This window comes from Pelmatolapia mariae, linkage group LG17 (assembly GCF_036321145.2).
Source record: "Pelmatolapia mariae isolate MD_Pm_ZW linkage group LG17, Pm_UMD_F_2, whole genome shotgun sequence".
Lineage (NCBI taxonomy): Eukaryota > Metazoa > Chordata > Actinopteri > Cichliformes > Cichlidae > Pelmatolapia > Pelmatolapia mariae.
The window spans coordinates 6,415,512-6,552,208 of NC_086242.1; the positions used below are offsets into that span (position 1 = coordinate 6,415,512).

Below are 136,697 nucleotides of genomic sequence, written 5' to 3' on the forward strand. Positions count from 1 at the left end.
ATTGCTGTTATTTTTTAAAGTGGTATTTTGGGGATTTTTTGTGACAATGACTGTTCAAAGTGACAATAAGAGAAGCATAAAATAGCTCAGCTTCTATTAAAAAACATCTTTGCTTTGTGTTGTATACATAAAATCCTCTGTGACTTTCTTTTAATAAATGTACTGCTGTGCTGAAGCCAGGGACCCACTCCCACCGGATAATAGTGAGGAGGAGCAGATCCCCAGTGGAGGTCTACCTGGAGGCCTAACCCTACTAACACTTCTTTCTTCTTAGAAAAATCAAGGTGTACCTAAACTATGTGTTCATTCTTGTACCTACCATGAATCCAAGTTTATATTTAAGCTTCGTAGCTTTCCAGGAACTATAAAAATACAGCTACGGGACATTTTTAGACTGTGTGACACATCATCATGAGGCCACAAATCAATCCCATGATTAGTATTATTACTCTGACATTGTACATTTTTTGATGATGCCAACATCGTGACAGTGCGGGGGTGGGAAGGTAGGTTGGGTAAAATACCGACTTGCTCTCAATGCTCCACCAGAGTGTGAATGAATGTTAGATAGCAAGGCGTTGGACACATTAGAAAGTGCTTGCGTGAACGTGTGTGCGAATGAGACAGTTTGTAATAAACACTTTGCGTAGGAAAGTGCTACACTGGAGCCAAACCCTTTACCATTTACTTTGAACACTGATTGCCTGGATAAATGGGAAAAGCCCGAAAGATGAGAACACCCCTTGCTTACTCGGGCAGTACACCGACAAAATTTGAAGTAGATCAGATGAATGGTTCTCGAGAAAACCGATGAAAACATTTATGTCCAGTTAGATGATTAGATCGTCATTCCTGTACACAATTTTGATGCTGAAACGAGTCAGCAGGTGCAGAATGAAACTATACATGGTGGAGCTGATTGCCACAGACACACTGCTGGTTTGGGGATTTGTTAATAGTAGGAAAAAATATAGATTTATGCCAGCCTTATATGTAAAATGTGACATTTGAGCTTATAGGAAAAGACAGGCATCAAAGAGCTCGGTTCAGCATATGGCATGTGTCTCTGATCTGCTAAGACAAACTGATGGGTTCAATTTGTTTAGCTCAGACAAGTACATATGGGCCATTTTAACTCACTGCTACGTGCAACTCGAGTGACTTTAAAGCTTAACCGCAATGTCAGAGGCATTGTTTAGGCCCTAATACTGCGAGACAAACACATGGTGCTTATATGTGTAATGGGGTAAGACGCATGCTGGAATGCACAAAAGATCTGAGTTGCGGTTGATGAAATGAATATGACCCCCTGCACTGCGAAGGGATTTCAGAGATAAAAAAGGCACAGCCAGGCCTGGGGGTGAAGAAGCAAGAGAGTATTTATGACACAGCTACAAGAAACTACTTTGTAATCAAATCTAATTTACACCGTCCTGAGTATCCCCCAAAACCCGACAGCTGACAGGAGGGGAAATTGTTTCCACGTTGACGGGCGACATTTCTACTTTTTCACGCAGTCATTGCCTTCGAAGCATCTTGAACCTTTTTCCAGAGCAGATTATGGCAGGGCTGTATTTTTTAACGGTGCCATGAGGGACATAAACGCCTTCAGAAATGATCTCTTTTATGTGAAGAAGATTTATGGGTTTTTTGGGTGCACAAATGCACATTTCAAGCTGTAAACATGTTGCAGATGTGGGGGGAAAGGATAGACGGCGGGAAGGGTTTTCAATTCACCACCATGAGAAGCTAAAAAGGGGAAAATTTTATCCTTATGAGTTTATAATTCCAAGAAACAAGAGACTAACAGGTTCTTTTTTTAAAATCTTATTTTTATTTCAAAAATATGAATTGCTTGGAATCGCTGCAACACTGCTGTCAAACCGGCTTATTCCACCAAGATTTTTTGCAACAATCTGCTCGCTAATGACTGAAGTGGAAGCTTTATGTACTTTTAGCAATGTACCAATCATGCAGCGTTTTTATCCCTAAGTATTTATTCTACTTGTTTTGTTTTGTTTTCCCCAAGACTTTTCCCCTTTTTCTGTTTTCAAATGGCTTCTTCTATCTGTCCTTACTCAGCTAGAGCTGCAGAGGGAGACAAAGGACCAGAGAAGCTCTCACTTCAGGTCAAACCTCTCTGGCTTGGGTCAAACTTGTCCTCTTCCCACCAGCACTCTAGTTTTTCACGCCGTTAAAAAAGCAGATCCCCTACTTTTTGATATAGAACAAACTTTACTTTAACCACTGTTTCCTTATTTCGCTGCAGTACTGTGGGCCCCCCCACTGTTTAGATTCTAATGAACATTAAGCAACGCACAACTGACAAAATTCCTCTTTCTGATTCTGCCAATATTGTTTCACGTGTCCGGTGATTATTCAGCGAGCCTGGTGTGGTTCAGTGGCACTAATGTTGTGTGTGTCTGACATCCTCAAGGGGGCTCTTTACTCCCTTGTTTCAACGCCGTACATCCACCCCCATCATCCCCACCACCCCTCAGTCGTTCCACCATCTTGGTTCCTGCCATCAGAATTTCAAAATTTAACGGTCGTGTTTATTTGTGCGCCTTTAGTGAACATATATTCCACTTCTCACAAAGTTCTCTCCCCCCCCCTGCCAAGCACACAAAAGCAAACACTTTTTGACAAAATTTAAATATTTGTGCACTCTATTTAACCATCAGCTAAAGGAGCAAAGACCTGGAATTTAGTAAAATATATCGGAAATTAAAAGAGCAGTGTGTGGGTGTGTGTGTGTGGGTGTGTGTGTGTGTGTGTGTGTGTGTGTGGGTGTGGGTGGGTGTGCGGAGCCACCTTCACCAAAACTTTGGTTTACTTGTTTCTCTGATAGAAACACGAGCCTGTTATTAGAAATTGACAGTGGGATTTGGTTTCTATCGGATCTGCTGGTGTCTACAGCAGCTACACAAACAAACTGAATTCACACAAAGTGCTCTCTGAATGCAAACTCCAGCTACCCTGCAGTTCCACACAGTGGCATTTTGCAACTTTGTATCTCCTAAACAATTATGCTTATTAGTATGATTTTTTTTCAAAAGTGCTAATGCATGAACATCCACAGAAAAATAAAGCAAGGACAAAAAAAAATAAAAGAAAAAAAGGCGGAGGTCATACGTGGTGGTCATCGGGGTTCGTCTTCCCTCTCTGTGTAATCCGAGGTTCAAATCCCATCTGCTGCCTTCTGTGTGGCTGTCTTTTGATGGCGATCAGACTCAAATGAGGACCCCAAAACTACAGTCTCACATCCACCAGGTGACTTTCAACTAATAGCATGTCATTTAATTTTCCTCGCTGTCTGTATTTCGACAAGATTCACCAGTCACGAGTCGCCTGGGAGGAGGCATATTAATAGCTTATTATTTTCACGATTTTTTTGTGTGATTATAGAGCACTTTTTAAGATTAATTCTGCATGATCAATACACTGCTAGCAGGGCATCAAGTAAGAGTTTTCCTCAATAACCAGCTAATTACTGCTTCTTCTTTTTTTTTATAATGGATTAGAAAGTTGTTGTATAGCTGGAATATTCTAATATGCTTTGTTCATTTTCCACTTAAAAGGGTGGGTGTGCTACAAGTGTCGAAATTTTCCCTTGGTGGGTGGGGTATTTTGTGTAACAAAACACAAAACTGCATGTGTTAACATTATCCAAATGAGTCCAGATTGTTTTTAATTCAGAATATGTTCATTCAGTAGTTATTGTTCATTTCAGTACTACTACTAAATTATTTCCCACACCATTAAAACATCATCAGCATGAGCTTGAAATGCTGCTACAAGGCAGGATGGATCCGTGCTTTCATGTTGTTAATGTCAAATTCTGACACTACCGTCTGAATCCTGCAGCAAAAATCGAGACTCACCACGCAAAGTTTGTCCATTATTGGTGAGCTCAGGCAAACTGTGGTCTCAGTTTCATGTTGTTAGCACAGGAGTGGCATCCGCTGTGGTCCTCTGCTGCTGCCCATATGGAAAAGATATATATAAATCTTATAAAGTTTGTATCTGTCTTGTGTGAAATTTGTATGAAAAGCATACAAGAGTGAAAACAGATATAAGATCCCTTGAAAGATTATATAAATGAAACTTGTATGTTTTGGATACTTACTAAAACAATATATGAAAGTAATGAGAAAGTGGACACTTTCATGAGTAAATCATATAAGCCTTATATGATTCACTATATGACATCTTATGCAAGTCTTTTATAAGTTTTTACTATTTCTTTTCCATATGGGTGTAGCCCATCTGCTTTAAGGTTTGATATGTTGTGTGCTCAGAAATGCTCTTCTGCACACCTTGGTAGTAACAGGTGGTTATCTGAGTGACCGTTACCTTCTTATCAGCTTGAAGCAGTCTGGTCATTCTCCTCTAACCTCTTCCATCAACCAGCTATTTTGTCCCAGACGATATTATCTCTTTTTTCGGACCACTCTCTCTAAACCCTGGAGGTGGTTGTGTGGGACAGTAACCCATCCACACCAGCCCATCTACCACCAACACACCACCAACCATGCTATATTCAAAGCCATTTAAAATACCTTTCTTTCCCATTCTGATGCTCAGTTTTTCAGCATTCCATCTTGACCACGTCTACATACCTAAATGCAGTGAGTTGCTGCCAAGTGACTGGCTGATTAGATTTTTTCAGTTAACGATCAGAGTGTGTGTAACCTTGACTGAGCAGAGCTAGCAAAATGCCAATAGCTTGTCTAGTGTGGGCTGTGGGATTGATTGCTAGCTGTTGTTGGACATGGAAACTAAGAGTTCGGCCATACAATCCCAGGTCTTTATGGCACTACTTTCACTTCTCACACTCTAGCTAAAAATAAAAAAACAAGGCATCACCATGCAGCTCTATTAAAAAATATGACTTTGAAATGTAATTAGTGACCAAGCTGATTTCTTAAAGAAGCAGAGCACTAAAATAGCTTAAAAGAAAACTGTCAACGTCCGTAGACGGCAGTTCATAGATGAACAGCTTCCAGGTCTTCAGAGGTGCTTTACATGTGCATTCTTTCTAAATGTCAGCAGGAGTTCTGATTGTGTAGAATTGCAAAAACAGCCCTCAGCTTCCTTGTTCTACAACCTCTACAAATCACTTTTCTGATAAGTTTGTGGTTTTAATCATTACTTTTAAACCTTACTGAATACATCCATTTTTTTAAAAAAAAGTTGTATATTATGGTCTCATTATAGTCCAAAGGAGGATAAAGCAGGGTGCGCGTTAGGGCGGGTCTACTGTGTCTACTGTGTGTTTCTCAGCCAGATTCTCCCTTCACTCGTCACATGTTGTTTCAAAACACTAAAATGGTATTTTGAAAGAAGATGTGATGGCAGAGCAAACTCTCAGCTTGAGGCTTCACAACAGGACCTCAGTAACCACTGGGTGATGTCATAGTGGGTAGGTCCATCTTTTATATATAGTCTATGTAAAAGCTCTGGCCCAAAAAAAAGTAAAAATCCATAATTCAGAGTTCTTTATTAAGAGCCAACTAATATGGATGTTAATAATCAGGTAGTTAATGATGAACACCTGTACTGATGACCTTTACTTAAAGTGTTACCACGTATACACCTATATAGGAGGAACTATATGAGAAGTGTAATTTTTTTTTAAAGGAAACTTGGTTAATGATGGTATTAACAGCATGAATGGTGATGTGAACGCTCACTAGCACATCAGCAGACCTGTAATTCCAGCGCAGCTGTGTGATCCAGTACAACTTGATTTGATCTGTGAGTAATTCATGTGTGAAGAATTATTGCACTGGGGCTCTGGGAATCAAACATGTGTTATACTTCTGTAAGTTTCTATTCCCTTGAAAATACTTGGCCCTTAATGGGTTGGGTCTGACTGTTGAAACACACTAGAAATCGCTCCCGCTCTCTTTCTCTTCCTCTTGCACTCTCTCTTGGGCGCACACACAAACACACACAAAAAAAAACAACGCACAAATTGATACAACCGCAACCTCTTAACCGGTTTTAGCAGGCCCTATTAGCTCAAATCAGAGAAAGTCATGAAAAAAAAAGTCTTTTGTAAGAGTCACATCGTGTTAGTGCTGACCTTGCTGATTGAGTTTGCTCACAATCACATGGGTCAAGGCTGGGGTCAAGCTCACGGATCATTTAGTTTAATGGCTGTTTCCTGCCTGCTCAAATGTACGTGCCATATTGTAGGAAACAGGCAGAATGTAATGCAGCATGCAGCTATATTATTTACAGGACATAATGCAGAAAGGGGTGGGGGCATGGTGATGGTTGTGGGGGTTAGAAAGTATAAAGAGAGGAAAGAAAGGAATACCGAGGAGCGCTGAGAGAAAGCAAAAAGCAACAGCAAGAAACAGAAAACCAGAGGGGAAGAAAGAGATGGTGACAAAGGCAGAGGGAGGAACTCTACTAATTTTGTGGCCTGTCTGTGTCACTAGCACCCTGTTGGGACGACAGATGTGCGGATGATGTCATGTAGAAAGGGGATAGGGTGGGAGGGTGGAGCGATGGAGGCGCGGGAGGACAGTCGACAGGCGGAGCCTCCATCTGAGAGAAAGGGAAGGGTGAGGGGGGGTGGGGGGGAGAGAGAAGGAGCCGGACTGTGGCAATCTTGCATTGCCCCGCAGTCACGCAATTATTCATTTCACAAGATGTAGTTTACAGAGAGACTCCAAACAAAAACTCAAACTGCTTCCTAACAGCTCTCGCTGTTAGCTCAAAGTGCTTACACGACTATGAACCGCTCTGGTAGATCGAGAAAAACCAGCGAAACAAAAAAAATGCAAAAAAGTCTGCCATGCTATCGTCAGTTTTGCGCTGCAGAGTGCAGCGATTGTGCTGAACCGGTGGTTTTACTTGCAGGACCTCTCACAAAGTGCAGCCTCTCCAAACCACACAGGCCATTGGAGCTATAATTTACTTAGTGCAGTCATTGCCGAAGTTTACCCTCCCATCCCCTGACCAGCCACAGCATAAGAACCCAATTGTTCTCGTGGTCTGCAGCGACAATGGCTGTTTGTGGTCATCCGGAGAAAAAGAAAAGTGAGAAAGAGAAAGGGATTCAAGAGGGGAGAAAGCAGAGCCGTGCGATCCAGTAATTTGTACCGTTCACTGCTAAAGATATAGTCCGGGTCAAGCTGAGAGAGAGAGAAGGGTCAGGGTGACCGCCGAGGCCGGCTGGGATCGCCTCAAGGACACGATTTTCTCAACCAGCTCCCGTGCTTTAACCCATCCAAGCCCCCTAGAACAGTTAGAACTGTGCGAGCGACTTTAGCAGCAAGCCTACCAGCCTCCTCTGCCCCCCACCTGTGCCCTTTCAGGCCAATTGTGCTGGCACGGCAGAGGGAGAAATTGAATGAATTAGGCAGTTGGATGTTGCCTAATGGTCGTACTGCACAAATGCAGCCATTCCTGGCATTGTTATGTGTTCGAGTGAGACTGAGAGGGATTGTGCTCCTTGGTCCAGTGCAGGAAAAGCAGCTAATAAGTGACACAATCTGTGGGAATCAGCTCAAACCGAAAAAGAGGACTGAGGCAGTTCTTTTCTCCACTTTTGGAGACGTTATTGATGAGGAGGGAAGGTACAGCTGTGTATTTAAAGCGACATCATGTGAAAGTTTTAGTGCCTCCTGGTTTTAGAAGCGACCGCTTGAAAGCCAAATAAAAAGATCCCATCCTCTCCTCATAAAGTAGCACCGGCTACTGGAGTGTGGCCCCTGCCCCCTGACACAGGCCACATGCCCAATGTGAACACAGTGCCGCTTTTCAATAAGATACACTCAGGCCTAGAGTTACACACGGCAGCTGCAGCGCACTGCTGTCCTGCTCTCTCTCGGGGAACTGACTATGACCTGAGCTTGAGGACACCCTCGGCCCTCTTGGTAATCATTGACCTGTTACCTGTGGCAACTAAGCCACAACGAACCGTACGACCACAGGACTGCTGATAGCAAGGCGATAACGTGGGCGTGTGGATAACAGCGCAGGCATGCGTACTCACGCTTTTTTTCTAAAGGAGTTAGATTACATATTTATATATATTAGGTTGAATTATCAGCGTCACGGTTATCCCTGTAAGCCCCAGAAAATCCCTAACTCCTGTTCATTATCTCCTTAAACAGGGCGTTACTGTAAAAACAAGTATGCTCATCCAAGCTTTACTGCATACACAAAACTTTATACTTTGTGAATACCAAGCACAAAGGCAGCGGAGGCTTTTTGACCCTTGATTCTGACTCCAATCTCTGAACTTCTGCCAAGTGCCAATCGGACACCAGCTTCCCTGCCAAATTAAAATCTGTCGCACTCAAACAGTTAAAGTATTCAAAGAGTTGGGTTGCTGTGGCACTAAAGTCTGCCACCAGAGTGACTCAATTTCACTTTTACAACTGCACCATGAGATGATGTGCCGTGTATTATCCATTTGGTGCGCGTGCCGAAGTGGGCCATTGAGGAGTTTATCAAACTTCCTACACTCGGCGTGCTAATCTCAAAAGAGCTTTTTTGCTCCCATGAGCTAAAAAAACTAAAGATGGTGAAGGGGAAGGAGGTCATGATTGGCGTGCCCCAGTTTGAGTGGTGTGATCGATCATGTCTCAAGTGTTTTTTGTGGTACTAGGTGGGGCGTGGCACTGCACTGCAGTACGTTTGAAGGCGGGGGTGGGGGCCAGGCCAGGGGTACCATCCAAGGAGAGGAAGGAGCAGTGAGAGGAGGGTAGGTGGGGGAGGGAGGGAGAGAGAGACAGAGACAGACAGCAGTTTGGTCCTTGACAAAGCCTCCTCCCACTTTTTTTCCACACCTCCTCCGAACTTGCTCCTTCCTCCTCTTCCCTCTCTGTGGCTGCTGTCTTTGGGTACTCCATGCAGAATGGTCTGTGTCTGAGAGCAGTGGCCTGAAATAAAACTAAGAGGGGCCTTGGGCGGTGGAGAATGCTAGCTTTGTCTCAGCTGCCATCCACACTGTCTGGAGACGTGGGCTCAAAGAGAGGGTCTGATTGCAAATTAGAAGTGCCAAATAGAGAACCCTGGCCAGCTCCACTAGATTCAACACTGTTTTCCACATCTCGTCTCCTCGCCCGTCCTCCTCGGACACGTTGCCGGTTCGATTTTATGAAAAAGTCTCGTAAAAGAAGGTTAATGGCGGGACTCGGTGCTTTTCTCTCGTCACTACTTTTCACATAATTGATGCGAGTGAGTGTTCAAATTCAGTCAAATGAAACATTGATGAGTACTGAGTGCAAAAGTCAATTTGGGTGTAAAGTTTTGGATGATAAGTGCCAAATACGACATCTGCAGCAAATCCACCAGTGACATTAACATCTCCTAATATTTGTTTTACCTGAAGCCGTGTCTCACTTTATTATTATTGGAGCATTTTTTTTCTTCCCAGGCAAAGGAAACATGGGGATTTTATAGTTTCAGGTCCACTTCTGAGGGAAAACAGACAAAAAAGATAATTAATAATTAAATATATTTCCTGTTGAAGGTATTTTATATTTTCAGCATGTTCATTTACAAAATTTAAGGAACTGTGAAAACATTTCTAAAGGTGATTACAAAGAAAAAAAAAGTTCAAAAGTGCCTTATGAAAAATGCTTTTCTACAAAGAAAGGACATGGTGAAATAATAAAATACAGAATACTTAGATTACACAATAACTTCACACTTCTGTGCTGACCACAATTACTAATATATTATATTACAAAGAATATGTTTATTAACATCTAAGAAATTTAAATAACAGGGTTGTATGTGTGTGTGTGAGAACAAATATGAGCCTGAGCCCTACATAAGAATTTGATGTTTCTTTGCTTATAATAATATATTAAGCAATTACTATCGCCTATGTGTGTTAATAAAATATTATCATCTCTATAATATATATATTTATTAGTTACAAACATCACAACTGTAAGTAAAAACATTATCCTATTTTTTTTTTAAATTGGCTTTAGTTAATAAAAGTTTACACACAGCCTTTATTCATGAACTATTGCAGCTTTAAATATGTGTGTGTTTGTCTTAATAATATGAACTCGTGTCACCTTCTAATCCCAGTAAGCTATAGCCTACATACTCAGGCCATAGGCAGCTGAGCTGTAACATCTCTCTCTCACACACACACACACTCCTACGGTAATCCTATAGTATGGCTCCATGCTCGTGAATATAGGTGTTCTGTACACTTGTAAATACAGGTTTACTTGCACTCATTGCACACTCTGCTAGTTCACAGTGTGATGCTGCAGTGCTAATGTGCACAGAGCTTAGAAAAAACAACTAAGACACAAGCAGTGGTTTGATCACGAACTGAGGGACAAACATTCTTCTGTTCAACTTCTGTTACTAGTGTTAAGTTTTTTCCCACAAAATAATCAAATTGACATATTTCCACCTGCTGTTTTTAATGTTTTTCTTCCTATTAATATTATTACAAAGATTTTTAAGGGAGGATTTTAATTAATTAGCTCCCTTAATAATTGACTTTTTGGTCCCCCTTTATTAATTTACATTGAGCAGTTCATGGTGAGGGAGTGTGTTCTTACACATTCCAGAGGAATATTAAAAGTTAATTTTTTATCCTTGCCTTCAGAGAATCTCATTTCTCAGTAACATACCTGAGGAAAAGGTTAAATCTTACAAGGAAGCCACTTTTGTGTGTGTTTACATTATTAAAGAGTGACTGTGCAGAGCTCTGTGTCAGCATAAGGAGTATAACATTTAATGACCTTTCTATGTTATTATAAATATTTTTAGATTAAAAAAAAGATTTAGACCTAAAGATGCGCACTATTTATTTTTAATCCAATCATAAAATTCCCCTACAAACTCTCTCGGAAAACAGTTTTTTCCCCTAGTACACGGACTCTATTAAAGTTTCATTTCCTTACATTAAACTAGTATGACCCAGCATGAAAAATCAAATTATTAGCTATTAAAATATCTCCCACGTCCCCTCGCTTTTGACACTTGGGGTTTTATTTATTTATTTATTTATTTTTAGCAACTTTTCAAAATGTCGGGCATGTGCTCCAGCAGCTCTGGTTTGACTCATCACCACAGCTGATTAATCAATAAAGTGTCTGTGAGGCAAACTGGCTACCTCAACAAGTCCGGGCTTGTCTGCGAGTCACCTGTGGCGTCGAGTGAATAAGGAGGTCTTCATTAACTTGCAGAGAGGACAAAACTGAATGAAGCTCATTAACTGCAGGGAGGGAACAGGTGTGTGAAGTCCCTCTTTCGGGGAGTGTGTTTTAAAAGCTAGCAGATGAAGAAAATGAAGTAGCCTAGCTGTGGAGGTAAAGGTTTAAGCTAACATGAGAATTACATTTAAGTTAATGTGCTGTTAATAGAGCGCCGTTAGCCCGGACGGATGGTGACGCAGCACATTTTGCTTGTTTTGTGGCTATTTTTCTTTAGCTTCACACTTGCAGTTTGTTTTAAAAGCACACACTTTTATGAATAACACTTTACAGCAAAGCTACTTACCAGAGTAATTGTTAATTACAAAAGCAGGGGTGGTGCAAGTGGGGAAAAAAAAGGCATGGTATGTGTGTAATAATTCAAGGTGGGGCATAAAACCTGTGTGCCATGCAAAATATGTGACTTTACAGTGACCTTAGTGGTTGTTTTATAGCATTTTTGTCCGGGTTTTAATTCTTTAATATTCTTTTACTGCTGTAAATAATTTCGCGGCAGTAATTTGTGCTATTTTCAGCACCAGTAAAAGTTGACGGCCGAATTAAAATAGTCTTTTTCACGAGGCTGACAAAAGTTCACGCGAGCAAATAGTGCTTTTTAGGTCCGCGGAGGGGGCAGGAGGGGAGGGAGTGAGGCAGCCCTTAATAATCATCTGAACGCAGGCTCGTTTTTGCTGATATTTCAGAGTGGTGTCTTTTGTTTTTCCCCCCCTTTCCCTTCGTATTTTGGAGTCTTTAAATAAGCAGCACGGCAGAGCAGCCTGCACCGCACAGCGGTGTGGTTGTATAACTCGTGTTTCACCTCAGCTGAACTTGACGCATCTGGTTCACCGGCGGCGCGAGTCGCACGGTGCAGTCTGCTGTGTGTCCCCACTGAACCGAGCTGGATGGCCGGCCGAGAGAGACGCGGGGAAAGAAAGGGGGGGAAACGCAACACTTTCGTGGCATAGCATCGGCTCTCGGAGACCGAGTCTCGGGATGACTCCTCCACATCTCAGTCTGCAAATATTGTCCCTTTCTTGCTTTTTTAATTTCCTGCTGTTTCGTGGCTCCAGACACAAAAAGGAAGACGAGTCACCGTGGGCTAAAGGAAATATAAAGCCGGCCGACTTGGACACGCCGGAGCAGACCATCCAACTTGAACTTGAGACGAATCGGTGCGTATTAAAATGCCGCGCTATACGTTTATTTTTAGTTTTAAATTTGCGCCAATTGCGTAAAATTACATCGAAGGTTTTGTTTTAAAAGCAAAAGCTATACAGCGTGTGTGAATAGTGGCGGTGTGTCTCCCCTCCACCAACACCCTCCCCAGACTGGGTCAGTGGATATTGACACTGTTATGACTGAAACAGTCCTTAGGGGAAGTTTCCAGCGTGCCCGAAACTGTTTAATAGCTTAAAAAAACCGTCTTTAAAATTGAGAACAAGTCGCAGACACCTTATAGTCTATACGCGGTGATGGAAATGGTCGCCAGGCTGTAAATTCTCCGTCGCAATACGAGAAAAGAGGTCGCCTTCCCGTGCCCTAGTTTCTGCTAGCTGAGAGGCATAATCTTCCCCCTTTGTTGTCCCCGATGCAAACACAGATAGGCAGCCGGGCGGATCGCGTCAATCCAGCGGAAAACATCACCGCTCTCCAAGTGATCGGTTTGAAGGATTTGATGGGGGAAAAGGAAAAATGTGCGTTTAATTAGTAAAAACTGCGTCTCCCGGAGCTGTGTGCCCCGAGATGATGAGCGTATGTAAGACCCGAGAACATATGGTAGAACTGTGCGGTTTCCCCCTGATGTGTCACTGTGGTTTCCCCTCAAGAGAAGTTTTTTGATGAAATTAATTCATTGAAATCCGAGAGCAGCTAACTCAGCAGTAGCTGAATGTATTTTTAATGCTCTAAAGGCCCGTTTGGTGCTTCCTGGCTGTGTCTCAGGTGTACACTGAGCTTCTCTAAAAAGACACATGCTTAAATTCCCCGTGAGATATTAGATTTGTGATGCGTTTGATGTTGATTTGTTTGATGTTACACGCGGATGTGGGCAGTAATAACAGGTGCTTTACACTGGTCAGGTAGCAGCACACAAAGTTCTTTTTACAGCCTCATTCTTTGGTTGTTTTTGGCTGAAGATAATCACACAGATTCCTGCTAAATAATAATCAAAGTGGGGAAATCATCGTCCTCTTCTAAAAGCAACTAAAGCAAAAATGCAGCCTGCACATAAAGTCATAAAAGCATGGTTGCTTTGTAATTTGCACTGGGAGTAAATTTATTAAATTTGACTCTGTTGATTTAAAGCACAAGTCTCCTTTTTTGTTAGCTTCATACTCTGATTTTTTCAAATTTACTGCTGTCAGTTTATCTTAGATATATCACTCAGGCCACACTTCACCGGCACCGAAACGCATCGCAGGTTAAAGGTTAAAAAGTGGCCCATGCACGCCCCGTATTTATCAGGTCACCTTAGAGAATTGCCTCTCCTTTTCAGTTGATCTCTGATCATCTGGCTACACTTTTTTCTTTTTTGCTTTGTGAGTGTATGTGTGCCTATGTGCTCTCAAGGCTTTGTGTGCAGCCTGGTTGGCCGGTCGGGTAAGATTCTGTTCATTCTGGAGTGTCGGTCAAATTTGCAACGAAGCAGCAGCGTTTCCCAGGAAAAGATCTGTGTTAGCTGACAAAAACACGGCGTGTTGTGCTATTGCCACATTCTCACCATGAAAGAGGAACACAACTGTCAGGAGCCAAAAATTTGAACGGGGTCAGAACGACCTCTTGGCTGCAACAGCTTGGTCACAAACACAATTTTTTTCCCCCCTCTGTGTCTTATGAGATTTATTAATACCCTGACAGTGCATGTTTATAAGGCACAATCATGGTTATAAACAGGAAAATGTGCCTTTGAGAGAATGCAGCAGAAACACAGGTGGCCTTTAGACAATGGGCCGGGGTTCATTTCTCTACAGTGAGGCAGTGGGACAGAAGAAAGCACATGGCTGTGGAGTGAAAATTGGCGTGATTATTTTCAGATTCAGCCCGCCACCCCGTAGCTCTGAGCTCCGTTGTGGGCCATACTGGCAGTGGCCAATATGGTAGGAAAGAAGAAGGCTTGGATTCAGCAAAAAAAAAAAAAAAAATTCCTCTCATTTGCTTTCAGAGCAGCTTCATCCTCCCTCCCACACTCCCTGCCACACTCTCATATCTCACGCAATTGATTGAAACCCTAAACGGCAAGATCAGGACGAGCGCAATCCAGCCTTTCTATGAATAGTTGATTGGATGTGATGGCGATGTGGTGTGTTGTTTCTTTAAGGCCATTTCAGGTCAGAGGGCGGGGGGCGGTGGGGTTTGGCGAGGGGGATTTTCGGCGTGCACGGCCGATGCTGCAGTGTGGCGTCTTGTGCTCGCCCACCCCATCTTTAGCTGTTTCGTATAGGCGCGCAGAGTCCTGTCGCTCGCTAATCAGGTCATCTGGCGTTTTGAGAACTCTCACACATACTCCTTTAGCTTTTTGTCTGAGAAGGGCTTTAAAATGTGTTTGTTTTTTTTCTCCTTACCCCCTTTTTAATTCGTCATTTATTTTATCGTGTGTGACAAAGCCACCTTGTCATGTTCTAATCTGCACAGATGGATGGTGTGTTAACAGTAGGTGGGCGTCTGTCACTGATTATTTAAGTTTTCTCTGGTATTAATAATGTGGAAAACCATGAGATGTAAAGTGTGTCACTAGTGTGTGTATATCCCGAGTGCAACAGGCGTTTGTTTGCATGTGTGTTTGTTGCTCTGCTGTGCTTTTGCTGTCCCCACCAAACACTTCACATTTTAAGTCTCTGCATCTCAGCACAGGGCATTTAAGTGCTTGACCTAATTTCTCTGGCAGCGAAGAATCCACTAGTGAAGGCCTTCTTCTGTGTGTGTTTGTGTATGTGTGTATGTGTGTGTGTATGTGCGCACGCGCGTGTTGCTCTGGGTGTTTCCTCCTTGCCTTTCTAACAGGAAGCTGATGTGGAGTTCAACTGAGGACAGGGAAAAGGCCTTTTCTTTCCACTGTGAATCATTTGAGAGAGAGAGAGAGAGAGAAAAAAAATGAAAAAAGAGTGGAGAGGAAAAAAAAAGAGACCAGGCTGCTGCATTGATTCAGCCCTCTGCAATCTGGCCTGCCTCTCTTTCTGTCCCTCTCTCTTTTCACTCTCTGTACCTTAGTGTCTATTTAAGTTTTTTTTTGTGTGTGTGTGTGTGTGTGGAGTTTTTCTGATTCCAGATGAACAGCAGTGTTCTGGAGGGACTCAGGGGTTTATGGAGAGTTCACAAGTCCTGTGAGAAGACTGGGTGAGGGTGAGGGGGTTGCTTTGTGGGTAGGAGTGCATATTCTTCCGGTTCAGTTATAAACTAACTGCAGCAAAAAGGGGAGGTCCATTAAATACTTGGAAAGTATTTAAAGTATTTTTTAAGTATTTACCATACACACACAAACCGGGTTTATCAAGGCCAGTGTCGAGACACTACGAAGCATTTGCCCTTTGTATTGCTGAAAGCTAAAAAGTAAAGAACAAAAGATAAAAGTAGCCAATGAATCTTCTGAGTGATCTGCTGAGTGATAAATGGTACTGTACCACAGAACAAGAATGACTGGAAGCCGGCGTTGTAGATCAACTCGTTGGCATCCCAAAACCGTAATAATTTTGGGGAATAAACGTGAAATTGATTCATTTGGTTTGAAGGTCACTGAGTTTAAATTTGTTCTTAGACATATTTCATGTGTGATGACACTTATTCCAAGAACTACATGCAGGCCAAGGCAAATGCTAGAAATGTTGAAACAGCATGACCTAAACCCTAATTGTAGATAATCTCATCTTCAAGGTTTCATGTACATATTTTGGTCTGGAGGGGTGGGGGTGGTAGGAATTAAATAAGGCCAGATACTCTAACTAAAAACACCTACTCAGCCTCTTTCATGTGTTTTTTCAATACCTTTTGAACTATCTACAGACTGATCTAGAAACATCGTCACACACCCAGCAGCTGCCGAGAGACAGAAATATTCCAGAATACCTGTTTCGTAAGGACCGTATTGGTCCTTACGAAACATGCTATTCATTAATGAATAGTCTAGTCTGCTCAAGGAGTAGTCAAGGAACCATTTTTTCCTTGTGTTTTAATATCTTGTTTGTGTGACTACAGCAGAGGGGTTTGACTTGCTCAGTAAGCAAGCCTTGGCCGGGTGTCTTTAACCCTTAATTGGACTTTGCAGCATTAGCCCTGAGGCTGTAACTTTGTGGACAGAAAAAAACCAGCTGAAGTCCTGAATAAATATGTCGAGTCAGCAATTTATTATTATTATTATTATTATTGGTTAGTACATAGTCTATATAGAAAGTGGTCTTCTCAAAATGTTGAGTGCAAATTATATAATTTCAATATGAGGTATGCTTGATTTTGTACACTCCGAGCTAATCATTTACAGTCAAGACTATTTATGTAAAAAATAAAACTTTTTTTGATAATGCATTATTTATTGTCTGTCTATAGAATGCTAGCAGGATTAGCCTTAGCACTGAAAGCTGGACAGACACTGTTGCCTTTTTTTTTATTTAACTTTCACATTATGTTAACTGACATTAGAGGTTGGTATTTCATTTTAATCACCAATCCTGTTTGATGAAACACATGAGCCACCATTGAGAGCTCATACTAAATGTAAATGCCACCATACCTTGGTCACAATTCCAGTAAATCTTTTACAAACAAGCAGGCTATGCCCTCAGTGGTAAAGAGAGAGAGAGGAAGACTTACATTGTGCAGGTTTTTATAGCTGACGTGGTATAAGGAAGAAATAAAGGAACGCGGAGCACTTCAAGACACGGTATCATTGTAGTAGCATGCTGTAATGTAGATAACAGTAGGAAAACTGTTAAACTAACAGTAACTTGGTGGCAGCCCTGTTTTATTGTTAATGTACATGCAACTCTTTTACAGTGCAGAAACAGTAAACGTAACAAGGCTTCTTGCCAGACTTAATTTCCACAAGTATCCAAGGGTCTGCTTGGGTCCCACTGTAAACTTCATAATCAGACAGTGAGCGTGAGGCTCCAGTTACACTTTAAAGAAGTATAACAGGAATGACTCCTTGTTTGTGGTGCGTTCAGTGTCCCTAACCCAACAGCAGGTATCAGGTGATGCTGAGGTCAGGGGAAAAGACTGAATGAGGGTGGGGTTGTGGGATAGATCACTTCTAAGCTGCAGCAGTGTCTGGCGATGCAAGAAAAGGAGACCCTTAGCTCTGATGTGCTTGTGCCATAGATGCTAAAGAGTGTCCTCCTCCTATAGCAAGGTGTTGTGCATATTGCACTTTTTTAAAATAAAATTATATATAAGTTTGCTCTGTAAAGTTGCATTAAAGTGCAATAACAATTACATTAAAATTGTGGCTAATATTTGATACTACTTACATATTACATATTTATATATATATATATATATATGTGTGTGTGTGTGTTACAAATTATTTTAGTTTGCTTTTGAATTCTTGATAGACAAATATGACGCCCCATAATGGGTAAAAGTTATAGTTTTTATGCTGATTTGAACAACTCAATCTGTACTTCATGACTTATATCAATGTCCTTTTTTGTATATGAAAATATATGTTAACAGATATAATTAATATTTATTCTTTATGATTGCAGTTAAACACGATTATTTAATGAAAACTAAAACTTATGGTTGAAACAAAGGGTAAATATTATTGTTCTGGTCTTCTGCCATACAGCGACGATATGTAGCAGCAGAAATGTTCCAGTAACGATGTGTCATTCCCAGCTTGTGCTGGCACACTGTGAGAGAACAGCACGCAACAAAACGGTGCACCACAAATCCTAATCAATCACAGATCTCGATAATTTTTTCACAGTGCAGGTTGAAGCAACAGAGTGGCGATCATCCCCAATGCTAATTTGTAAACTGACCCTTTTCTCTCTCTCTCTCTCTCTCTCTCTCTCTCTCTCTCTCTCTCTCTCTCTCTCTCTCTCTCTCTCTCTCTCTCTCTCTCTTTGTTTTAAGGTGCAGGGCAGCATATCGAGGAGGACGAGAACCCACAGGGCCTCAAACATTGTAAAGCAGGTGAGCATACAGGAAATCTAAATTAAGATAATGTATTGCTTAAAATTTCCATGAAATTACTTTGTTAAAACTCGTACAGTGACTTATGTGGATTGTTTGAAGGGCACAGAGATCCATGCTAATTTATTCAACACTCTTATGCCTGCTGAAAGGGTAGCATATATATTTTTTGTATTATAATAAATGCAAATCAAAAACATCAATTTAAACCTATATAACTTTTCTGTCTTTGTCCATCATCTCTTCATAAAATTTTAATTATAAAAGGGACTAAGGTTTGAAGGCTGAAATGGGAACTGAAATTTAGTCACTGTGAAATCTGTACTTCGTAATGTCATTGAGGGTTTTCAAGTAGAGTTTGCTCAAAATGTATGCACACTCAAGGCATCTTTCCTCATCTTTTGTGAAAGTCAAAGTGGCAGAGTGACATAAAATGGGATGATTAAGAGTCAAACTGCACAATCAGATTTGAGTGATGAGTCACAGTTTGTCCAACAGGACTGCCGAACTCGGAGATTCCCACTGAAAGCCACATGGGCCTGCCTATAGGGGTGGTTTTGTGTGATAACTAATCATTTTGGTTCTGTTCTGTGAAGTATTTGATTCCTTGTAAATCAGAACAAATTACGTTGTCATGCATTTGTTGCAAAACTGAGTTTTCCATGATCTGTGCAAGGAAGGAGAGGTTTTTTAGTTAATAAGGGCAGCTATGGTTATCCTTGGGCATAAAGTGTTGAAATAGAAATTAGAGGGAGACGATTCGAGACTTCTTTTGTGCCAAATGAATGTGGGTAAACTTTGAAGGCACCTGAATGAATAACATTCTTGACGAAAACACAAGGGATTACTGGAATTATGTTTGTTTTGACTTGCATAGAATACCACATGGGTGGAGTTGGCTGATTCATTGCCATGAGATCAATATCAAGCTCACAAAAGTTCACTGAGTTTACTCGGACCACTGGTAATGTGATGTTCCTCTTAATCTTGTTTTGTGCTTTTTTTTTAAGTAAGAAAAAAACGTCCTCCAAACACTACTGTGTATTTCTCATGCAGTACTCTGCATAGATGCCACAGTACTTACTGACTGTATTGAACAAAGTATCGAACCCTAAAGTGCTGTTGTTTTCCGGCCCCACGGTTAGATTAACTGCAAAATATTTGCATGTTTCACACATCGGTTTTCCAGCACTTTCTCATAATTCAACATGACATGTTTAGTATGTTTGGAAGCATCAGGAGCTTCACTAGAACACGAAATAAAGTTCTGTGCTTTTGAACAGTGCTTGGCTGCAGGATATGCTTTTGACTGGAGTTGGACAAAAGAGTTCATTGTAATTTTCGTTTAGTTGTGAAAGCTCAGTTTGCTTCTGTGTGTGACCTGTGTCCTTTTTCTGTGATGAGTGGAACTAATATTTGACCCCTGACCCATGCACTTCTTCTGTTTTTTACCACTTAAGTTTAAAGTTAAAATCTTGTGTAAAAAATTAAAATGAATTGGAAGCAAAATATTCCAAAAATTAAGAACTTAATGCACTCAATAGGAAGTAGTCCTCTACAGTATAATAATAACTTTATAATGTAGACTATTGATTAAAGCAGTGGTTTAATGTTGGAGCTGATCCAGGTGTCCGGCGATGGAAATTAAAAGTGTATCCATGTGTCTTATGTAAGCTTCGTGTTTTGTGTATAAATCTGGTACAAAGACATGTAGAGAGAAATGTTAATGTTAAAAAAAAGACAAGTAGAAAGTATAAAAATGTGTTTTGGGAGGAGTCAAAGAATAAAAAGTAGTAAGTACAATTTATATGAATATTTAAATAGAAAATCGCTAATTATTTAACCTACTGCAGTCATTGTGTTGTGTTATGTACCGAGCTTTTCAGGTCTGCAAAACAAACTTTAACAGATCAATAAAAAGTACTTGTAAATGGGGTTAGACGTCTGATCTGTCGCCTCGGTTTCTCCTCTCTCTAAATTTCCTCTGCTCTTTTTCTGCAGAGTTTTAGCTCATGTGTGACCTCTGCAGGTGTCACTCCTTATACAGCATGGGCAGCACATCTCAGCTTCATGTTTTTATTTAAGTGTGTGTGTATATATGTGTATATATATATATATATATATATATATATATATATGAAAGAGAGAGAGTGAGTTCTGTAGCTGTAAATTCTTTAAATAAAATAACATCTGTACATCACATTAACCATCAAAATTGAACTTCTACACGTTCACAGAGTATTGGATCTAGGTCGCTACACTGAATTGCAGTGGTTGGTCTACATCCCACTACATCCCTTCTTTGGTATAAAACCCTTCATTTGATAAATCCAGTTTAGTGGAGGTCCAGTAGGCAGCTTCTCTCAGGTCAGGTGTTGTCCATATGTGCGCGTGAGAGTCATCCTCGGGCTCCCACTAATCTCCTGCTTGAAGAAAGGGGATGGAGCAAAAGAGCTCTACTTTATTTCCACCCTAGCATGTTGTATTCTGTTAAAAGGCTAATACTTCAATATCAGAATGAGGTATTTTGTTACTGTGTCTTACGCATAAAACAATTTTAATTTAATTGTTTTTAATAGTTGTTCCTTAAAACATTATAGTGAAGCTGAGGTTCTAATTTGTTTTTGTTTTTTTTTAAACATTCTTACACACTGTGCACAAGAAATAAACACAATAGATGTGTACAGACAGACAGTTTATATGAAAAAGTTTCATTAAGGAAGGCAGGTACCGGGGGGAATCGCAGAGACATGGTCTTTTTTAAAAAACATTTTTTAATCCTAGGCTTCCCCGCAGTGTTTTGGCTGCATTCCTTTTTAGCATTTTAACTTTGTTTACATACTGTAGATTTTTGTTTTCATAACCCAGTTAACCCAGTTGTGGACTGACTCATACAAATATTGTATCTCAGTTTGAATACCTCAGCTCATGCTCTTATTATGAAAAACCTCAATTGGATTGTCTGGCTCTTTTCCATTTCTGAGGCTGTAAATATCTTACTCATACTTCCATTTTTGACATGAACTGTGATCGACTTGATTGTAGTCATTATTGCTGTTACTGATAGAGTAATTTGTTTTCCGTTTATTCATATAATTTATCTGTTATTTAGCCTTTGAGTTGTATTGCTCTGCCACTTTCTTCCAGTCTCTATTCATTTCTTTACAACTCCATTTCCTATTCTGTGCTGGCTGGACAGACTTAAAAAGTGATTAGTCATTGGGGCACAGTCAGTATCTTTGCGAAAGCTAGAGTGTATTAACTAGTGTGTCATTATCAAGGATGAGTGGTGTCACACTTGATAACAGGAGCAGTTCACGTCCGCTGGCGTCCAGTTACAAAGTATTACAGACAAGGTAATTACAGGGTAAAGTTCAGTGCAGTGTAACAGTGTGATTTAGTAAGCACAGAATTACAGGAGAGGTGTAAGGTAATTTTATCTTGTGAGTGTGTGTGTGTGTGGGTGTGTGTGTGTCTGTGTTCATGAAGGAGAAGTAATCAGAGTGGATGACTTCTCTCTACCAGACAACTGGAATGAACTGTGCAATGGCAAAATGAATCTCTGTCTGTCTCTCTCTCTCTCTCTCAGACTGGGGGCTGCCCAGCCTCCACAGAGTGCTCGGCCACTGCTTCATTGTGGCCCGGGGCCTCATTTGAATGAGCCTTTAGTATTTTGTGTGAACAAGTCAGCGCCATTTGCATTTGTTCCAGTCACAAAGGTTTAACAGGTCAATAGGGACTCCCTGGCAGAAAACTAACACGCTAGGGTAACGTTTTTTTTCCTCCCACCCTCACATCTCCTCCATCACTGAGGTTGTCAGGCACCTAGTCATCTTGTTCTGAAACATGTAACTGAAAAATGCGGTGGCTATACATTTGAAAGTCTGTGTGTGTCTGCTCGTGTATTTGTATATGTATTTTAAGACGTGACTGCTGAATGGAGGGCGCAGGGTCAGAAAATAGAAGCTAATACTCTGACAAAAGTTTAATTAACATACAACTTATAGAGGCAACTTGTTTGAGGAGGGCTGTTTTGTTTCTGTGTGTGTGTGTAAGTGTGACAGACACCAGCACATTTCTGTCTGAAGCCCTGCAGCTTTATTTCCCGGTCCTGGAGTATTTAGACTCTAAAATTTTAACATGGTGTGGAACAATACGTGATGATATGTGGGAGCTAATTGCACCTCACTAGCTCATTATAAGTGTGATGGCAGCATAAGTGACCATTGTGTCACTTCTAAAGAGATAAAGTAACACCTTCTTTTAAAGGGGCTCTCAGTTTGGTACTTGTCTTCTCTGGGAACACAACACGTTATAGAAAAAAGTGCTCCTGTATGTCCAAAACCAGAAATCTCTGTCATGTCGGTAGCATTCATAATGGAAAGTAATGGGGGCTAACATGGAGTCATTTTCTGTGTCGAAAATGGTTGTACAGGAAAGCAGCTAGTAATTGTTCTTATAATACAAGTGATGCAAACTTCCAATGTCTTCTAGGGCTGCCACGATTACTCAACTAGTCACGATTACGTCGACTATCAAAATCGTCAGCGACTAATTTAATAGTCGACGTGTCGTTTGAAGCTTTGTAAGACCCCAAAAGACGCAGGAATAAGTAGTAGGATTTAAGAGTGTAATAACGGACTGAAACAGAAGATGGCAGCACTGCATGTGCAAGGATGCCAGCTGCCATTAAACCCCGAAGAAGAAGAAGCGGTGTCCGGTATCGTAGCCGTGTCCAAATTCAGGAACCGCATCCTCCTGTGCCACATTTGTAGGCCGATTACGTTACAGCGACACGACGAAGACTGTCCAAATTCGAAGACTCAGACAAAAGCGGCCGACAAATGAGCCCTTCATTTCCCCAGATTTGAAGGATGGGTCGGGTGTATACTTTGTGGCCCTGCTCAGTTTCCAACAATGGCAGCAGCTAGTTAGTTTTAATATTACTCTTATTATTCTTTCTGGGTCACAAAATAAATGTTTAACATATTTTCAGGCGAGAATGTAGCTGTGGAAACTTCAACGTTTTCGGAGATGTCTGTTACCCACCAGCTTGATAGGTAGCCGGGGTTCAAGGCTCACTAGAGCCGATGAGAACACCAGACTCCCGGCAAATCGTTTTCAAACCCACCGCCGTTTAACTCAGGTTAAACATGATATATAAGTCACTTAGATAACTTAAAAATCTTATTGTTTTGCTTTTTTCAGTATTTTATTTGTTCCTGAGTAAATTGGTTTGGCTGAGATTAAAGTTATAGTTTTTACACAGCTGAATAAACGTCAAGCAGGCAACTGATTATCAGAAGTGTGAGATGCTTGAGAATATGCTCCGGTGTCCTGTTATATTTTAGATAGCAAGGAGCAGACGGCTAAGTTTATTAAACTTCATCGAAACAATCTGCAAATTTCATTAAAATTTAATAAACTATCATCTTGTCTTTATTTTTAGTTAGCACATACCTTAAACACTTAAAGCTGTAAGCTAATGATAGTTATATAAGAGCAGATGCATGCTGGTGCAATAAGCTGTACATTTTACGTCCAATGGATGCATGATCTGATTAGTCGACTAATCGCAAAGATAATCGGTGACTAGTCGACTATCAAAATAATCGTTTGTGGCAGCCCTGATGTCTTCGTATTAAAATATTTTCATTTATCTGATGAAAATATTTGCACAGAGGTTCTCGTATTGGCTCTAACAAGGTAAAAATGCTTTTTTTGTGCCAGTAATCCTATTTTGGGAGAAGATCTAGAGAGAACAGAGTATTTCTCATTAAAGATTAATTGTTATTTTTGGAAGGATAGCAGAAGTGACTTTTTATGGCTCTATTTTCTTCTCAGTGTAGCCTCTGTCGCTTGGGTCTTTGACAATCCAAAATCAACAGCACAGTGAAACAGTATTTTTTTATTGACTACAAGCTTACATGTACTAAAACGAAAAGCTTTAAAAAAAGTTATCTTTGTACAAATAATGGGCTGTGCGCTTGAAATAATAGACTAATGCTGGTCCACCGCAGAATTTCCATCCACTTTATGTGGGTTTTAAGTGCAGTCAAAGCAGCAGTGTGTCCCAATCCTCAAAAATATTGTTCTGCATTTAAAATGTCAAAAGCTTCATTCCTCGTACCAGCCAAGCGTCCTGCTTTAAGACACCAGACAAGCCAGCAGCCTCCTGATTGCACGGCAGTCTCCTTATGCCGGTTTTATAGATTCTGAATTAGCTAAGCTTCAAGAATCTGGATGAGTTAAACATCGTCATCGCAGATTGCATACGAGGCTCCGTGTGAATATCTGCAATTTTCTGTGATCACGTAGATTAGTCCCCACTGCTATGATACTATAAGGAAACCAGCTGTGTCCTACACACAGACTCCACAACAATAAAAAATCATATAAGAACAAGGTGTCTGTGGTGTATGCAGGGGAATGTAATCCCCGCCTTAGTCTCAAAGACGTGGCCAGAGGCACAGACCGTTGATGTCATGGTGATCTCAAAAACTTATTCTTTTTTCATGTGTAATTTATTCGATAATAAATTACAAATGTACAGAATTTCTCACAGATGTTGACTGGGATAAATAAGGTGGTGGCATTTTATTTCCACAGGGTCAAAGGTCAAGTTCACTATGATATAATGTTTATCTTTCTGCACATTAATCAACATTATATGTAAGAGAGAGACAGGGGTTCAGATACTGAACTGGTTACTCTTTTTGAGTTCCCACATTCAAATAGTTTCGATTATATACAGTAGATCTTTAATGCTGTCAGGTTGAAGCATTCGTGTCTTAGAATTTATAACATTTTTTTTTGCAGTAACAGCTCTATTATTATTATTTTTATTATTAGTAGTAGTAGTTGTAGTAGTAAATATTAATAGTCAAAATTAAATTAAATCTTCTACCTGTGAGTGTGTATAGGCACGAGCCTAAAAACAACCTGACTGGTTGTTGGAGGCTTACAACTGCAATACTTTTATTTTTATTCATAAAAATATAATAACCTTCCAAATGGCAAATGGCACAGAACTGGTATTTACAGCAGTTACACTGTCCTGAAATTTTTTTATTTAGTGTATGCATAATATATAATAAGTCTTAATGCTCCATTCAAGGTCAAGTGTGTGTGTGTGTGTGTGTGTGTGTGTGTGCATGTGTGTGTTTGTGCATGTGTGTGTGTGGCATTTGGGTAAGAAGTTTGTATTGTAACTCTTACTTGAATGATATACTCTTAGATTCTTTTGCATCTGTGTGAGAATCCTGGTTTGTGTTTCCCCAACAACGAAATAAAGAGCATTATTTTTTTACTGAAAAGCATTAGTTTGACTTTGTGCAGCTTAAGAAAGAAAGCTGTTAGCTTAAAGTGGACTTTATGCTCGACAACTGATAGGATATGTAGCAATGCCCTGCGCACAGGCTTTAAATAGTTTATACACCATTGTAAAGCAACACCATAAGGAACTTCCCGTTATGACTTGGTGGACGTGATATAGAAGATAGTAGGATAAAAACTGTTTACACTTCATGCACAACAGTACTCGTGATTAAAAGTTTATTGGCTGTGTGTATGTTAGCATATTTCAAGTAGTCTTGGACAGCACTTTTCAGGGACACTTGACAGACAGCAGAGGAGGGAAAAGTCAAATATTTTGCAGCAGAGCTAAATGGGAGCCATGCTTACAGTGCTTCTGTCTTGCCTGCCTGGCTGTGCTCTGCTGTGCCGTGTTTCGTTGGAATTGTTTGTGTTGAGCCGTGTGACCCACTATTTGGACTTCTGTTCCATTATCTTTCAAAAACTCGCTGCACTTGGGTCTCACGCAAAGAAAAGCAAAGTGAGAGCCCAGCGTCAGGTGCTACAAGCTGCTAGCTAGGCCTGTAGCCAGGCCCAGAGAGCCAGACCTGGCAGCTCCGAGGCTGCGACGTGTGAAACGCTGCACACAAAGGAGCTCACTCCATCTGTATGCACCCTACATAGGCAGGCTTTTGTTGCAGCCGACAGGCACATGACTGCTAGCATCTTAACCCCTGAGAGCCAGCGTCTCTTTTCCCCTTTCACTAGACTGCACACTGCAGTAGACACCACAATGAGTCAATACTTTTAGCAAAAAACAACACTGGATTTAAAGCAGGAGTCAGCTTGATAGTTATTATGTGGCTGGTGTTTCTGGCCAGAGATTGAATTTAAAAAGAAAAAATACATATGTGTGAGTATAGGTTTAGGTTTAATATTGGTGGACAGACAGTTAAAATGCTCTGATCATTCTCTTAATGTTTGGGCAGAACTTTGCCAAAGTGAACTGAATGCTATACATTTTTTTAGGACAGTCATTTAATATTGAGGCCAGCCATGAATAAAAGACCACAAAACAAGAAAAAGTGTTTTGACATGAAATACATGTAAAAATACGCAGATTAATATATTCTGTCCTTGTGCATAGCTTAAAAAAGACAATACAAATCAGAGCACTTTTAACATTGATATGCCATTTTTTTCTGTTTATCTGTAGATTTTTTTGTAAGGCTTCATAGAGAATTCAGGAATGAGACTGACATCCCCAAATGGGAGGGGTGTCTGTAAAATCCAATTAAAGATAAATCACTACCATCAACATTTAACAGCTGCAATAGTTCAGAGAAACTTCAGTCTATTAGCACTCTTAATTTTTCACGTTTAGCATGATATAAGGTTGTCCTGATGTGATCATTAAGTTTCTCTCACACACACATTCACACACTCTTTCTCTTTATAAGCATTGAAAATGTCAGTGAACCAGCAAAAACAAAAAATATCTTCTTAATTCAGAAACGTGTGAAATCCCTGCTCAGATACTGCTTACTGTTGGTTTCATGTGTGCCTTGTGTTACCTTCTGTAACCCAGACAAATCCAGACGTGTGTGTGTGTGTGTGTGTTTGTACATGTGTGTGTGAAGCTGAGAGGATGTGCATGTAAACTCGTTCCCGATATGAAATCAACCAAAACACTGTGTTTGGAGCATTCTTGAACCCTTAGTCAGCTGAATTGGATACGGGCGACTAAAAGGAGGGTGCTGTCAGTTCAGTCAGACAAGTGTCTGATTTTTAGAGATGAGAAAGGAAACATGGAGCAGGAGGCTAATGGAATTGCTCAGTTCAAATAAAACACAGCTTCCCACCGCCACCATCTTGCTTGTATGAAACACGGGTCCCGGTGGGGGTTGTGGCGCGAAGGGCTCCTGTTTGGACCGAGCTAGGTCACGCAGGCCCATCCAGGCTGCAGTGCAGCCCTGTGACGTGGCAGGTCCGAATGCTTTAAAAGGTGGTACCACTCCCAGAGAACGCCAGGGAGCTGCATGTGAGCTGATGTTTGATAAGAGCTGCAAAATTGATCATTTATTAATGTGGGATGGACCCGAAATGTGAGCAGTAAGGAATCAGGAGAGGCGTGTGTAGGTGTGTGTGTCTGTGTGTGTGTGTGTGTGTGTGTGTGTGTGTGTGTGTGTGTGGGTGGGTGGGATGTGTGTGTTTTTCTGTGAGGAGATGAGACGAGGGGTAAGTTTTAAATGTAAAAAATGCATCTTAAAATATGCTTTATTTATTTAATATTTGTGCCTTTCTGCAGTTTTCTGATTTGCTGTCATTCTTACATTTTTAGTAATGACTTAGAGCCACATGTGATCTAAAAAGACAAATGTTCGAGCCGAAAATGTCATAACCTTGAGAGCACTCGACTTTGCATTCAGAACAGTTTTTTCCCCTTGACAGCTAGCACTACAAAATGTTTGAATAACTCACTGAGAAAAGCTATTTAATGCAAGTTAAAATAAGTACACACTACCAAGGGCATGCTTGAACTTATTTCAACTTAGTTTTGTTGTAAATGTAATTTTGCCATGCTCTGCACAGTAGAAAAAAGCTTGAATTTTTTTTAACCAAGGATCACTTTGACATTTCTATTTTCCCTGAAAAAACATGATTAATTAGATTTTTTTTAAACCTTCTCAAGATGGGCAGTGTACTCTGTTAGCTAAATTAGAAACCAAAGTTTTCCAATAAACCAGACAGTTGCAAAATGACCTAGAGAGGAGAGTCTCATGGTTAACTGAAAGTAGGACAATGATTCTCCCAAAGCTCTGTCCTTACTTTAATGAAGAAGAGCTGCAAAAAAGGAGAAGCTGTCAAAGTGCTGCCTGCTTGCGATTTATTGTCTGTTTGGCCGTTTTAAAAGCTGTTTAGTACACTTGTCTTTAGCGAGCGCAGGTCCGTTCCCTCTCTCCTCTTTTCCAACCTTTGCTCTGCCATGTGGCCGAGTAGGCTCCCTCCACACAGAGAAGCTCGTTTTTCAGAGGTGAGTGGCTTAATGATTGAAAAGAAATACATCTGAAACAAAGTGCTCGGTTTGTGCCCCTGAGAAGTGTGAACTGCGTACGAAGAACGCTTGAGGACATGTTATTTTATCCTTGCTGGCTCCTTATTTGTTCAGAGCTTCTGTCAGTTGCTTTACCCTCTTGTGTTTTATTAAGTACGAGTTTTAAAAAAAACAAAACATTTTTTTAAAGTAAAGAAATACAGAAATGTGTACATTTATTTACTCCTTATAGTTCTCATGGGAAATAATTAAAACACATTGCTTTTGAGATCTGAGGAAATTTGAATAATGTGCTTTTGAAAGAACATTTTCTAATCACGCATTCAAAACTCAAATGATACTGAGCACAAATTTTGCTTCTTATTTTCCTAATAATTACTAATTTTTCCAGTTTAGTGCAAATATGTAGAAGGATTTAATGTTTCAAGTGTTTCCTCTATTCACTTTTAATTACACAGGTTTAGAATCTTCATTCATTTTAAGGGTTAACTAAAAGTCAACCTCTAATAGTTAACAAAATTGACAGTTTCTTTTTTAAACTGTGATGGTTATGCTCTTTATTTAAATGACTCTTTTAAAAAAACGAGGGAGAGGAAATACACCACATTTTAAGCTTTTCCATACATCTCTGTGCAGAGATGATTTTATGAAAGCGGTCAGAGATAAAGTTACTATAAAATGGGTTTCAGCAGAATGTTTAACAACTGAAATTATCATTCATTTATGAATGAAGTGTATCTAATCTTTTCACAATAAAAGTTTGTCCTTTTCCAGGCTTCAATTTGGGGAAGAAGTGTCATCATGCAACTTGTAAATGTAGAATTTAAATTTGAGCGGTTGTCACATTTCAAGTTAATCCATAAATTGAGTTAATTATTAAAATTGCATTAAAAAAATCTGGGAGTGAAAAAAAGACTCCTGAATGAATTTAGCTCCTTTTATTATTTGAATCTGGAGTGATTTCTGGTTGTATTGGTTCGCATTCAATTAGAAATTGCCCACAATGTGTTTTATGTTTTTACTCTTAACAATACTAATAATATAATATATTAAAACTAGTAGTTTTGCATAAATGATGTGAACGTGTGTGTTTTATCCTTATGTTCATTTATCTTTTCCTGTTTTACAAACACTGTTTGTTAAATATATTATGAAAAAATAAATAATTCAGTAGTTTCCTCTTTTCTTCATTATAACAGTAAAAAAATTAAAGTTAATTTATATTATATAAATTTCAAAGTAACTGAAATACTTTAGTGTGAATTGAGCATTAAGAAGGCAATCTTTAAATCCGACGTGAACGAATGAATCTTAATGAAAAGTGCACGTTATGTCTCCTCTCCGCCTTTGCTGTTCTGGACATCACTGGATTTAATCCTGTGACTTTTAGTTCCCAAAGTGACTAAAATGAATTCAGATCTTTTGAAGTGTCTGTAAGTCGTCTCTGTTTTGACAAATGTTTAAATTGGTTTTAAAAAATGAAAAAATAACACATCAAGAGAGATCGCACAAAATACAACGTTTTTATGGCGATTTGACACGTTACAAGGATTGTGCGGGTGGCTGCATCACTCGGGCCGCCATCTTGTCTCCTCCTGTCCTCCATTTTGTAATTTTTCTCCCTCAGTTCTGGCCTACCTGCTTTTATTAAAGTTTTACCAAGTGCTCTGAGCCTGCTTTGCGTGAGGTGAAAAAAGAAAAATCAGCTGTATTCACATGATTTTCAGTTATACATTACATTTTGGGATGACCTGTCAGGTTGTTGTTTTTTTTATTCCTCTGTCAGCTGACCTGATGCTGAATTACTGCTTTTCACCTTAAAGCACCTTTTCTGAAGACTGAAATCTGCCAGCTGATGCAACAAGTTACCTGCACAGGCACAGCTCCTCACAAGGAGGACTGAGTCCTGTTGACAAGGTGTTAATCTCTCAGAACAATTTGTACATATAATGAGCAGCACTCAAGTTAAAGGTTGCATGTGATTTAGGTTTTACAGATGTGCAGCGTAAGTGACTGTGACCTATAGCCTTATAATGGCCGCCGGGGGTCACATAGGTTAATAGAGACTGATGTTTGAGGCCCCAAAGTGACATCCCAAAGGGGATGGCCCCTTAATCCTTATTAGGCCTCTGTGTTAGTGATCCTTACCTTTCAAAGCAAACAGCACGCTCTCTTTGCCGTGGGGCCCCGACCTGCCCCCGGCGTTACACTTCTGACCCTAGGGTCGTGGCCTTTGTTCAGAACCCTTAAGAGCCTGACCTTAGGGTCACGGGTGTAATAGAGAAGTTGTTGAGGCACGTGCTGCTGAGGGGCCCCTCGACGGACCACCTTGTAGAGGGAGCGGGCCCGCCGCGCCGGCCACTGAAGAAAGAGGGAAAGTTTCTGTAAGTTCGCCAGGGTGTTAATGTGTAGACAGCTATAACTCTCAGGTTCACAGTAAAACATAGATCTCCTGTGCGACTTTTTCACCCTTCAGAAGAACATCTTTGACATGCAAAAAATACCCAAATGTTGGTCTTTTTCAGTGCAATCCATCAGTGCAGTCACAGAAGTAGATCCCTCAGAGGGTCATATCTCGTTTTACTGGCAATCCCAGGTGGTTCTACTTAACTCCATTAATTCTCCGCTAACTAACAGCTAAAAGTAACACTGAAGAAAAAATATTTTTGGTTAAAAGGTGGATAATAGATTTGTTTATTTTATTTATTGCTATTTATTAATGATGAATTTCAGTTTGATAGCCAATCTGCTGTGATTTCTCTCAGCTACTTGTTGGCTGTTTAATTGCAGTTCATGTTGCGATTTGTCTGTATTTATATGGTCCTGTAAAGTTACCAACAGTGAGTATCAAAAATATTGTGGTTGAGTTAATTTCACTTTGTGCATGTGTGTGTTGCTTGCCCTGGGGCAGTGCAGCATCGAGCAGTGTCAGTGTGCTGTAAATTTTATACTGTGTGTGTGTTGATCGGCTGGTTTGTTGCAGTAAATTTGTGGGATGATTCATAAAGATGTGAAGGCATTCGGGGGCTGATAAGTCAGCGACTTAATTGCTTGAGCTCCTCAAGAGTTATAAGTCATTTTCACTGAGACTTGGGCTCTGTGTTGCAACCATGACACATGCATTGTCACTTTTTTGTGGTTGGGTTATTTGATAATGTTTTATTCGATTTCCCTTTTGCATCTATTTGATTTTTTTGTGAATATGTAAGACTAGTCGAAGCTTCTGTTCTTTTTTTACCTTCACACAAAATATGCAGCACTTGCATGCATAGGAAATGTTAACAATGCTTTTACACCCTGACGTTATGTGTGCTGTAAGGCAGAGTGCAGCTCAGTTTTAACGAGGAGATGAAGGGAGCTGATAAGGGGAAAAAAGCGGTTGTAGACTCGTGGAGATGTCATAAAGAAGGTTGTTAATATTGGAGTTTCATCAATGGCAGCATTACGCAGGCCACTCCTGCAGGGGCGAGGCCGTGCAGAGGGCTACAGTGTCAGAAGTTGGCAGCTGAGCCAAAACCAGAGCTGTATCCTCAAATGAACTCTCCGCGACGTACGGTGCAACAGGCTCTGCCAAGTTTTTTGAATTCCTGCCACATGTTAGATGGTAAACAACTGACTTGCAGTAACAGTATCTTAGATAGAAGATGAAGAGCAAAGGGACTCTTCTGATTCCAGATGAAACACGGATTTGTCTACAATAGTGTTTGATATATATTCAGCAGGCACTTGTAACGGCGTTTAATGATTTCAGCGAGAGCAATTGGTTCAAAGACGTGGCGAGATGTGACGTCACAGGGTTCAGTCTGATCACTGTTTGGTGCTCGACCGGTTTTGCTCATCAAGGCCCACGAGGGAATTTATTGCTTTTTTGATAAAGTGCATTTAAATCACCAGTTGCCTCACGTTGAACCTCGGGAGTAATCTCACTCCTCATTTTTCACGAGTTTGCGCATTGTGCGTCATTGAAATGCGGATGGTGCAGCAGTAGTACACACAACACAGGGAAGCCGAGTTTTTATTTGACTGTGTGGAAAGGTGAGGAGAGAGCTAGGCAAGGCAAGTGCACCCGTTCGCTTCCTTTCTCCCTCTCTTTCTCTCTCCAAGCTCGTTCTGCGAGGTAGAAAAGGCGCACAAACAGCAGCGTAACGCCTTTTCTTTCAGTCTCCAGGACTGAGAGTGCAGGGTCGGTGCAAGTAAGCAAGCGGCCATATTAGTTTGCTCTTGTGTTGCTCATACTCGCTGTTTTTCATCTACTTGTCGCCTGTTTAAAATGAAAAAACAAAAAACGAAACACCACACGTATTGAAAAACTCTGGAAATACTGATGTTTTCCCAGCTTTCATTTGTTTAAATTCATGTTAGTCCTCTTTAGACTCTGCGAGCATAAACACAGATTGACATGGAGTCTAGCTAGCTGTGTTCCATGATGTGAGATTCGTCGTTTTGTTGGACAATCCCCCCCCCCTCTCTCTTTTGTATGGCTGCTGCTATGAGGAGAGAAAAAGGGGAAAAATTTGCCTGTGCTGAGTTCTGGGTTTCTTTTGGGAAAGCGAAGACTAGAGGGGAGGGGAATGGTGTCCAAAAAGGAGGAAGTTGTTTCTTTGCCATGGGGGAATCTGTTGCAAACAGTTACGGGGCATTACAACAATTTGGCTGCCCAGAAAAGTTTTTGAGGAGGGAAGTCGGGTGGAAACCGGACGGGTGTGAATAACCTTCAGCATGCTGATCCAGAGTTTGGTAGGTGTGCATGAGAAGAGGGGAGAGAGGGAGACAGCAGGGGTAGTATCTGGCACAAAAACGTAAAAAAAAAAAAAAAAAAAAAAAGATCCTTCTCATGCAGGCTTAAATTAACACTAGCTGTTCAGAGCAGGGCTGTTTATTACTGTAGGCTAGAACAGTGCTACTGAAAGGACAAGAAAGGGTGGGAGACAGAATAGGCTGGACGTGGAGGGGGAAGGAGGGTGTTGGACATGAGCAGAGTCATCAACAGAGTCCATTTTATCGTTCGGTTACTGCCCGACATTTCTCCTCTCCTTAGTCGCACGCAGAACCGGCTGCTGTTGCTGCAGTTCGCAGCAAGGCGAGGGTGGCCTAGTAATGGCACATGGCGGGCGCACTGCGGTAAATATTACAGGATTTTTACAGCGTGGTTCAATGCCGCAATCATGGCAGGGCAGTCGCATCCAGGTGCTTATCTGGCTTTGATTGCGTGCCAGAACAGTTGATGTAGCTTTCCTACGTATTAATGATTGAGCATTAAAAAAGCCCCAAAAAACAAGCAGTAATCAAAAGGATATTCATCACTGATCATACCTGACACTTTTGGCCTTCGCTAGGGGAATGCCATTGCTTCAGTGCCAGCTGGGAGTTTAGTGATAAAGACGTGTGGGTCAAAGCCAAATGGCTGATATTAAACTGAAAGGCCCAGCAGCTCTGCAAAGAAAAGATACACTATTAATCTTTCCCTCCAGTCTCAAAGTTAGGTGTTGCAAGTTGTCCTAGTATCCTTTAATCATTTGTGAGTGTTTGCTATGACTCTCGTCCTCAGCAGAAGTGCACCCCCCACCCCGTAGCCCAGTTCAGCTCCCTCCCCACCCTGCCTCGTGCATGCGCACGTCATACTGGGTCTGTGATGAAAACGCGTAGTGCGCACGCACTCCCACACGTCCCTGTTTCATCATCAGCTGAGCTCTTTCTCCTCCACTCACAGCTCTTCTCCCCTTCCTCTCTCACCCCCTCCCCTCTCTCTCTCTCTCTCTCTCTCTTTGCTCTCGCTTCTTTTTCTATCCATCGCTCTCCTCCTCCTCCTCTCTCCCTGGGTCCCGGCCACATGCGAAAGGGTAGACTAGGACGCTGCAGCTCTGAAAAAAAAAAAGGGGAAAAACGCTCTGCTGCTATTTCTACAGGCAGGCCCTCCCCTTTAGCTAGTCTGTGCCAAAAGAGGGAGGGATTTTTTACTACTCCCAGTCCCAGGATTTTAACCCTCTGCCTGCTCTCACTTCTCCCTGCAAGATCTGTTCCTCAATATCATGCAACAAGTGGCTTTGCTTTACTCCTACTTCGACATTGCTGCGCCATTTGCAAGGGCATTTTTCAGATCCTTGTTTTCACGCGCTTTTAGTTTTATCACGTTTTTGCCTCGCCTGGGTTGTTGCTAGTAGAGATAAACTGGACCTGGGAGTTTTGCGCCGTGCCCTAGCGTTGGTGCAAAGGTTTTTTTTGTTTTGTTTTGTTTGGTTTTTTTTTTCCTTCAGCACGTTTCTTGATTGCTCAACATGTCAGATTTTTTTTCCTGGATGAATCTGAGTATGAAGGCTGCAGTTTGTTTTGTGTGCTGTTCGATTTCATGTGTCTCGCGTATGGGTCTTAAATTGAATTCCTTATTGTTTTCCTGTGCTCTTATCTGCTTTGCCCTCTACCTTCCTAACCCTTTCCATCTCCAAACCTGTCCCTCTTTTTTTGGTTTTTTTCTGCCCCACCCTCTCTTCCTCACGTTCTCTCTCTCTCTCTCGCTCTCTCTCGATCTCGTGGGCAGTATCCAGTGAAAGGGGAGCAGGAGGGCGGAGCAGCAGCGGGGCTTTTTCTGGGACAGGTGCCAATTCCAAACAAAAGGCACAAAAAACAAAAAAAAAGAAAAAAAGAGTGTGATAGATCCCAACGACAGAGGGAAAAGTGGTGTATTTAAAGAACTGATTTGTAGTAATTAGATGTGTGTGCATGTGTAACTATTCTTCTCTTGCAGGTTTTTTTTTATTGCATGAGTGAATAGCAGCAGAGATCTTGAATTCTCTCTTTCCCCCCTCTCTCGGCTCTCTTGCTCCCGTGAAGGCATTTGAGTTTCGAGCGGGGAAAAGAAGGAGGGGTGGGTGGAGTTGGGAAGGGGCACAGGGAGGTGGAGCCTTGTCTCCTCTCCTCCCTGCCGAGTTTTCTGCATTATTCATATGCCCGGGCGAGCGCTGTGATCTGACTGGCTGCCTGGCTTAGCATTCATCCGACATTCAGCAGCTCTGTTTGCTAACATTCCTCATTCAAAGCCTTGTTAACTGCCAGACGGGAGGAACACGCGACTCCATGGGAAACCCACATGGCCTCTCCATTGTGGCGGGCCCTGACAGTCTCAGACAAGGAGCTGGCAGACATGGGAGAGCGAGAGGAGCTGGTTTGTAAATATTAGAAAGCAGTTAGCTCAGGTTAGGGAGGTTACCCAACGCTCAGAGATGGGTTTGGGGTGAAGTGGGCAGATTATCGCGGGCAAATCCCAGGCAGAGGCGCGGGCAGACATTGTAGGAAAGGCGCTGAGGCAGACACGGAGGCTGGTACTTTCTGGGACTCTGAATGGGTCTGTCGTTGGCGTGCCCGCCTACTTCTTGCAGGGAGTGCAGAGCTGTGTGACTGAATCCAAGCTCCTTCTCTGCCCTTCTCTACAGAGAGGATATGTGGACATACTGTGTGCAGCCACGGATGGGTCCAGTACAGCCGCTTCATCCAGGATAGCTCATTGCTGTGGTGTGGGCCAGTTACTTCAAAGTCTCAGTGGGTAAGTCAGAGAGAGAGTGTGTGGGTGTGGAGGTAAGTGTGTGTGTGTATACTTAGGTGTGTGGTGCTTGCACACATGCAGTGGTTTTCTTTTGTCAAAAGATGAAGACATAACGAATGTGGAGAGCCGCATCGTGTGACCTGATCACCACGTTTGTGTGTATGAACATTGTGTCTGGGTGTTGTTTCCTCCAGGGCTACATGACTATCCAGTGAGAGCAGGCTTAACTAAATATAGTCAAACTGGTTAGAAACGTGGCATTGGCTTTGAAATTTCGACGAAACTGAGCAAATCTCTTCTCTAGTGCATTCCTACCTGTACTTTAGCATTCCGGATCGGCCTTTTGTGTGTTTCACAGAGAGAAATGCTTTTTTGGAGGGAGCAGAGAAGGAATAGTGCTGTAATGTTGGGCTGATGGCCAGGGAAGGCCTGCTACACAAGGCCGAGCCCCACCACAATGCTCTCTCTATCTCTACCTCTCTCCCTCTGTCTGTCTCTCTCTCTCTCTCTCTCTCTCCCCCTCTTCTCAGGTCTATCAGAAAATGATTAAACGCCACTCGTATTGAGCTCTGCTATTAAAACCTCATCTTAATGAATATGTGCCTAGTTTATTCCCTGGAAGTAAAGGTTAAATATTTGAAAATGGGTCAGTGCTGACACGTGGCCCCACGTAGCTTTAATATGGCTCAAACAGGCCTTTTTGGACACATCGTTTATGACGCTTTATTAAAACGAAAACTTTTTCCTAAAAAAAACTCCATTAAGGTCTTAAAATTTAAAGCTTGCCCTCGTTCGCTCGGTTACAGACTATGGTTTGATTAAACTGTAAACGCACACGATTTGAGAGGTACATGTTGACTGTAGTAGAGTGCTCTGCTTTTTAAAGGAAATTAAAAAGGTTATATTATTATTACCTGATTACAACTGCTACTTCATCCATGACGATGAATATCGGCTCTAATTTTGTCCGTATTATATTAAATTTTCCACATAATTAAAACACTGAGTGCGCCACACCCCTCAGCAGTGCCATTCAACTTGGCATCTTTTAATTATCATCCATAAATCAGTTTTTGAAAAGCTCGCTAATTGAAAATCTTGCTTTTTTAAAATTTTATTTTTTATTTTAAATCGATATCACTCCACGTTGAACACCTCAGCACATCAGAGTCGACCATGACCAAAAGGTAGGAGTGGAGGCAGCGTGAGTCATCACAGATAGCTCTAGTCATCCCACCTACATCCTACGTTTGACAGGCCTATTCAACCGCCACTCTCACACTACTGAGCCTGGCTTAAACTCCTCCATCACTGTCACACTGACAGGAAATCCTGACGTCGCTTTAGTGCATCCAATCCCTGTTCTTCAGACCCTCAGTCAGGTGAAATTAGGAGTTATATAGCAGCATTTAGACACATTTACTCTTTAGGTGTAGCAGTGAAAACTGCAGGAGTCAGATACAGGATATGGCTGTCTTCTCATTTCTGCTCTGACTTTTTGTTTGTTTTTACCTTCCTACATTATCTGTTTAACTCTAATGAACACACATTTCCTAGAAATACAGTACAATCCAATATATTTTTGTGAGGAAACACATGTTTTTAGTGCCTTGAAAACTATCGATCACCGTTTGGAAACATATCAAAATATTTTTCTAGCGATTTTCTTTTGCTTTTTGTATACGCAAAACTCTTTATTTATTAGGTCTTTTTATTTCATCGTACCTCGTACAGTACATGTCCACAAGATATTGCCAAGTCTGTAAATAATATTTCATCTGGGGAAAATGAAGGAAGCAATCCTGGCCAGCTTTTGAAATTGATAAGCGTTACTTTTTTCCCTTGCAAATCTGGCAGTAAATTGTAGTTTTTTGAGCGATTTAATGCAGCGCACATTGTTTTCCTATGTTTGAAGAGCCATTAATTGTTCCTGCCGTGATTCCTGTAAGCAAGTAAATATTTATTGTTTAAATATTTACTGTAAATGTGAATGTAACATCGAAAGCTTGTAATCGAAATGTTGTCATTACAAAACATTAGAAAAGTAAACGACATTCAGAAAGCGAATATAAAGACCATCACACAACATCTTGCGCGCGCACGCACACACACACACACACACACACACACACACACACACACACACACACACACACACAGGCAAACTACCAGACACATTTGATGCTGTGTACCCCACAATGAACCCTGGCTCCTAAGATGAATGGGGTTCCCACGCCTCTCCCAAGGAGTGCAGGGCACAGCCTCCTCCTCTGAGCATTCTCACACACACACACACACACACACACACACACACACACACACACACACACACACACACACACACACACACACACAATGTACTACAGATGGCCAAACAGTCTCCCTCAAACATACACACAGGTGCATTTCAGTAAAATACAAAGGCACACACATAGTAAAATAGCATAATGACCCATTTTTAAAAACTACAAGTATACATACTTTAATTACTTATTTTTTGGTGTAAAAATAAATAAATAAATAAATAATATGATGGAAGTGTCAGTTTTATAGATGGAGTCAGTTTGGTATGAAGACGACTTAATTTGTATAGCAGCAAAGCAGAAATGAGATGTGAGAACACACAGATTGTTTTTAGTTTCAGTTACACTTCTTTTTGTTTCAATCCCTGTTTGTGTGTATGTGTGTGTGAGAGTATGTGTTGTTCATGAAGTGTTTTTATTTCAGGGAAGGTTTTAGATGAATTAGATTTTCATGGGAGATTCCAGCTTTTTATTTTCTGAAGGTGTAGCAAAACAGTTCTTAAGAAAGAATGTGTTTGTGTTTGTGTGTGTGTGTGTGTACTATATTAGTACTATATTAGTACACAATTTAGTTTATTAAGTGAAAAATAATTATTTTGTTTTATTTATTTTTTTTAATCGTTGGATAACTCTAGTGTAGTTTTTAAAAGACTTGAGAAATTTTTTTGGTGTTTTCGTTTTCTTATGAGAAATACATTTGTAATTCACTGATGTATATAAACATTTAAATATATAATTGTTTTACATTTTTGTAAATGTACTTTACAGTTGGCGTTTATTTTTTCTCTAATATGTTTTAAGAATACTGTGTGTGTGTGTGTGTGTGTGTGTGTGTGTGTGTGTGTGTGTGTGTGTGTGTGTGTGTGTGTGAGTGATAGAGAGAGAGAGAGAGTGAAACAGAGGATGGTGTCCGTATTATTTATTTATTTCAGGCTTAAAATGTAGATTTAAAATTAATTGTTAACATAAAAAAATATTTTAGCTATAATATTTAATTTTCTGCTTTTTGTTTTTTGTTTCTAATTGTTCAGTTACTGTCGTTTATATTTAAATATTAATATAAGCAATTTTAAAAATGCCACATTTTGTTTAATAAAAAGTAATATTGGACCAAAATGAAGACGGTACGAATGCCTAAAAGAAATGCCGAAAACAAACCCAAAAAAAGGGCTAAAGGCTAATTTGTCTTTCTTTGGACCTACAGTAATCTAAGTCCCTGTAGTAATTTCCTGGAGTTAGTGCCTTTTTGAGAGATGAATCTAAGCTGCACTGGCAGTGAATGGTAATGCAGTTATCCCGTCTAAATTCAGCTGCAGTATTCTGAGCTATGATCACTCTAACATATGCTACATCAGCCTTAATGATACACTTAAGTAACTGCTTGGCAGGTTTATGACCTGAGCGATACATGGACACCTTGCCGAGTGTGTGTGCGCATGTGTGCATATGTGCGTTTTGTGAATACATTTTAACAATGCTGCATGCGCAGACATGGGTATGTGTAAGTGTAACTATAATTATCTGTTTTTCGCTTTCATTTGCAGAGTCATTACTTGGGAGTGACTTTATTTCTCCGTGCCAGACATTGATATCAAGGTTAGTCTAACATTTTTATTAATTTTCTTTAAAATTATATTCTCGTTATTGAATCCGTGTATGTTTTTGTAGCACTTTTGGTGTATATAGCAGCACCTATTTTGTGTGTGTTCATGCCCGGACAGTCAAAAATCATTCGGGACTGCTTTCCATGATTGAAGCACACAGCTCAGCGACCGCGGTTTGTTGTTAGTTTATCAAACACAACCGTCTCCAGCACACACCAGCGGCCGTAGCATCGTGTGATGCGTTTTGTCAAAACTCGTATCGGTGCGTTGTGTCTGTCGTGTCATCTGAAACGGTAAGTCTGTGCTGCAGCTCAAAGATAATCTCCTCAAAGGAAATTAGTCAGGAAAAATGGGACAGAAGAGCCGTCAGCCTAAAGGTCAAATGAAGATTAGAGAGAAACAGTACACGAGGGCACACCGGCTGGCACCCCGGAATTACACAAAGGCCTCATTGTCACAGGAGCCCTCGGGTCTGCGCACTCTCTCCCAGCATACTTAGGGAGACATGACACCTGTTGGTGGTTTTGATCAACTGCATGCAGAGCGACAGGACACCTCACACTTAAGATTTTTCTGATATTAAAAGATGACTTTGAGTCGCATACAAGTCTAGAACATTTTCGGATCGGCGCTCTTCCGCACAAACACACTCACGGGTTCGGTTCAGGCTCGAGTTTTTATCTCACGTCAGTTTCAGGCTTTCCGGCGGCACGGCTGACCGCGTGCCGTTAAATCAAAACGACAAATGAAAAAACAGCAAGCAGTGAAAAAAGCAATTACTCCTGATTTATATTTGCTGATTATTGTAACCCTCCAGACACACCGGCTCCACTCACTTCAAAGGGTGAATTGGTTAATCTCAAATAATTGTGAAGCTCAGTCCTGACAGTTTTACAGTTTATGGCACCGTGTATTCAAAATGTTGGATGAATGTATTTTTGGAAAGTTGTTTGCAAGTTCATGCCTAGATCGAGGACCTCACTTGCGCATCTCTTTAGTAGTTTTAATTTTTTTTTTTGACAAACTGTAAAACAGTTGTGTTATCAAAAATGTTTTAATCAGATTTAACAAACAATTATATTTTAATTAACTAAAGAAAAGTGTTAATGTAATGCTTTTGGGCAATGTTAAAAGGTTTTTTGACCCAAAATTACAAACGAAATGAAGATTTTTGACTGGCTTTGTGTTTTTAGGGTTAACGTTTTTGTGCTTTGCTTTCTGCCTCCACCCACTTCCAGTAGAGATTAATGAAATTCTGCTTGTTTATAGTATTTAATAACTTTTAATAAAAGCAGTCCTATGTATTCCAAAAAAAGCCGTCCTTTTCACTCTGGATAAATTAATAATTTTTTTTTTACGTAACATTTCTGAGTAAAATCAAAAGACATTTAACTGTGGTTAGAAATCTCAGTGACACATGCATAAAAACGTTGGTTCAGCAGAAGTAAACTGGAAAATGCATTTGTCATAATTTACCTGGAGTGACCCTTTAAGTAAAAGGGCCTCTCCTGTGTAAACCCGATACCCTGCATACACGCATTAGCAGTGCAAGTGAAACAGCGAGCTGCACACACAGTCAGGCCTGCTTATACCTCACAGGGTTGGACAGTAAGTAGCTCATATAGAGATTTGTGTGGCATTTATGGGATAAACGACCTGCAATAAAACAGCCGCAAACTGGTGCGTGCGCGTGAAGAGTTAAGGCAGTGACTCACTTTTATAAGTTTGACCCCCACCTCGCGCCCTCACGCCTCTCCCCTCCCCTCCGTCGCTCCCCAACTCGAGGGGGAAACCGCAGCAGAGCCGCAGCCTCTCCTGTCTCACTCAGGAAACTCCCTGAAACAACCACAACCTCGTCTGCTCGACCTTTCAGGCCAACACACACTCTGACATACAAATCTGCTCATTTGCAGCGAGGTTTCCTGCGACACACACAGAAGCACAACACACGACTTCAGAGTTTTGGAGTCACTTTTAATGGTGTGACTGTGTGTGTGTTCCTCTAATAAACTGCCAGGTAGCAATACAGAGAGATGCAACAGGATAGTCATGAATAATACAGCCACAGGATACTCGCACTCTCTACACGTTCACATGCAGACATGCAAGCACCTGCAGTCGTGTGTTTGCACACCGGCACTGAAGGAGGCCCACGTACTGCTCTCTGTATCCATCGTGTATGACCTGTGTGAGCACGCTGATATAGGTGCTCTGTTGTTTTCTGATGCTCCTGTGTCAGACAAGAAGTGAAAGTCTGACCTTTGAACAGAGAAGCGCAGCTCACTCTCTCCTCTCGTTTGTCAGCATCGAGACGAGGAAACCTGAGAGGAGGCGAGTTGACAGACCGCACAGACCTGCTCAGGGAAGATGACCTGCCAAGCTCAAGTGACATGCAGAGGAAGTGTTTTGAGTGTATTTTGTTTTGTTTTTTAATTACCATACATTTCACATATTAAGCCTCTCCTTTAAATGTATATAAAAAAAAATAAGGAACCTCATGATCAGCTGGGGCCTTTCTGCATGGATGTCCTCCATGTGCCTGTGTGGGTTTTTCTGGGTACTTTCCTCCCACAGTGCATCTTAGGTTGGATAAATAGTGATTAGAAATGTGTCTGTGGGTGTGGATGTGATTGTGAGATGTGTGTCTGTGTGTGTTAAACCTCTGATAGACTGGCAGCTGGGTCAGGATTTAACAAGTTTAGAAAAAAACAAAAACGGATTGAACAAAACAGAAATAAAAATATGTTTAATTTCTTAAAATGTAAAACAAGCACTTTTTTGGACATGCAGTGTTTTATCTGTGAATTAAGTAAGTTTAAGTGCTGCTTCATGATGATGATGTTTTGCTAAGACTACAGAACTGGCTTTATTTAAAATTACAAACATTTAATTATGTTACCGTTTTCACATGACATTGAATATAGCTGCCTACATTACATACAGTACAATACACTAACAGTACAAGCACACAGAAGTTCAGCCTTGACCTTTGGAACGATGACAAAATCAACTTTATGAAGATCCACCTGTTTTTTCTGCCTTTAATTGGATGCTATGGTTTTCATCGGCACATTTGTGATGCTGTTGTTTTATTACATTGAATTGTGGTTGAATTTTATACACTTAACTCCACCCATTACAGCTTATCTGTAGTTAGTTTTTTTTAAAGTCTTGTCCTAATTTCACAAAGGTCAGTTGTGGTTGAGTTTCTGTTCCCACAGGTCGACTGGGTGCGACTGGAGAGCCGTGCGAGAGTTAAACTGTCCTTTGGGGTGAGGTAGTAGGTTGTATAGTTTTAGGGTCATTCCCAAGCTGTCAGATGACTATACAACTTACTGTCTTTCCTGAAGCGGCTGTAATAACATCATCTTCATCATCGTACCCGAAAGAGGATAAGAAGCATGACTTTTGAATTTGGACTCGTTTGTTTGTTTAACCTAAAATAATATGCAGATTTTTGTGGGAAATTGTTCTCTTCTTATTGATGCTTCTTGTTGTGTTTTTTAAAATTATTTTTTTTAAAAAAAGGTAAGTTCTGCTAGTCTGAAGTTGTAACCAGTGAAGCTTGTTCTCACAGCGTGTAGTAAATTTAGCAAAGTAATGTGAAATCTAGCCACTTTTACTTTTGCAGCTTTTTCATGTAACTTTTCCTGCAAGTGCTTCAACAGTTCAAGTGCATCCTTTTATGTGCAGCGTGTAACATTTTAACTGACATTATCATGGCAACCCTCATTGCAATAATAAATAACAAAGTTGCTTTCAGTTTCATTTATGCAGCGATGCGACTCGCGCACAAATCCTCTCCTTACCCGCCTGGGTGCTTTATGATGTTCGTACAGGGTGAGGTAGTAGGTTGTGTGGTTTCAGGGTTGTGATTTTACCCCATCAGGAGCTAACTATACAACCTACTGCCTTCCCTGGAGGGCAGCAATACATCACAGGAGCGCGCGCATCTTTGTCATCTTCCCTGCCTCTGAAAAATGGGACAGTCTTGTTTACTAAGGCCCACAAAAGACTGGCATTCGATCTCAAGGGTTCACGTGTATGGGTGAGTGGCGCTCACTCACACGACGCATTTCAGAGAGACAATCACTTTACACATTTGTAACTCGCACTGGGAAGATGGCATAAACAAGGCATTTATTTAATTTTATTAGCATTCATGTTTTAATAATGCTTGTACTTTTCCCTCAGTAATTAAATAAAGACTGGACAAGAAATAATTGCTGAGCAAATAATGGCTGAAGTCTGATCTTTGTGCTGATAACAACTGTGCAACAGTAGAGTCTCCCTAGATGGGATATTTTCTTCGAAATGCTGCTTTATTCTCTAATCCCTTTAAGAAAATCATAATGCCCTGAAATTCTAATCCCCAAAGCCTCTGTGTCTCAGGAACATGTATCTTTTTATCTGTCTAGAAAAGTCTCCTAAAAAGCATGCATCATTTCTCTTTTGTTCTTTAAAACAAAAATCAATTGCATGGGATTTCTTCCAAGTAAGATGTTAATACTGTGCAAGATTAAAGGCAAGTAAAACTCCAGAAAACAATTGAAGGTAGAGCAAACAGCCAAGAGTCATGCTGTTTTATGAAACCACACGTAGGAGTGCAGCTTTTGCTTTGAGTTTTCAAGCAACATCCCTGACCAAAGCTGATTATGTAGCTCGCTGCTTAAAAACCATTTCGAATTCAGAAAAAATGAGCTTGTGTTTCCATCCCAGATGGAACGGGAGACCAGGTGCCGAGGTAAAACCAAAGAAAATCATAAATTATCACCCTGCCATTTGTTTGTGGGAGAACACGCTGAGCCACCATGAGGGGTTTTTATCGTCTACACTTACTGTGCAGGTCCACAGGAAAATATGACAGCCAAAATATCCTATTGTCATGCGTCATTTCACAGTAGATGGCGCCAGATATTAAATGCGGTGTTGTTGCTTTGCTGGAGACGATCACAGTCTACACTAATTTGTTAGATGTACTTTAAGACGGGCTATAAATTTCTAAGGAGTTGGCACAGAATGAGGGTGTCCTGCTGACCTACATGTAGGAGGTCCAGGCAGGAAAGGAGGGCTGCTTTCTGCCAACTAAAGTAACCGTACAGCAGCGCTGACACAACATCGTGCTTATGGTTGAAATAAAGTTAATTTTGCCACAGGTCAAGTATGTGTTCCATAGGGTCACAGTTAAATATCAAAAATCTTCCAAGTGTACACCATCAAATAAAAAACACCAGCTGGTAGCCACAGTATGACGTGCCATTAGCACTAAATTGTGAAGGGAGGATTTTTGGAGCAACTGTTTTAAAAGCAAGTACACACGCCTACCTTATTCATGCTATTAAATGTGTTTTAAAGAAGATGGGGATTTTTTAAGGTGTAAATAAAAAAATGGCCATGATTTGTATCCCAGTGTGTGGCTTAGTAGGTAGAATGCCATTCAAACACTTAGACAGTTGTTATTTGGATTGCAACTGCAAATTAGGCTGACACTAAAATGACCTTCACTTTCTTATTGCTTAACTGTGAGCAGCATAACACCAAGAGACAGACTTATTTGTCATTTCCCAGCAATACTTGTCACCTGAAATGTATGGCTTCACACAAATGCTACAATAGAGCAAGTTTTACACTAATGAACAAAAAGCTGTGAAAGAGAAGGTTTGGAATTAGAAGCAAAAGTTCATTCAGCTAGTTTGATTGTTTTAAATTGGTGGTGGGTGGGATGAACCTTTAGACAAATTACAAAAAAAAGCAATGAGTCATCAATTTGCATTTTGCTACATCGAGCATTTTTATTACTGTGTATTGTGCAGTTTATTTTGTTTTCTTTTTTAATATATGCTTCAGTGACGGGGGGTCACAATGATAACGTAGAGGTCTGAAAAAGTCATGTATCAAATATTATATACTTGGCCTTAAAGGGTTAATAAGGTTAAGTCAGGGGTGTCAAAAATCATTTTACACTGTAGGCCACATATATCCCACTTTGGGGGGTAAGTGGGCCAGACCAGTGGAACTCCATGCCAGTGTAAAGAAGTTAAACCATGAACTAAATGCCACAGATTTCAACAGTATGTCTCAGTTTTTCTACACAATAAAGAAATGCTGCTGAAAATGGAAGAAATCTGTCAGCACGACTCTGTAAGTAACAGACGGTAAAATTACAGTTGAAAATGGCTCGTTGCACACACTGTACTATAGTAATAATACTTTTTAAAATATATATATATGCAGTGGATCCACTATAAAAAAAAATCTTATTATGAATAATAAACAAAACAGGAACGTTTCTGTCATTTAATTCATTAATTCATTCTGTCATCTGTAGATTAAACATAGAAAACCTAGAAAAAAAACATAGAAAAATACTGTTAAAAGTCACTTCTTCACATTTTTCACAACTGTCCAGTGGGCCAGGTTGGAGTTTTTGGCGGGCCGAGTTTGGCCCCTGAACCTCATGTTTGACACACTTACTGATACAGTAATTAGCCTGCAAATATAAATATTTACTGACTAGATTACAACCATCTTGAGTATTTTGTAAGCTCCTTAAAGATGAAAAGTGACCACTGTTAACTGCAGTAAAATACGTCATAATAGTGTCACAAAAATATCCATTTGATACTTGCGGGATATTTGAAAAGCACACACTGCTTACAGCGAGATTATCACCAGACTGCTTGCCAGCGGGCAGGTCACTGGAAAAGCTGTCGTTTTATTTAATTATTACTCGATAGTATGACGCTGCTGACGTTTAATTACAGGAAGTGGTTTTGGAGGTGATCGGATGGCATTAATCTTACAGTCCCAGGCAGAGAGATCCAGTCGCCCTTCACCGGGTACAGATAAAGGAGACAATGCGCCTCCACACCGGTCCATCCTGTACCGAACCACCAAGAAGGGATTATGTCTTACCGAACACCCCCCCCCCCCGCCCCCCCGTACACAATTCTCGTGTTCCGATTGGTTGAAACCATAGGTGTGTCAGGAGGTGTGTGCGCCATGTTGCGGTCCCTCTCTACGTTATTTCCTGCGGAGGATGACGTTTTTGACAGCAGGGAGGGAGGCAGCAGAGCCGATTAGCAGGCCCATCTATGAGCGTCCCGGGCCCGAAGCAGCTCTCTCCTCCTCCTCCTCCTCTGATAAATCTCAGGCGTCCATTCCGGCAGCGAGAGCTTGAAATGCTCCGGATAGCAGACTCCGAGCTGAGGTATTTACCAACATTTATTTCTATAATGTTATGTAACTGTGTAAGAAGCTCTCTGTGCAGTTGCCTGTTGATTCAACAAACTTTGTTATTCAGTCGCGCAGAAAGTATAAGTGAAGTGGACACTGTGGCTAACTTTGTATCTCTTTTCTCTTAAAACACACACACACACACACACACACACACACACACACACACACACACACACACTTGTCCTTAGTGAGCTATGTTGCGAGTGAGCTCTAGATAAACTTCCTTTAAGTCACGTCTTCATCTGTTTGTGACCAAACCGCAGACGCACACTGGAAGGCACGCTTCCCCCTGCAGCCTCAGATATGCTTCTATGTCACACTCTGTGCAGCAATGCATAGAGATACTTTGATGATGCAAGACTGATGTGGCTTTTACGTTTACTCTGTGCCTGATTTTTTAAATTTATTTTTTCAATCTGTGGCCAGTGGATGATCTTGTTTTCGAAAAGTCCAAACAGCTGATCCAGATTCAGCACTGACAAATGTGAGCTGTTGCTTTTTTTTTTCTTTTTTAACTGACAAAGGCTAAGAAAGGATGTGCAGCTTTCCAGGTGACCAGAAATATGATGCTTTGTGTTTTGATTTTGGCTCCTTTGTATCGTCTAACGTTGTCTCTCCTGAGTCCAGTCGACGTCTCTGGCTGCAGCTCCTGTTTCCTCTTCTCCTTTAACCTAAAGATAGAGCCCTAAGGTCTGGGATCAAAGTTCCTCTGGGAGTTAAAACACAATGTCCTCTGAGGTAGAGGGGAAGCATGGGCTGGACTCAAACGGAAATATAGTCAATTAACTTTGCTGTCACCTTGTTAGGGCTTTAATACATGAATGAGACAGGCCACAGTTACAGGCAAGCTGGGACCATGAAAATACTGTGACATCCACCTAATCCATAATAAATGATAATAAAGTAGAGACAGAGTTCAAAATTTTTAATATACTGTATTTAATGTAAACCCAAGAAAAGCTCCAGGAAGCTCTCACATTTTAGAAACTACAGCCTTAAAGTTTCACCTTTCTCCAAACTCCAAGAGTTCACCAACAAATCGCCATACCCTCTGCAAAATCCATTCGATTTAACAGTTCATTAAGCGGCGTCTAGTATGCCTTTTTAATTTATCTCTTATCTACTGTTACAGTGGTGGATATGGAGGTGGCATGAAAGGGTAGCTTCAATTTTTTTTTTAATTCTGTCTGATGTCAGTGTTAGCACATAACCTTCTGTTTGTGAAGGGCGGCCAATCAAAAAAAGTGTGGGGGTGATTAGAAAAGGAGAGGAGCAAAACTAATCACTGGGTGAACTGAGGGCTTGCATGAACACCTAGTGTAATATTATTAACTACTATTTCCAACTGTGAATTTTATACATGTGTGTGTGTGAGAGAGAGAGAGAGACAAAATGCCCATTACCGTGAGTTTGAAGGCATTTTTGAGGCTCAAAATGTGGCTTTAGTGTCAGGGTCACAATTAAGTTATGGTTAGGTTTAGGCTAAGGGTTTGGGTTAGGTATTCATGTTTGATGGTTAGGGGAAGCGGCTAGGGGAAGCATTATGTCAATTTGATGTCCTCACCAGGATAAGAAAATGTGTGTGTGTGTGTGTGTGTGTGTGTGTTGGACTCTAGACTCCAAGAAAAATAACAATATGTGGAAATGAGTATCATGGCTGGACTTTAACTCGTTGATCTGTGGTTTATCTGCTGTGTATTGTTGCAGAATGTACAGGAGTTACTCAATCTACCCTTTGATGAAGAAATCTCTTTGAGCACCCAGGGGCATCAAATTTATCAGCGGGCAAACGCTCTGCATCAAAGCAGTTTAACAAACCAGTTGGTCAGCAAGTTTGTCAATGACTGCCCAAAAAGTTTGCTGTGTTTTGTTAGAAAAGCCTTTAGGCACAGGTATAATACACTCTGCAGGTGCCGGCACACATCTGTTTGCACACCCGTACTTATTTACCTGCATGGTGTCAGAGTCCTGTCACGACCTGTCCCCTAAATGCTGCAACACAAAGACTAGATAAACATACAGAAGCATGCTCGGATCAATATAATCCTTGCTGTTGGGGCTCAGGAGTTCACAGAGGGCATGTTTCCTAACACAAACAGCATTTTATCAACTTTTTTCAGCCCCTTTTTTTGTCATAGTGCATACTTTAAGTCTAAAGTAGCTTAAACAGCGAAAGTTGTACAGTCACACTTGGGGTTTTTTTCATGCATGCCTTACAGATGTGTGCAGCTGTGCAAGCTGAGATTGTGCATCGCAATTTCGGCAGATTTGATGTAATTAAAACACAGGTAAAATGGTAACGCAATACTGTAAAAAATGAATGAGTTGCATTTTAAGAGGGTTAGGAAAGCAGACCATCAATCTGAAACGCCTGTCTGCAGGGAAGACTTGTGTTTTTCTGCCTTTATCCTACAAACTGTGCGTCTGTGGCCACCTCCTTATTAGGTTTCGCAGCCAAAAAATGCTTTGGATGGTTCTAATCTGCTTATCAAGAAAGTCTGCAGTAACATCTGCTGTTATAAATTACTGGAAGTTGGAGAGAGCACCTTACAGAACACGAGCATTGGCCGTGGTGCTGTTGTGTTGCGTGATGGCTCAAACAGATGTCCTTTACCCTGCTGTGAGCAGCTGGGAGCTCCAGCAAACACCCACCCACACACCACGCAGCGAGATCCACTCTTGAAAGCAGACGTGCAGAAGAAGAGACAGGTCGACAGTTTACTTCTGTCTTGATTTTAATCCTCAAGAGACAAAAGTGACTTTAAATTGTGTGCTGTAGACCTAAAAGCTATTCGCATAGTGTAAACAGTGTATATAATAGACACTATATGCTCCGTGCAGGTTCATATATCAGAGTGGAAGGCTTTGAATTCATATTGTGTGAGTACTTTGGCTGAACAGATCGGGATTAAACGTGTGAAAATAAGTCATTTAGGATAATGTACTACTGTTGACTCACAAGGCACCGTTCACTTACGAACATAGTCCTCACAATACTAACTTAATAGACTTTTTCTTATGGCATTAGTACCCCGGTGGAGTGAAAGACAGTGCTTCATTTGCATTTTTCAGACAGTCGTCTCACACGTTTGACAATAAACATGCATTCCATTTTTTGTTTTAATATTTGCTGCTTGCTCGGTGCCTCCTGTGGAGTCATATTATGATGTTTTGTAAGAATGTGGTAAATGTTTCATTTGTGACCTACTGTTGAGTCCCTGAGAGGGTGTCCAGTGGATAAACCTTGGGATGCACTCACTGCTGTTTGTGTATTGTAAGATGAGATGAGAAATGCTTCATATATCAGCACTTTAGTAGTCTTCATGTGAAAGCACACTGCCTGAACTTGTCCATCAACCAACCAGTCATCCATCGCTTATCTAGCAAATTGCATAACTGTATGAAAAGTTAAGCCAATGCATAAAATCTGATGGCCAGAAAGGGGATGGGGACTTCTGGCTGCACAAAGATGTCAAGTTGCATAGAAGTTAATGAGAAAACTACCATACTGCTCACTTGTTCTGTGACCTTAATAAACACTTTCCTGATCTGCTTATGTTCTCAGTCACTAGTTGCATGTCTCATTTAATACAATATGATATTAATTTTGTATAGTATAGTCCTGATAGACTCTTGCAAAGAACGGTAAACTTTATCATATAGCTTATACCTTATAAATGTGCAGTGGCTCTTAATTTCCCAGTTCCATCCAACCTTCGCTCATCACATCAAGTTTCAAAATAAACATGATGGAGATGTTCAATACGATCAGTTTGATGTTTAAAAGGAGTTTGTGTTTGTCCAAACCTTAGCAGATGTGTGCTTTCGTACTCACAGACTTCACTGTCCTCATCCAAAATCTCCTTTTTTTACAGTCTGGTGAGTGAGGGTTTGAGTCCCTGATCTCTACCATGGCAGGGGATCACTACAGCCCCCCATCCCCACTGGGGGATTCCCTCCTGGGAAGTCCACTTTGTGGAGACCTGATGGAGGATCTTCGTGATATCTCCCAGTCTATAGGAGATGACGCACTGGGGTTTGATTTTCCAGAGTACCAGAGCACTGGTTCAGGGTCCAACAGCTCTGTCGCACTGGGTGAGTATGAGGGGTAGTTTCATCACCAGTTGAGATTGGTTTCCAAGAACATCTGCTTCAGAAGATTAAAAAGCTATCTAACACCTTCTGTAGGGCTCTTGTCTACCTTGCTGTTTTGGTCAAGATTTGGAGCCTAATATGGCTTTAAATGACAATATTAGAAGCTTATTATTAAATTTGGCTTGACCCAAAGATCCCAATTTTAAAAACATATATTTGCTCACATAAATGCTACCCCAACTTCAACCCATCGGTGCCACTGGTGTGCAGAGAGACAGGCAAGAAACTTGGTGGAAAGAATCAGGGGCGTGATCCTTAATCATGCCAAATGTTAAAACTTTTAACCTCTTGTCTTTTTCTGCTGTAGAGACCTTGACCCCAGCCTCGAGTCCATCATCAGGAGTGTGCGGAGCAGCGGCTGGCCAAGATGAGAGCGGCAGCACCCTCAACCTCGAGTGCCGGGTGTGCTCTGACAAAGCTTCGGGCTTCCACTACGGGGTGCACGCATGCGAAGGCTGCAAGGTAAGAAACTTGGGACTTAAACAGGGATCGTGTAGCCAGCTGGAGCACATCGACTGCATCATGCAGGCGTACTTTGGCGCGAGAAAGGCGATTAAAGGAGCGCAAAGATATTAACATAATGAAAACACAGTTCAACTCATGGTTCTTTTGAATGGCACAGCTAAAAGTTAAAAAAAAGATGACGTGCATGCCTGAACGCACGCAGCACCAAAACACATACAGAAGCCTGGCAGCGCAGAGGCGCCTGACCTGGAGACCAGTGGAAACTTTCTGAGACACGCAGCCGGGTCATGTGAGGTAGAGGACATGACGGCTAGGCCTGTCACCTCTGTCCCGGTTGGCACAGAGCCAAACTCAATGACATTAATACACACACGCACATTTATAAACACACAGAGCAGCTACTGACACAGGGGACTGCTCTACTTTGCTAAATATTCCCTTTTGGGATTTGATGATTAGTAAAATGTAGTTTTTGCTGCTTTCATTTTTCCTTTATCTATGTTTTTGGATATTCTTCACAATTTAGGGATTAAAAGTTTATTTTAAAACACCGATACTGAGAATATTGGGTAAGTGAGACCGCTGGCCTCAGTAACCAGCGCGCGTGTTAAAAACCATAGAGGACGGTCGCTGCATTGTTTGTGCAGTCACATGAGATCATTGCACCCTCACAGCTGACCGCAGGTTGTTGCTGCTAATCTGAGATTTATTTGCTACTTTTGCATGAGTTTTTAAACTCTGACCCTTTCTCCCTGTTGACGTTTCATGCCTTGCTTCTCTTTAATAAAGCTCTTTTGCTTTTCCACGACATTGCCGCTGATTGGAAATGCGATAAAGATGTCTCTACTTCTGCATTTGCACATAGGTTGGGGGGTTTTCTGATAAAAAACAGTGACGGTTGATCACTGTGCTGGCTCTAATGCTAAAAAAGTGCATCTGGTGGATAATCTATTGCTGTCTAACTCTGTAGCTGCCCACGGGGGCTCTGTTTTACGACACACGTCTCATTCATCACCACAGTCTTGCTGTCAGAGCGGCTGCCAGCGTTGGCACGACACCTATCACCGTGTCACACAGCAGCTGTTCTGAAGCAGGGACGTGATGACCTTGAACTGTTGGACACTGCATATGTGACGGGGCTGCTTCTAAACTCTCTGACTGCAGTAATCTTGCTTCTGATATGTCACAGTCACAGTTCACGGTTACCATGCTGGACGGGCTCTGTGGAGTATTTTCAGCACCTCGCTTCAAAGAGAGGCGCACCGAGAAGCGGGACTGTGAAGGCGCTGTGATGTTGCCCTACCAGGGTTAAAGTCTGTGGTGATAATGGACCTGAAACATTAGAGCAAAGGAGATATTATTAGAGTCAGGAAACGCCTTTAGTGATAGAAAATTGAAAAAATGAGAGAGACGTTTGCTCCTAAGCGTTGCACAATCGTTCTCTTTGTTTATGTTGTCAGCCTTGCTGCTCGCCTCCCGGCTAAGATATCGCAGCACAGTACTGGCCTCTGGTTGTGTCTGTTTTCCCAAACACAAACATGCAGGGACATGTATGGCATAAACACACACATCTGTTTTTCCTCCTCCTGCAGCTCTGTAATGTTATGTAATGCATTTCTGATGACTGTAATATGGCCTTCAGTGCTCTCTATTGGCTGATTCCACCCCCACAAAAGAGATTCTTTTGCTTAAAACTGACACAAAAGTGGCATATGACACATAATAAAACTAATAAAATTATATAATAGCTGCTATTCAGCATAAATTCAGCCAGGTGTAAGATGATGTCTTTAATGACCATTTGGCCTGTTGGAAATTTTACTGATGTAAGTGGAGTATGCATTAGAATATCACGTGCCTTGCCTTATCTGAGGGCTATAACGCCTCCTCCAAAAAGAGATGTTCTTCAAAAAAAAAGGTCAAATCTACTGCACATCTTTAGAGATCCTTTCCTTTAAGAACAGGTGTAATTTCCCCCAAATGCAGTCCACAGATATTAACATTGATCTTGCCAGAGCTTAAAAGGTGCACATTTAATGCAAAAATGCATAAAATATGCAAACTGTTAACTGTTTTGTTCATGACTCTGAGCAGGGTGCTAATGCAAAGGCACTGGGTCCCATTCTCTAATATGTGCGTATTAATATACTTTGCACATGCAATACTATGCAAGTCTTGAGCCATATTTCTTTAAATCTTTCTTGGAAAGTGGGAAACAGGGTGCTGCAGTTTAATGAAACGTGTGCAAGCATACATGGAAATAGAGTATATAAGACAAAAACCGAGTTTGTACAATTTTAACAAGCTTGAAAGTCAATATTTGTTATGACCACCTTTCTTTTTCACCACAGCCTGTACTCTCTTAGACAAGCTTACTTGTCATTTCTTTAAGTGGTGTTCATGGGTAGTTCTCGAGGCTTCAACAGCCAGCCTTTCACTGTTAGTTTTGAAGTTTGTATGGTGTGAGGTGGTGCAAAATGTGTTTGCAGAGTACAAATGAACTCTGGTAAGAAAATATAGATATATGTTAGTTTTGTGCATTTTTTGCTTATGCAGTGTGGTTGAACGACGACCACTGAGAAAGCTAAGTGATAACGTCTTTTTGTTCTGTCTGTCAAATCAGGGTTTCTTTAGGAGGACCATCAGGCTGAAGCTGGAGTATGATAAGTGTGAGCGGAACTGCAAAATCCAAAAGAAGAACCGAAACAAGTGCCAGTACTGCAGATTCCACAAGTGCCTCTCTGTGGGCATGTCCCACAACGGTAATGGAAAAAGTTGAAAGTTTGCAAAATATCAGCCAGTGTAGTCACAGTTACAGGATTAGAGTAAACAGTAAAACATATAATCTGAGAACAAGCTCAAACAACCAGTGATAAACTTAAAGGTCAGGCTAAGTTTGCAAGCATTAGCTACCGTAAGCTAGCTATTATAAGCTAACCAAAAGGGTAAAATTGTGATTCTACCTGTCCGACATCTGTTGATATGGAAAAACTGGTATCATGCATCTTTTCCCCATATGTGGAACTAAGGTTGCATGTATGTAACAAATTAGTCTGATCAAAGCACTGCTGAAACACCGCAGTGAAAGAACTTGAGGGTGATTAGCCTGATGCACTGTGAACTGCCCATAAGAGTCTGAACATCCTCAGTCTCAACAGCTCTTTAAAACATCAGCAGGTTGTCGTTCCTCGGTAATTTAGCTCCACTTCAGTCAGTATGCTTTTGCTGTGACATCTGGCCCGTCGTCTGCAGTGACTGCTGGAGGGTCACTGAGTTTGTTGTGATGACCTCCCACTAGCAGCATCAGAAACATGAGAGGAAGATGGCATGCCTCAGAAGAATACAAATAGAACAGGATGTACCAGATCTGTTGTACGTGATTTTCTTTCTTTCTTTCTTTTTTAGGGTACTAGTGCATATTTGAATCCTTGAATATTTGCTGAGGCAGCATAAGCCTTATGGCTCCATATGTCAATTTATTGTGCAATGTGAGCGAGGAAAAAAAAAAGAAAGTGGCAATTTCTAATGACCAGTGTTTTATGTACCAGCCATCCGGTTTGGTCGTATGCCCCAGGCAGAAAAACTGAAGCTCAAGGAGGAAAGCAAGATGGTTGAGAAAGAGGTGGAAAGTCCCTTAATGTCTGACCACAAGTTTCTGGTCAGGCAGATCCATGATGCCTACATGAAGAACTTCAACATGAACAAGGCAAAAGCACGGCTCATACTCACTGGAAAAACTAGCAAGCCGGTAAAGTGGAAAATAAAGTTTGAGAATATTCTCTGCTCTATATCTCTGCCCTCTGCCTCACCGACAGATTCTGTATTTCCCAGCAGCCTCTCATCATCCACGACATGGAGACGTTCCAGCTGGCGGAGAGAACATTAGCGGTCCATATGATAAACAGCGACTATCCGGAGTCTGACAGCGTCCTCGGACAAGTGAGTCCGGCTGTGTCGTGCGGGGAGCTTCGGCAGAGGGAGGCCGAAGCCAGGCTCTTCCACTGCTGCCAGAGCACCTCAGTGGAGACTGTCACAGAGCTAACGGAGTTTGCCAAGGCTATGCCGGGTTTCCAGAGTCTGGATTTGAATGATCAGGTGGGTTTCAGGTTGCCTTCTATGGTGAGAAGTGGAAGGAAGAGCAGATGAGTGTTCTCATGCTGTTGCTTTTCTATTTACCTTTTAGGTGACTCTCTTGAAGTACGGTGTTTACGAAGCCCTCTTCACCCTCTTGGCCTCCTGCATGAACAAGGACGGCCTCCTGGTGGCCCGTGGTGGAGGCTTTATCACCCGTGAGTTCCTCAAGAGTCTCCGCCGACCATTCAGTGACATGATGGAGCCCAAATTCCAGTTTGCCACACGCTTCAACTCTCTGGAGCTGGACGACAGCGACCTAGCTCTTTTTGTGGCTGCTATTATCTGCTGTGGAGGTAAAAGGCCAATAATAGGTGGTAGAATAATAATTTAAAAGAGAAAAAGACATATTTGAATTTTCCTTCTTCATTATGTTGTCCTCCCCCACCGCTCCCAAAGATCGTCCAGGCCTGGTAGACGTACCTCTAGTAGAGCAGTTGCAGGAAAGCATTGTTCAGGCGCTGCGGCTCCACCTGCTGGCCAACCACCCAGATGACACCTTCCTTTTCCCCAGGCTGCTGCAGAAGTTGGCTGACCTCCGGGAGCTGGTCACTGAGCATGCTCAGCTGGTGCAAGAAATCAAGACGACAGAGGATACTTCCCTGCACCCGCTGCTGCAAGAAATATACAGGGACATGTACTGAGTATATGAACTGAGAAATGCATATGAATGTACAGGAAGGAACAGCAATGCAGCTTCTGAGGCTGCTGCACAAACCGGAGCAAAACAAAAATCTTTTTTTAAGGAGGGGGGAGGCAGCTTTTGTTGGGAAAGTGACTGCTTCCACTTCATTAAGAGGACACACAGTGGAAAGGGAGCGTTTTTTAAACCATAGATGTGCAGAGGTATCATTAAAGGGTTAATTTCGTTGATCAGCAGCACCAGAATGTAATGGAGCTGAGTGCCTTGGATGCCAGCTTTTACACATGTGAAGAAAAGTGAATCTGAAGCAGGCTGTGCATATTAGCATATTGTGCAAAGAAAGTTATGTACACATATCAAAAAAATACCTGGGTATGACTGCTGACCTCATGCGTGCGTACACTGAGGATAACTATACCTGTGAACATAACAGATTAGGGCCCTCTGGATGTGATTTATGTCATTTTCTTGTTCTGTTACTGCGTACTTGTGGCACGTTTGCTTTGACTACCTTGACAACTCGCAGAGAACTGATCAAGTGTCATCGTTACTTGCTGCATGAGTTCAGGTTTCTCCTGTTTTGGGCACAGCTTCTGCCTCCAACACATAACAGATAATTAGCCTTACTTCTCCCGCAGGCAATAAGCTGTTATTTGATGTGTCATTTTTTATTAATCCTCTGCCCTGCTGTTAAAAGCCAACACAGTGTGATAGCTCACTTTTTTTTCTTTTAATTCAGATTTTCAGTGTTACAGAATACATGTTTATGTACAAATCCTGCCATTATGTAAAACTAAATCTCAAGGAGAAAAAAGTGCTAACAGCCAGTACTTTATATTTCCAATACAAACAAAATAATCTGTTAATTAGCTTGTGTTGTGTTTTGGAAATATAACAAGACTGCCTTAACCTCGGTGTAAGGGACGTGTCTATTTGCAGGCCTCAAAAGGAGGAGCTGATCACCTTATTTTTCTGTACTTGGACTCTGAACCGCGATGTAGCATTGCGAAGTTGTTGTAGGTCATAATGAAACATTTTATCTTTTATATATGTCTAAACATGCTGTTAATGTTAAACGTGTTGTAGTCTGAAATAAACGAATCTATTTAACATCACTTTCTAAATGAAGCCATCAGGTCTTCAGAACATACACCAAACTCTTTATGGTGGAAGCTTGTTTCTGTGACTTATTTCATTTTTTTTCTTCATTGTTGGTAAATCAAATTCTGAGGTATTATCTATAAATTTTGACTTTTAATTCAATTCAATTTTATTTATACAGTGCCAAATCACAACAACAGTCGCCTCGAGGTGCTTTATATTGTAAGGTAGACCCTACAATAATACATACAGAGAAAAACCCAACAATCATATGAACAAGTACTTTGGCAACAGTGGGAAGGAAAAACTCCCTTTTAACAGGAAGAAACCTCCAGCACCACCAGGCCCGGGGGGTGGGCAGCCCGGTTGGGGTGAGGAGAGGAAGACAGGATAAAAGACGTGCTTAAAAAATATATACTTACTCAGAAGTTTAAGTCAACAAGTCAGAAATCTGAGATATTAACTTGATATTTTGACTTAGCTCTTCCTGCCATTTTTCCCCTTTCAGTGGTAAAAACAAGCTTTCACATTTCATTTGTCTGAATTAAATTATTATTTCATTGGCTAGAAATAAAAATAAAAAAAATACATAAATAAAATAAAAACTTTTACCTACTGGACTTACATTGACTGTAGGAAAAGTACTTTTTGCTATTCATGCTATCAATTAGTCATTCAAATATTATTTTTTAAATTAAACTGCTTAACAGTACAGTATTCAAAGTCACATATTTTACAGCTCTCTCTATGTCATTTTTAAAATACAAGTGACGCTGTTATAATCGTTGTAACCACATAATAATCGCTTTACAACGCCATCATATTGTAATACATTTGGTTGTCTTACCGCTCCAGTCCAGTGGGTGGCGGTAAAGCTTCACGAAACAACACTGACGGACTGGAAGAGAAAACCAGGAACTGACTTTCTGCTGTGAGCGATGGAGGAAAAGGCTGCTAGTGATAACCCTCAAAAAACATTTACGTGCCAGTTGTGCAGTTTAACTAGCCCCTTTACTTACTACGGACAGAAACCGCCTAACACCAGAGCTATCGTGTAAGTGAAAATGAAGCAAAAAACAAACAAACAAAAAAAACAACCCGTGCCATTTTTTAGAGCTCTGGTGTTAGCAAGGCTAACGCTAATGTTGTTAGCCGCTATGTAACTAACTGCATGCTACGTTGGACACGGAGAGAAATAAAGTGCCCAGCAGTGACTAGACTGCACTTGGAGCAGAATAAGGCTTGAACTATGTACATGTGCCCTTCATGAATTAAAGATGGGCCAGAGTTAAGCATGTGTGTTGTTGTCTGTCGTTCGTCAGGCTGCTTGAGGAGTGTTTTATCACCAAGGACCCCTTCAGTCCGGACAGGGAGAAGTTTCTAGTTTTGGGGTCCATTTGCAGCCTTTGTGGCACTTGTGTCTGTGTTGGCTCGGTAAGATGTCTCATCATATCGTCAGAATATTTTCCTATCATTTAATCTCACCCATATTAAACCGTGTTGCTAAGCTGCAGACAAACTCAACCAGGAGGACTGTCCTCAGCTGTGGGCCGAATGTCCTTTTTGGATTTTAAACCCTGTGCTTTTGTCATAATTTTAGATGCATGTCTGTGGTTTTGATATTTTGCTCAGATGACTCTGCGATCATGTGGCTCAAATGCTGATTGGGCTTCATGGTTCTAAACCTCTTGCAATCAATATTCAGCCTTTCAAGTGGATGGTGAAAATAAGTAAAGTCCAAAGGGTAGTGGGTGCTTATGCAAACATGGAGAGCCAAATGCTGAACTTTTGTCATTTCTGTTTTCTTCTCACTTTGTTAGGACTGCAGCCTTTTCTACACCAAGAGGTTCTGCGTGCCGTGTGTGAACAAGCACTTGGACCAGTTTCCCCATCAAATTCAGGTCGAGCTGGCTAAGAAGAAGCAGAGTGCAAAGGCTGGAGTGTCATGAGATCGGGAAAGGAGTCCACAACACGTGTGTGTAAAGGTGACCGCGCTGGACCAACCAGGAAAACAGTGGTTTACACTGTGAATCAGACTGATCGACTTTCCTGCTGGATGTTATTTATTTATCTTAAAAGAGATTTATAAGGCTGACATCTTATTAGGTTGATGGGCCTTCCCAGCCGGTTGCTTGTGGAGGCCAGTTCGGCAACTATTCTGGGAAACAATGTGAACTATATACACGTGCGACTCCACAAACAAGTATAGCTACCGTGTAACTGTTTGTTTTAGTGGCAGAATGTGGCACAGTTGCATCATCCCCCATTAGTTACATTTAGCTGTTGCGTTAAACATTTACTCCCATTTTATTTTATTTTATTTTTTTACTTGAAGCATACACAGGATTGAATCCGCATCTCTGCTTCCATCTGCACAAACTTGAGCAGTGTCTGTGAAGCACCATTAAAATAAAAACATCCCCTTTTGCATTGGCTGTCTGACTTTTTCACTTATTATTCCAGTTTACCTGTCCTGAGTCCAGCGTTCACTTCAAGGATCGTTCCCTACAGCACCACGCACCGTTTACAGCAGCATAAACACATTATGGATTAAACAGCGATAACATCGATATAACGCACACGCTCGCTGTGTTTATCCCTACATGTTCAGAGGCTTCTCGAGGGCTAATTGAAGCAGCATGGCCTTGCAGGCAGGCCCCGGAGGGTTTTTTTCTTTTACTGGCATATGCTTGCAGAGGAATGCAGATGACACTGAGCTTAAGTTTCCCTTTGATTATTACAGGGTTCCTACAAAGCCCACAGAATGCCAATAAAGTTGATGATCACTAGTTAAATAATGACTTATTTTTAACAAATACAAAATGAGAACTGTTAAGGGGGAAATTGCTGTGAAACTGAAAGTGATTTTTTTTTAAAGCGGTTTCTATTTTCTGTTTAAATTCTGAGCACGCACACGAGCAATTACAGCCAGTGAAGCACACAAACCAGCCCTGTGGCACCAGTGGCGAAGTCTGACAGCGATAGGCATCGAGCCAACGATGACGAAGCCCTTCGCTGATGTCACTGGAGGGTGAGTGGGTGCCTCTTTTCTTTTTTTTCGCCCCCCTTTTTCTTGCACTTTTCTCGCATTGCAGCCCCCAGGTGTCCTTCAGTGACCTTGGAGCTGTAACCGAACAGAGCTACAGTGATCGCATTAAGCGTGTCCAATCTGCTTACGTGACGCCAAATCAAATCATGCAGCGGTATCTGTCAGCACTCGCACAATCGTTTGGTGACCGATTGCCGCCGCGGTCCAGTACTCGGAGCGCGCTCTCTGCCCGGTAATCCCTGTGTCAGGTGTTAACACGTGAGGTCCCCAGTGAGGTCTGATCTTCACCCCGCTGCGCGCTCTCTCTCTTTTATTTTTAGCGATCGTGCTAATGAGAGAGATAAAACAACACCTTAAATTTGTAACTACACCCTTCCTTCCCTGTCTCCTGACTCCCGTGTGTAACGAAACGCAGTAATTAGGCCATATTCATGTGCACAGTTATTCCAGCTCAGCTCTGTGTAAGTTTCTGGGCGGTTCTTGGTTCAGACCAATGAATCGCCTTCTCTGTTTAAATAGTCCTTGATGTCAACTTTTCTTCTACACTCGGAGCTGCCTCTAACGCCATGTTGGCTCTTATGACTTGATGTGTTTTCATCTGCCTTACTACGGAGTTGACAGGAGTGGCTGTGTTAAATCCCCCTCCTCTTCCTCCACACACCCACCCAGCCAGCCTCCCGTGCGCCTTCGGAGACGCTTTTCCCCCCCCACCTCTGTATTTTTTTTTATATATTTTTTTTTTTGGATGATACGCGCGGAGCATGCATGCATCATTCCCGTGACTGTCCGTTTGAAAGGAATACTATTTCGGAAGCAGCGATTTGAAGCACGCGTGTGTTGTTTTTCGTCGTCGTATGTGCAACAAAATGTCAGATGTTCGCCTTTCTAACGCGAGCCCGGTGGAGAGGGTGGATGCTCGGCAGCAGGAAAACGTCAGACCTTCGGTTCGCAGAAATCTTTTCGGTAGACCGGACCCAGAGGAGATCCGCAGGGATGCGGAGAATTCGGAGCGAGAGGAGGTGCAGCGTTTCAGGGAGACTTACGATTTCGATCTGGTGGAAGGCAGGCCGCTCGCTCCGCGCAGTTACGACTGGGTGCAAGACGACGACGCACCGGAATTTTATAGCAGGCAGCCTCACAGCAGACCGAGAGGCTCTCCCGGAGACAGCAACCGGCTGGATAACGACGGCGGTGACAGGCCGTCGGGTCTCCAACCAGGCAAAAACGGTTCGAGGAAAAGGAGTGCAAAAGATGCAGGTGAGAGCTGTCATCTTTTTAGTTTTGATTGGTTTTATTTGGGCGTCTCGGAGGTGCAGCAGTTGTGTGTGTGTGTGTGGTTCAACCACAGGCTGCCATCGGTCGATGACCGTCTTATTTTGAGTTGTTACTGAAGGTGAAACTGTGCGGGACGTTCTCTGAGAACCAAAAACACGCCATATTACTGATGCACATCGTTTCCTTCTCGGGCAGCTGATCGCCTGCGCACAAATGCGTCTGGTGGCTTTTAAAAATGTACTCCACGCGACAACATCCTGATAACTTTTTCTGCGTCTGCTTCCCCCCCGCCCCCCTCCACTTCACTACAGACTCTTGCTCCACCGAGTGTATGACTAAAAGGTCGCGTAGTAGGGATGGCGACGACGACGACAACGATGACAAGTCGGACGGTGCAGGAAGTCAGACGATAAGAGCCGCGGAGGAGAGACCCGGCGGGCAAACAGCGCCAGGTTAGGAGTCAGTGTCTGCGCAAATAACCCAGCATGCTATTTATGCGTCATGTCATGTAAACACAGTGTTTCTGAGTATGACTGGTCAACCCTTTATTGTGTGTGTGAGCGTGAATAACTGCCTTTTCCCGTTGTACCATTCAACAGCCTCGTTTCCTCTTTATGTCCCACAGAGCAGAGAGGAGAGACCTGTTGCTGATGGACTACTGTAGCTTTTTTCTCATCATCTGACAGAGGGGAGAGATTTTTTTTATTATTATTATTATTTTATTTTTTTAAAGCAACCTTTTCCTGCAGAAGAGAGGAGGGAGAGGCTGCACAAGCACTGAACATGTACACTATCAAGTTTTGGCACTCATATTAATTAATTTGCCTCAGAAGCAGCAGACAATGTAGCATTGTGCAAATTGATTTTTGCTCATTTGTTTTGTATCTACTACCTATGTTTCAGATGTAGCACATAAAAAAGCATATTATGCTTTTCATACTTTTTTTTGTTAATTGTGTTTTAAGTGTAAGTGTGTGAATTTGACATGGGAAGTTGCAGTGCAATTTCCAACAGAGAAATATTATTTTTGTTATAGTGGTCATTTTTTAAAAATCATTATTCAGGTAATTGAAAAAAAGAAAAATAAATAAATGCAGATTTTTTTTTTTAAAGTCAGGGTTATGTGGAAACAAAATGTCTTCACTTTTTCTATGGCTTTATTCTCCCAGTGTTAAATATCTTTATTTTGAAGGTCCAGATGGCCACACTGTAAGTTGAAGGTCCATCTAACTGGGAATAGCCATGACAGATAAAGTTTACACACAGATCATGTCTCCCTGTTTCCCAGTTTTATGTCATTATTTTATTATAATAATTTTTTTAAGGATGGGGGAGGCCCAAAGTTTGTGCCTTTTAAGAAAAAGAAATTCTCTGGGTGAGGGGTGGGAGGGGAGGATGGCTAAACTGCTGAGCAATATCCAACCAAATTTTTTTTAACAGTATTTGCTAATAATCCTAAGATTTAGCTTTTATTTTGAAATTAGGTAAGTTCATATTCTATTTACTTTTAGGCCACATATCCTTCCCCTTAGTAAGTAATGCATGTTGTCCAGGTCAACATAGATAAACTATGTTTAAAAAAATCACTGGGCCTTTTTCTTTTATGCAAATATGTGAATCAAAGATTTGTCTTTGTGGTGTGGAATTCATGTGGAACATGCAATTGCACTATTCATTTCTCATTTTAAGTGAGGGCAGAAAAACAAAGTGACACCACCTCACTCGGTGTAAAACTTTGAAGTGTACCTGTGTGCCTCATTTTTTTTTCTGTCTTTCTTTCTTTTTTTTGAAAAACACTGAAAAATTATACTAACTTATTTATGTTGAGCTTTTTTTTTCTTTTTCTATCTTTTTTTTCGTGGATGTATGTATAGCTTCCCAAAGCATAATTTTTTGCATTTTTTGTAAATATATATTTTCATTATTGTTTTTAAGATAAATAAATAAAATAGCAAAACTGAGCCTAATAATTGATTTTATACCCTGTGCTTGTGTTTTTTCCCCCCTATTTTCTTTAAAATGCAGCTTGATTAATTAAAAGAGCATCGCTTGTATACTAGAAACAAAAGCCGCTCCACCCTTCACAAACACCCTAAGTTTAGTGATCCGCCCATGTAAACTACAAGACTGATCATAGTAATTATCAAGTCTTAGGCAAAGACCTGGGGTATTACCACATTGGAGAATAATTGTTCCTTTCAGCATGTGGAATGACAAAGCAGCTCTAGCTACACAATAAGAAACAGTCAAATCACTCAGTGAAGAAGTATTTGTCACACTTTTTTAAGACACTTTACTATTAAATAATGTGCAAAATGAACTCTGCTTCCTATGAAGCTACTGCTCAGTAATCTTATATATCTTGTATGCTGCAGGACTAAATCCCTTATGCCGCAGCAGAGTGCAGACTGCGACTGTGCTCGAGCTTTTTCAGCTAAGCTCTGCCTCTAAAGTTGAAAACAACAAGGGTATGTCCTGAGGAAAAGAGAGGGAGAGAGAGAGAAAAAAAGTTTTTTTTTGTAGTTATTGCCCTTCCCTGTCTCCAATCACAGCAGAGAGAAGAAAAGCAGACCACTTAGAAGCCAGCCAGTCAGATAGCTGTGGGAGGGAGCTTGGGACAGAACAGGCTATTCCTTTCATAAGACACACACCACCCAATTAGTTTCATTGGCTGACTCTTTCCCGTTGATACCAGTGTCTAGGAGTCAAACAGAGTTAGTGAGCGAGACAGCTTTCCCTATGATATACTGGCTGTGAGTGTCTGCAGTCATTTTGAGCTAGCTCATGCCCCTTCTGTTAACTTTTACAGAATTGTAAAAAAAAAAAAAAATTCATATGCTTTTAACCATAAGTGTCAATTTGCACTACAATAATAAATTGCATCAGCATTAACCTGACATTTATCCACTCAGGGGAAGTTTTCAATTGTGTTTCCTCTGGTTCGGTGTATTTTATGTGTATATTATCTATTAACTGTTTAATAAGCTCTTAATACTTCTGCCATAATCGCTCACTTTGAAGAACAGCCTTTTTCGTTTCCTGAAAGTAGGTTTTGTGCTGCTTACGAACTTATTTTTCACCCGTTTAAACCCAAACTACAGTCATGTTAAAAAAGGGAAGTTTTCACAGGAGTGTGTGAAACATTAAATAAGCCCCCTGATTCAGCAGCTTGTAGAACCAACTTTAGCCACAATAACTTTAAGTCATTGCTTTCTGCACGACTTTATCAGTCTTTATCAGTGGAGGATTTCTGTCCCGCTTTGCTTCAGTTCACTGAGGTTTGTGGGTATTCGTTTATGCACATCTTTCTTAAGATCCTGCCACAGTATTTGAATCAGGTTTGAGGTCTGGGCTTTGACTGGGACACCTTGATTTTTCTTTCTTTTTCAGCCATTCTGTAGTAGAATTCCTGCCGTGCTTAGAATCATTGTCCTGTTGCATGATGCAGTTTCAGCCAAGCTTTAGCTGTTAGACATATGGCCTCACATTTGACTCTAGAATACTCACACTGGTAATACAGAAGAGTTCATGGTCAATTCAGTGACTGCAAGGTTATCAGGTTCTGTGGCTGCAAAATAAGCCAAAATCCCCACCGTGCTTGACAGTTGGTATGAAGTGTTTGTGCTGACAAGCTGTGTTTGTGTTTTTGACAAACGTGATGCTGTGCATGATGGCCAAACATCTCCACTTTGGTCTCCTCTGTCCAAAGGACATTGTTCCAGAAGACTTGTGGTTTGCTCAGGTGCAACTGTGCAAACCTGCCATGTTCTTTTTAGAGAGAGGTCTTTTTTTTCTAATCGTGCTGTCATGACCTTTAACATTTAACATGCTTACTGAGGTGTGCAGAGTCTGAGATCAAGCTCTTTGCTGTTTAGGAATTTGTCTGAGCATGGTCTGACCCAAGGGTGTATTTGCTGGGAAGACTGTGGCATTGTATTAACACACACCTGAATGCTCCAAAACACCACAAAGCCGAAACCTCTGCTTTTTAGAAAGGTGGTAACACTTGCTGATGATCTATTAGTATCAATCAAGGTTGTCTGACTGGCAGCTCATGGCTGCTAGTTATCCTCTTAATCGCTACAGAAGCACTAAGGGTGTACTTAAGTTTTCACAGGACTGCAAAGAGTCCTATAAGACTTTTGTTTCCCATATTACTGTAACGTCACTCGTGGAAACATGCAGACCGTGCAAACCAAAGAGTAAAACCAAAGCCTTTCCAGTCAGTATTTATACAAAGATTATCACATACAGAGTGCACAAATTAACAAATCATTACCCTCTTTTGTCCAGCTAAGTCTAGCTGAGCTAAATTCTGTTCAATGAGACACTGACCAATGAAGGAGACAGAGGTTCAAAAAACACAAAGACAAGCAAAGGCTAAGCGTGACCTCTACTATAGTTAGCTACCATAGAGGGGTAACGTCACGACCTCTGCTGTGTTTTCATTGGTGTTATTATCACAAACATAATATGTTTGCAGTAAGTGATATTTCTAAATGGAGCACAGCACCTATTGTGACCATAAAAGACCAGCTTCTCAGATTCACATATGGCTGTCTGAACCTAATGAGAACCAGAAACTATAAATGGTTAATGTTATATTTGCATGCTGTCAACTTCCTGGCCAGCAGTGGCAGCAAATGTTAAGCATATAGTCATATCAACACAGTCAGAGCTCAGTAGATGTTACTGAAGACAGAAGTGTGGAAGTCACATTAAGATGTTAAGTCTGAAGAACAAACAATTAAATGGAAATGGATCTTTCAACAGGATGATCACCCTAGAGCACAAGTAAATTTGCTATATGGATCCACAAGAAGAACTATTTCAACAAACCTTGTGGTGCCAGGGGATCGACTTACTTTTTCCACATGCTCTTTGTTTTTCACATGACTTTATCTCTAAAATTTACTTTTGCAAGATTAGACCTCTTAGAAATTAGATGTTCCTCACTTGGCTATTAGTTTTGTTGCAGTGGAAGATTAAGAGGTGTAGGATCTAACATCAAATCTGCTATCTGCATCTTTACTTGCATCAACCCTGATTGGATAGACAAACCATGCTTTATAAGCTCTTCCAAACACAAAGGAGCTCGTTTCCTTTTCTTGCTTTAGTCACAACATTTCCCAACATTATTCCAAGTCCCTGAACACAACTTTTGATCTTTCTCCTTCTCGTGTAGTGATTTATATCCGTCTACAATGTGCGTTTAGAGGGGTGATGGTGGTACCTTTCATGCCAAAGACCTAAGTTTTAGTCAAACAAGTTGCATGCTCACCCATCATTTGTACCTTTTATAAATACAATATTAGGTTTAGGCATTGAAAACAACTGGGTTAGCTGTGAGGCTCAGCTTTCAGTTTAACTTTTTGAATAGGCTGGGTCTCAGGAGAATAAATTCACAACTAGTCGCCAGCCAGTCAGGGAGTGCATATTTTCCCCTAATGGTTTCCAATGATCTAGGCCTACATGACTGGGGCTTTAATTCAATAATGTTCAATTTTATTTAAATAGTGCCAAATCACAACAACAGTCACCTCAAGACGTAGTAGATAAAGACCCTACAATAACACAGAGAGAACCCCAACAATCACACAACACTCTTAGCAAGCACTTGGCAACAGGGGAACGGAAAAACTCCCTTTTAACAGGAGGAAACCTCTGGCAGAACTAGGGTCAGGGAAGGGCAGCCATCTACCGCAACCAGTTAGGGGTGAGTGCAGGGAGATAGGACAAAAAATACAGAGATTAATAACAACAAATGATTAGAAGCAAGGTGGAGCCAGTGAAGAAAAGCCAGTACAGGACAAATGTGCTCTCTCTTTGTATTCCCTGTCAATATTCCTGCTGCAATCGATTTCACAGCAACCTCATGCAAATACTTAGCAAACATTCAGGAAATCCACATTTTTCCCTCACCTTTCCCGGTGGTTGCCAGGCAGTCACCGATTGCTCCAAGGCCTTTAAAGTGCAGTAAGCTGCTCTATTTAGCACTGTTAGTCCCGCTGTAAGCCTCCTTTAACCCTCTGATTTGTAAATAAGCATTTTTTCATGGGTTTCAATTTCAAGCTCACAGTTTAACAAATAAAACATCAACCACTGTGAAGCATTGTACAGAGCTGTACTTGGCATGACCTCAAAACCACACTGGAGGGTAAGCTTGTCTGTGAGTCTCTGTGTTAACCCACACTGACCTTTTATAATCAATACACTCCAGCCGGGGTGGTGAAAAAGATACCCACATGCACACAAAGTTAAAGCCTTGACTTTTAACAGTCTCTTATACCCTTCAAGATGTATGAAGAGTTTAATGAGTCCCAGTACATACCGGGTTCACCGTGAGCAGTCCTGCATTTGCTTCTAAGTCAGGAAAATACTACCATACTCCCAATGTTAAATTTTAGCAGGCCCCTTATTATTGCTGCAGATAACGAGAGGAGAAATGGGTCATAAAAGTCTGACATCTTTGGAGCTGACGCTATTAGGAGATATTCAGCAGAGGCCCTACAAAAGTATGAGCTCATAGCTTGGCAAACTCCACTGGGGAATGGAGGTGTGTGTGTGTTTTGAACAGTCTTGTCTTGTTTTAATCTAGAAATACAACTTCCCCCATCTGTTTCATATTATTAATTTGTCAATTTTTTAAAACCTCAGGGTTTTTTTTGTTTTTTTACAAGGGCAGAGCTGCGTCACTTCCCCGTTGTGTTATGGTCCATGCTATTGGCAGCGGTGAGATCAGGAGAGATAAAGTAGAGATAGACGGGAAGAAAGAAGAGAAGGCAGAAAGAAAGGGAAAAAATGAGGGAAAGAATGGGTAGTTAAAGAGAGGGAAGCAAAGATGGGGTCTTTGGCTGTGTCTTGCTACATCCTGGCCAAATCACGTCCAGTGCAGGATGTAAACAAACTAATCTGCCAATGCGAAGTCTTTACACATTTGGGTTTTTTCTGGGCTCTGTGACTCATACAGCCTGACTGCCCTGCCTTCTACAGTCCTGGAGTGTTTAGTTTGCCTTGCAGCAGGGGTCACCAAGACTATGCAGGCCTGCTGTGTTCCTTAAATATGCATACAAATAGTCTTCAATGAAGTGGATAGAAAAAAAGTTATGGATTTCCAAAACTAAAGCTCCTGGTTTCTATGCAAAGACAGGAAAGCTTTTAAATGTATTGTCCTCGAGATTTCAGTCCTGCTTGATTTGTTACCATAGCAAAGACTGTTTGCACTGTAGACAATGTGCAGCAAATACGCTAATTTTGATATAAACACAGATACAAACTCCTCACCTTTCTGTAAAATTTGCTGTTTTGAGATCGGATTATGTCACCTATGAGACATTCATTCCATCTGTATTCTGCAAAGCCCTTCTCCTCTGCTTCTGACTGGCTCTCACCATAACATTCCCATCACATTCCTTCACTGTCACCATATGGTGGATTTTTGTAAAATTCTTGTGGGGTAAAAATCTGATTCAGAAAATTGGTATTTTAGCTCTATATGTAGGTGATTTAGCTGGGTAGGTAGTTTTATAAGAGGGAAAAGGATAACAGAAAAAAAGACAGTGTGTCTTTCTGTGCTTCTTTTGTCAGCTTCTCCTCTTGTTAGTGTTGTTTAATTTTAAACATATATAGTATGAAAGATGGCTGTAGCCACCAAGATGCCACCCTTTGGTTTGTAAAGTCTGGTGTGATGCCTTGATGCTCATCAGGTATACACATTTTAATCACAAGTCATTAGCCAATGAGACTACCCTGGAAATTTTTCTAAAATCCAAAAAAGTAAAACTTGTGCTTTTTGAAATATGTTGGCTGCAGTCAGGTGACACAGCTTTTATTTTAAACATGAGCCTTCTCCATTTTCAGTTTGCGTCGCAAGTTGTAGTACCAATCGGCTAGTAGTTAGCAAGTATTTGCATTCAAAAGTGAATACTACAGGCAGCCGTGGCATTCTCCTAGCAACCACTGCTAACGAATGAAAAAACAGACACGTTTCCCAAGCAAACGGTAATCGTATCACATGCAATATAGACAGCAACTCAAGCAATGTGTGCACAATATCATGTGAGATACCTCAACAGGACTAGGAGTCTTCTTGGAGCCACAACTATTACCATCTGATGGCCTTTAGACAGATTGCAAGAGTAAGGTACACATTTTGTACCTTGTGTGGGCGGTGAAGCAAGCAAACACATGCCCACACACAATGAAAACAGAGAGCAGAGGAGAGAAACCAGCAGAGCTAGTGAATATACACTTACTACCAATGTACTTCATACTTGTTACAAAGTTCTTTCTGCTTTTGTCACGCTTTTCCTATGTATGCACTTTTTTTTGTTTTAGCACTTACCGCTGGATTAACTGTGTATCACTCTAGAAGGTAGCATGGTAAAGTGCAGATGTTAGCTTGAGGAAATTCCATCCTCCAAGATTCATTATAATTATAAACACAAAAACAATGAGCCAAGCATGCACACAGTGAGCAAGATAACATCCCTTCCAAAGAGGACAAACTGAGTGTGTGTGATTTGACTTTGGATAAAAGGGCCTTAACTTACTAACAAATCACCCAATCCAGCGAGGGGAACAAACACAAATACTGACACTGTAACAAAGGACAACTTGAAAAAAAGGAGTCAACATGGAGGTGCCAAAAAATTTCCTCTGAGGTACGTGTTGCACACTTGGAAAAATGACACTTCCAGGCGTGCATGAGATCAGAATCATTCTCTTTACTTGCTCATTTGCAACTGCAAAACACAAGCACTTCAGTTTAGCGTAGCTGAACTTTGCAGGCTGGCTGTGCAGTAAAACAGAATAACATTTCAACTACTGAACATGTGCTAACAAAGTACTCATTTACTCAGTATTTTCATACCAATGTTCATATTACAATATTCTGCACACCCGCATGCTCATCCAACTAGTAATGTAGCAACTGGAGACTACTCTCTCGATCTTCTTATTAACCATTTGCGACATGATATCCAGTTTCACACAAGTTCAGGTACATCGTGTAAATCACAAACTCCGACATTAGCATTGTGTTACATTAATGACAGTACCTTACTCTAATACATTTCTTACGTCAACATCATTCTGTTTATACATCATCACATCACTTGTCCTCACCTGCAAATACAAAACACAAGCGCTTCAGTTTAGCGTAACTACACTCTGCAGGCTGTCTGTGCAGTGTTGCCAACTCTTCAGTAAGGAAAATCGCTATTGGTTGTCCTAAAAGTCGCTAGAAGTCACTAAATGACGTCATCACATAATTTGCATAATTGGTCATGCTAATGTAATTGTAACCTACGTTGTTGGAGAGAGAAATAACATCGTGGAAGAGACATAAAGTGAGTAAAAAAAAACGTCCTACATGCATTTAGAGTTTATTTAGAACTACAAATTAAATTTCTTTTAGCAATTATTGTTTTTTTAATGTCACAATTCCAACCCTGCTCCTTTACCCGGGCTTGGACCGGAAAAAGTGACCCGAAATAGGCACTCTGGTGGAGTTACTTTGTGTGTGTGTGTTTATAAGTAGTTTTAAACCTTGTGATCCACAAAACAGCATAAGAGTAAAAGAAGAACTGACTGCGTTACAGTCAGTGCGGGAACAGCGGCTTCGCTCATGCGTGATTCATTTGCAGTTTGGACGCATAGGTGTGAACATCTCCTGCCCTGATAGCAGCTGGGGGAGGACTATCCTCCACCCGTGAGCGCTTTGGAACGGGCGAGGTGCCCATGGCAGCACCCGCTGCTTGTTGAGAGTAAGAGCGATACGCGCTTTCACGTCAAGTAGTCGTCATAAATAAGTCTCCAATAACACCAGAAAAAGTCGCCAGATTTGTCGCTAGTCGCTTTTTAGAAAAAAAGTCGCTAAGGGGGTCTGAAAACTCGCTAAATATAGCGACAAAGTCGCTAAGTTGGCAACACTGTGTCTGTGCAGTAAAGCCCACAGGACCCCAAAGCTGCCCGATTCAGTGCCTGCATGAGCGTAACCCATGGGAATCATCATTGACCAAAATATTTTAGCTGGATTGCCAGTGAGAACAGTATGTGTCAGAAATACAGTAATAAAGAACTGAATGCATAACGTAACAATGATAAGTACACCAAACACATAAAATTATGGAGGGGGGTTCAGTTATCTATTACAATACATTCATATGTGTCCACTAGGGGTGCAACAATACTCGTATCGATATTGAACCGTTCGATACAGTACTTTCGGTTCGGTACGCATATGTATCGAACAATACAAAATTTTTAATTAATTTTATCAACTTTTCTTCTGACGATGCTGTCTGTGTTGACCGCTCAGTGAATCTGCGTTCGACTACTCCGCCTAGGCTGCACTGTCGAGCACAGATCCACTGAGCGCAGCGCAAGCTAGCGAGACAGAAGTTCAGCTCGTTGCAACATGGCAAATTGAACCTCCCCCTCCCTCATTCAGATCTGGCGTTTGGAACTATTTTGGTCTTCATGTGACGTATGACCCTGAAGGTAAGCGTATCATGGACAAAAGTAAAACAGTATGTCAGATGTGCCACGCAATGCTCAATTACATTGGTGGGAACTAGTGCTTAGCGCAGTTAGCTTGTTAACGTGTTGATGCCGTCCAGCCCCACGCACGGGGCGATCCGCGGTAGCTCGTTAACGGAGATTTGCCGCGTTGTGGCGTTAATGTCATTTCAACGAGATTAACGCGGACAGCACTAGTGGGAACACAACGAATATGACTGCACATTTACTCCGACATCATCCTAGTGCAAAGACAAGTGGAAGCAGACAAAAACAACAAGCACGCATGCTACAAACTTTACCCGAGTCATTTAGACAGCCGTTAGCACATGATTCTCCTTATGGGGACCTGATATGTTTAATATGCTGCTGAGAGTATACCCCAGAAGAAGCGTATAGTATAGCTTTTATTTTGGAAAGAGCCATTTCTCTGTAATAAACTCTTTTTCCAAAGATGAGTGATTTCTCGATCAGATAGATTTATTTTTTATTACTTTGTTGTTTCAGCAACATTAAATTTAAAAACTGTACTTTTGAGTTAAAATATAAATTTATAATTTTAATAAATGAAAAATTAAAAAGGCATGAACATTTTTTTTGTATCGAAAAAATATCGAACCGTGACACCAAAGTATCGAATCGAACCGAACCGTGAATTTTGTGTATCGTTGCACCCCTAGTGTCCACCCATGAAATGAGTCCCATATATGTTCCACTGGGTCAGCCCCCAAAGATGCAAAGGTGGGTGTAGCTTCCAGCGCTAAAAAGTGAAGTAAAGCCAATGTACAGTACCTTAAGCCTGCATTCTTTTATAAACCACCAGAGAACAATTCATGGTCCCGCAAAAAACTTGAGGACTAACTGTGTAACGTCAAGTAAATAAGACCCTGGTCACACAGGCCTAGAGACCGGTATGGCAACCACCTGTCATATGAGAAAAATGTGAGTATTTCCTGAACGGTTGCAATGGGTTTTTCACCGTTATTAGTAAAGTTAAGTGCAGACAGGGAAGCAGGAAAAGACACACAGCAAAGGGCCTTGGGTTGACAACAAACTCAGGCTGCTGTATGTGGTCTCCTGCTCAACCCGTGAGCTTAACTGATGCCTCCCACTCCCACAAACTGTATCTAGTTACGCGTTGGGAATGATAAAGCTCTGGTTAAACAAACACTCACTGAATATGCACTGCAAGGTTCTCATATTTCCTTATGTGCTCCCAAACCGGTGTTGTTGTTGTTTTATTTATCCGAGTCGTAGATGATTTATTTTTTATTTTAAAAGGTAATAGTAGTAGGAAATGCTACTCCTTCATATCATCCTAAATTAAAAGAATAATGATTGGATATAATATTAATCTGCTATTTTATGCATTTTGCCATATTTGAGTGTGGCATTAAAACATTATTGTTATTACATTATTGCATTATTATTTTGATTTAGCATGGCAAAGTAATAAAACTGAAAGCATATGGCTTTGGGTTTACATTAATTTAATTTAAAATTAAAACCTTTTAAATGGATAAAAATAATAAAAATCATTAGTGATAGTCACGCACACTCACGTTGACACAGTCACACCCCATCAAGGCCTCATCAACGCTTCAGCTTTGAACTCTTCCCTCTGACCCTGAGGGTTCAGTGACATGACACATCTCTGAGAGAAAGAACAAAAGAGCAGTGGGTTAGTTGAAATAAGGCAAGCGTCAAATGCAGCGATAACTCGTGCTCGGACGGATCAGGTGATGGCATGCAAAGCTCATTATGTGTGTGAGTTTCCAAATATACAAGCATAGTAATATCAATCTGCTAAGGATTTGTCCTAAAAGTCATAGCAGTTCAGCAGCAGTCACTTTTTGTTTAATCACTGAAGGTTTATGTGACTGTGCATGTGTGTTTTCACAATGTTTTGAGCAACTCTATAGATTGATTAATGTGAGTGTTTGTGACACGTGCACTGACTGCCTGCTGCTTAATTTTTGACTTGTGTAGTGATGCATTACAAGAGCTTTTCTGTGCTGCTGGGGTAAATTTGTGGATGATTCTGTCAGCATGACACCTAAACAACAGAGTGTTTGCAACTAGCAGAAAACAAATGTTAAAAGAAAACTGAACTGATAAGGTTTTTAGCAGTGAGTAATGTTTGACCTGAGGACAGACGTATCAGCACTTACAGGTCAAACTGAGTTCACATCAAACTCCTCTAATTTGTCTGATTGGTGCTGTGATTGGGTGAGTTTGAGTCATAACCCACTTAGAGGGCAAATATTAACATTTTTTTTAGATCTTTCTTATTGCATCTGTTGCAGTTGCTGCTGCTGGTGAGTTCAAGGACATTCCATCCTCCAAGATTCATTATAATTATAAACAAGCATTCACACAGTGAGCAAGATAACATCCCTTCCAAAGAGGACAAACTGAGTCTGTGTGATTTGACTGGATAAAAGGGCCTAAACTTACTAAAAAATCACCCAATCCAGCCGGGGGTGGGGGGGGGGAACACAAATACTGACACTGTAACAAAGGACAGCTTGAAAAAAAGGAGCCAAGATGGAGTTGGAAAAAATTTCCTATGAGGTATGTTCATGGTGTAGCTTCCAGCTCTAAAAAGTGAAGTTAAGCCAATGTACAGTACCTTAAAACTGCAATCTTTTATAAACCACCAGAGAACAATTCCTAGGTCCCGCAAAATACATGACGACTAACTGTGTGAATAAGACCCTGGTCACACAGGCCTAGAGACCGGTATGGCAACCACCTTTCATAAGAGAACAATGTGAGTATTTCCTGAGGGGTTGCAATGGGTTACTCTACGCTAATGGCAGTTGCTGGTAAAATTGCAGTTGAAGTCCCAGTCATCTACAGACTGCTCAATGACCCCCTAGCTACCATGTATAAGTAGTGAAACATGCATTTACTAGTCAGTTGGGAAACGCCCTTGTGATTGCAGACTAACATGAAAAAGTGAATGCAGCCATGGCATCTTATAACTATGAAAGCAATCACTGGGAGGTTTTTGGTGCAGCACCTTCTCTGCAATCAATTTAACCTGGCAACAGCCTGGTCCTCTTTGCTGTGTTTCTGTCGTTAGTTGTTACCTTTAGGTACATTTGAAATAGATTCTTTAACAAATATTAAGGGCGTGTCTGTGAGTTGCACCCATACGCATCTTATTAGCCAAGCTAGTTAGCATTAGTTGATAACTTAGCATCCAGTCTTTCAACAAAATATTGTGACTTAGATGACTTGAAATGTTCTCATAAAAATTAACTTAAACTGAACCTTCCAGCCCCCCCATGACAACAACAATGAGTGCTAAATAAAGTAAACGTAAAAGAAAAATATGAAAGTAGCTGCTTTTACATGAGTACTTTGGTCATAAACCAAAGTACAAATGGACAAATGGAAACTTCTACCTGATAGTAATGGTATATTAAAATGCCTCCACCTCACTCTAACATCCTCTTCTGTCACAGCAACCCTTAGTATCTCTGGCATCTCCAGCTCTGCCTCCTGTCTTATTGTCAGTGCCATTATCTCCAAAACATACATCATAGCAGGTCTTAACATGTAGTTCAGGGGTGGACAACTCCAGGCCTCAAGGGTCGGTTTCCTGCAGGTTTTAGATGTATCCTTGATCCAACACAGCTGATTTAAATTCCTAAATTACCACCTCAACTTATCCTGAAGTTCTCCAGAGTTCTCCAGAGGCCTTAGTTCATTATTCAGGTGTGTTGAGTCAGGGTGATCTCTAAAACCTGCAGGAAACCGGCCCTCAAGGCCTGGAGTTTGACACCCCTGTTGTAGTGCTAGATTAAAATTCAGTGCAACTGTATTTATCAGAATTTTGAGACACGAATTGGCTGAAGTCCCTGACCTTCCCTTTATATAATTAGGACATTTTCATTTGAAAGGCCAGCTGTAAAACACTAGAACAACTTCCTTTTACTGTGTTTTTGTGGCCACAAAAAATGTCCCCACACAAAAGTTTTTGAAATATTTTGCTTTAATAAAAGTGGTGAACTGACTGACATTGCGCTAGAGTCATTCTCCTTTTGTGAAAGTGTCTACTGTTCACCAAATAAAAATACATTTTCATGAGCACAGCATTTCAGGGACACTGATCCCTGACATGTCAAATAAGATTTTTGAAAATCAAAACCACAGGGCTAACATATTAAGCATCTGAAAGACTCTGACTAACTTATCTGCAAATATTTGAACGTGATGTTACACAATTTATGACAGCAGAGTGGATTTATCTTTGAACCCAGGCCATATCTCAAACAATATACTGATCATAAAATCACATTTATAGATCATTTTTTGCTACACCCTACATTAAATCACCTCCAATCAACCTAAAAGTGTGCACAAACACAAGCCACATTTCAGCTGTCGCCCTTATTAACAAGGTCTGTGTTGGGTCTGTTCCCACAAACCCCGCTAGTTCTAGAGACTTATTCATCATGAAAGAAAACAAGGCAACAGCGTTCGATCGATTACTTGCGCAAGGGAGGCCTCATCTGTGTCCAGCACGAAAATGACCCCCCTGATGGCCTCCTCTCGCTGGCTTTTATTGAGAGACAGTTCACACAAAACACAGCAAAGCAACGCCCCCCGCATTGTATGTATATGTGTGAACTTCTATATGTAAGTAGGAATGTGTGTGTGTGTGTGTGTGTGTGCTGCTGATCAAAGGGTCATAAACTCAGGAAGCTTAGATCAAAAGAAGTAGATCCTCCAGATAGGATGTATCTGCAATAAAACCTTACAGCCCCCTACCCAGAACCCCGAGAATCTGGGGGGAAGGACAGTGGAATCCCTTTCATCAAAGTTGGCAAGCATAAAAATGACAAACATTTAACAATCCACTCTAACAGTCTGCATCAGGTGTTGAGGAACCAGGGCAACCTGATGAGAAGTGGGCTACCGGAACAAGACAGCATCAGTGGGCAATGACCCCCAGAAGGGACCAATCCCATCCAACTACTGACCAATAACCTTTCTCAGTACTACATTGAAGCTCCTGTCAGGCATCATAGCAGCTAAGATGAATGGGCACATGGGTCAATACATGAGTGGGGCACAGAAAAGGAATCGGCAAGAATACCAGAGGCGCAAAACACCAGCTAATGGTAGACCGAGCAGCCGCCCAAGACTGCAAGACTAGGCTGACTAACCTGTGCACTGCCTGGATTGATTACAAGAAGGCCGATGACTCGATGCCTCACACATGGATCCTGGAATGCCTAGAACTAAACTAGACTAGAACAGGACGCCAAGAGCCTTCATCAGGAACTCAGTGGGGAGGTGGTGTACAACACTAGAGGCAAATTTCAAGCACAAGTCACCATCAAATGCAGGATCTACCAAGGAGATGCTGTCCCCACTGGTGTTCTGCATAGGCCTACAGTGAGATCATCAGTGTTGGGCAAGTTACTTTGAAAAAGTAATTCAATTATAGTTACTAGTTACTTCTTCAAAAAAGTAACTGAGTTAGTAACTGAGTTACAATATTCTAAAAGTAATTAATTACTTGAAAAGTAACTATTGCGTTACTTTAAAAAAAACATTTAACCCTCTGGGGTCCAGGGTATAATTGGCCATTTTTAACTACTTTTGATTTTCCCTCCACATTTTACCTTTAAAAACTATTTACTTTGCCTTGTTTGGTATCATTCGTTTCAGCACAACCTCACGTGTCTGAATTTACAGTTATGTTTTCATTTTGACATACTGTATTAACACAATTGATCTAAAATCAGACAAAAACCATAAAATCAGAGTAGAAAAAGTGATATTTTTTACTGTAACAACCACAAACATCTTTAATGAATCATATTTCATAACTTTAAATGCAAATATTAATTGTCAGTTTTAAAATCCTATGCACAAGTTTTGCAAACAACAAAGTTATTTGCATCCATTTACCTTTTACCCTTTTTTAAAATAACCATTTCAAACTATTTACAGAACAATCAGCTGTTCTGCATTCAATAAGATGCCACAAATTATTTGTGCCACTCCAAAAAAATAATTTCTGTCCACTATAAAGGAGAACATCACAGCCTGATACCTGCAGGTCTCACAGCAGCAGGTGTATCACTCCTGTTTCTACCTGGAGACAGCAGTCGCCTCATTGTTCTGACACACAACACAAAACTATCCACAACACTACACACTAACTACACAAGACAACACATGAACTCCAAACTCCAAACATGCTAAACGTCACAAATCTCTCACATCTCAAAACTCGCTTTCTCTCTTTTTCTGCTCACTCTCTCTTTCTCTCTCTCTCTCGCCGTCACTCCTAAAACTTCCCCTGTTTTTTTTTTTTGCTCATAAGCAGAGAGTGCTTGCTAGCGAAAACGTGACGAAACTATTGAGGAAAAAACGCCGCGTATATATTGTTTATCATGACTCTGGTTTTACGTGGCCTATCAACACAATTTATAAACTGGTATATATCACCTTGTTGCTTTGTCTTTAAGTGGTCATGTGATTGGCTTACCACGACTACTTTATTCTTCCTCAGTCAAACAGCAGCACTCATGCGATTGTTTTGCCCCCTTAGCTCCAGGTGTTGTGCTAGACAGTGATCATGATTGCCGTCCGCGGGAGCGCGCGCAGCTGCTTAAAGCTGTAGCGTCCAGATTACTTACGTAGTCAGCTACTTCCGTGCAACTGATATAAGATGCGGTAAGCTGAACATAGCTTCAACCGTCTGTTTGTTGAAAAATAGTAACGGACCGCGTTTCCTTGTTAGTAACTGTAACAGCGTTGTAACGATAGGAATAGTAATTAGTTAGATTACTCGTTACTGAAAAAAGTAACGCCGTTAGTAACGCCGTTACTTGTAACGCCGTTATTCCCATCACTGGAGATCATTAACAAGACTTGCTACAGATGGCTGTATGCCAAGAATGAATGTGGCATTAATTCACTGATCCACACCACCAGGATATACAGGAATGAGACTGGAATGTCGTTCGGGCTGGAGAAGTGTAGTCGGATGATAAGAAAGAGAGGAAAGGTTAGTCAGAACTGAGGGGATTGAACTACCAGAAGGCAACATTGCAGACATAGAGGACAGTTACAAGTACCTGGGGATCCCACAGGCAAATGGGAACCATGAAGAGGCCGCTAGGAAAGCTGCAACCACCAAGTATCTACAGAGGGTCAAGTCCTGAGGAGTCAGCTGAAGAGTAAGAACAAGATCCAGGCTATCAACACATACACCCTGCCCGTGATCAGGTACCCTGCTGGGATAATAAGCCAAAGGAGGAGATAGAAGCCACTGACATCAAGACCAGGAATTTCCTGACCATGCATGGAAGGTTTCACCCCAAGTCCAGCACCATGAGGCTGTATGCTAAGTGGAAGGAAGGAGGCCGGGGACTGGTGAGTGTCAGCACCACGGTCTAGGATGACATAACAAACATCCACGAATGCATCAGGAAGATGGCCCCAATGGACCGCGTGCTCAGTGAATACCTCAGGCAGGAGAAACCCAAGAAAGAGGAGGAACCATCATGGAAGGATAGGCCCCTGCATGGTATGTACCACCAGCAGATAGAGGAGGTAACTGACATCCAGAAACCCTACCAGTGGCTGGACAAAGCTGGACTGAAAGACAGCACAGAGGCACTAATATCTAATGAGGCACTACACCAAGGGGGGTGGAGAATGACCGAGCTAAGACCCTGTGGGACTTCCAGATACAGACGGACAAAATGGTGGTGGCTAACCATTCGGACATAGTTGTGGTATACAAACAGAAGAAGACGGCCGTAGTGATCGATGTAGCTGTTCCGAATGACAGCAACATCAGGAAGAAGGAACACGAGAAGCTTGAGAAATACCAAGGGCTCAGAGAAGAGCTTGAGAAGATGTGGAGGGTGAAGGTAACAGTGGTCCCAGTGGTTATCCGAGCACTAGGTGCGGTGACTCCCAAGCTAGGCGAGTGGCTCCAGGAGATCCCAGGATTAAGCTCTCAGGAGCGCATTGGAGCGCAGTCCTGCTGCGCAGGACCCGCAAGCTTCCAGGTCTCTGGTAGAGGACCTGAGCTTGAAAGAAAGACCGCAGGGGCGAGAGGGGATTTTAAATTTTTTTATATATATAACACATCTGCTGCTGTTGATTTGTGTCAGCATCTTACAGAGAGAAAAAAATAAACATTCGTCACTGTGACTGTTTAGTTGAAAGTTGAGTTTAGTTGACTCACCGACCTGACCCGACTCACTGGACCCTCTACAGTTCGCATACCGCCACAACAGGTCCACTGATGATGCCATAGCCCTGACACTCCATGCTGCCCTGTCACACCTGGAGAAGAGAGACACGTATGTGAGAATGCTGTTTGTAGATTACAGCTCAGCATTCAACACCATCGTTCCCTCGAAGCTGGACAGGAAACTGCAGGATCTAGGACTGAGCAGCTCCCTCTGCAGCTGGATCCTTAACTTCCTGTCTGACAGACGCCAAGTGGTCAGACTGGGCAGCACCACCTCATCCCCCATCACACTGAACACTGGTGCTCCACAGGGGTGTGCACTGAGCCCTCTCCTGTACTCACTCTACACCTACGACTGCACGGCCACTAGAAACTCCAACATCATTGTGAAGTTTGCGGACGACACTACAGTGGTGGGTCTTATTACCAACGGTGATGAGACGGCCTACAGGGAGGAGGTCAGCGCCCTGACCCACTGGTGTCAAGACAACCATCTCACCCTCAACGTCGCAAAGACAAAGGAGTTGATAGTGGACTTCCGGAGGTGCAGAGGAGTACACACCCCCATCACCATCAACGGCGCCGCTGTGGAGAGAGTGAGCAGCTTCCGCTTCCTTGGTGTACATCTGGCTGAGGATCTTATGTGGTCAGTACACATAAACAAAACAGTGAAGAAGGCGCAGCAGCGCCTCTTCTTTCTCAGGAGACTGAAAAGATTTGGCATGAGCCCCCGCATCCTCAGGACCTATCGCTGTGCCATTGAGAGCATCCTCACTGGATGCATCACCACCTGGTACGGCAACAGCACCGCTCACAACCGCAAAGCTCTCCAGAGAGTAGTGCGGTGTGCTGAACGGATAATTGGAGGTGAGCTTCCCTCCCTCCAAGACATCTACAGGAAGCGGTGCCTGAGGAAAGCGGGGAGGATCATCAAGGACTCCAGTCACCCCAGCCATAAACTGTTCAGACTACTTCCATCAGGAAGGAGGTTCTGCAGCATCCGGTCCCGTACCAGCAGACTGAGAGACAGCTTTTTCCATCAGGCCATCAGACTGCTGAACACTTCATAGACACCTCACCCTCACTACTGGAACTTCAACATTATGCACTCCATACTGTATATAAATACCACTGTTTTGCACATACCAACCTCTGTATATTTTATATATCTTATTTTATTGTTTACTTTATTTCATTTCTAAAACATGTATATACATACTATATACACACTCAAACACACACACGTAGAAAAACATATTTAGTATACACATTCAGTAATGTATATACCTTTACATATTGTACATATATTTATTACTTTTTAGATTAGCCATTTTTATATTTTGCTTGTTTTACGTTATTGTATTTTGCACAACTCTGTTGCTTGTGAAGCTCGCACACAAGAATTTCACTCACATGTACTGTACCAGTGTACCTGCGCATGTGATGTGACAATAAAAGTGATTTGATTTGATTTTGAAAGTAGGCACTGGGGGCTGTTCTATTGATGTGTTACTTACCACAGCAGAAGGTGAGATCTAGGCTTCAGAAGTGTTTTCCTCACATATTATCTGGAATTTAAAAAAAAAATGCATTTACTAATATATATATATAGAGATATCTATATATATATATATCTATATATCTATATATATATCTATATATCTATAGATATATATATATATATCTATATATATAGATATAGATATATAGATATATCTATATCTATATAGATATATATAGATATCTATATATATATATAAAATTTGTTGGGTCTATTTTAGTCTACCTAATCTACATGTTGTCTGTATGCTGCATGACAAGAGATGGACAGGCAGGCAATGCTTTTCTCATGAATGTTGGATTTGGTTTTTGGGGGTGTGAGAGAAAAATCTAGAGAAACAACAAAGGCACACACCTGCAGGCTTTATTTTTTTTCTGAATTTCGATGGTTTCAGGGTCACCGATAGCCCACACATTTGCCAGACGCATGCACTTCCCCTCATGCACTTACACATGCACACAGCCCGAAGCTACCACTGCCCACACACTTTCACTCTTGAAGCAGCTTCTTTTTATCTGGTTTGTAGACAAAGGCTAACATTTGGAACCAAGCAACACATGCAGAGAGACATCAGACGACTTTTGGCATCGATCACATCAAACAAGGGCAAATCCTGCACCCACGCCATGGTGAACCACTTCTATGTGTGAGTGTGAAAGAGAAGAGGAAACAGTGAGCTCTAACAGACAACAACAAGTCTGTCTGTTGCCTAAACCACAAGCCAAATGTCACATCCAGTGCAGAGGCCTCTTTTTTTCACAAATAAACAAATACTGCAGATTTTGCTAATTTAAATTAATAAAAAAAAGCACATTTTACCCATTAAATGTCAACTTTTTTTTAAAACTACGTCAACATTACTAGTCAGGAAAACAAATAGACATAGTCAGCACCAGCTACCTATCTCTCTCGTAGACATGATAAATGTCCACTCACAAGGAAATCAATAAAAGACACCTGTGAGCACTTGGGCCCAATCCAAAAAACATGCTGCCCTTTTATGACTGACGATGATGATGATGCATTTGGCTTGCGATAAGCTATAATGCGGCTGCACTGGTCGATTATTAACTGTAATTAAGGTCAACAATCATCACGAAAGCCAAATGTTCGAGTGCACTGGGACAAAGGGCAGCGTACACGAGTAATTGATAAAGGGATAAAAAAAAAATCCATCTCTGTGATAAGGTGAAGAGGTCAAAGTTCAGCTGTTTGTCACTACAAAGTCTCCTGTGTTTTCAACTTTTATACATTTTGGGGTTTTTAATAATAAGTAACAGAATATTCCACCAAACATTCAAGGAAATTTTTTAAGCAATTGTAGGCTCATTTTTAAATAAATTTCCTCAACGTTCTTGAACTATTGATTCAGTTTGCATCACACATTTGTGCAATGTTGACTTATTCTGCAATTTATTACACATCTGCTTATCTTTCTGTTTTCAGCAGCCAAGGTATGCATAGCTTCTGCAGAAGCAAGCTTCTGTATTTACCAGCAGCCACCTTTAATCCAACTAAATGAAATTTTGTGTATATTTAAAAAAATCTACATCATTCCAAGCACTTTATTGGTCTGAACTAGCAATAATTTTACTACAATATGAGCGATAAGTGCTGTTTGTAATGAATGCAAAGTTCATTTTTGATATTTCTGCTTAAAAAAAAGAATCAGGAAATGACATGAGTTGAGTATGTGTTTTGCTTAAAATGTCTCAGCCACATTATGTAGATTAGTTTGCATCATTTGTTGATCAACTGTGATAGCTGATACCCAAGTAGAAGAAAACACCAATAGCTGTGTTTTCCATTACAGTGACTTTGTGTGTGTGTGTGTGTGTGTGTGTGTGTGTGTGTGTGTGTGTGTGTGTGTGTGTGTGAATGCAAACTTGCATGTTTGCAATGATATCTGAGCAAACAAAGTTCACATGTTTACAGATTGTGGTTTTATAGGCCTTTAAATTATATTTGTTCTTCTCACTGTGTCAAAGGATAGCGCAGAAGGCCTGTTCCTAATGCAGATTATACTGAATGTAGCTCAACAGAATAAAATACTGCACTAGCTCTGGGATACTTTCACTTAAAGATCTGATTAGTAAGAATATTCACAGAAGTGTGACTGTTTGTGACACCAACTGAAAGAATAAACATTAAGGTACATGACAGCTAGCAACAAAAGCTGATCAATTTATTTATTTTTTCTTGCATCCAGATCTACTGCATCATTTATACAAATGTTAACCCACCATTCTCTAAACTATCATTTTAAATATTTTAGGTTTATATATCAAATGAAATCTAAGGAGCTTGGAGTTCTTTAAGTTGTCCAGTCACTTTTGTTTCCAGGCTCCTTAGATTACCACGACCCAGATGACTGAGAACCTACACAGATACACCAGATGAAAAAGTAAAAAGAATGGGGGACACAGGGGTAAAGCTAGGTGGCCACAGGTTCCCTTGGCCCTGTACCCCATGGCCATGTCCAGCACCCTTTACACACTTTAATACACACCTTTACACTGTATTGTGAAAAGCATTCACTCACTGCTGAGGTGCATAGTGTGCAGAAGTTACCAAATTTCTGTAGAGTCAAAGTAACTCTTAATGCTTCGGCATACCAAGACATCAGCTTTGTGAGAAAAGTTTGGGGATGGCCCCTTCATGTTTCAACATGACTGCGCAGCAGTGCACAAAGCAATGTCCACAAAGACATAAATGAGCAACTTTGGTGTGGAAAAACTTGACTGGCCTGACCTCAACCAGACAGAACCCTTTTGGGATGAATTAGAGCAAAAACTGTGAGCCAGGTTTTCTTGTCTTAAGACCAACATTTACAGGATACACCAGGTATAACAACTAGCCTGCTGCTAAGTTAAAGTTAGCTTAAAATAAGGAAGCTAGTCACCTACGCAGCCAATGCTAACTATGGTTTAGGTGTATTGTAAATACAGACCATGGAGCCATCCAGTTTCTCAACTAATTATCCAATTAAAGGTTGAAAGAGCCCATTTCAGCTGTCACAGGGCGAGTGGGAGGGTACATCTTGAAGAGGTAACCGTTCTACTGCATGGCTAAAGACTTATTTACAGTTGCCACACTGGTCTTATTGTATGTAAACAATGATGTTACCACAGCCGTGCCAACATTTATTACTGGCATGGTGGGTGTGTCAGACTCCTGAATGATAAGTGTTGCCGCTCAGATAAAACCTCTGCACCAGCGCTGCTGTAGAATTGGAAGAAACTGAAAAGGTAAACAAAGAAATTGCTGAATTTATTAAAAAAAAAATTTCTCAAGAAAGCCTAGTTCATTCAAGCCATTGCAGCATCTTTCTATGTATAACCTGGAAATCTCTGAGCTCCTGTACTGATATTTGATTAAACTGGCAGTAAAAACTTACAGTAATGTTTACAATCTGTGCACAGTGCAAACATGAGGTCATTGAAGTATGCATGAGAAGTCAAATTCATACAAAGTGTGACTCACATGAGCAGTTATGACCCACGCTGCCATCTACGAGGTTGACGGCAGCAGGTAACACTGACACACCTGTAAATCACCAGTTAACCGACCAAGCTTGTTTTTGGACTGCTGGAAGCTGAATTGCTCACGGAGGCCAGCTGTCAGATTCAGACCTCAGACCTTACGCTAACCACTGCACCAGATAGTAGTTCATTTAGAAACAGAGACATTTAAAGGTGTTTAGCAAAATGTAGCGAAAATTCCCTCTCCGTGAATCGCTACCTCATCGTGGTGGAGGGGTTTGTGTGTCCCAGGGATCCCAGGGGCTATGTTGTCTGGGGGCTTTTGCCCCTGGTAGGGTCTCCCATGGCAAATTGGTCCTGGGTGAGGGACCAGGCAAAGAGCGATTCAGAAGACCCTTATGAGGAAAACATTGAGGGAACAGCTTACCCTGCCCGAGATAGGGTTACCAGGGCCCCGCCCTGAAGCCAGGCCCGGGGAGGGTGCCCAAGGGCGAGCGTCTGGTGGCCGGGCCTTAGTCCATGGGGCCCAGCCGGGCACAGCCCAATAAGGGGACATGGGCCCATCTTCCCGCAGGCCCACCACCCGCAGGAGGCGCCATAGGGGTCGGGTGCATTGTGTGCCGGGCGGCGGCCAGGAGCGGAGGCCCTGGCGGACTGATCCCCAGCTACCAAGACTGGCAATTGGGACATGGAATGTCACCTCTATGGTGGGGAAGGAGCCTGAGTTAGTGCGTGAGGTTGAGAGGTACCAGCTAGATATAGTCGAGCTCATCTCTACGCATGGCTTGGGCTCTGGAACCAGTCTCCTGGAGAGGGGCTGGACTCTGTCAGTCTGGAGTTGCCCCTGGTGAGAGACAGCGGGCTGGGGTGGGTATTTTAATATCCCCTCGGCTTGCTGCCGGTACGTTGGGGTTCTTCCCGGTGGATGAGAGGGTTTGTTCCGTGCGCCTTAGGGTCGGGGAACGGGTCCTGACTGTCATCTGCGCTTATGTGTCGAGTGGCAGTTCAGAGCACCCAGCCTTCTTAGAGTCCCTGGGTGGGGTGCTGGAAGGTGCTCCGCCTGGAGACTCTGTTGTCCTGCTGGGAGACTTCAATGCTCACGTGGGTAATGACAGCGAGACCTGGAGGGGCATAATTGGGAGGAACGGCCTCCCTGATCTGAACCCGAGCGGTGTTTTGTTATTGGACTTCTGTGCAAATCACAGTTTGGCCATAACGAACACCTTGTTCGAACATAAGAGTGTCCATAAGTGCACGTGGCACCAGGATGCTCTAGGCCGCAGGTCAATGATCGATTTTGTAATCGTATCACCAGACCTGTGACCATTTGTTCTGGACACTCGGGTAAAGAGAGGGGCTGAGCTGTCAACTGATCACCACCTGGTGGTGAGTTGGATCAGGTGGCGGGGGAGGACGCTGGACAGACCCGGTGCACCTAAACGCGTAGTGAGGATGTGCTGGGAACGCCTAGCAGAGGCCCCAGTCCGCGAGATCTTCAACACACACCTCCGGCAGAGCTTCAACAGGATTCCGAGGGAGACTGGGGACATTGAGTCCGAATGGACCATGTTCAGCATCTCAGCCCATTGCTACGGGCCATTCGACCCCTATACAACCGTTGCAAGAGCTTGGTTCGCATTGCCAGCAATAAGTCGGACTCATTCCCGGTGGGTGATGGGCTCCGCCAGGGCTGCCCTTTGTCACCGATTCTGTTCATTATTTTTATGGACAGGATTTCTAGGCGCAGCCAAGTGGCGGAGGGATTTCACTTCAGTGGCCTCAGAATCTCATCTCTGCTTCTCGCGGATGATGTGGTTCTGTTGACTTCATCGGGTGATGGCCTCCAGCTCACACTGGAACGGTTCGCAGCCGAGTGTGAAGCAGCGGGAATGGGGATCAGCACCTCCAAATCTGAGGCCATGGTTCTCAGCCGGAAAAGGGTGGAGTGCCCACTCCGGGTCAGGGATAAGTTCCTGCCCCAAGTGGAGGAGTTCAAGCATCTCGGGGTCTTGTTCGCGAGTGATGGGAGAAGGGAGCCGGATATCGACAGACGGATTGGTGCACCCGTCTGTCGTGGTGAAGAGGGAGCTGAGTGTAAAAGTGAAGCTCTCAATTTACCGGTCAATCTACGTCCCTACCCTCACCTATGGCCACGAGCTGTGGGTAGTGACCGAAAGAACGAGATCGCGGATACAAGCGGTGGAAAAGAGCTTCCTCCGAAGGGTGGCTGGACTCTCCCTTAGAGATAGGTTGAGAAGTTCACCCATTCGGGAGGGGCTCAGATTAGATTCCAGATTCCACATCGAAAGGAGCCAGCTGAGGTGGTTTGGGCATCTGACAAGGATGCCTCCTGGGCGCCTCCTGGGTGAGGTGTTCCGGGCATGTCCCACCGGGACGCCCCGGGGCAGACCCAGGACACACTGGAGAGATTATATCTCTCGGCTGGCCTGGGAACGTCTTGGTGTTCCCCTGGATAAGCTGGAGGAGGTGGCTGGGGAGAGGGAGGTCTGGGCTTCTCTGCTTAGGCTGCTGCCCCCGCAACCCGGCCCCATCAATCCATCCATGGACGGATGGTAGCGAAAATTCTCTCTGTTATTAATGTCAGTGTGCTTAAGTTAGTAATACATTCATCAAATTAATAGTTATTGCTGAATTTAACCTTGACTTAGCCTCTCTCAACCTTTCTGTAAATATTGCAAAATCAAATGTTTGAACCTCTGACATGATCACTGTCACACTGTGGAGGCTCTTCATCATGCAGTAAGGTTAGTGGTCAACATCAAGTTAACAACGTGTTTGAGGGCATTAACATCATCAATTTTTTTCCAGGATATAAGAAACATTTAATCTATACAGGCCACTAAAAGTTGTACCACCTATTCCACTGTTCTACCAGCTAACCACACAGCACTCAATCTGGCCGCTCACTGATACAGTAGGAATATGATAAAGAGACTGACAGACAAACTTGCAAGCCACAGCACACATGTAAGCAAAATATGATGAGCAGCTGTTGTTAATTTCCCAACCTGTCTGTCACCCAGACCATTTTTGCAACTGAGGGCATTCTGAACTTCCTCTACGGCTCCAAAGAGACCAATAAAATGAGCCATAATTGTTATGTAGATGAGGAGTGAGGTTATGTCCCCGGGTATATAAATATATCTTTATATGGGAGCATGGTAGGTAATGAGCAGTCATTATGATAGGAGCTGTCTTAGATTGCACACTGAGTCACATCCCAAGGGCTCCACGCTGCAATATAAACACAAATATACGCACATGCACGCACACACAGACAATGCTGGGAGTTTTCTCTCTGGGCTGCAATCGGAAGGAGGGTGAAGAGAACAGCTAGCTGAAACCGAAGCTTTTCAAAGGTCTCGAAGAGAAAGAGATTCATAGAGAGAAGGAGTTACATACAGAAAAGACTGAAGAGAATAATCCCACCACACAAATGTAGGAATGTCTTGGCTTTTACACACATCTACCATCAGTTTAAAAAAAAAAATCTGGAAAGTTTGGTGTGTTTGGCAGCAACACCCTCTAAATTAAACACAAGAGCTAGAGCGAGGGGGAAACCACTGCAAGTGAACCATGAATTTGATTTTATCGGCGTCACTCCTCCTATCTTTTGTTCCACTACAGGAGTTTCTGTACGTCGTGCATCACATTTAAATACTATTGTGGAGTCAAATAAAAGCAAAAGGGCAGTATTATCATTTTCACCACAAGAGAACCCACATTCACAGCTTTAGCAGCAGCCGCACCTCTCTTCAATAAACTATCAGCTGCGCTGGCACACTTTGAAGTCTCAACCACATTCATGCAGGAATTAAAACCAAAATGAGCACAAATACAATGAGGTGTTGTAATCATGCTGTTTTTGGGCTTAATTAAAACCTCTGTGTCTTTAAGAATTTGACTTTTGCACTTTTAGGATAAAATAAAATTGGTGTCAAGTGAAAATTATTGCTTGTTACAATGAAGTAACCAAAAGTTATTGATCACCTCTGCAATGTTTTTGCATCTATGTAATTTGACTTATGCCCCTGCACCCCAGTAGATGCAATATAGCGATTATTATTTTTTAGCTGTTGCCCCGATGGTTTCTAATTGTCTAAAGGAAAAAGCAGAACTCAGAAATATGCTTGATGTAAGGTCCACAAGGTGTTCTTTTTTGGCATGATATATTAATCCTTATAGAACAACAACAACAAAATGTTGTGAATATGCAGTGAACACAGTCTTTATGAATCTATATTTATTGGGGATTTCCATTAGATGCTAAGCCTTTACACACTGGACACGTAAATCTCTGCAGATATCCATCCATCCATCCAGCTTCTTCTGCTTCTCTGTGGCTGGGTCGCGGGGGCAGCAGCCTAAGCAGAGAAGCCCAGACCTCCCTCTCCCCAGCCACCTCCTCCAGCTTGTCCGGAGGAACACCAAGGCATTCCCAGGTCAGCCGAGAAATATAAACTCTCCAGCGTGTGGATGGTGAGATTGTGGATGGGGCAGACCAACGGAGGTGTCCAGGGTCTGCCCGGGCCTCCTCCCGGTGGGACATGCCCGGAACACCTCACCCAGGAGGCATCCTTGTCAGATGCCCGAACCACCTCAACTGGTTCTTTTTCAATGTGGAGGAGCAACGGCTCTACTCTGAGTCCCTCCCAGATGGCTGAACTTCTCAACCTATCTGTAAGGGAGAGTCCAGCCACCCTTCGGAGGAAGCTCATTTCCACCGCTTGTATCCGCGATCTCGTTCTTTCGGTCACTACCCACAGCTCGTGACCATGGGTGAGGGTAGGAACATAGATCGACCGGTAAATTGAGAGCTTCACTTTTACACTCAGCTCTCTCTTCGCCAGATGTGGTTCTGTTGAAGTCAACAGAATCTCTTCGAGGCAGTCCAAAAGTCTTTTTCCATGGCCTCTCCGAATTCATCCCACACCCGAGTTTGTGCTTCAGCCCCTGCCACAGATGTGGTTCTGTTGACTTCAACAGAACCACATCATCCAAGAAAAGCAGAGCTGAGATTCTGAGACCATCTAAGTCCAGGGGTGGGCAACTCCAGGCCTCGAGGGCCGGTGTCCTGCAGGTTTTAGATGTGTCCTTGATCCAACACAGCTGATTCAAATGGCTAAAAGACCTCCTCAACATGTTTTATAGTTCTCCAGAGGCCTGCTAATTAACTAATCATTTGATTCAGGTGTGTTGACCAAGGGTGATATCTAAAACCTGCATGACACCGGCCCTCAAGGCCTGGAATTGCCCACCCCTGATCTAAGTGAAAGCCTTCCGCCACTTGGCTATGCCTAGAAATTCTGTCCATAAAAATTATGAACAGAATCGGTGACAAAGGGCAGCCCTGGCGGAGCCCATCACCCACCGGGAACAAGTTCAACTTATTGCCGGCTATGTGGATCAAGCTCTTGCAAAGGTTGTACAGGGCCCATAGCAATGGGCCAGACACCCCAAACTCTCGCAGTATCTCCCACAGGACACCCCAAGGGACACGGTCGATTGCCTTCTCCAAGTCCACAAAACACATGTAGACTGGTTGGGCAAACTCCCATGCACCCTCAAGTATCCTTGAGACGATAAAGAGCTGGTCCAGTGTTCCGCGGCCAGGACGAAAACCACATTGTTCCTCCAGTATCCGAGGTTCAACTAAAGGACGGACTCTCCTATCCAGCACCCTGGCAAAGACTTTCAGAGGGAGGCTGAGGAGTGTAATCCCCCTATAGTTGGAACACACCCTCTGGTCCCCCTTCTTAAAAATGGGGACCACCGTCCCAGTCTGCCAGTTCAGGGGTACCGCCCCTCATCTCCACGCAACATTGCACAGGCATGTCAATACGGACATCCCTACAACATCAAGAGCCTTCAGGAACTCAGGGTGGAGCTCATCCAATCCAGGGACTCTGCCACAAAGGAGTTGTTTAACTGACTCAGTGACCTCACCCCCGGAGATTGGCAGGTCAACCCCCTAGTCCCCAGGCTCTGTTTCTCCCCATGGAAGATGTTCCAGTGGGATTAAGGAGGTCCTCAAAGTATTCCTTCCACTGCCTGACAATTTTCTCAGTCGAAATCAGCAGCGCTCCACCCGCGCCATACACAGTGCAGGGAGAGCACCGCTTTCCCCTCCTGAGTTGCCTGACGGTTTGCCAGAATCTCTTCGAGGCAGTCCAAAAGTCTTTTTCCATGGCCTCTCCGAATTCATCCCACACCCGAGTTTTTGCTTCAGCCCCTGCCACTGTTCCGCTTGGCCTGTCGGTACATATCAGCTGCCTCCGGAGTCCCACAGGCTAACCATGCCCAATAGGACTCCTTCTTCAGCCTGGTGGCTCCCTTCACCTCTGGTGTCCACCATTTGGTTCGGGGGTTACCACCATGACAGGCACCAACCGCCTTGCAGCTGCAGCTCAGTGTAGTGGCTTCGGCAATGGAGGTGCTGAACATGATCCATTCAGACTCAATGTCCATGGTCTCCCTCGGAATGCTGTTGAAGCACTGCCAGAGGTGTGCGTTGAAGACCTCGCAGACTGGGGGCTCTGCTAGGCATTTCTAGCGCACCCTCACTATCTATTTAGGCGCGCCAGATCTGTCCAGCATCCTCCCCTGCCACCTGATCCAACTCACCACCAGGTAGTGATCAGTTAACAGCTCAGCCCCTCTCTTTACCCGAGTGTCCAGAACAAATGGTCGCAGGCCTGGTGACACGATTACAAAATCGATCATCAACCTGTGACCTAGACACTCTTATGTTCGAACATAGTGTTCATTATAGCCAAATATGGTTTGCACAGGAGTCAGATCAGGGAGGCCGTTCCTCCCAATCACACCCCTCCAGGTCTCACCATCGTTGCCCACATGAGCACTGAAGTCTCCTAGTAGGACAACAGAGTCTCCAGGCAGAGCACCCTCCAGCACCCCACCCAGGGACTCCAAGAAGGCTGGGTACTTTGAGCTGCGCAGATGACAGTCAGGACCCGTTCCCCGACCCAAAGGTGCAGGGAACAGACTCTCTTATTCTCTGGGAAGAACCCCAATTTACCGGCAGCAAGCCAAGGAGATACTAGAATACCCACCCCAGCCCGCTGTCTCTCACCAGGGGCAACTCCAGACTGACAGAGTCCAGCCCCTCTCCAGGAGACTGGTTCCAGAGCCCAAGCCATGCGTAGAGGTGTGCCTGACTATATCTAGCCAGTACCTCTCAACCTCACGCACTAACTCAGGCTCTTTCCCCACCAGAGAGGTGACATTCCATGTCCCAATTGCCAGTCTTGGAAGCTGGGGATCAGTCCGCCAGGGCCTCCGCTCCTGACCACCGCCCGACACACAATGCACCCGACTCCTGCAGGTGGTGGGCCTGCGGGACAATGGGCCCATGTCCCCTTTTTGGGCTGTGCCCGGCCGGGCCCCATGGACTAATGCCACCAGATGCTCACCCTCGGGCACCCTCCCCAGGCCTGGCTCAAGGGCGGGGCCCCGGTAACCCTATCCCGGGCAGGGTGAACTGTTCCCTTGATGGTTTTCTCATAAGGGTCTTCTGAATCGCTCTTTGTCTGGTCCTGCACCCAGGACTAATTTGCCATGGGAGACCCTACCAGGGGGCAGAACCCCCCTGGACAACATAGCCCCTCCACCACAATTAGGTAGTGATTCGCAGAGGGGCTCTGCACATATTTTATGCTTTAAAAGTATTTTTCAGACCTGCCTATTCTTAATGTAGCTGTTCACACCGAATGCGTAATTTTGCTGGACAGATTTGCTGCATTTATTTTATCGAACCAAGATTGATTTTTCCAATTTTGCGCATGCAAATAAACAGATCTGACTAATGAAATCACTGCATTTGGCAACATTGCGCTTGTAACTCAAAATGTGCACCGTTAATGAATATATAATGAGCCATAAATAGTATAATAATACTATTTTACCCCAGACACACAGCTAGATGCTGTTTTCCAGGGAACTGATTTGCCGGTGAGTTTTACCCGCTGATCTGTAATTTGGAACAGCTGAAGAGCAGGTCTGCAGGTCAGGTTACAATGGCAGTGTAGCCTGGTAAGAAGCGAACTGCCTATGCAATACCGAAAGCCAAGGGTTAACCTTAAAGTTACCTGGTTAAATCCTGCTTCGTAGTACAGGGATCGGGAATCAGAGTGGGTAGTTTCTTGATATGTGCCACTTTATATTTTTAGCTACCTTCATTACACATTTTTTCTGTCTTCCCCTGTCTCTGTTTTTAACATCAGTGTTGGATTTTATCTTGCAGTGTCCTCATGTATCTTACAGTTTTGGATTCCTGTTTTTGTTTCACTCTTAGACTTTGTGTATTCTGGATTTCAGCAGCTAAATTACAAGCTCACTTGTTTATTTTTTCAACGTGCCTTCTCATCCTGCATATGTAACCTCTGTTCTTTTAGTTTAACATGGCACATGCGTCACATTGTTCAGGGGTGAAAGGCTTTGACCTTTTGATCCACCATGACCCAGACCCTGTCCATACATAGATATTTTCACTCTTTATTACTTTTCATCCACACTTAAGTGGTTTTCCCAGCTTCAGTGATAATACAACAGAGAGACTAGTCAGCTGCACCATTGGTCTTACAGTGCAACTGCTGCATGTCATGTAGTGAGAAAAAAAAACTTCAAATAAAAGTTCATTTTCTGCATCTGCTGGATTTATAAGCAGGTAATTATTAACTAAGACATTAGAAATATCTTAAGGTAATATAGTGTCTTCTTTTTTCATGCAGCTTGCTCTGCTCCTGAATAGGGAAAAAGATCAGTTAATATTTGTATAATGAATTACTGTTAGCATTATAAGGCATATGTTTTGGTAAGCTGGTGTCAAATGTGTTTGTCTCATAAGCCAGTTTGCATAGGTCTTTGGGTACGCAGAAAAAAGGATTATGAGGTCTCAACCAGTGCAACGCAGATGTTATGCACAGTTTAAATCCCTTTCAATAAACTGTCTTGAACAACAAAGAGATCCACAGCTCAGTACAAACAGAAAGAAGTGCCAACAAAAAGTACAAGATCAAAATGGCATGGATTAGAAACGCAAACAAAGCATGGACCATTTTAATTGTTTTTAAATGCCATGGACAGATCAACATGTAGACATAATTCGCTGTGATATTCTGACACCTACATAGGCATACACACTGGCAACCGTAGAGGGGTTGAGCACAAAATGTGGTAATGCACACAACGCCATCAAGGAAAGGTGATGTAAGGACATCTAGTCAGGTGCAACCAAGGAAGGCCTGGGTGTCAACTACACAAGTCAGGGTAAATAATTAACTGGCAGTTGTCCACAGACTGGTGATGCCCATTTCACAACACTACCCTGCTTGAAGAACAGAAATGAGGCAATGTGCCCACTAAAGGCTAGGATTAAAAGGCAGCTAGCTAATAAACATAAACACAGTTGAAGGAAATCTAGTTACTAACTGAAAGGTGAAAATAAATATAGGTAGAAATATCAACATGGGGATTTTGCTGAATAACATGATCAGTCATTTGTGGTGTTTTTTGTAACGCTGACTTTTCATCATGTTATTAAACCTAAGGGTCATTTTGTCCTCTAAGAAAATCTCTGAAAGGAAGCAGAGGGCACTTTCTAATATCCACTGTCATTGGCTGGATTGCTGGTCAACTTCAAAGCTATTAGAGTAGGACAAGGTCAGTAGTTGTAAAACAGCTTGTTTTCTGGGGGTAGAGTCAATGGACCGAGGAGAAGGTAGAGGAAGAGGTAAGTGGAGATCTTATCTGGGCTGCGCACGCTCTGTTAAAGAGGAAACTCCTTTTCAACTGCCTGTCAAGAAAAGTTGATTATTTGCATAACAGTGACAAACACTTGAAGTAGATCTGTACGGGCAACCTAATGAAAGGGTGGGGGTAGGGTTAAGTAAAGTCAGTAATATGACTGTAGTATGAGTAATGTTTTTACGTGGTCTTGAGCAAAAAAAAGGTATTTCAAATACCAAATAACAAAGTTTAAGAGCCTTTTTGTACCAGCAAGGTGATTCCAAAAAGCTATTAGCGTTAAAACCTGGACCTGAACCGTAGTTTTATTAATCCAGAAACAACACTGACTTGATGATATTTGATTGAACAGCCCAGAAAGCCTCCTGATTGCAGTGCATACATAGAGAGAATGAGTCTGAATGTTTGGTAGGTCAGTTACCAAACATACCAAACACTGTACATAAAATAATAACTAAATTTTTTTTTTTAGAAATTATATTTTATGTACCTTATAGGGTTAGAAGATGATGCTATGACACAGGTGACCCCTCCCCCTCAACCGGTTGCCTGGTTCTACCAGAGTTCTGTTAAAAGGGAGTTTTTCCTTCACCATTGTCACCAAGTGCTTACTAATAGGGGGTTGTTTGATTGTTGGGCTTTTCTCTGTATTATTGTAGGCTCTTTATCTTATAATCTAAAGCACCTTGAGTTGACTGTTGCTGTGATTTGGAGCTATATAAATAATCCTGAACTGAATTGAAACTGAATAGATGTTACAAAGCTGTGTAGACCCTGTTCTTTTGGTCTGTCACTACTTGTAACCCCTTACAGTTAGTCCATAAATGCAATTTTACCTACTTAATAGGTCCAGGGATGTTTTTTTTGTTTTCTTTTTTGTTTTGCAACATCTCTTAGGTGATTCTGCAAAGGTAAGCGGGGTAGGCAAGGTAAACAAGTGGGATGAGATGCAGTTCATCATGAGCTGACAATAATATTTATTCAAGGTCAAACAAGGAAAAAAAAACAATAACAGATGGAACCTCCTGTGTACTACATGAGCAAACAGTGAATAAACATGGATACACTTTGTTTCCTCTTTTTAGAACTCAAACTAGAACTCGTTTTTCATCGGTTTTCCATTCTTTATTTTCAAAAACGTCTTTCACACATCTTTCAAAATTATAGTTTGAAGACACAGTAACTACTTTACCACATGCTGATGAGTGGTGGATGAAATGAATACGCTGCTGATTGGAAAGTCAAAAATCTTAGCTGACTGATGGAGTTTCAGATCATGTTTCAACCTCAAAACTGACAGCCTAAAATTTTTTTGGAAGCGAACATATGCTCCAACCACCGAGCCATAAGTTATGCCCTGGTAGGAAATCATGGAAAACACTGAGGCTCAAATTCATTCCTTGTCAAAACAGGACATACTACAGTGGCCATTAAATTGAAAGGAATGTAGGGAGCGCGTCTCATAATTTCTCTCTCTGTGTCTCTCTTGGCCTCGGCCTTTTGGAAAAGCAAAATGAAAGACAGGCTCTTGTTTGCATGCTCAGGGCAGATGCGTGTGTGTGTGTGTGTGTGTGTGTGTGTGTGGGTAAATGAAGGATTATTAGATGATGACGAGGGGTATAAGAAGGGGACAAGGAACACATTTCACAGATGACCAGATCAAAGAGTGACAGCTTGGTGGATCCCTTTGTCTCACTTTGTTTATCATCTCTCTCTACCTGGCTCCTCTCTTTTTTGGACAACCAATAAAGGTCCACTAATCTAATTAGGGTTTGCTTAAAGAGACAAAGTGGAGCCTCATCTGGACTGAGTTCGAGAAAAAAACGGCTTTTTTTGTGAACTGTGGTTTGGAAAATCTCCAGTTTTGAGGGAGGAGCAGGGATTTTGCTTATCATCACTGCTTCACGTCTCATCTCTTTGCTGCTTTCAGGTTTGCTCCTATATGGACAAGAGCTTATCTCTGGCATCCAAAAAGTGCTGCACTCAAGGCAATCGCAGACGTGTATAAGACAGACGCTCAGGTTGACTCTAGGGACATGGAACAAGTGAAAGATAAGAAGCAACTGTAGATTAAAGCAGGGATTAAAATGAAATGAATTATTAATACTGGTAGATTAATTGCTGGTTTCAATTTAATATTCAAACCCCAGAGTAGATCCATACTGAGCAGCCACATACAGCTGATTAATAATGGAGATTGAGCTGGCAGCCCACATGTAAACAATGTGTTTAACATCCACTCACTTAGGCAAAAACATTACACTGTGATATATCCAAAACATGCCAATTCATCATGATGTTAGCTATTATATTACAATTGAACTCAAAGTCTAAAAAGACAGTAAATATGCATTAAGATGGGAAAGAAGATAATGTCGCACACATCGTCATGCTGACACTGTAGTTTTGAACCAGCGGTTGGGTTTTGTTTGGCTTGCGGCGTAATGGTGAGTGTGATTTTACTACAACAAGGGTGTGGCTGCTCTCAACTTTACCACACAAGGCACACACACACACACACAAACACACACACACACACACACACACACGCACACACACTGTCTTTCAGCATTAAAGAGCCAGCGTAGTCATAAATCTGAGAATCCTCACTCCTGTTCTTCTTTCTCTATGTGTAGCAGCTGGCAATAAGGGGTGAAATTCACAGTAAGATGGAGGTCATTATTTAAACTTATTTCTCTGTCTAGATTTATTTAAGTATTCTGATCTAAACTTTCAGAAATAAGTGTTTGTTGGCATGCAGAAAAGCTTGAATCCATCCTGCCTTGTAACAGTGGTTCAGGCTGAAGGTGGTGGTGTAGTAATGTAATAATGTGGGGGACATTTTCTTGGCACACTTAGTAACAACTGAGCACCATTTAAGAACACCACAGACTACCTGAGCATTGGCGCTGACCATGTGCATCGCTTTATGATCACAGTGCTTCCAGCAGGATAATGCTTTCTTGAAGGTTGTTTAAAGAATTGTGTCATGGATGCGCAATGGACAAATTTGTGATGCCATCATGTCAATATGGATCAAAATCTCTGAGGAATGTGTCCAGCAACGTGTTGAATCTACGCAATGAAGACTTAAGTCAGTTCTGAAGACAAGGTGTTAATAGAGTGACCAATAAGTGTACAGTCTATCTTTTAGAGTAGAATTTTCCTGTGTATACTCAGGCATCACAACCTTTTGCAACTTAAAATCTGCAGACAAAAGACAAACAGATATACTCTGTCATGATAGTAGAACTGCTTTTACTACTAGCAGTGTTAACCAAACCGGTCAGGCAAGCCAGCAGGAGCCAATTTTTTTTCTCCTTTAAAACTGTTGGGCGGAGACATGTGCATGGGTAACAGCACGTTGCCCTTGCTGCTCTGCAGGCATTTCCAAACAGATAGAGGTAGTTTTCCATTTGTAAAGCACCACAGGAATCAGTGCCAGTATTTTTCCTCATGTTTTTAGTACACAGCATATGGTATAGAGAACGTAAAGGTATGACATAGAGGCGGAAATAAAATACTAGTTTTAGTTTCAAAGAGTTCGAAGTGGGCTCTCCAGGAATTGTGTGTGCAGTACATGTGTTGGTAAACAGGTGCGCTTGTCTACCTTTGCACTCAGGTCTGTGCTTATAATTGTTAGAACACTATGACCTTGTAGGTGGAGCTCAGTATGTACTCTTGTGTGCGTGCAGACCCGGGTAAAACATTTACAGTCACGGCCATAAATCATGTCATGCAGGTGGCGATTAAATTTGCATTACAGGCCATAAAACTCCGGGTGTGTGCTGTATATTATCAGCAGGTACTTGAGTGTTTATATATATATGTAATAAAATTATTGTTCCACAATAAATCTGCAGTGACAATTCCACCCTGAGCCCAGCAGATAACAACTGAGGAATATGCACAGATTACTTCACCTTTGTTTTTTTTTACCTTGGTGTTAATAAGCATGACTTCCCTCTTGATGAGCATTTAAATGCAGATTCATTTCCTTTTATTGTGGCTTACAGTAACTGGTTCCGTATGTTTTATTACAGTTTGTCGCCGCTACGGTGCTCAAGGTATTCACGAACACTGTGCACTACATATGTAACCCACCAAAACGTATAACTTATATATATATGTATATATATATATATATATATATATACATATATATATACATATATATATATACATATATATATACATATATATATATACATATATATATACATATATATATATACATATATATATATATATATATATATATATATATATATATATATATATATATATATATATATATATACATATATGTATCTACTGTACGAAGAGGAAGGCGAGGTAGGATTTGACCAAATTAGCTACAGTAGCAATAATTAAAAGCTGAAGTTAGACTGAGATAGTTATTGACATGAAATTAACGACTGAGTGAATATATTTATTTTATTTTATTTTTTTAATTACTCAAACCCTCCCTGACCTCTGCCCCTGAACCACTCCAGCCTCAACTGACCATTAGTCAGTATTCTTCTGGAAACCACCCTGACCCACAAACCACTCTGGATCACTTGCCTCTGGCTCCTCACTTCCCCTCTCAGCCCAACCTGGTATATATATCTATCCCTCTTCACTGCACAGATTAAAGGCACCATAACATTAGTCTTTATTAATAAACAGTTTGAACGACTGCAGCCCTGTCCTGGTCTGTGTTCTGCATCTGGGTTTAGCAGTAAAGGCCACTGGATTTAAAGTATACAGACTTAAGAGGTTCTTAAGGTTAATGTGTAAACAACAAAAAAAAGCCAACCCTGAATTTTAATTACATCAGAAATCATTATTAAACTATAAAATCAATTAATTATAGTCACATACATAAATGAGCACAACTCTTTAATAACTTCTGATTAATAACTTATGCCTCTTTTCCACCAGTACCTACTTGGTTCAGCTCGACTCTACTCAGTTTGGAGTGTTTTCCATTACAGTCGAGTACCACCGCTATGTGCTTGGGGTCGTTACAGCAATGTGGCTGAAGGTCCCGTGACATCATTTGTATGTGACACAACGCAACAATGGAGGAAATGGAGGCGATGGTATACCTGCTGCAAAACCATAGGTAAGCATCTCCACCTCGTCGCTGGACCGTGGTGTTGGTTTCTGCGTAGTTCAGTTCTCTTGTTGTCGGGTTTCAAAAATGGCAGCTTTGATTTTTGCGAAGGAGTTGCTCTTATGATTCATCGAGTGACACCACTGACTGACCAATTAGTGGCACGCAGTCTACTGATGTCACATTTTCGACTTGATTCACTTGGAACCACGGTGAAGTAGGTACTAAAAAAGTACCAGTTACTACTAGAGAGTGCGAGAATGAAAGTGCAAGTCTGTGTCACACACCAGAAGTGTGATTTTGCAACCTGCTCAGAATAGCAATTGAAAGTGTGAACTCTGAGAAACCGTTAATATTGCTTCGTGTCTTTGTCCACACATTTGGTATATTAGGCATGATAGGTTTTTATCATGATAGTTGGAGATATTTTAATGTCCTTTTACAACTTGTTCTGGTTGTTGTAATTTATATATAACACCTACATATAGTCACCTGATAGATGGCAAGGTCAGAGTTCACCCAAAGCTGCTGGAGGTTTGGGCCTGACAGGTGAAATATAGCTGAATGTACTAAGTATTAAATAAATATCTCTTCACTTATTCATTATACAGTAAAGGCTTTAGCTTGACTATTACCTCATCTGTAACCGTCTCAGTGTGCTGTAACTTTCCCTACATGCACACAATCATACACACTGCATGTGAATGAACTACCAAATACTCCAGTACTCCCTGCCTGCCTTGTCTTATCTTGAGCTTTAGCTTGTGCCTGAGCACTTCATTAGTTACACTGTCCTAGTATTAGGTTGGACCAAGAAAAATATCCCCCACGCATTACTCCACCAGCAGCAGCCTGAACTGTTGATACAAAGCAAGATAAATCCATATTTTCATGTTGTTTATGCCAAATGCTGAGACTTTGAGGCTCATCAAACCAGGCAACATTTGGTGAGCGAATTGTAGCCTCAGTTTCTTGTTGTTAGCAGACAGTAGTGGTCTTCTGCTGCTGTTGCCCATCTGTTTCAAGGTTTGGAGATGCTCTTCTGCACACATTGGTTGTAACGAGAGGTTATTTGAATTAAAGATGCCTTCCTATCAGCTCAAAGCAGTTTTGGCCATTGTTCTCTGACGTCTGACATCAACAATTTCCTCTTTTTCAGGCCATTCTCTGTAAACCCTAGAGATGGTTGTGTGGAAAACCCCAGCAGGTCAGCAATTTCTAAAATACTCAGAGCAACCCATCTGGCAGCAAGAACCATGCCACGTTCAGTCGCTTAAGTCAAACTCTCCCACCATTCTGATTCTCAGTTTGAACTTCAGCTGTTTTTTTCTTATGATCTCTACATGCCTAAATACACCGATATTTGATAAGCAGTTGAACAAATGTACCTAATAAATTAGCCTGAGAGTGTATTTCTTTATCTCCTTCTCTTGGTTCTGCACACCTCTTTTATCTCTGCTTCACAGCGTGATTCAAACACTGTAATGCATCATCATGAGCCCACCATCCCTATGTAAGGCACTGGCTGAAACAGCAAAGACATCCTGTGTAAAATGATGTCATGTCTAACCTAATTTGGTTGTCAAAAGAGACTTAAAGGTGTGCTAAGAACTGTGTCAGCACAATGAAGCATTAAAAGAACATGACATGTTTATCACTGTTTCTAGTAGACTCAAAAGAAGAAAGAGTAACTTATGCAACTCTTAACAGATAATCAATGTGTGCATTTATAGTATATTCAAGATCTAAGAGTCTGGAGCAGAATCTACAACAAATGTGTAAAATGTGTGAAATTAACAAATAAGAGCCTTACTGTGGTTACTGATTTGACCTCTAACACATCCCTGGTCTTATGAGAGGCTTTTGAGCGGCACGAGGAATCACTGTGTTGGAAAACTTCTAAATTAAGACAGAGTAAAAAGGGAAGAGAAGGATTTTTTCGTGTTTGTTGACCATCTGTCAGGGTGCCATGGAAACCTTGGGTGTTGCTGCTTGTAGCCACATATGTCTAGAGGAAATTGTTTGGCGAACACACATGACACAGCTTCCCTATCTCGTCTTATCCAACCTCAAACCAGGTGCTCGCACAACTGTTCAACAACAATAATCCCAAACAGGAAATGTTGACAGCAAGATGTCATTGTCTCTATTGGTCTGTGAAAATGTTTTGGTTTTGTCAGCCAATAAATCAGTGAATGGGAAGGTGAAAAAAATAGAGGCAAAAGTAGCTCTGTAAATGCCAAAACAAATTCCAAATCTGAAATCTGCTTGTCTTCTCATGATCCAGATTTGATGTAAAAAGACAGACCTTTACATTTACTTTACAGTAAAGGATCGTAAATTGCTCTAACTCAGTAAAAGGTAAAAGCAAAGTGCTCCAAATCACTGGAAAAAGCTTTTTATACAAAAATGAATTACAATAAATATATATGCCACATTTAATGAGAACCACCAACTAAATGCATACATGGACTTAAATAGCTCATTACATACCACATTTTAGTTCATTTAAGAGGTGCTGTTGCCACAAATCATTTTATACTTTGCAGGATTCCAATTTTTTCGGATGTTGCTTAGTTACATTTCTGTTGGACAGAGATCTGATGACTGTGGAGGCTGTTTGTACAGGATATCAGATGCTTGGATCTTTGTGACCACAGTGTGGTCTTCTGCTGCTGTAGCCCATCTGTTTCAAAGTTCAATAGGTTGTGTTCTCAGAGATGCTCTTCTGCATACCTTGGTTGTAATGAATGGTTATTTGAGCTACTGTTGGCTTCGTATCAATTTTAAGCTGTGTGGCCAGTCTCCTCTCCTCTCATCTGTCTAGAAGCCTAAATAAATTGCTACAATGTGATTGGCTGGTTAGAAAGTTATGTTAACGGGTAGTTTAGATTATGGTGGCCAGTGAGTGTAAATTAATGAGATGCATTTTGTGTTGTTTTCTAATCTAAATGGTCTTAAACAGGCAGCTGTGGATTCATCTAGGAAGATTTTAGGCAAAAATCTTGTTGAAATTCAGTCAACACTGTACATGAAAGAGGGTTGCACACTGCAGGACTCAAAACCGTAATCCTCTAAACATGGGTGACATCAATCTAAGTTATTATCAGCTAGCTAATGCACAATGCAGTGCTTTGTTATGAAGAACAGGTTTGCTTGAAATGTTAGGTAAAAGTTAAATCCTTTAATGTATTTATTTTTTGGCTAGCTCTATAGTCTGTATCAATATAAATATATTAAATGAGATAACATAAAATATACTTAGTGAAAAGCAAACACTGATTCCTCTGAATGTTTTTTATTACAACATGCCCAATCTGGAGAAAAAATAAGGCTCAGGCAATCTTCTTTCTCATCCTTTCTTGCCAGAGTGGCGGAGAATCTCCAAGGATACCATTATTGAAATATGGGTCAGTCCTTTCACCTACTGGACAACTGGCCAACAAATTTAGCCGAGATGGGGATTGTACCTAAATAATTTTTTTTAATGTAAATCTAAAGTTTCCTCAAAAGACACATGCGGTTTATGACCAGAAAGAAAATAGGGTCACAATAGCATTGGCAAAGGCAGAGCAGCTGTCTGAAATGACATCTCCTCCAAACAAACCAAGAAAAAGAGCTTATGACTGTGCATCACAACCAGATGTGATGGTGTCCTCGATGGGGTAATCCTATTAGCTTAAATCAACAGCAGCCTGGACGCTGGGAAAGCAAAGTGAAACATATTGCTTGCACTGGGAGAAGGTCAGATGTAATTTGAAGAGTAGTTATTTAAGTCAGTCGGCTAAAGCATGCAGTCAGCGCGGTTATTAAAGCACGAGCGCTGAAATTGAAAAAAGATTTTGATAGTTTACCTTTACACAGTATGATGTGTTCTGCTCTGCAGGAGAAGCTGACTTTATGAGAATAAATCAGCAGGACACCATCCATTCCTCAGACAGAACTGATGCCTCAGTTTTGCCAAAACATCTAAAAACGAAAAGAAAAAAAAAAGAAGTGGGCAAATTCCAGAATAATTTTAAGCGCTCCTGACTCCACTGCAAGTCAGCCGACAAATTTATCCCTCATTAATGATAATAATACCCTTTTAGGGCTATTTTCAGCCAGCGGTGGTTGCCATCAGATACATTTTTAGCCTGTTTAAATGCTCTGTGCTTTTTCCAACTCAGTTTCAGAGGGAAAATAGATGCTGGTTAGAGAGACCTCAGACCGCAGCATGGAACTACGTCAGGCCCATTAAAACACCAGAAGTTCAGTAAGTATAGGGAGTGATCCTCAGGTCGCATGCCGTTCCCCTCTCTCCTTTTCGCTCTTAATGTGTGATTATGAGTGTGTGGTGGTTATGAAGTCCAGGTTCATTTGTCAAGTTAGCAGGAAGCCTAAAATTTAGTGGAGCGATCTAAAATATAGGGCTGTAGTACTCAGGTTGTGCTTAGCTGAACCCCCAGGATATTACATTTCATAATTAACTTACAGATTAAAATCCAGTGTCAAAGGAAAGGTAAACACCTTCAGCCAGTGCCGAGGAAAAAGTTGGCAGTTTTCCCCACACTAGGGAGCGGGATGTCCTGACCCAGCTATGGTGCACTGCACACTTTAAAGCACCAGTCTTACCACCAGTTTTTATTTCAGTGTTACATGTTTAAAATCAGAGCTTAGCCACAAACACCAGCCTATCTGAGCATGAAATCTACACTTTTATTTACTATAAAAGTCACGGTGATATTTACACTGTCAGGGTTACGGGATGTTAAAGGCCAATTTTGGTAACGCTCACTTCACAAGACTTGTTTTCAAAATGTTAACACTGGTATTGAGATCGTAACGGTTATGATGATGCGTGCTGATCTGGAGCTGGTCTTTTCTGTTATGCGAGCACAGTTTCTTTGTTTTGTAGTGACTGTAGCAGAGCAAAATGAGAACAATTTTAATTGGTTCACTCATTTCTTTACTTATTGATTTCAAGGAGCCAAGGAGACATTCTTGTCATTTTTAATAAAGTGGTCTTGAGTAATAGTTCTTCGAGCTTTCTCAAGGTCTTTCTTTAAAAACGTCACATTTTCAGTCCAGTCCTTGTATCAGAGTAATGTACTTTGTTTGTTGAGCAAATTCAAGCATTAAAAAAGGACCGAGATGTGTCAGATCCAAGAAATTATCTACAGGAGCTGTCAAGAAGCCTTTCTTAAAGAAAGAAAACAGGAAGAAAAGGCTCAGTTATGCAAAATTACACAAAAATAAGACTGAAAACCAGTGAGGGAGAATCTAAATTTGAAACTTTTAGTTCAAATTGTACAGAGGATGACACAGGAGTAAGGTAACAGTAACAGTGAATGTCTACAACCATCTGTGAAACACGGCGGAGGCTCTGTCGTGGTTTGGGACTGCATTTCAGCCAGTGGTGTTGGGAATCTTTTCAAAACTGATGGAATTGTGAACGCAGAAATATCAGCTTCATTTTTCAGCACGACAGTGATCCCAGACACACTGCTAATGCAGTAAAAGCATACCTGGAAAGAAAAACACTCAGTGGAATACTATCAGTCATGGTACTGTTGTTGGCATTGTTTGGGTCAGATTCTCACAGAGTCCCTCCATGACTGTCTCAGCATCAGTGCGATACATAGTCAATGTCAGCAGCAGCCCTTGATGGAAGAGCTGATCCAGAAGCGAGGACTGTGATGGTCTGGCCATGTCTGCACCATGAGCAACCATCACCTGCCATACCGCCTGTATTTCTTGTGAAATACAGAAAGAAAAGAGGGCTGGCTCGAGACACCTCCACCCTTACAGCTCATAGTCTGCTCACTCACTGATCTAGTCATTTACTTCTTAGCAAAACACCTGAAAAGTGCCTCTTGCCCTGGCCTGTCTTGTCTTCATTTTTTTCCTTCAGTTTCGCTTGCTCTGCCTCCAGCATAGTCTCAAGCTCATGCTCACCACTGCACCCTGCCCTCTTGACTCAGCCACCAGCCCGGCCACCTGCTATCGCTTCCGTTGCCAGTTGGTAACCACTGGCCCTCTCCCTTCAACTGTTATTCATAGTAAAAAGAGTTTAACCAGTTTCTTTGTCCCTCTGTCTGTGCCTGTACCTGGGCTCACCTGAGAACAGAACACGTGCGTTTACATTCATGCCCTTTTATTTCACAGAGAAAAATCCTGTATGATTGATGGCAGCGCATCGTGAAATACTTCCACACACAATAACTGCTAAATGTAGTTTAAAGAAAAAAGCGTCTATAAAGAGTATGACTGTTACAATAAAGCTGCATCTTCTATCCAATAATCTTGTGTTATTTCTTGTTGCATAGCAGATTTAATCATTTTAAAAGGAACACACACATACACACGACTGGCAGGTTTACTGGGAAATGACTGAAACCAAAGGAAGTGAAAGGAAAACTTACAAGAAACGAATGTTTGACTTATTTTCTGTGCCAATATATTATCACACCCTCTGACACTCCCCTCGAAAGCAGTTTGAACCAGTATCACTGGACTATCTCACTCTACCAGTTTTTCTTTTTCTATAAGGAAATGCATGCAGATCTTTTCAACTGTTCATACTAACCTTTACTACTACCTGATTGCTGAACAACTCTGACAACGTGAAAAGCTGAGCTGGTTACACAGTATCGGCAGTCTGTAGTTGTAAACACACGCATGATGAGATAATGAGGAAAACTTGTCACAACCATCTATAGATAAGAGCTGGGTGAACTTTGCTCACATTTTCCCTTGGCTCCAGCGATTTGCCAGGTTAGTCTGGAACAGGCACACCAAGTCTGATCAAAAAGTTCTTTGAGTTGGCCCCCCCAAAAAAATATAGGGGGGGTGGTTTTCCCTTCAAGGTCATATCCCTGAACACATCTAAGAACATGACACTGAACTTCCACTTTGATATTCTGACACATGCATGACTCACAGCCTTGTGAACTGTTGCACTTCTTTTAGAGCATATGATATGTATTTCATAATTCAAATGCTGCTGCCAAGGGACTTTCCTGCACAAAGGTAAAAGGAACATTCTCTTAAATTGTGGCATGGATGCTTTAGTGTGTGAGTATCCCATCTTTGTGGAAAGATACTCGGTAGTTTTATTATGAAACTGAGTTTAAAAAATATATATATCTGGGTTGGTCTTGATGAGCATTCCTCCACGGCAACAGATGACACATCATTTATTTAGTTTTTCTTAAAGATCAACAGTAGAAGAGTAAGCGATATTTTTCAGGGCTGTTCCCGGGGAATTTCCTACATGACTGTGTCATCTCGTACGAAAAATTTTTAAAAAAAATGAAGAAAGAAAGAAAACGAGACAGACTAGAATCGACTGCATGCCAAGCATAATCTTCCTTTTCTTTTTCTTTTTTTTCTCCATAAGCTTTGTCCCTTGATGAACAACACGTGATGTCACACCCTCTTTGGTCCACACCTCTGGGAGCTGTTAAAGGTTTCATTTATAAAGTATGACTTTGTTATACGAGGCAAGAGTGGACAAACTGGATATTTGTGATTTTTCACCATGGAAACTTTCCTTATGATCAACATGACGTCAGCAAGTGCTTTGAAGCTCAATTCATATTCAAAATATATAAATGATGCTGTAAATTGTGACTACATACAAGCATACCAAAGCAACATTACTTTACAGCATGGAGTGCTGCTAAAACTAATATATTAAACTAATGCATACCTTCATACCGTGTACATTGTAACATACCCATAATAGACCCATATTTTGTACCCTCATACCTATAACAGACCCGTTTCTGTAATATATCTATATTATTGCTAATATTTATTTTGTAATATATAACTATATAAACAATATTATGGCTAAAGCACTTTCTGGATGGATGCAAACTGCATTTCGTTGCCTTGTACTTGTGACATGTGCAATGACAATAAAGTTGAATTCTATTCTATTCTATTTTATTCTATTCTATTCTATTAAAGTAAGAGAGGTGAATGCACTTCCAGCTTGGCTAATGTCCAGTTCAGAGTTGATCACTGAACTTTAATCTTCATGAACTCTGGTCAGTTACTACTACCCAGTCTGGGCAGTGGAAATGGGCTCGAATTGCAACACAAAACTTCTCAGCACACACCAGGTGGGGCAGAAATTTCACTCTGCCCGTATTTAAAATTCTGAATCATTGTTTGAAAGCACAAAACCTCATGTTGTACCCATTGGTAAACCATTTTACGATAGCAATACCACAGTAACAAAAGCACAAGCTGCAGCAGTTCCTTTTTTAAAAAAAATTCTAAGAGTGTTTACTAAGCAAAATGTTAGTCTCTGATCTATCCTATCACTGACGGGGGGAATGTCTCTTGAATGACAAGCAAATTGCTTCCAAACTTTTAGTCATTTTTACTAAGAAAAGCTGTATTAAATGTAATTGTGAACAATACCTGTTATTTGAAGTCATGTTCATATCTGTGGAATGGATTAATATTCAGGCTTGTTGGTTCCATTTTCACGCCCGCATCATCTGCAAGGATGCACTGAATCTTAAATGAACACAAACATTAAAGTTAGCTGTTGTGATGCTGAAACAATGAGTTGAAAGCTACTTTTTTATTTTCGGTAACTGTTCTCATGAATATAAGAAACAGAGTTCACGTCTGCATTGATCTTAACTGATCTTAGCAATTGTTCTTTCTTTCAGTATGACTAGTGATAGAGTGATAGAACGAATCACTCGTGATTCGAATACATTGGTGGAAAAGAACGTTTAACCTTTTGCTAGGTACTTGCTAGGCAACGTGATAATGTCCTAATATCTGATATAGGTAAGAACCTCAAGCAGCCTAAAATGTACCAATGTGCCAAGTTTGGTTGCTCAAGTTCTGGTCACATTCATGTCACTGTTCAACAGAACAGACAAAGAAGTAAAACTGCTGTAAACGATACGGGTGTGCTTTTAGATATCTAGTCATCAGCTGTACTTGCGTGGTTTGTGACATTACTCAGAACTGTACAGTACGGTTTACTGTAAAGGGATGCAGGATTATCCGGATGTGCTAGATTGGGCGGTAAGAAGCAATGCAGTTTGAAAAAAACTGGGTGAGGTCCTCAAACTATTTCAAATAAGAATTTTTTGCTTAAAACTCAGGAGAGATCCTGACCAGATGGCTTTTAACAGTGATAACATTGTGAGACTGAGACGTTGATTAATTTCATCCCATTTGTCTCACTAGACTTTGCTACCATGGAGATATGAACAATAATGCACTTTATTCTGCTTGTTTATGACAAATGCGACCTCAAACCCAAGTCAAGGCACACAGTGAGACATTAACCTTTATTTAGCTACGACGGTCTGCTGATATTGCTTCTGTGATCAGAGGTCACATTTGCTGCAGTACAAAGATTTTCCTTGCGTTTGACTGAAAAACTTAATAACAATGGCATATCCTGAGGCAAGAAGCAACTTAGTTGCCACCATCTACACTTATTTTGCACTCAGCTAAAAATAAAAGACTCGGGGAGCAAAACATCATACATATGCCTTATAAGGTCTGGGCTATTGGGGCCCTTTATGGTTTCCTATAAAAATAAACAAGCGTGCTGTCATCACAGAGGCTGTTATATTCTAAAGCCAGGCAATTAAAAATGTGCTGATAGTAGCAGGGTAGCAGCCGAGAGCTGAGTCCGTGCCAGGGCTCCATATGTGCGAGGGTGGAATGAACTCACAGCTAAGGTCACAGGAAAGAACAGAATGTTTGGTGGATGGCACTGTGGAGTTTGTATGCAAAGGATTTGCACGTGTGTGAGTGTATTTACGTTATGCGCTGGTATGTAAATGCTTTAAACTGTTTGGTTACTTTGTGTGCGTGGGCCAGAGTGTTAGCAATGCACCTGCAAAAAAAGAAAAAAACAAAGAATAAAAATGGTCTACGATTATAATACACATTATAAGTTAAGACCAATGGTTGCACCGTGACAGCTTAATAGGGTGTGAGCAGGACTACATTGTTTGCTGTCTACCAGAATTACTCAGTTAAGATGAATGGCGTCTTACACACGCACTCACTCTTGCATGTGGGGTTGTTTGGGATGTGGCGTGCGAACAGGATTATGCACTCAATCACTCATCAGCGTTTATGACAGGTTGCACACATGCACGCTTGCGCACACACACACACACACACATACACACACAAACATTCAACCTCACACAGACTCCAGGAATATCCCCCTGTCTTTCCTAGGAGGAGTGGGATCACGCTTTACACTCTTTCAGGGTGGCCCATACTGCTGCGTGCCAAATTCTGTCATGTAGGGAAACAAAAAAAAGGAAATTCTATAAAATCCTATACGGGCTTTACCTTTTTACTGCTCTGCTTCCTTTTGTTTGGAACACTAAAAATAGTTTGGCAAATGCAGCATATGAATTTTCTTACCAACTTATTTGCAACACAGGTCTTTAGAAGAGTTGGCTCGTGTTGCGAGATACGCGTAAATGGTGTAATTTGTGTTTACACTGCAATCAAAGCCGAGCTAAGAAAGTTGAGAGAAGTGCAATACATTTCCACCACAGTGTTGCTTCTATCACGTTACCCCAGGGAAGCCTGATGATAAGCACTGATGCTTATCCACACATACATTTCAAAACTAATCTTTTGGGGTTTATTTTCATGTAGGCATGCAGTTTAGAGCATGCAGTTTAGAGCGTTTTCTGCACTGTGTATTTTTTCCCTCACCTCTGCCTCTTTGGTAGTGCGGTGAGTCAATAAGCACTACAGTGGGAGGATAACTGTGTTGGCTTGTTTTGGCTTGTTATTAGAAAATATTAGAGGCTTGTGAAAAGTATAATTACAGGAATGAGTCTTAAAGAGATCATTTAATTGAAATATGTGCTAGTATTTAAAGATGTATTTGCTTCTGGTCCAATTAAGTAGGAGATCAAATCTCCTGCTTAATCACCGATCAGCGATTATACACCTATCTAAGCATATAAACTTATTTAAAAGATTTTTGCTTTTGCTGTGTTCAAAGGCTACAAATTCCACCTATCAGTCCAATTGACACAATAAGTGTAAGTGTAAGTTTTTCCTAGAGCAATTGTGTGCTACTTTAGGCTTCACTTATACAGGCATAGAGACTGGTTGGCAACCAAATGGTAACTACTGGTTGCTAGGAGAAAATGAGCATCCCTCCGTCAAACACTTAGTACTTGCTAGCGTGAAACTGTTCGCAAATAGAAATACAATGCTGCACCAAAAACCTCTGTTCAATTGATCAAGCTGATTTCACTCAGCTGCATGCCGCTAATCTTCAAGTGGCAACTCCCACGTTAAAAAATAATGCCAACAGTGGAACATCAAAACTACATTTTATGCAAACTGCAACATGAGGCTGGTTGCAAAAATGAATCATTCCCAATAGACTTCCATGTTTGCGTGATGCAGTGTGTGAGTAAACCTTGCTCACCAAGTTAGCTAGGGATAGCAGAACATCTTGTACTCCACCCTCTCAGCCAAATGTGATTGGCTATGGCTCCAAAAAGATACAAACAAACAAAGCAAAAACAAGCCTCATGTTTTTAACACTCTGGTTTAAAATGACATTTCACAGACAACTAGATACTGTTATAGTAGCTATCACCATCTTTTATATACAGTCTATGGATTACTGGATCCTTAATACACCTGCTGGTAGAATTGTAGGATCATAATGTAGCCCAGAGGTGTATAAATCACATTGTCTCACAGAGTCTCTCAAAGTCAAACGTCTTATTGTCTGTAGAATTCAGCTCACAACTGGGAACATATTATCTAGCATGGATGAAAAACAAAGCAAACATATGACCTACTGTGTCTGACTCCTGGAGTCTGAGCAAGCAGGACTCTTGTTTGACAAATGATGTCACCGAAACTTGGATAGGGCAAACACTTGGGAGCAAACACCGATGTGCAGAGTCATAAGCACACACACGCACGCACACACACACACAGATTGTAAACCACAGGCTCTCGGGTCAAAAGAGGGTTTGTCTGTCACGAAACAAGGATGCAGTGGGTAGTTAGCCCAATCAGTTATAGCCATAAAAGTCAAACATACAATAGAGCCACACAGAAACCTTGTGCAATCAATATGCAATTAAAAATAATTGCACATTTTTGCTTCCAGTAAGTGTGCAGTAGGAAAACACTGATGAAAATTTTGAATTAAATCTTTTGGTCATTTTGGTTTCTGTCCACATAAATTCCCTGTTATGTACACTGATAATACACAAAAAGAGCCTCAGTACCATTTGTTTATTGGATAAAAATGTAAAATGAAATTAAAATGTCACTTCTAATGAATTCAATCTCAAATTCATTATATACACAGATAAATCTAATGATAATCTGTACTCTTGACTAATTTGAAGAGAAACACGTGGCCTACTTTCTGCACAACCACAGCCCACTAAAGCTTATTTCTCTGTGCCATAGAGCTCGATTGTTGCCCAAAACAAATCCGAATACCTCAAGCCACACTGCTGATCATTTTAACATGGTCAGTTTTTTCTTGCAACAAACATGGGGCCTCTAGTTTATTTTAATCCATTCCCGCAGCTATTGTTCTGCTGTCATAAATACTAAGGCACCAAATGAGTATTAACTAGCTGCTGAAAAATTGTCCTGGTACTGCTGGAGTCACCATTGTTGAGAATTACTAACAGCTGTTTTTGAAAACTAGTTTGCCCTTTTTAAGGAAAGAATGAACATTTTTTCAGGAACAACTGGCCTTGGAGTGCTAAAGGAAAGTTTAAGTAGTCAGCACTTTCTAAGGGATGGGTTAATGCATTGTTAGTTTTGGACTTTTATGGATTTCTGACATTAAGAAAACCTGCCTTTTAAAGTTCTCCAGAGCCCTGGTAATGAACTAATCATTTGATTCACATGTGCTGACCCAGGGTTATCTCCTGCAGGACACTGGCCCTTGACGCCTGGAGTGCCCCCCCCCCGGATCTAAAGAGTGAGTGGTGGCATTAGTGCCTTTGGTGGCCATATGTGGTAGATGCAGGATTCTAGTTGACGAATGGTAGCCCTCACTGAAGTGGGGTAGAGATTTAGGGGTTTCCTTTATTTTGCTGCCTGTCTGTATGACATGAAGAAAGCAAGTATTTTCAGTTTCCATGGAGAAGTCCAGCTGGCAGCAAAACCTGTGTTGAAATGGACTGACTTGGCTTATGATGAAAAAGCAGAAACAGAAAACCGTTCTTTCAGTTGTAATCTGAGCACTAATTTACTGTAAGAAAGATAAAAACAAAAGTGTGAACGACCTGCTTGGGCTCTTCTTGATTATCAGACCAGCTGCCATCTTCTTACCATTTCCTCTTGTCTCTAAATCCACCAAGACTGGGACGTTGTTCGGACATTCTGGGCTGTGAATTCACCTTTTTACTTAATCTAGATAATGCATGGTGCACAAGAGAATTACAATAAAAGAGATGGCATTTGTCCTATTACGTTTCAGTCTACTCCTATCTAATATCTTAAAGATATTATATAATTATCATATAATAGAATATCATCCATCCATTGATTTTCTGCTTCTTATCCAGGTCTGGGTTTTGGGGGCAGCAGTCTAAGCAAAGGGGCTTTCTCCACAGCTGTCTCCTTTAACTCTTCCAGGGAGACACTGAGGTCTTCCCAAGCCAGCTGAGAGATCTAACTTCGCTTTTGTAGGTCTGGCCTGTAGTCTCCTCCCGAGATGAGGTGTTTCAGGTATGTAGGGCATACCTGAAACACCTCATTTACGAGGCATCCCAGGGATGTCCTAGTCAGCTGCCCGAAGCATGTCATCTGGCTCCATTCAATACAGTCGTGTAGCGGCTCAACTCTGAGCCCCTCCCAAATGCTCCGTCTCTTTTCATTGCTTGTATATGTGATTTCATTCTTTCAGTAATTACCCAAGACTTGTGGCCATAGATGAGAGTAGGAATGTAGATCAGCTGGTAAACTGAGCCCTTTGCTTTCACACCCAGCTTTGTCTTTACCACAACAGACTGGTACAGCATCCGCATCACCACCCGTGATGCACCAATTCATCTGTCAGTTGTCCATTCCCTCCTTCCCTCACTCATAATCAAGACCCCGAGATAATTAAACTCATCTATGTGGGGCAGCAAATCCTCACGAACTCAGAGAGGATATCCCATCCTTTAGCGACTGAAGCGTGGCCTCAGACTTGGAGGAATTAATTCTCATCCCAGAGACTTAAAACTCAACCTGCAACCTTGCCCCAAGTGATCTTAAGCTTGGCCCAGTATAACCTAGAAACCATCAGCCGACAAAGCCATGAGAACCACATCATCCACAGAAAGCAAATCAGAAACTCTCTGCTGCCTGGCTGCACCTGGAAGTCCAGAAACTTTACAAACAGATAAAGAGACAAAGAATAGCCCGAGTGGAGTCAAACTCCCACCAGGAACAGGTTTGACTCACTGCCAGCAAGCTCCTTAACAACAGACCAGATGTACCTATACTCCTGAGCACTCCACACATGACCTGCATGACATCCTGCAGCACAGTCGAATGCCCTCTCCAAGTCCAAAGACTCATGTTGACTGTTTGGGCAAACTCCCATACGCCTTGAATATCCTCAAGAGGATTAAGTCATATATGATGCTTTAATACTAAATATGAATGTGCTTACAAGTCTACATATTTCCACATCAAGATGTGTTATTAAAGAATCAATTTCTTGGCTCTTTAAGGACCTATAAGGACAGAGAATAAGGGAGGTAAGAGTAGACGAAAGTAATGGATATTTGCAGAATGCATTTACCTGATGTCATCTCCTTCCAAATGAGCTGTGTAACTGATCCTGCCAGCCAGCTGGTCTTCACCGTCTGTGGCTTGGGTATAATGAAAGAAGGAAGGGAGGAAACAGAGAGTGAAAAGTATAAATGATATATTGAGGTGGTTACGTTTAATGCAGCAGTAATTTTGAGCTCTTACATCTGAGTCACTGCCTCATCAGTCATCATCTGTCGCTTTCTAGCTCTTATTACCTGTTTCTGCTCTAATTACATGTTGCACTAACATTTTTAGGGTTTTTTCTATGATGGTTTTGACTAACAGGAGAAAGGGAAGGACAGGGATATTGGATTTGATTCACATTAACGCTGATACTGTGCTTAAGTGTTTTACCAAGCTCACTTCTCAGCTAAACGTGTGTGAATAAGGTCCAGTCTGGTAAACAATTTTATTCAGCGTGCAGCTTCATCCTTCACGTCACCTTTCATCATCTGTGCTTTCTCTGTACGCCTGCTTTTACCTCAACCCTCTCCCTTAAACACTCAATCCTCCCAAGCACGCTCTCTCTCGTGCCAAGACACTCTCTGTTTTATGCACCCGAGAAGGGAGGGGGGGTCCCCCTCTGTCTATTTCTTTACCATGTCTGCACCACAGGCAGCACACGCGACTTCCACTTGTCCATTAATGCTGCTGGATCAGGAACAGGTGGTTAATATAGTTCAGTTTGAAGGCTTTTCCAATGCTGGCTGCACGCTCTGTTTTGCCAAGCAGAAAGATTGCGTGAGTAAGTGTCCTTAGTATTTATACAAGGCCATTATGGGATTAAAGATATAGAAGTTGTTTGCGCCTCTGATTTTTGCAGTTTTAGCAAACGCACGCCTGGTGACAGGAAGACATGGGTGTGTTTGTGCACGCACGGGGGGAATATCACACTAGCATGACAGCCTGTCCTTGTTAAGCAAGTACAACAGAGTCTTGTTTGACAAGATAACAACTTGCTGTGGAATTACTGTCATCTTTCGTGCAATACATAATTCAGAGCCATGGATGAAGACACAGTGAAGGGCTTATATGTGCTTTTTGTCATTCAGAGGTCGCTCTCTTCCAGTATTTCATGTGGTACCTGTAAATGGGGCTTGTTTGTTTATGCTTTCGTCATGGTGGCAAGCTGACACTGCAGGCTTAATGCCAGCTCATGTGTCTGCACAAGCTTTGGTGTTTTGGCACAGCCACTGTTATGATAAATAAGGTAACATAATAGGACCTGAACTGTTTTATCAGAAGTTCAAGGTCACAGAGTTTATGAGTATCTATATTTCCTCTTTCTCTGAATGAGAAATTTTACATGAGCGCACACAATATTCAAGACAGATATACCAAGGTGTCAAGTAACAGTTTAGCAGCACGTTGATCCTGAATTTAAAGTGGGCTGTTTATGATTGTTTCCAGCATAAACATAAAAGTATGATTCGCCAATTTGATACATTTGATAGATTAGCCAGTGGCAGCGCACTTTAATGACATGGCACATGATGTAGCATCTTTACAATTATTTTGACACTGAACATGTTCCAGCACCTCCAAGAGGTGGAAACTTATCATTAAAAATCATAATTCTATTCAGTCTATTATTGCAGACTGAATGATGAACTTGTACTCAGTGTAATGTTGCAGTTTCTTCATTACCTTTTTTTGGGGGGTGGAGGGTATTTGACTTTATATTTGTGATCATTTGTGGATCTAAGTGATATTTTTGGAATATATAAGGGATATGGATGGTACCGTTTTTAGATCAGGTGGTGATGTTGGTGGTGTGTTAAATGTTGCATGAATACTAGATGACAAAACCACAGAAAGCAACTTAAAAAAAGAACACAATATAAAATTATGCACATGCATTCATATATTTAAGTAAGTAATGTGCAGAAGAAGTAGAAAGAAATTAGAAAAACAAGAACCCGTAACTTTTCTAGTAGATACTGGTAAGGAGTTCAGTGCTGACAAAAGAAAAGGAAATACTTCCTTTTTGTTTACTTAATTCAAGCTTAAGATTGAGACAAGCTATCTTTTGCATCAGCTGTTTGTCGGGTCCCAGAACATAGGTGGGTGGGAGTAGTTAGCAAAAAAAAAAAAAAACTTCAAAACTGCACCTTTAGATATGTTACCTGAGATCCTGGAGCTGCTTAAACAAAGCTGCAAACTCTCTACGTGTGTTCTGGTCCTTTATGTGGTTTAACATACGATGACAGACTAACTGCACTTTTTCCTGTAATTGCAGTAAAAAGGCACCCAGTTTCCTTCGTTCAAAAGAAAATAAGAATGAAAGAAAACAATGGAAAGATTAGATATGTTAGTGGTAAGTCAATAGTTAAGTGTTAAAGACTGAACACTACATTACACTCCAAAAGCACTCAAAATAATGTCACGGCAAGGCTTTACCTAGAAGATTAAATCAGTGAAAAACAGTGGAAACAACTGTTCCAAGCTCTTGATGTCTGGATTTCTACAGAAGCAATAATGAGCTGTATGTGATCTTTACATTACAGGCTAAACATGGAAAAGCCATCAGATCTGGGTCACCTATGGGTGAAGAAAAGCTGTCTTTTTTCCCCTTTCCTGTGCGATTCTATGTTGGCTTATGAAAGCCTACAAAATGAGTGATGTCATACCAATTACAGCACAATGAATCTGGTGCAATAAACCCAAAGAGTTTGACTGCTTTATTAAAAGACTATCAACAGCGACCGCATATTCTCTTTCCCGCTCACATTATTTACATGATTTTCCTTAATTTCTTCCCCCATTTTTGGACTTTTACCTCAGCTTGCCTTTTTGAACTGGACAAAGAGAAATGAGGGTCAGGTCAGATCTGAATGGTGAAACGATAGTGATAGAAAAATAAAAGGAACCAGCAAGAAGAAGGCCTGTGCTTTTGTTGGAGGCTGGCCAAGACATGGAGCAAAGAAAACAAGCGCAGGGGAGCTGCTGCAAAGACAGTTGGGATATTATCCACTCAGGACATGCACACTCCAGCTGATTTACAACAGCAACGTGCAGTTTGTCAAGCTTCATTTCTCAACAAAAATGTGTATTCTACCTCAGACTTGTTCATATGGATTGCGCTAAGCCTTTTCTGGGTGTGAGTCTTTACGCACAATTCTTTTTTACTTTGAATTGTGACATCTCATTCCATTGTGCAGGAAATGAAAACAATAGATTATGCTCTGCTCTGCTCTTCTGGCAGAGCACAACATATAACATGTGTTATCTGAAGTATCTGTATGTGGTAATATTATGCATCATAGAGTACAGTCATGTGCCAGTCCACTCGCCAGATTGAAGAAATTTTACTCATACTATAAAGGTTATATGTTTATGTTTGTTATATGTTTGCTTTGTTCATGCCTTTATCCTAATCTCAACATTTTGACTCTTTGATTAGTCCTACCTGTTCCTAATTGCCTCTAATGGTGTACTAATGGTGTCTCCTTTTTTCCAATTTACTTCTAACTGTAGACAAAGTGGGTTTAAGATCACTGTAGCCTCTTAAACCCACTTTATTTCAACTGGCCACCAGGGGGCGACTACTCCAGTTGTAAAGACAGGTCAGATGTTATGTAAGTCTATAAGATAATGATCCTACTTCCTGCTTGATTTATGGACTCTTAACCACTTCCCTAAGGCTACGTTCACACTGCAGGTCTTAATGCTCAATTCCGATTTTTTGATCAAATCCGATTTTTTTGTCTGCTTGTTCACACTACAAATAAAATGTGACAGCAAACGCGCTCTAGTGTGAACGCTCAAAGCGGCCAACATGCGCAAAAGAAGACGTCACACACAACGCGCTCTGTTTAGACCCAGAGCAAACAATATTGTTCGACTGATGGCCCTTAATATAAAGACTTCGGACTTTACGTCTCCCAATTTTTGCTTTAAGTTATTTTGTTATTTACATAATAATGTAAATAACCTAATAATTATCCTTATTGCTGTTTTAGAGAGGAGCGGTGCTTCAAAGGATAGTTTCAGATTTCTGTCAGAATCTGCAGATTATACAGTATAAATAAAATGTTCACGTTGTCTTCCCAACAGTTTCACTAACATCTACATCGGATGGCCAGGAAGCGTTCCCGATGTTTTCTCGGGCGCTTCTCCGGCGCTGATAATTGGCGTCTGTCTTGTGTCAGTGACGTAAAAGACGGATTTAATGCGACATGACCATTCAAACAGCAGTCGCTTTCTAAAACATCAGATATGTATCGAATTCAGTACCACATACGAAAGTGACCCAGATCGGATTTGAAAATATCGGATTTGTGCGGTTCACACTGTCATACCATGATCGGATATGGGTCGCATAGGGTAAAAAAAATCGGATTTGATGCGCTTTCGCCTGCAGTGTGAACGTAGCCTATGGTTCCAGTTACACAAATCCAGAAACTTGGCAACTGCCTGACAACCAGCAGTTGCTGGGGAAAATTAGTATTTCCAGGCTGGTTGAGTTGTTGCCGTTAGTTCCTACAAAACTGAGTGCTAAAAAGATTTTATTTAAAAAGATTTAAATACTTATCATTTGTTCTCAATTTACAGCTTATATGACTATTTTTCACATTTGACTGCAAACGTTTGCAGATAAGTCTGTGTCTTCCCCACAAACTACAAGCAACCACAGAATCTGCTTGCAAGTAGGTTTTTGATGCAACATCCTTTGTGACTGATGTCACCCAGCAACAATCAGTAACCTTGAACAACCACTTACAACCATTCTGGGAATACACATTTTTCCCTAGCAACCAGACTGGTTGCTGTGGGGTTGCTATGACTGAGGACTATTGAATTCATGCACTGAAGCTCTAGTTTAAAGTCTTCTCAACATAAAATGATCTGCATTCTGTTAATTATAGTCTTGTTGGGGTAAAATAAGCCCTAAAGGAAAGTCATGCCTGCCTCACGGCTTCTCAGTCAAATTCACTCTGCTTGTGACTCCTAGTTTCAAAAGGAAGAGTGACACGGGAATCCGTCCGAAACTAATGAACAATGTCAGGGTGGCTTTTGTTGCATTCTACCTGCCAGGCGTTTGCATTTGAGCCTCCTACCTTGAACTGAGCTTTATGTTACAAACTAAAGAAGAAAATGACGTACACTGAAATCTGTATACAGGAATCCTAAAATCCCCTTTAAGCACTCAAAATAGACACCATCGCGTTCATTTCAGCTGGGTGTCACTCTGGATTATATCTCTGTATCCCTCTGCTCCCCCGAAAGGTGCAACAACTGCTTTACTTTGGAAAACTCACTAATGCTTCTGTAGCCCTAGATTTTCCTTAAAAGTGAAGCAGGCCGACCATTATAATCAAATTAAGCCTCTGTCTGTGTAAAGTATGTGTGCAGTTTATGAGCCAAAGCAATGACTATTAGCTGATGAGTGGAAATATCTATAGCATAAAACCAGGGTCCAGTCAGTACTGTGTGCTGCCTCCCTCCTCCTCCTCCCTTTACTCTCCTCTGCCCTCCTCCTCCCCTGTTTTCCCGCCAACTGAAGCACTCTCTTCCTCTCTCTCTCCCTCTCTCTGTTTGTCTGTTGCTCTCTTTCTCTCTCTCCCATCTTGTTTTCTTTCTCTTTTTTCCACGTTCTTTATCTCTTCGCTGACTACTAAACAGATCTCACGTGAGCTCTTTTTTTCCATCCGCTCAGAAAGGACACCGCCCTGTCTGGCCTCTGTGGCGGCCTGAGCCACACTGTGATTGGCTGGAGGTCGAGCACTGCAGGCATAGCGTGTCTAAGACAAAAACACAGGGCATCCTGCCAGTTGTTGTCCCTGAGGGGTGAGGACTGTGAGTTGGAGAACACTGAGTGAGTGCCTGCTCGACTGGAGGACAGTGCAGTGTGAAGGGTTTCACTGCAACACACTGTACATCTGTTTTGCAACCACTTTGTCCCCACATATTGAACACTTCCAAGTGAAGAAGACTATATCCTTTCAAAGTGAAGATAAGTGAAGATAAAGTTTGATCCCTCATAAACAACATAAATATCACATAAAATCATTCACTAGGAGCTTGTGCAGTTTTTAAATGGATATCAGATTTTGAAATGAGACCCTTCCCTTGTGTACTGGCAGCGTGATGAAATAACACGATGCTTCAGCATATGACAGAAGCTTGAAACACCTCATGGAAAAAACAACTAAATCTTTTTTGTCTGTTTTAAAAGAGGTGTCAAAACTCTCAAAGCTCTCAAAGCAACATGAGAAGGCAGAGCTCTATTTTCTGCCTGACTACTAAAGTTGTCTATTTCCAAATCTGATCAAGAAGCCTGCAAAATGATTTCATGGGGCAGAGTGCAGAGTGAAGTTCCTGGAGTGGCCGCTTGAGGCTGTAAGGTGGAAACTGACTCGATTTTGGAGCCAATCTCTGACTCAAGAGCAATGGAAAGTGTAAACAACCTGGTCCTACAAAAGAAAAAAAAAAAGGTTTGATCAAGGTCACTGCCACCAACATAGCTGCGTACTTACCCTAGACTGTTTATAAATGATGGACATAGCACCTGTTCTCATCTATCTGATGGTATAAAGGGCTTTTGTACCATATGACTCTTTCCTGGTGGTTTCAATAAATACACACAATTCACTAGTCCATGAACATGCAGTGTCCCTCAGCAAATCTTGCACATTTGGCCCCCAGTCGTAATGTTTGGTTTCAAAATACCAAGATGGCAACAGCAAGATGCTCATAAAGATAAGTATCTGAGAACCCACTGTGGCTGTTATTCTCCACCAGATTGTTGCTTCCACCATGGTGGTAAATTAGCTCACCAGGTTTAGTTGCTATCCTCATACTCCTTGACTTTATTCTTTAATCCTCTTTCCTCATTTGTTCCCCATTGGTCTGCCTGGAGTTGACTGTTTGTTTCTCAGGAAACAAGGGCTTCGCCATCCCTAGATTCCAGCCCACCTGCCCACCTTGGGTTGAACTTGGCAGGAAGTCCACTCTTGGGAAAACTGGTATACTTTGACCTTTTAACCCTTCACAGACTGACAAGCAGCAACATTTTCAACTCTAACATCTCTGCTGATGTCTTTTCTCCTTCCCATTGTGTTTACACATGGCTCAATATTCCAGATCAGCAACTTGCAAATACTGGCACCTTGGTGCTTACCCACCACTTACCCTCATAGGTCCTGTGGAAGCAGTAAAGATGTCCTTAGTTTTTCACACACTGCTACCTGCATTTTGGCTTAGTTTTTGTTAAATACATAGAGACATGGTGTAGCATGTCATGTTATGTTATTCATCTGTGGTTGAATTAGAATATTTTGAAAACCTACACAAACCTTTATTGTGTTGTGACACATTTTATTGTCCTGATGTGTAAAGCCTTAAAATTGAAAGAAGGTGTACTTTCTTTTTCCATGACTGTATGCACATTTCAGTGTTGGTAGTTTGGCCAATTTTTTTCTATTCTTTTTTTTTTATTATTATCTGCAACAGCCATCATCCTTGACCAGTTACTGTATAGTAGTGAGACTGAAGAGAATTGGCTTTCATGTTTCCACACTGTGACAGCTGTGGGCTTATATTTTATATTTGTCTTGTGAAGGTATTATCTCAGAAACACTTTGGCACAAAAGTTCAAGCAGACTCACAAATGTACTAATTTGGTTTTGGTAGTCAAAGGTCATGTTGGTCTAATACTTGTGAATGCTATAGCTTAGTCATGCATGGAGCGATTTTTATCAGGTCTGGCAAAAATTTCTGAAAAAATCTCAAGGATTAATTTTTAGAATACACTTAAAAGCCTTTAATTTTCTCAAAATTCGACAGTGCGCCTTACAGTCCGGTGCACCTTATGTATGAATTCTGGTTGTGCTTACTGACCTCGAACCATTTTTATCTAAAATCTGTCAAAAAATCTTTTAGTACGCTACGAAGTAACTACGAAGCCGCACCGCTTGATGGATTGTCGGAGCATTGCAGCTACTGTAGTCAGGAGCCTCACGGAGTAATCTGGGTCCAAAATTCTATCTGCTTCAGGTCCCAAAGTCACATGAACATTGCGGCATCACCGATAATTACAAATTGTCTAATTTCTTTCATCTTGAATAAAATGATCAGTGTTGCTGCTTTACCAGGTTTAACAATTAAGTTTAACATCCAGGCATCCATGAAAAGAGAATTTATTAAATTTAACAGAGTTAGAAGTTAGCAGGAAGTTAGCTCGCTTTCCACCTAAACATGAGATACCATGTTCTGACTGAGAGATTTCTGAAAAAATTAAAACGTACAGCTCTGCTATCACTTCCAACATAAATGAAGACAGAAAACTAAGCAGCATTGACTTTTGTAGGGTTACTGAAGTTGGGCTAGCTGGTATATAATGATGTGCTACGTTATTGCTAGCGACACAGCTATGTTAGCATAATATAAAAACAGTGAAGCTGAAGGATGAATGCTAACTTTTTTCCACTCAATAAAAGTTAATGTGAGGGTTCCCGATAGTTAGGGACAAATGCAATCGCATGGAAAGATGCTGTAAACGGACAAAACTTCAGTCAGGAGAACAACTGAGATAATTCATCCACAATACGAGGTTAGTCATTAATATACTGCAACAACATGGGAATAGAGCAGCTGCGAGAGAATTCAACATTAATGAATTAATGGTACACAAGTGGAGAAAGCAAGAAGAATGAGTTGAGTAAAGTTTGAGTTATCTTATTGTTTTGGTTCGCTTAATGCGCCTTATAATCTTATATATGAAAACAGACCCATTCATCGACAGTGTGGCTTATAATCCAGTGCGCCTTATGGTCCAAAAAATACAGTATAAATTGATGACAATTCAAAAATTTTAAGTACTGTTTAAGAGTCACTGCAGCTCTGCTAATCGTAGAGCTGGCAGTTTGATTCCTGGCCTCCTGAGTCTGCAGGAAGGGGTTCAGTATCTTTACCCAGGGACACTTGGGCACACATTTCCCCCAACACTTAAAAAATAGTATTTATAGTATTTAGTAAAATTATTGCTTCATGTTTATGAGAGAAGCTAATCTTTTTTGTTTGTTTGTTTTTGTTTTTAGTAAATGGATCAATTGGGGTGTGATTGTGTGTGAGAGAAAGAGCTTAAAAGACATAGAATAATAACGATAACAGAATTGTATGTATAGCGTACAATAAAAAGTGCTCTGAGTGCTCAGGTAGAGCAGTAGAGCTTGATATAATTGCCACCCTATTTACTTTGTACAGAAGAATAAATGGATGTAAACTGCAACTTGATGAGCTTGTATAGCCATCCAGTCATGAGATGGCAATATCAAAGGTTTTGTTGTTGTTGTTGTTGTTACTGTTTAAAATGACATCTCCGGGGTTTGGCAGCCACACCTAGAAAGTACAGGTGTTGCCACCAATGCAAACCTTGTATACGAACCAATGCAACCTTGTATACGATGAGTTAGGGTAGTCCACCAAATGAATATCTTAGATGTAGAAAGAGGTTGGGGGGGGGGGGTATAAAAGCCAGACAGCTAATTAGCAAAGACAGGATAAAACAAAAGAGGCACTGAAAAGAGAGACAGGATTTCACAGACATCCCTGTGTGTCACTGTCTCACTGCCACACCCTAAACCTCTTTCCCCCCTTTGATAAAAAGCATTTGGCTGTATATGTCTGAACCTGCCATGACTGAGCAGCTCAACTTCTTAGAAAAATGTCTGCATGTGTCATACAAACATAGATTACCTCACAATCTAGACCAGACATTTTACTTGGTTACACCGAAGCCAAGACAGACCTTCAACATGCTGATCCCTAGTTCAAGTCCTAAGTTGGTAATTTCTGGAAATGGACAGTCGTCTTGGAGTAGAACACATTTGGATAACAGAAAATTAGATGCACATGAGCAATATTTGTTTGTGTATTAAACTAATGTGCAGTTTACCCCCCTTCACTTGGATTTCAGAAGAAACTACCGTCAAAGTGCTGACTGAGCTTCTCACAGTCTCGTATTCTACAGCATTATCAAACCATGTCAGTGGTTGATGTGTGTAAGCCATTGAATTAAGGGGGATTTAGGAATGAGATGATATTTCAACATATGAGTCAAAGTGTGTGTGGAATGTCATGTTATGTCATACCGTCGCATTGTCTTGTATCACCTAAATGCAAAATCTTGAAACACAATACGGCAATTTTAGTGGAAAATCCTTACAAGCCTCATTAGTGTCTTAACAACACAAAATTTGTGGTTGTTAGAAGCCATAATTTGCTAGTGAAAGTTTGTTCACTTTCTAGAGTTTCAGGCTGACTCATTTTGAAATGTTGTCAGGGTTTGAAATATGCACTAGATAACAGATTGCATCTCACTAAAACACATGAACATCCCACTGAGAAACAAAAAGACCACTGAAACTGGGTTAACTTGTGACTGTATCACAAATATGATAAAGAAAATATAAGGTAGTATGTATTTTCAAAATATATGTTTAACTTAGTTTTAGAAATATCAGATTGTTTGGCAAATGTAATGCTATCATAACGCATGCATCTGTAACATATTACTGTTTTAAATTTAGTAATGACTGGGGTCACTCAAACAATTTTGTCACTAATATTATACAACTTCAATCATCTGCATAACTAAAGGATAGAAACAAAAACTGACAAACATCACTTTCCATGCATGCTTGTACCATCATCTACAGCACGGGTCCCCAACTCCACCCCTCAAGGGCCGGTGTCCTGCAGTTTTTAGTTGTGTCTGTGATCCAACACAGCTGATTCAAATGGCTAAATTACCTCCTCAACATGTCTTGCAGTTCTCCAGAGGCCTGGTAATGAACTAATCATTTGATTCAGGTGTGTAGACCCAGGGTGAGATCTAAAACCTGCAGGACGCTGGCCCTCGAGGCCTGGAGTTGGGGACCCCTGATCTACAGTATCTAAGAAGTGGATAATTCCACATTACTTTGACCTTATTTGCATGGAAGCATAAGAATGTGAATGTAATGCACAAAGTGTGGCCAGGACGGGAACAGCTATCCACTGCTGCAAACACAACATCACATCTCCCCAACTCCTCCAAATGAAGCATGCCAAACACAAAGCTAGCTAGAATGACCAGACTCAGAGTGGTGTTCAAACCATCACACAGAGTAAAGAGAAATGTTGCCATTATCATTATGATTTGGTAGAATCAGTAGCCACATTTTTCTATAAAGTGCTCTTTGGGCTGGCTTCTAGCAGCTGTGTGGGAATACTTCAATACTACAAGAGCAGATCTTGCGTAGGCTCTTATTTTAACTACAGGGTCTGTATGGGTGATATGTGGTTATATAAAGTTTAAGTTGATATAACTCAGCTGGCTTGGGTGTCCCCCACAGATGAGCTGGAGGAGGTGGCCCAGGAGAGGGAGGCCTGGGCGTTTCTGCTTAGACTGGTGCACCCGAGACACAAACATGGATAAACAGCAGAAATAGATGGATGGATAATTCACCTCATGTGTACAAAAATGTAGTAGCGATTAGCTTTTGTGCATTGAATTACTTTCTACAACAAGTGTGGATATGTTAGTAAACTAAAACCGAAATGCTATATACTTTACACAAGGAATGTCAAACTCATTTTACATCATGGGCCACACTTTGATCTTAAGCGGACGGGACCAGTCAAAACTCCCCTTTCTGTCAAGTTTAATTACACAGTGAATCCTTGAAATGTATTAATATAAGAAAAATAAGTGAAATTTCAACAATGCATCTTAATTATGCAGGATAAAGAAATTTTAATGTGGTAATTAGAAGACATTTGTTAACAGAAATAAATGTGTAAAATTGCAGAAAAAGTTCTGGTAGCTCATTACCTAAACAGTCCTATAATTCCCCTAATTAGTCACCTAATTAGCCTTAAGAGGCGTCATGAAGAAATGACATACAGTTACGAATTAAGATAGTTGCCCATGCACTGACTGAGAGACTCACTTCCAGGTTGAAAAGGGGTCATACAGTTTTTTTTCTCTTGGTTCTGCATGACATCAGAGAGAGGGCATATTATTTATATGATCATCTCAAATACACAGCTCAACTGCAAGCACAGAACAGTACAGAACCTCCACCCACAACTGTTTAAAATGTTCTGTTTACAAGAAGTAGCCAATAAGAAAAAGGTTGTCTTTAAAGGAGTGTCCCTCAAAGAGGGAAGAGTTGCAATGGCTTGTTTCAGAAAGATTTGGTTTATTTCAAACTGTAAATCATGCAAAGCAACCATAGTCTATTGGTGAGTTATGGTACTGGAAATGAGCATAAAAGGTCCCCTTTAAAGTCAAGCTAAAGTAGTTTCAGATAAGAGTCCAGAGAAAACATTACAACCTCTGTAAAAAAAAAAAAAGAAAAAGAAAGAAAAAAAAAAAAGCATTATCGCACTGACCTTTGCCCAGAAGCTTCCTGCTTTTTTTGGACTTCAAAAGAACCCAAAGCATGGCCATCACCCTGAGAGCTGTTTGTCACCAGGATGTGATGCGTGATGGCAACCCATGCTTCCCACTAAACAATAAAAAGCAGGACTTTCTTGCTGCTGGAATGTAACTTCTCAGAAATTCATCTCTCACTCATCGCCTCTTTCGGAAGGCTGGCAGGGTCAAAAGGGTGTTCGGGTCAGTGGGAATGAACATGGCAAACAGCAGTTACAGACAATAGGAGGACCTATAGGAATGAAAGCTTTATCTCCAACGTGTGGCTTCGTCAAGGCGGATGAAAGTGAGAGCTCCTGGCACAGGTCAAGTATCAGCTCAGCAGTCGGGGTTCATATTGCACATGTGTTTCGTGCAGCCTTTGTTTTGACTATGTAAAAAGTCAAGGCAGAGAGGCTACCTAAAACTTATGTAATTCATTTATTAATGTAGCAGGAAAATAATTGTTAAACTTGGCTGTTTATTTATTTGGCACTTCTTGGAAATGCAGTACGCAGAAATGCTTCTGTTTTCAACAGTAAAAAGAAGAGAGACAGAATGACACGCTTCCTTAATGGCTTACATGACTCACTGGCAAATACGAGCCTCGCTGGTGTCCCCCCCCCCCCTTTGTTCTTCTCTTTGTTCTAATTTTAAAAGCCTGACATTGACAATAAATAAACTCTCCTTGGAGTTTCAAATGAGTCAGCAAAGCTTTTTCACCGCACACCGAAGTGTCAGCGGGTTCAGACGTCTGTAACTCGATATGAGCTCAGAGAGAGTCCAACTCTGCCCTTTGACCCCTGGACCGGCTCTGCATCCTCTCATCTCTCGTGAGACGTGATGCAAAGCTACAGGGCTTAAACGCTGCCAGGCCTCCCAGACATATGAGCGCTGTGACTTCTGTCCTCAGCAGGCACGCTATGAGGACAACAGACACTATCACAAATGATGTCCCCGATTGATGTTGCTGTTTCTGCCCCCCCACCCCCATACATTTCTTCCTGTCATGCTAAAAAGAACAAGTTTCTGATTAAGCATTGACCGCAGACACCTCCTACTGCTTTCATTCCCTTTCACCATAATCCCCCTAAATCTCAACCCTCAGCCCTACATTTTTCTCTCTTTATCTTATCACTGTTGCATGTGTTGTCATGCTGCAAGACAACAGTAAGACTGTGCGACTTTTATCAGCATACAGTCCTTGTACTGGTTTATCTTGACATTTCTGTAAAGCTGGGATGTTGCAGCCACAGAACGTGACATGACTTGGGTGATGCAGGATCACTCGAGTCCTATAATGCAATTCAGTTGCATAATACTATTAAACCTATATGTACCTTGTTACATGGACTTCTTTTATATCTCGTTCCTAGTAAAATTAGACCCTAGTCACCAGGGGAGATACATAAAGTCATATGATGATTACTTTTCCAAACTTCTAAAAATTTCCTTTCTGAGTCACGTTGGGCGTGTTGTTCTTTTGACAAGTGAATTATTTGTACTTTGCATGATTAACTGTTTAAAATAATCCTTATGTATATTAGATTAGGCCTTAGCGCAGCCCCCTCAAGCTCCTGTCATATTACGCTAACTGTCTTCTTACCAACTGCCAGAAAGTGGGTGTGGCTTCACAACTGTGTGCCTGAGGTGACCATTTTAGGAATATCCTCTCTCTTTGACATCATACAGATACGGCAGTAGAAGTAATTGTCTGAAACAACACATTTAGAGCAGGCAAAACTCTGAGCTTTTGGGTCAAATGAAGCTTGTAAATAATAATAATAATAATAATAATAATAATAATAATAATAATAATAATAATAATAATAATAATAATAAATCTCATTTTTCATTACAATAACAACAATTATATGATTTTAAAAAAAAAAGAATTTGTGATGCTTGTGTCCATGAAAGTAGTGCTAGGGAGCACTTTTGCCTCCATGTGAGTGAGACAACATAAAATACTGGAATAAATGTTAAATAATTCAAAAATAAAAGACAGCTGTGGTAGGACAGCTCCAGAAAGACAGCCTGTCTGGCAAAATATTTTGGTTTTAGTCGCAGCTTAGTAAGAATGTGAATAAAAGCCTACAGTCAAAAGGTTAGACCTGCCCGCAGGCCAGTGACAAAATAAGTACACCCCCTGATTCCGTAGCTTGTAGAACCGCCTCTAGCTGCAATAACCTGAAGTCAGTATATTCTGTATGACTTTATCAGTCTGTCACATCATTGTGGAGGAAATTTGGCCCACTTTTCTTCAAAACATTGCTTCAGTTTGTTTAGGTTTGCAGGCATTCATTGCACATCTTTCCTAAGGTCCCACCATGAATCTTTTCTTTTAAATCCACTCTGTTGTAGATTTGCTGCTGTTCTTGGGATTATTATCCTGTGCCAAACTTTAGCTGTCAGACAGACAGCTTCACATTTGACTCTAGAATACTTTGGTATACAGATGACTTCATGAATTCAATAACTGTAAGATACCCACATCCTGTGGCTGCCAAACAAGCCCAAATCATCACCCCACCACCACCTTGCTTGGCAGTTGGTATCAGATGTTTGTGCTGATATGCTCTGTCTGGTATATTTACCAAATGTGCATCTCCACTTTGGTCTCATTTGTCCAAAGGACACTGGTCCGGAAGTTTTGCGTTTGCTGTCATGTTCTTTTTAGAGAGCAGAGGCTTCCTTCTGGCAACTCTTCCAAGCAAGTCATAGTGTTCAGTTGTTTTTTTTTCCAGCTGTACTATCATGAACTTTAACATTTAACTTGCTAACTGAGATATAGCTCCAGGGTTTTTGACAAATACACGCTTGGAGACAGCAAAAATGTCTCCAATACGACCTTGGAGACATTTTTGCTGGGACATCAACTTTGGAGACTATGCTCCAGACCTGTAAACTGTGAAAAAACGTCTGCTTTTATAGAGGTGCTCACACTTGCTGATGATAAGCTCATGAAGAGCATTGGATTAGCAGCAACATAGCTGCTACTTACCTTCTTAATACTCATGAAAGCAGCATTAGTGGACTATTTATAACAGGACTGCATAGAGTTCTGTGGAAACTTTGTTTTTCAAATGACTGTATAATGCATATACATGCAAATACATGAATACACAAACATTTCCTGCACACATACACACACAGAGTTGCACTCCAAGAAGGAAAGAGACACAGAGCTGTGACAGATTTATGCCTCTTAAAACCACGTCAGTCAAAAGACTAATAACCAGCCAGTCTTGGCACTGAATTTTGCTTTTCTTAACCTGCTGGAGAGCACTGATTAATTTAGTTGGCAGAGCAAATATTTAACACAAAACATCTGTTTGCCCAGGATAACTCCATGTAAAAAATGTTAACATTCGCTGACATGTTAACACTTGTTTGTATTCTCATGAGTGGGTTTGTGTTTGAACAACAGAGGGGGTGGTGTGTGATAGAGCTAGAGATAGTCTGTTGATAACTGCTGTCTGGTGTAGCAAACCGCACAAGGCTGTGAAACCACTGCTGAGGTCTGAATAATGAGGAACTCTAACTGTCAAGCTCAGACCCCCAGCACAGAAACACACACACACACACACATTTAACACCTTAAAACCTTTACCAGTATAGAATATGAAGCCTTGCATCGGTTTTAGGTGGAATCCCCTGCAGCAACATGTAAATGTATTAAATTAGCGTGATGTGAAGCGCTCCACAGCTGCTTTATAAAGTTTAATGACTGACTTAGAGAAATGATCTGAAATGTTGGACAAGTGTGCAGCATGATTGCATCATCCAACTCATCCACTCCTTTCTACATCAACCACAGACACCTGATTAATGCTATAGACACACACACATACACAATTCTTACACACATACACACTGCCTGCATGCATGCCAGCACACTGAAGCACATGACTCACATGCTCCAGCCTATTATTAAAACTGAATACGTGATGGGCATGTGGTGAAAGAGAAGGCAAAAGAGCGCCAGGGAAGAGGAGAAGAAGAAGGAGGATGTGGAGGTCATTGGGTTCCTCGGCTGCACTTACTGGTCACACCGCAGAATCACGTCTAGCTTCTCCTCTCTTCTCCTCCTCTCTCCATCTCTTCCCAACAGGCATGTAGCCTTACCACACACTAACGGTCTGAGTCAGAGACGGGCTGCTTATGAAATCCAGGTTTGCCACAGTGCGGCCCCTAACTCGGTTAGATAAAAGACACCATAAGTCAGCTCTGAATTTTTGGTGCTCACAACACAAGCTCACTAGTGGTGCAAAAGGTAATGTGCAAGATCTGGTGCATCTCTGCTTGTGTGCATGTCTCCATGTTTGCGGCCTTCTTGTTGATACATGGAACATTTCATTTTGATGGTTAAGCATGGTGACAACAAGTCAGTTGAACATGAAAGTGCTCAGCAGATGTTCAAAAGTCGTACAGACTGACGTATATCACAAACAGAAATGTGGCAGCACATACTGTATCACCCGACTCACACTTTGAGCCAGGATTTGAGGGCTTTGAGGGAAAAAAAGGCAGCCTTGTGTTTTAAATATTTTGCACAGAGACGTGCAAGTAGCAGGGAGATATCAAAGAACATAATCCAAAGCTTGGAGGGAACTTGGTGCTGCTTTTTACAAATAAAATAAACCAACCGCACAATTAGAGTGAAGCTTTCGGGGGTTTGCTTTCAGTTAAATAAACACAGAAGAGCAACAGAGCAGTGCAGCGGGAATAATGACACACAATTAGTTTCTTCAGAGTTTACATGTTGGTGCAGTAAAAAGTTTCCCATCGCTTTTGAACATTTTCACATTTTCCACTAGAGAACAAAACTCAAATCCTGAAACTCACAGTTGTCATTGTTTGCAAATGGAACAGAGCACAAAAAATAAAAAAATAAGAAAAAAAAATCTCAGTCATATTTAAAAATAATACCATAAAAGCTGTAGCGCCCACATACACAGTTTTGTCACTTATGAAGTGCACAGGGCCACATGTTGGATCAAGTTCGTTCAAGTTTAACCAACACGTCTTGTATAGGTAACAGCTTCTACTGAAAAATGACATACAAACACACCACACTGCATTATACATATAATGTTCCAGTGTTACTAAACTGTACTTTCATGCTCTAGAGCAAAGGTTCTTGCACTTTGTGTGGCCAGAGATGGCTCACATGTGTCTTTGCATGTCAGCATGCCGCCTATTTTGGCTTAGCCCAGGATACCGTTGCAAAACCAGAGTTCCTGTTAGCTCAAACACGTTCTAAGTCAGCAGACTTAGCCTTTGCAGGGAGGGCATCTTCTGGTAGCCAGCAGAAGTTCCTGTTCTATTCAGCACTCTATTTCTTTTTTTGACAAAGATAGAGATACAGATTAAAAGAAAAGACATAAAAAAACCCTAAACCCTACTCAAGTAATAGCCACGGTTGTAATATTTGTCTTTATATCTTATATCTTTAGCTCAGCGATAACACGGGGCTGGGGGTGGGACATTTTGTTTGTGTGAATGGTTTCCATGTGTCATCAAGCACTCTTATATATTAGAGTAAAATTTTAAGATTTAAAGCAAATCGTTTTCTGGACCTCTTGCCCCTTGGGGGTCCCCTGAGTCCGCTTTGAGAACCCCATCTCTAAGGGATAAGAGCAATATTTGAAGTAGCTGTGAAATTAGACAAAATTTTCTGCATGAATTTACTGTCCTAAGGGAATGCAACTCTGCAGTCACTTCCAGATTACTGACTGAAATGATTCCACAGAACTCAAGACAGGAAAAGTTACTGATATGAGGTCGCCTCGGGCTAATGAACAGAAATACAGCTCAGGGTGCTGCAATCAAGCAAGAACTGCAGTATAGTAACAGTAGCAACTCTAAGCGTATAACTGCTAGCATCTCTTAATGAAGGGTAATCAGTCAAAAGCAAAGAAAGAAAAATGATTATTTGACATTGTGGAGTACACAGACAGCCGGCCGCAACAAAAAAAACAGTCAGAGGTTAAAATAAGCAATTGGGGGTATGATAAACCTGCTAAACATGTCGTGTATGTAGGCTGCTGGCAACTGCTGCTTATAGGCATGCAGTACTGTTTATAAAGGGGATTTAGACCCTTAACATTCTGTATTTGCAACATCTCCTTCCCTTGCTGTTTATGTAATGTAGCCATAAGGGCAAATACATGTATAGAAATATGGAAAATCATGTCATGAAAACCATGATCATAGCAATATGAAGAAGCACTGTGTTAGCATAGGCTACGAAGTGGCACTCAGCTGCTGTCCTCACAGATCAGCTGGCTTTTGTATATGGCACACTATCTGCAAGCTGCTTTGCAACCCACCATACATAGATACACAACTACTTTTTAATTGAATTAATTAATAACTTGGCCTTCATCTGCTGGCACCAATGCCGTCTCTCTTCTGCCCTGTTTTTGCAATGTCTTTTCCACCTCTGTTTTTTTCACTGCATGCACACAGAAGTGCAGGAAGGTCCCAAACAGAGCCATCCCACCAAATATAAATTACTGCACATCAAAATAACACTTTCACTCTGGCTAGCAGCGGTCCTGACTGAATTGTTATACAATTTTGAATTCTCAGAGTTCATGTCCTGGGAATATATTCCATAATAAAATTAGCAAAGCCTCTCTTTTCACAACAAACCACTTCCTCGTTGGAAAAAAAAATTACGTTTCCAACATCATTTTGTCGTTGAGATGCAGCCACAATTGGCAGCAACAGCCCGATGTGCTTCTTCTAGCCTGACAGTTTTACCGACTGAAGGATACTTTGGATAACAAGGACTGACTACCACCACCAAGCCACATTTAAACTACATCCAGCCCAACTGAATACACGCACATACATGCTTTTTTTTTTCCATATAAGAAAGTAAGAAAACAAGGATCCTCTATTGCTGTCTTGCAGCCAGTAACTTTCCTTCAGGGCACCCATGGGAGCCATACATTTTCACTTATGGCACGCTGACTCTGGATTTTATGAGATGAATTGTTTTGGGATTCTGTGAGAAGAGAAAGAGTAAAACTTTAACCATCTGTGGCAAGACAGAGCACGGAGTGAGAGAGAGAAAGATGTTTTCACCCACAAAAAAAAAGTCCTGGGCCTTTTCTTCTTAATATAAATAAAGATGTAAAACTGCTATTTAAAAAACGAAAGAAAGCTCTACACTTTGATGCGAGTTTCCTGCTTTTGCAGCACATTTCCATAACGGGACTGGTGGCCTCTTTAAATGCAGCGTCTGCTCGCAGAGACAAAACAATCTAAATCTTCACAGTTTGATGCAATCTTTGCACAATGATCCCAGCTGAGATAAAGGAAAAATAAAAAATAGGCCAGGATCTTCCTTGAAGTGTGTCAACAAATAGAATTTTACTGTGTCAGTCCTGGGATGCATGGTTAAAAATAAAACAAACTGGCAGAGCTCCTCTTTGCAGTGTGTTTGTTCGCATTTCTGAGAATTTTTAGAGGAGATGCTGCATCGCCTTGTTTTCCAGCAGTGAGCTGAGGCCTTCTAAGTTGACCTCAGTGACTGTACATCAAGCAGACAATGGATGCACCGCCCCCTGCTGGAAGATGGAGCGCGAGAGGATCTGTGTGTGTGTGTGCTAATTAAAGAAAAGAAGAACATTTTTCCTGGAAGATTATTTCATCTCTGGAGTAACTGCAAAACAAACAATAGAAGTGGCAAGAAAAGTAAATGAAACCTTAATGAAATCACACGGGCATAAACAAGGAGAGATGGTAAATGGTAAATGGCCTGTATTTGTATAGCGCTTTACTTAGTCCCTGATCCTGATCCTCAAGAATTTCTGAAATGCTGTATTTGACGATCAAAAAAGGCTTAAAATCTGTGCTCTATGAGAGTCAAATATCTCTCCTCTGGTCGGCTGGCAGAGGCTTTCAAACTCATAAGTTATCTTTAAAATGCATGGTGTCTTTGCTCAGACTGTGTGATGAAGATGAAGACCTGGTGAACGGTGATCTCCCCTGGTGTTGTCCCTGAGGTGGAATAAAAGCATCACTTGTTGTGCAGTGACCAGCATTGCATGAAATTCATTTCACTTCATCAACTTCCCTGAGAAGTTTAAACATCATATCAGCTTCTTTGGCTGAAATTAGCTTTGGCTCTAGAGTAGACTTGGGTCATTTGACCACCTTAGCAGTTTAAAAAAGAATAAGGTATATGTGGGATTTGTATGGTGGCCTTGAGAGGTCAAACAGTGATTTTTTAAAATTATTTGATTGTGTTTTTTATGCTTTTGCAGCATTTTTACATTTGCTGTTATTTTCTAAAGTTGCAGTGAATTTGACCTCTCAGGGCCACCATAGATTTGTATCTCTTTACTCCTGTAAGTGCAAACAAGAGACACACATTTAAAGGGCTTGAAATACAAACAAAGTGTATAGTTCCATTTAAAAACACAAGCTGAAATGCATCATTAACCCTGTCCACACCTTGCAGGCGATGCTGTGATCATTTTTTCTATGGAGCTGGCCATTTTCAAAGCTCAGGTTGCATTAACTGAGTCATTTTCCTCCATTAAAACCACAGCATCACCTCTCATAAAACCATCTAATGAGCAGATAAGCCTTAAAACATATCTATTTATTTCGTAAC

General features: G+C 41.4%; 3 protein-coding genes and 1 long non-coding RNA gene across 7 annotated transcripts; all 4 read left to right on the plus strand.

Moving 5' to 3' along the window:
* Window positions 1-11,935: 11,935 nt before the first annotated feature.
* Window positions 11,936-46,246, plus strand: LOC134615961 (uncharacterized). 2 transcript variants are annotated; one of them, XR_010091373.1, is made up of 5 exons: window positions 11,936-12,370; window positions 18,264-18,323; window positions 36,099-36,208; window positions 40,056-40,107; window positions 42,420-46,246. It is a non-coding gene; the product is annotated as an uncharacterized LOC134615961 (long non-coding RNA). The 2 variants fall into 2 exon arrangements; XR_010091374.1 differs by having other exon boundaries at window positions 18,270-18,323.
* An 886-nt stretch (window positions 46,247-47,132) lies between these two features.
* On the plus strand, window positions 47,133-57,886 carry LOC134615884 (peroxisome proliferator-activated receptor alpha-like). 3 transcript variants are annotated; one of them, XM_063460569.1, is made up of 8 exons: window positions 47,133-47,325; window positions 51,230-51,449; window positions 51,817-51,971; window positions 54,598-54,736; window positions 55,523-55,722; window positions 55,806-56,069; window positions 56,158-56,401; window positions 56,620-57,886. In XM_063460569.1, exons 2-8 carry the CDS (start codon window positions 51,266-51,268, stop codon window positions 56,760-56,762), a joined length of 1,329 nt encoding a protein of 442 aa, XP_063316639.1. In that variant the 5' UTR covers window positions 47,133-47,325; window positions 51,230-51,265; the 3' UTR covers window positions 56,763-57,886. The 3 variants fall into 3 exon arrangements, with proteins under 3 accessions (XP_063316639.1, XP_063316637.1, XP_063316638.1); XM_063460567.1 differs by having other exon boundaries at window positions 47,139-47,325; window positions 56,505-57,884; XM_063460568.1 differs by having other exon boundaries at window positions 47,142-47,325; window positions 55,809-56,069; window positions 56,505-57,883.
* Window positions 57,887-58,694: 808 nt separating this feature from the next.
* On the plus strand, window positions 58,695-60,871 carry cdpf1 (cysteine rich DPF motif domain containing 1). The gene is made up of 3 exons (XM_063460339.1): window positions 58,695-58,903; window positions 59,172-59,283; window positions 59,670-60,871. Exons 1-3 carry the CDS (start codon window positions 58,788-58,790, stop codon window positions 59,796-59,798), a joined length of 357 nt encoding a protein of 118 aa, XP_063316409.1. The 5' UTR covers window positions 58,695-58,787; the 3' UTR covers window positions 59,799-60,871.
* Window positions 60,872-60,903: 32 nt separating this feature from the next.
* On the plus strand, window positions 60,904-64,131 carry cdkn1ba (cyclin dependent kinase inhibitor 1Ba). Its single transcript, XM_063460338.1, has 3 exons — window positions 60,904-62,155; window positions 62,485-62,625; window positions 62,799-64,131. Exons 1-3 carry the CDS (start codon window positions 61,753-61,755, stop codon window positions 62,822-62,824), a joined length of 570 nt encoding a protein of 189 aa, XP_063316408.1. The 5' UTR covers window positions 60,904-61,752; the 3' UTR covers window positions 62,825-64,131.
* The last annotated feature ends 72,566 nt before the right edge of the window (window positions 64,132-136,697 follow it).

Bases quoted from the DNA above. Each gene is read 5' to 3' on its own strand.
- cdpf1 (XM_063460339.1), top strand. From the start codon at position 58,788: ATGGAGGAAAAGGCTGCTAGTGATAACCCTCAAAAAACATTTACGTGC. The intron at 58,904-59,171 runs GTAAGTGAAAAT...GTCGTTCGTCAG, and splicing joins CCTAACACCAGAGCTATCGT to GCTGCTTGAGGAGTGTTTTA. The intron at 59,284-59,669 runs GTAAGATGTCTC...TCACTTTGTTAG, and splicing joins CTTGTGTCTGTGTTGGCTCG to GACTGCAGCCTTTTCTACAC.
- LOC134615884 (XM_063460567.1), top strand. From the start codon at position 51,266: ATGGCAGGGGATCACTACAGCCCCCCATCCCCACTGGGGGATTCCCTC. The intron at 51,972-54,597 runs GTAAGAAACTTG...CTGTCAAATCAG, and splicing joins ACGCATGCGAAGGCTGCAAG to GGTTTCTTTAGGAGGACCAT. The intron at 55,723-55,805 runs GTAAAGTGGAAA...TGTATTTCCCAG, and splicing joins CTGGAAAAACTAGCAAGCCG to CAGCCTCTCATCATCCACGA.
- cdkn1ba (XM_063460338.1), top strand. From the start codon at position 61,753: ATGTGCAACAAAATGTCAGATGTTCGCCTTTCTAACGCGAGCCCGGTG. The intron at 62,156-62,484 runs GTGAGAGCTGTC...ACTTCACTACAG, and splicing joins AAGGAGTGCAAAAGATGCAG to ACTCTTGCTCCACCGAGTGT. The intron at 62,626-62,798 runs GTTAGGAGTCAG...TATGTCCCACAG, and splicing joins CGGCGGGCAAACAGCGCCAG to AGCAGAGAGGAGAGACCTGT.